General features: G+C 47.2%; 3 protein-coding genes across 6 annotated transcripts in view; all 3 read right to left on the minus strand.

Annotated features, from left to right (window-relative positions):
• Positions 1–4,166: 4,166 nt before the first annotated feature.
• Positions 4,167–80,636, minus strand: RAPGEFL1 (Rap guanine nucleotide exchange factor like 1). The gene is made up of 15 exons (XM_056863259.1): positions 80,219–80,636; positions 46,462–46,540; positions 42,294–42,447; positions 41,737–41,834; positions 41,384–41,496; positions 39,283–39,450; positions 37,495–37,592; positions 36,682–36,804; positions 32,114–32,292; positions 22,672–22,762; positions 19,765–19,815; positions 18,621–18,708; positions 15,969–16,033; positions 5,271–5,325; positions 4,167–4,294 (listed from the first exon to the last, which is right to left on the minus strand). The coding sequence occupies exons 1-15, from the start codon at positions 80,634–80,636 to the stop codon at positions 4,170–4,172; spliced, it is 1,905 nt and encodes a 634-aa protein (XP_056719237.1). The 3' UTR covers positions 4,167–4,169.
• A 34,164-nt stretch (positions 80,637–114,800) lies between these two features.
• CASC3 (CASC3 exon junction complex subunit) lies at positions 114,801–138,143 on the minus strand. 4 transcript variants are annotated; one of them, XM_056863826.1, is made up of 14 exons: positions 137,899–138,143; positions 133,564–133,591; positions 130,799–130,836; positions 130,194–130,352; positions 129,709–129,860; positions 129,318–129,494; positions 128,219–128,910; positions 123,657–123,721; positions 122,977–123,088; positions 119,993–120,091; positions 118,146–118,369; positions 116,615–116,737; positions 116,420–116,463; positions 114,801–115,023 (listed from the first exon to the last, which is right to left on the minus strand). In XM_056863826.1, the coding sequence occupies exons 1-13, from the start codon at positions 138,118–138,120 to the stop codon at positions 116,422–116,424; spliced, it is 2,133 nt and encodes a 710-aa protein (XP_056719804.1). In that variant the 5' UTR covers positions 138,121–138,143; the 3' UTR covers positions 114,801–115,023; positions 116,420–116,421. The 4 variants fall into 4 exon arrangements, with proteins under 4 accessions (XP_056719804.1, XP_056719803.1, XP_056719800.1 ...); XM_056863825.1 differs by having other exon boundaries at positions 116,420–116,476; positions 137,899–138,128; XM_056863822.1 differs by lacking the exon at positions 116,420–116,463 and having other exon boundaries at positions 114,937–115,023; positions 137,899–138,128.
• A 5,041-nt stretch (positions 138,144–143,184) lies between these two features.
• Positions 143,185–143,642, minus strand: part of MSL1 (MSL complex subunit 1) — an 18,264-nt gene continuing 17,806 nt past the window's right edge. Inside the window, exon 8 of the mRNA XM_056863310.1 lies at positions 143,185–143,424. Coding sequence (XP_056719288.1) covers positions 143,334–143,424 — 91 coding nt within the window. The 3' untranslated portion in view covers positions 143,185–143,333. The remainder of the gene's footprint in view (positions 143,425–143,642) is intronic.

Consider the following 143,642-nt stretch of genomic DNA (forward strand, 5'->3'; position numbering starts at 1 on the left):
TAGACCTTTGCATTGCATCAGTTCCTAAACTATGTGAGAGGGGCTGGTGCTTGCTTTGAAAAATTAATCAGCCTGTTGGGACAGAAATGCCCACAAAGTGGGGGAGGACCCATAAGGTACTAATCCTGCCCCCAACCTCCCTGCCCACACTCAGGCAGTGAAGATGTCCCCAGTGCATTAAGAAACGTGCACATAAATTCTCTGATGCAGTTTGTAGGTGCAGGGGAATCCCAGAAACACCACGATGGTCCCATCCTTCAGCCACGGCTGAGCAGAGGAGAGGCTGGGATAATATTTACTGGGCTTTTCACCGTTAGAAAAAAAGGGTACTTGCCCATTGGTTTGGGGAGAGGATAAAATACATTGTATGTAGAGAGCGTATTTATTCTCTCATTGAATATAAAAATGGAGTGTGCCTCCAGATTGTAATCCAGACAAGAACAGTGTGTTAGGTTGTCAAAAATGCTGCTACCCATTAAGAAGCAGCAGTGTTGGTTTTTATACCTTGCTTTTCTCTACCTTTAAGGAGTCTCAAAGCGGCTTACAATCACCTTCCCTTCCCCTCCTCACAACAAACACCTTGTGAGGTAGGTGGGGCTAAGAGAGTTTGGAGAGAACTGACTAGCCCAAGGTCACCCAGCAGGCTTCATGTGGAACAGTGGGGAAACAATTCCAGCTTTCCAGATCAGAGTCCACCGCTCATGTGGAGGAGTCGGGAATCAAACCCCATTCTCCAGATAAGAGTCTGCCACTCTTAACCACTACACCACGCAGGCGAAAAGTTTGGGCTGAATGGCACTGGATCTTGTTTAATGCATGAATACCACAAACAGGAAATGTTCGGGTTTTTAACTTTCTGGGAAGGCTCCGCATAGTGAGATTCACAATGGTCACATGATTTACACAACAGCCAACTGTTTTCCATTTTTTCTTTTATTTCCACCATTTGGCATCTCACCCAAGTGCTTCTGTAGCAAAATAATAATAATAATAATTAATCATCAACATAAACAGCCACACCCAAAATAAACAGCGGTTCCCTGGAACAACACAACACATCTTACATTCCACCTTGCGGAAGCATATATGGGTATATAGCTAGAGCAAGCAGTCCCCCATTCCTACCATAGAAAATTCTCTGTACAATGGTCCAATATGATACAAGGCTCTTCTTTTAAAAAATAAATGTACAATTCAAGAATGTCTTCTTAAAAATATATATATGTATATATTTACACATCCTTGCATTAGGACCTAAAGCTCTCGCCGGGAGAGAGAGGGAGAAAGAAAGAGAGAGAGAGAAAAGAATTCAAGAAAAAAAGAAGAAAAACAAGAGACCCTGAAATTAAAAGTCCCTGACCGGAAAGCCACTAGAGGCGATCTCACCCCCACCCCTGCACGCACACATACAAACAATCTTAACAGAGGGAAGGTGGGAGTCAGCAAAGCACATCAAAATTTCAAAAATTCCAGAGTATTCTTTCCAATACTTTATTCTGTCAAAAAACTTGACTGAATATTAAAGCTGTTGGGGGGGGGGGGGGAATGGCAGGGAGAGCTGATCTTTTCCAAAAAAGAGAAGCACCAGATTCAAATCTCGCCCCTCTAACCTGAGAGCCGCCCCCAATCAGAAATATGTGGAAATGGGCTGTGGTTACTCAGTAGCGTGGACAATGCATCCTGGACATGTTTCAGAGGCACGCTTATTGTTTCACATTTCCAGGGCTGAACCATGGTACTGAAAAAAGATTCCAGGGGCTGTTGGATTTTGACACTGAGATGCAAATCAAATTGAGCCCTGATTTTTCCCCCTATTAAGGGACTGAGCGACATCAGGAACTCTTAAATCTTGTCACAAAGAGGTTCTGAAAACAACTTTTCAGACTTCTCCACTGTAATAAAGACAGGTCATTTCCCTGATGGCCCTCATTTATACCTTTGACTTGGGAAGAAGCCCCTAGAAAGGAAGGTATGGAGATGGAGAGACGAAGGCATTACACAAATCCAGAACACTTGCAGGATGTGTGTATGCATGTATATTTGCCACTGTGTCTCCCCAGAAAGTAGGCTAAAAATCTCTGTGGGCAGGGGTTCCCCACAAAATTATACCATTTTATTCCAGACACTTTAATCCAGAATGAATATGATCTCTGGTTCTGCTCTCGCGATCACTTACACTAACGCAGATGAAAGTCCGTGCTCTTTAGAATTAGGTGTGATCTCAAAATCATTTGACATCAGGATTGAGACTTTAAATACATTTCTAATTGACTTTCTGTTCACACAACTGGAGGGCTCCTAACAGCCCTTCCCCATATGCTCCTTTGGTCAACATTTAAAAGAAATGTCCGCCCCGTCTTGATTCCAGTTTAATTCATGTGGCATTCACATGGATTGGAATTTCCACACCTTTCAAAGGCACTTTGGAAAGAACAAAATAGTTTTATCAAGATTGTATAAAAAGCAGGGCGTACCTAAGGTGCAATCCTAAACGCCCTTGGCTAGGGAGTAAGCCCCATTGAATTAAGTGGGAACTACTTCTGAGTATACGTGAACTGTTAGTGTTCTTGTGAACAACCGCATGATACTATAGAGAAGGGGGAACCTGCCATCATGCCTACGATGCTAATCATCCTATCCCCCGATGCTAAAGTACACACCTAAGAGATCAAGAGTGACTTTTATTGACATCTCAATGCAAGAAGGTGTAATTGGCTTCTTGCCCCCTCAACCAAAAGTACAGTGTGATTTAACACCTCTAAGGATCAATAAACCCAGGTAAGATCCAGAACCAGAGACCTAGTGTATTATCTACACTACAAACCTATATCATTTTTATGTAAGATTAACTGTGAAGGTTTCCCACAGAGAAACCTGGGAATTGTAGTTTGGTAAGCATCGGAGGAATGGAAACTGAGTGATTCCCTAGCTCCCATTCAAGAACTGTGATTCCCTGGAGAGACAGAAAGGTTTTTAAATTAAATTCTGCAGTAGATATGCCTCAAAGGGTGAGGAAAGCTAAAACATACAGAATTTTGATTTTTTAAAAATAAATCCCTGCAGTTAAAATCCCACAAAATGGAAACTCTAGAAACCTATTCCACATGCCATGACCAGCCGAAGCTGGATTTTAACTACTCCCCCCTGCAAAAGGCAAAAAGGATTTCCCCCCACTTCACGTACTTTGAGTAGCATTTAAAAACAACAGCTTGCAAGAACTGAAACCTGTGAAGACTCTGCTGAGAGTCTCCCTGGAATATTTAATCATATAAAAGGTTTCCACATCAAACCTTTCCAAGGTGGAAATATAAATATACACCAACAATATAGAAATAAGAGGAGGATTAAAAGATAGAAAATTAACATTTCTTGTCATTTCTGTACATGCTGCCTCTGGCAACTGTACTGTGTTAGATTCATGACCTTGGCAGCTTATTTATCTGATTCAAAACTTCTGTAGTTTTCAAAGAACGCGTTCCTTTACGTTCTTGGTAGGGAGAGAAACTGCCCAATTAGGGCACTGACCATTTTTTTTCAGCTTTCCTGCTAACAAGAAATCCAGTTTCCACTTAACCTCCTGTAGAAAACACTGTTGTTGTTTTTTAAAAAAATGTAAGTCCTAAGCACCCTCTAAAGGACCGTAAGAGGTGGTTCTACCACAACACAATGTAAAGCAGCTGCCTCAGGTGGTGGATTCTGAGTGCTGTTAGAAGTACTGGAGACCAATGGAGTCAACCAATGGGGCACAATCCGTCGGGAAGTTCTCCTGTGTACCCTTCACTGGTATGAACTCTTTTGCAGAGCGCCCAGAAAACCCAAACGATGGCTTTGCAGGAGAGAGGGTAAGCTCTGCCATTAAGTAAAATCTGGAGTACAATTCCAGGGCAGGAAGAAAAAAAAAAAAACCACTCAGGCCCACTGGCAGGGAAACTTCCCAGCAGATGGTGTGCCATGTTAATTTGAAAGAAAGTGAGGTACCGGGTGGATTTTCCACCCCAGGCATCCATCGGGCCATCCCTGCCCAAGGTCGGTCGCATCCCTGCCATTTGCAAGCTGCACGCTGTTGCCCTCCGAACAGGGCAAAGCCCAAGGGGCAAAACCCTTGTCCATCCCCAAAAGTGCTTGAGTATCCCACAGAGTAAACATTCCTTGCTAGGACCCACCCTGCCTCACTGGCTGTTCGACTCCAGCTTGTGAGAGAGCTCAAAGAGCAGGTTCTGATTGTCGATGACTTGGAACTGCCGGACGTAAGCCTTTGTCTGTAGCTGCTGGGGTGATGACTCCATTTCCAGGCCTGCAGGAAGAAAGAAAAAGGGTCACACAGTCATGCACCCCCCCATATACAATCACTCTCCATTGTTTCTCAGCCCGCGGGCAATACAATTCCTATCTCAACTGAACGCTTCTCCATGTTTATCTCCGTCAAAGTTTCCATTTAATATTACAAAACCAAGCTTGTCGATCATTTGGCTGAAAATTACCCCATGTTTTTAACGGAGTCTTTTGTATTCCTCCTGCCATTATAAAGATCATCACCATAGGTATTTCCCCAAACCTTTAAGTTACCTTTCCCAGTGCGAGCATTAAAGTCACCTAACAATATTATTTGTGTCTAGGGATATTTAACTTCAAGTTCATAGATGTAACTTTCCAAGTCAGGCCAACAGTTCTCACAGCAATAGGATGAGGAGTGGGGAGGAATTCATGCATTCATTAGCAAAATGACCTGATCTTTAAAAGTCAAAAGACAAACCATTGCTAAAGATCTTAAGGGGGGAGGGAAGCAATTCTACCCCACACTTTACTGACGTAGAGATCAAACATGCCAGCTAGTGGTTGGAGGCCTTTGAAAAATGTATGTGAGGAATCCATTTAATATCAATTTGTTAACTGAACACTTATGTCTCACCTACCTCGAGAAAAATCTGGTAAGACCTATGCTAAATCATTCCAGCCTAAGACCATGGAAACTAGTGGGTTTACCCTGTTTACCTATGTGGAATTGCACTTCCAGTGTCTCAAGGCCGGATTAGAATTTGAACCCAGGTCTCTCCAGGCCTAGTTTAACCCTGCATCTCGCTGGCTTTCACAAAGACCTTGAACCAAGAAGCATTTAAGTTTAACCCTACCCTGGGATAAAATGGGAGGGAACTGAGCTACGAATGATGCTCTGAGCTCCTTTGGGAAAAGGTGGGATTAAAAATGCAATGAAATTATAGAACACTTATCCCCCTCCTCCATCTAGACCCAGAGGGGGGATCAGTACTCACAGAGAGGCCTACTCCGGCATTTCCTGATTGTCCGAACTTTCTCTGCCACCGAGTGCTGCAAGACAGATGATACCGGGTTTCATTGTTCTAGCCACCTAAAACACCCCATTCTGCACAAACCTTATAGCAACCCCACAGAACAGAACTATAATCTATTTCTCTGCTTAATAGAAGGCAGCTTGTGGTGTAGAATGAGACCCTCAGTCTATCAAGGTCAGTATTGCCTACTCTGGCTGGCAGCAGCTCTTCAGGGCCTCAGGCAAAGATCTTTTCCATCACCTAAAACCTGATTCTTTTAACTGGAGATGCCAGGCATTGAACCTGGTGCTTTCTGCATGCAAGGCAGATGCTCCGCCACTGCACCATCTGTTCAGCGAGATTATGGAAAAGACAGTAAAAGAGCCTATTGCAGGAGCGTAAATGTTTCTGTTGTGATCCTCAAGATCAACTTGAGAGCATTCCTTAACAGAATAATGTGCGTGAGTGGAGTATGGCCAAGGGGGGACGGAAAACTGCAAAGAACTGCTCACGAACAACTTCAGATTTTATGTATCAATAAAGAGGGAAAGTATGTAGACCTTACTGCGTTGACAGCATGCTTAGAAGTGCGATGCCGGGTAAAACAAAACAAAAAATTCTAATTGTTACGAATAGCTTACAGAGCTTCTTGTCTATCCCACCCCCCACCTAGCCAATCAGAATAAATTATGCAGAACAGCAAAAGCTGCACAATAGGTTATGCAAAACAAGAAACATTTGCATAATTTATACCAGTTGTAGAATTCAGCTTTTCGGGTCACTGCAGGACAGCGGCACAGACCAGCAGGGGATATTTTAATTGAATACATTGCAGGGTTTAAAAACATAATTTTGTCTTGATTTGCCTCTGCACTTTCAAATGCATTTGGCACTCTGCGTTTCCAGGCAGGATTTCAACACATGAAATAAACGGTGCGTTATTATAATTAAGCACCTAAATATTATATAAATTAGGGACTCGCAACTGGAGACCCTGATACCCAATCTGGCCGCTGGAGTATTCCCAGAGCTATGCCCGCTTCCAAACCAGAGGCAATAAAAGAGAAAACCGTGGCTGCTGCGGAAACAGAAGTTGTTAGTAGTTCAGTTCCAGCTCCAGCTCACCACCCTCCATCTGCACGCCTGTAAAATTAGTTGCTGACCAAGGTACTAAACTCCGGGCAATGGATCAACAGAAGAGGTCTTCTCAATATAGGACGTACACCGTCTCTTTATTGCTTTGTCCCACTAGAGGGCGCCTCACACCCTCCCATTGAAACAGTGCCGCAGAGAAGCCCATTCAAAAGGGAGAAGGAGGTCGTATGCAGAAATCGTCTTCCATCAAGAAAATTCTGACTAATGCCAATGAAGTATATTGGTTATCTTCAGCACCAGAAATTACACTAAGGGGGACATTTCATAAACCCATACAAGCAAAGAGTATGTTATGAGGTGATGCATTTGAATTTTGTTAAGGACACCTTGAAGATTGTGTTAAAAACTGATCTGGGGGTGGGGTACAGTGGATGGGCTCGGTGCAATCCTACGCAGACTTACACCCTTTTAGGTCCACTGAAGCCAACAGGCTTAGAAGGGTGCAACTCGGTTTAGGATTACATTGCAGGGCTTATTCAGTTAAATCTGCGTCCTTGAGCATATGAGCAAAATAGTTCTAAAGGGGGTGGGGAAGCATAGGTTTTAGATGATGTTTACATGTGATGCAGTACAAGTCCCCTTCCCTTACACATCTGCAGTTTTTATTAGCGCTTATATTAAAAACTCCACCACCACTGGTGACCTTTTTAGCTGATCAAAATGCTGCTAGTTAAGAAACCTGATTGATTAGAAGACCAAAGACAGCAGGCTCAGAAAATGAAAATCTTATCCCCATTCCACCCAGCTGGTCAATTTCACAGATCAAAAGATGATCTGGGTAAATCTTCCCCTGCCCCCCACCCATCCTTTTCATTCTGAAAAGCCACGCTGTATGAGGGCTACTTTCACGGTGGGTGTGGATCGGCTGGACACAGACCCACATAAAGAGGCTGGTTTAGACGCCCCATTAAACAAATGCGTAGCGTGTCTCTAAGGACCAGTAAGCAGCTAGAGATTTAATCTGCACAACCATATTTCCATGAGGAGAGACTGAGAAGGTAGACTTTTCGATTTGAAGTGACCCTTGAAAGGTTTTCCTCAGGACTCCATCGGCAGCCTTGCTTTCCTTCACTGGCTTTGTAGATTTCCTTCCATACTTCCGCCATAAAATGACAGCATAGCGGTAACCCGCTCTTAGCACCTGAAGAGGTGAGCTCTGGTTCTTCAAAAAGCTTATGCTGGAATTAAATTGTGTCCTAAGACTCCTGTTTATTTTGTCCTCCATACCAAAAAATTATCTCCACAAAGAAAACAAAGGGGGAAAGCTTACAGCCTTTCTCCCCAATAGATACTTATCTCCGTTTTTATGCAGAGACATCAGCTCCCACCTGCAGCCTTAAGGGGAACAATCCGGACATAAATTTGACCGCTTCAGTGAGAACTAGTGCGGGGTTGTGAGGTAGTGCTACAGTAATGTGACTGAATCCCACTGTTAATCTTTGTTGCCCGCTCAGGTCAAGACAGAACAGCAATCCCCGAAGTGATGCCCGGGGGTACCCCAGTGCCCACTAATGCGTTCCCTGATGCCCATGTGTTTTGTGAGTCTTGAAGATAAAATCTAAAGGGTCTTGAATAGTAAAGAAGAAACAGGAAGCTGACTGACTAGCAAGGCACTGTGATTATCCCAGAAAGGTGTATCACAGCCATGCACTCTCGGCTTGGCTGTAGGCACACTCTTTTACATCTTGAGAGCCAGCATGGTGTAGTGGTTAAGAATGGCAGACTCTAATCTGGCGAACCAGGTTTGATTCCCCACTCCTCCATATGAGCAGTGGATGCTAATCCAGTGAACCAGGGTGGTTTCTCCCACTCCTCCACATGAAGCCAGCTGGGTGACTTTGGGCTAGTCACAGTTCTCTTTGAGCTCTCTCAGCCCTCCCTACCTCACAAGGTGTCTGTTGTGGGGAGAGGAAGGGAAGGAGATTGTAAGATGGTTTGATTCTCCTTTTAAAAGGTAGAGAAAGTCGGCATATATAAACCAACTCTTCTTGTTCAGGTTTGGCAATATGCCCCAGTGGCCATATAGGGATCAAACATTTCCCTTTTTTAGAAAGGGAAATGAAACAGCAACTTTCCCCCAAAGCAAAAAGTTTTGCCTCTGCCTCCTTGGAGCCTGGAAGGCATTGCCTTTGCATTTCCAGGAAGTGCTAATTCAGAAGCTGTTGCCTTGGTATGAAGAGGCTACTTGGCTTGCATCCACCCAATGTTTGAAGAAGAGAAGAAGTTGGGTTTTTATACCCCGATTTTCTCTACCTTTAAGGAGTCTCAAACCAGCTTACAATCGCCTTCCTCCCCCCCCCCCCGCCCCACAGCAGGCACCTTGTGTGGTAGGTGGGGCTGACAGTGGTGGCACCAATTATCCTCTCTTACACTTCTCAAAATGCCACAAGGGTCAACAAGGTTGGGGGCCCAACACATATTGTAGATGTATAGTTTCTGTGACCTGAGTGGATTATTGAAACCTGGGAGGTATTGATTGTAGAAATGGCTCCTTTTGGAATTCCTCACTGTTATAGTAGATTTACTTGGTACCTTCTTTGAAGTACTGTGTTCAGTTTTGGGCACCACAATTTAAGAAGTATGTAGACAAGCTGGAACGTGTCCAGAGGAGGGCAACCAAGATGGGGAGGGGTCTGGAGACCAAGTCCTACGAGGAAAGGTTGAAGGAGCTGGGTATGCTTAGCCTGAAGAGGAGAAGACAGAGAGGGGACATGATAACCATCTTCAAGTTCTTGAAGGGCTGTCATATGGAGGAGGGTGCTGAGTTGTTTTCTGTTGCTCCAGAAGGTCAGACCAGATCCAAAGGGTTGAAATTAAATCAAAAGAGTTTCCGTCTAGACGTTAGGAAGAATTTTCTAACAGTTAGATAATTTCAGTTAGATAATTTGGTTCCACCTCAGTGGAACAGGCTTCCTCGGAGGTGGTAAGCTCTCCTTCCCTGGAGGTTTTTAAGCCGAGGCTAGATGGCCATCTGTCAGCAATGCTGATTCTATTACCTTAGGCGGATCATGAGAGGGAGGGCATCTTGGCCATCTTCTGGGCATGGAGTAGGGGTCACTGGGGGTATGTGGGGGGAGGTAGTTGTGAATTTCCTGCATTGTGCAGGGGGTTGGACTAGATGACCCTGGTGGTCCCTTCCAACTCTATGATTCTATTCTATGATTCTATTATGTTTTTTCTCCTCCCCAAATAATGAAACTGTTATTAAAGCTCAAAGTGTGTGAATATGATTTGACCTCGCTGCAAGAAAATAGTCTGTTCCAGGTTAATTAGAATTAATAACATTTTATGAGATCCCAGTGTAAATTTACATTTTTTGTTTTTTTGAAGAAGACACGCTGGGTTCCTGAGTCACATTTCCTTTCCTTTCTTTATTATTAAAAATATGGCTAACAGCCAAACATATGCATTTTAAACTGCTTGGTTGCTAAGCATCTCACTGTATTTGGGTTACATAACAGTTAGAGGGGAGGTTTTGAAATAGTGTTCCAGGGAATTCGTTAAATTCAGTTTTCCTCATGGATTTTGAAGTGGATTAGAATTTTTTATTCATCTCCCAGATCCAGGGTGCTGAATAATGGCATATTTTCCACGTCATTCCCTCTTGAGGGTTGCCCTCTTTCTTTTATTTTTGATCTATGTCTGCAACCTCTGGCTTGTGCCATTAGACAAAATAATAATATTCATGGTTTTGACATACCTTTTAGGAATTTAAGATTATTCTTTTATGCAGATGATCTTTTATTAATTTTAGAACCTCAGTCTTCCATTCCTGCTTTAATACACATGATTAACACCTTTGGAGACTTGTCTGGATAATCGATTAACTGGACAAAATCTGAGTTGATGCCACTGAAAGACAATGTATCACGGAGCGTATTTGCCTATGGACATTTTCGGTGGTGCCCAGATGTCATTAATTGTCTTGGAATACAGATTCCTAGTGATATCGCATATGATTATGCTAAATTTTAACACACTGATTGACGATATATTTTTGGATTTGCACAGATGGGTAACTTTAAACTTGTCTTTATGGGGCAAAATAAATACACTTAAAATGAATATTATGCCCAGGATTATTTATAATTTACGTGCAATTCCTTTTTATATACCTTGCAGATATAGTCATAAAATTAATACATTGTTTTGGAAATTTATGTAGGGTTCCTTACCGCCTCAGATTTCTTTAAAGAGGATGCAACTTCCATTCAATGAAAGAGGATTTGGTTTCCCTGAGCTTAGTTTATATCATCAGGCATGCTTGTTAACTTGTATTAATTACTGGGTTCCTTCCTTGCTGAGGACCTATCCATCTTGGGCTCTTTTTGGGGGTTCTTGTCTGGTGCCCCCTCTAAGTGGAATGCATTAGGGTCTACTTATGCTAGAATAGGTCCCAGTCCTCCTGCCGTTTCTGCAGCTAGAGAACGATGGCGCATAAGATCACGAAAATATCAATTTGATCATTTTCACATGGCAAGTTAACATTATGGACAATCTTTTTCAATGGAAAGTTTGGACCGACAGGGGGATTTTTACATGGCACCAATTGACAGATTATGATGATGAATTTTTGCCATCTTCTCAGCTGAGGTCTAGATATGACTTGTCAACTTCTGTTGAATGGTGGTATTTACAACTGTAACATCTGTTGGTATCTAAATATGGGCCTGCGGCAGTAAGCGTCCCAGAGTCCCCTTTGCTCCTGGAAACACTAATTGAATCAACGCAGAAAACAAAGCCTACAATATTTGTCTATAAATATTTGATGCCTATTAATAAATATGATATGCAGAGGCTCAGGAATGAATGGAATGAGGAGCTAGATCACCCTATTTTGCAAAGCGATGGGATACAGCCTTAAAGTTTATACCTGCTCTCTATATGGACCTTAAGTTGCAAAAAAATTATGTTTAGGATATACTGGACACCACAGCGACTCGTTAGCAAAGGACTGAGCAAAGCGTCTAACTTTGGTGTTGTAACTCACATGACATGGTGTTGTAACCCCCTTGAACATATACCTTGGACGTGTCCAATCACTCGGTTTTTCTGGGAAGAAGTTATTACTCATATCAATTTTGTATTAGAAAGTTGATTATTTTTTAAGACGTTTATGTACTTTTAAACTATCTGCCCGTCTCTTGGAGGCCAACCGATGGTCAACGAAAATGGATCCTCCATGCCCTTTACTATATCTAAAAGACTCACATTATAACACTGGAAGGATAAATGCCCACCTCAGTGTACTGAGGACCTTAGAACTCTATCAATATTCAGATGCATGGCACACAAATGACAATTGCATATGGACTTATTTTTAGATATTTGGAAACCTTTTTATTGAAACCACCACCTCTGTTGTTATATTGTTGTCTTTATGTATACTTTTTTCTTTTAAAAAAAATTCTTTTTAGTTGCTGGAATTGAGGTTTTTCTCTTGTTCTTTTTCTGTTTTTTAAAAAAGAAGTTTTAAAAATTAAGCCCCCCCCCTCCACCCAATTATTAAATGCTGGGTACTGATGATCAGGGATGGCCACACTGAATGAAGACAAGAATGCTGTGTTTAGCATGACAAAGAAACTAATTCTTCTGTTATTTTAACTCCATTTCAAAAAAAATGCAGTGAGGATGCAGTCTCAAGCTCAAGAAAGCCAGGGTAGTGTAGTGGTTAAGAGCAGTGGTTTGGAGCGGTGGACTCTGATCTGGAGAACCAGGTTTGATTCCCCACTCTTCCACATGAGCGGCGGAGGCTAATCTGGTGAACTGGATTGGTTTCCCCGCTCCTCCACATGAAGCCAGCTGGGTGACCTTGGGCTAGTCGCAGCTCTCTCTCAGCCCCACCTACCTCACAGGGTGTCTGTGGTGGGGAGGGGAAGGGAAGGTGATTGTAAGCTGGTTTGATTCTTCCTTAAGTGGTAGAGAAAGTTGACATATAAAAGCCAACTCTTCTTCTTCTGCTTCTTCTGCTTCTGCATGTTTTGGGAATCCGTAGAATCTCCATTTTCTAATTTTCAAAGCTTGTTTTCAGCCCTCATGGTTGATCAGTCAATCGCAGCAAATAACACTGCAATATCCAAGAGGATGGAATTCCACTCCAATACACTAAAAAGTCTCTCTTCCCTCAAGGTCTCTTCCCCCCTTCAGAATTATATATTGGTTTTTTTGCTTATTAAATCTCCCCTAATATCACTACCACAGTGCTTCGTATCCCTACCGTAGGAAACTGCACCCCATTTCCCCCCCCCCCCCATACACACACACAAGCACACAAAATCAGCTCCGGAAAGAAAACAGTCATTATGCAAAACAGGCTCTTGGGTGTAAATGCCCTTGATTGGAATGCATTATGTTAATCATTACAGAATTGGCCATTTTATCAGAAGATATGAACACTCAGCAAATGAATTATTGTGTGTTTCACGTACGGTGTGCAGACCGACGAGGAAAGGGGAGGGGGAGAAGGACTCAGCAGATAATGATGTAGCTTCGTTTCTCCCCGTCACCTCCTCCCCGGGGACCAGAAAAATCTGGGCCAGCTCCTGCACAGCTCACCCCCCCATGCGCTCACACACATACACACACACACACTCCTTTTACACATCTTTCGACAAGTGGAGCTTCTGTGAAACCGTTGCCATGACAATGTCGCTGTCCCACCGGGCCAGAAACCTTGCAGAGGACCAACTGCTAGTTAATCCCCGGAGGGCGGGGGGGGGGGGTGTGTGCAAAGATGCAGCGGGGTGGGGGTGGGGAAGAGACCACCTGAGCTCTCACGCCCTTGCAAAAAGCCGTCTTGCATTTGGCTGGCTGGGCCTGATGCTGTAGCTACCGCTTCCCACACAAACAGCAAGGACAAAAATTGGGCAAAAAGGTGTCTCCTGGTTGCTCTCTTTATGCCCATTCTGGGAAGGAAAATATCTGGGGGGGGGGTTAAACAAACAGCTAATTTGTGTGTGGGTGTTGTTCTTACTGTCCAGTCATTGCCGTCAAGTCGCAGCTGACTTATGGTGAGCCCATAGGGCTTTCAAGGCAAGAGACGTTTGGAGGTGGTTTGCCATTGCCTGCCTCCATGTCACGCGCCTGGTACTCCTTGCAGGTCTCCTATCCAAATACTAGGCAGGGTCAATGCCCGTGTGTTGCAGGAGAATTGGAAAACACAAACCATGTGCTCCTCAGATGTGGCTATCACGAGGGTATTCGGTGGAAGCTGATCCATCCACTTATTAATTTAATGGAGTCAGAGGAAGAGGTAATGAAACTTCCTCTTTGGGACGGGGACTCTTTTTGTCTCTCTAAAGTTGCCAAATTTTGCTCTGCTGCAATTAAGATCCATATGGGAAAAGTTAATACTGGGACTGGCTAAATTATTGGTTTTAGCTGTTTTTAAATTGTGATATTTTTAAACAAGAGAGATCCTAATCTCTCACAGGCTGTATCTGGTCGTTTTATTCTGGCTTTTGCCGTAAATAAACTTATTTATTCATTCAGGGCCAGGGCTGAGAGTGTGGCCATTTATTCATGGAAGGTTTTGCATTGGATTTGCCACTCTCTAGATGCACCTTTTCCCCATCTGAATTCTCAAAACTCTGCATGGCGGCTTATTGTTGAGTTTTGAGAATCTGGATGGGGAAAATGTGCATCTAAAGAGTGGCAAATCCAATGCAAAACCTTCCATGAATAAATGGCCTGTGTGTCTGGCCCAAGGTCACCCAGCAAGTTTCCATGGCGCAAGTGGGGATTTGAACCTGGGTTTCCCAGGTCCTAGTCCGACAACTTAACCACACCACTCTGGCTCTCTAATATGGGGTACAGTGGTAAAAATGTTGTGGAGACACAGATGCAATTATTTACTCTGCCACACATGAACACATGAAGCTGCCTTCTACTGAATCAGACCCTCGGTCCATCAAAGTCAGTATTGTCTACTCAGACCGGCAGCGGCTCTCCAGGGTCTCAAGCAGAGGTCTTTCACATCACCTACTTGCCTAGTCCCTTTAACTGGAGATGCCGGGGACTGAACCTGGGACCTTCTGCATGCCAAGCAGATGCTCTATCACTGAGCCACGGCCCCTCCCCACAAAGTTCACGGGGTGTAGAATGGGCTTAGAACGGTGCAAATCTTCTTAGGCTACTGAGCTGCTAGGCTAGTAATCCTCTCTTCACCTATCCCAGAGGGTTATTGTGAACAAAGGACCAAACTGGACCTGATCCTGGGAGTTCTGTGAAGGAGTTTGCAAGTATTATTTTTCCCTTTTACAATCAGGTGCACAGGACTGGGACCACAGCATGGGTGGGAAGATGGTTGAAGCCTTCATTCCTAAATCCACTTTGCCATTTTACCAATCTGAGATGGCCTCATAAGAACACAAGAAAGGCCATGCTTAAAGGCTGCCAACTTGGAAGGCTTTAAGAGGGGAGTGGACATGTTCATGGAAGAGAAGGGTATTCATGGCTACTAGTAAAAATGGATACTAGTCATGATGCATACCTATTCTCTCCAGGATCAGAGGAGCATGCCTATTATATTAGGTGCTTTGGGACACAGGCAGGACAACGCTGCTGTTGACTTGTTTGTGGGCTTCCTAGAGGCACCTGGTTGGCCACTGTGTGAACAGACTGCTGGACTTGATGGGCCTTGGTCTGATCCAGCATGGCCTTTCTTATGTTCTTAACTGCCCACCCCATGTTTTGTTTTGTTTTTGATGCCCCACAATGCAGCAGATGGCCTTCTGGTGCTCCACCAACTTAAGCAGTTATCTTAGGCCCATGCCCATTCGATTTGGGACCTTCATACGTACGGGACGGCCTCTCCCTATACGTGTCCCCCCCCCCCAGAATGCTTTGTTCTTCATCATGTGGCCTGCTGGTAATGCCTAGCCCACTGGTGGCTCAATAAGGGCAAGAGTTTTTTGATAGTGGCCCCTACCTGGTGGAACTCTCTACCAGATGACATCCAGGCCCTGGAGGATCTTTCTAGATTTCGTAGGGCTTGGAAGATGGAGTCGTTCCACCAGGCGTTTCATTGAGGACAGTCGAGGACAGTTTTCTACTGCCTATTAGCAATGCCGCCTGTTTTTGACAGCGGTCTGGGATGTTCGTTGTCGGATGCCAAATGATCATGTTTTATTATTCTGATGCCTGGCCTAGGATGCTATTTCATGGATTGCAATTTAATGTTTTGTAAGTATGTCTTACCTCTTTTTATACACTGTTTTATTGAATGCTGTGACCCGCCCTGAGCCCTGTGACCCAGAGAAGGGGCAGAGTATACAAATAAATAAAAATACCGATACGATTCTGTTTAGCAGAGGCAAGGTGACAATCCTGATTTTGCATTGAGTCTCACAAATGACTCTTTGGAGGTCTTGTAGATGAAAAGCCCTGCCTTGTGAAGGTAGCTGGACTTTGTGATGTTATTATACCCATTGTACAGGTTAAGGGAGGGAGGGACATCTGCGCATGCTACCATCAACAGAACACGCAGGGGAAAAGGACAGGGTTTTTGTTTAAAGGTCTTCTTACCAGTTTCTCTATATTGACTAGTCCATCCACCAAGGTTTTGCTGGCTTCATGCAAAAATGTCAGATCTAAGTTAGAAAAGAAATAAAAAAATAAGGCAAGTGAGAAGGACTGGAAGGCCAGCAACGCTGAATTTCTACTAAGAAAAGTTCCTGGTTAGTAACTGTAGCCTCTGGCCTGAAAGCCCTTTCCCTTGAATCCCAGAGGCCCAGGGTTGATGTAGTTAAGAATGGGGGACTCTAATCTGGAGAACCAGGTTTGATTCCCCACTCTTCCACATGAAGCCTGCTGGGTGACCTTGGGCCAGTCACTGTTCTCTCTTAACTCTCTCAGCCCCACCTACCTCACAAGGTGTCTGTTGTGGGGAGGGGAAGGTGATTGTAAGCTACTTTGAGACTCCTTAGAGAAAAGCAGGGTATAAAACCCAATTCTTATTATTATTATTATTCATTGGTGAGAAAAAGGCAACCCTACAAATACTCTGGGGCAAATCCTCTCTTCTTATTACTGTGATGGTGGAAAGTGCCTTCAAGCCACAGGTGACTTATGGCAACCCCGTAGGGTTTTCAAGGCAAGAGACATTCGGAGGTGGTTTGCCATTGCCTGCCTCCTCGTGGGCTGAGAGAGTTCGGAGAGAACCGTGACTGGCCCAAGGTCACCCAGCAGGCTTCCTGTGGAGTGGGGAATCGAACCCAGTTCTCCAGATTACAGTCCGCCGCTCTTAACCACTGCACCACGCTGGCTCTCTATTACTATTATCTCTTATTACTAGCAAACAAAATTCCTTCATTACAATGAATGCCTTGTGGGGAAGGCCTTAAGCATAGTAAGGACCTAGTCAATGGCACGGTGTTCGAAAACACTGCAGCTGTGCGTGAGAGATCCTGGTCGGAGTGTGTGTGCACAACGTGTTCTAAGGTGCGTACTCATTTCGCAAATGGCTAGGCCTGGAAGAAAAGGAAGAGTTGGTTTTTATATGCCGACTTTCTCTACCTCTTAAGGAGAATCAAAGTGGCTTACAATCGCCTTCCCTTCCCCTCCTCACAACAGACACCTTGTTACGTAGGTGGGGCTGAGAGAGAGAACTGTGACTAGCCCAAGGTCACCCAGCAGGCTTCATGTGGAGGAGCGGGGAAACAAATCCAGTTCACCAGATTAGCCTCCGCCGCCCACGTGGAGGAGTGGGGAATCAAACCCGGTTCTCCAGATCAGAGTCCACCGCTGCAAACCACAGCTCTTAACCACTACACCAGGCTGTTAGGGCTCACTCACTGCTGTGCCTGAACTGAGAAGCTCGCCTAGAATATACCCAATGCTTTCCCTGACGCCGCCTGTACTGCAAGGTTGGCAAGCTGTTGTGTGTTCTCATGACAACAGTGTTGCTGCCTGCTGTGCGGCGGCGTGGGGGAAAAACAAGGAACCCAGATCAGACTGGTTTTGAAAGGTCACATCTCGTTTGGCTGGTGTGACAAAATGTTGGGAACGGATTCCACCCTTGATTGATAAAATGAAATGTAGCCAAGAATTCTCCGTATGCCAGTTTTTGTTGAATGATACTGTTCCTGAAGTCACTTTGAAGGTGGCGGAATTTTTTTTGACGGAAGTTGTCAATATTAGGACTAAAGTCTAAACCATATTTAAATCGAAAACGTATGGACAGTGAATTTTGTGTACTGCTTACGTCATGTTTCTGAGTATATGCCAATAAAGATTGACTGATGTTGGGAATGGGCTTTTTGTATATGATACTATATTGTTTTGAATGACCCCTCCCCCAAGTTCAAATCCCATCCATCTTTATAATCCTGACTTTTTCATCCTGTCTTAAAGCCACAACGCAGCTACAATAGCAGAAGCTTGCCTCTCTGTACCCTCCCAATTCAGGATGCATGGTGCAGGGATAGGGTTGCCAACCTCCAAATAATGCACTTTCAATGCACCTTGAAGGTGGATTTTACTGTGTGAACTGGCAACATCCACTTGCAAACGATCGTTAAGGTGCAGTGAAAGTGGATTGAAAGTGCATTACTCGGGCTGTGTGAAAGTGCCCATAATCTCATTGACAAGACCTTTTAACTCAATGGAACTTATTTCTATCGATCCTGCTGCTCATGGGCTTGTGCAATGCAGAATAACCAGAAAAAGTACTTTTTAAAAGATGAAAAGCCACAATTCTGCTTTTGAAGTTAACCTTAAATATATCTGAGGGGGCCTTGATATTGACAAGTATACGATTTTCAGAGGTTCCCTATCGTAAAAACTAAATGAACACAGATGGTAAATTTTCAGTGGAACAGTTAACAAAACTTTGGTAGTTCATTCAGAGAATTCTTTCAGTCATTTTTAGTGGACTGATTAGTTTCCTAAAAGACAGTCATGTGGATGCAGATGTATGTTATCTGTCTATGGTTGCCAACCTCCAGGTGGTGGCTGGAAAGCTCCTGCTATTACAACTGATATCCAGGCGATAGAAATCAGTCCCCCTGGAGAAAATGGCCACTTTGGCAATTGGACTCTGTGGCCTTGAAGTCCCTCCCCTCTCCAAACCCCACCCTCCTTAGGCTCCGCCCCCCCAAATCTCCAGGTATTTCCCAACCCGGAGCTGGCAACCCTATGCATGGAAAAGACACAAGGGCCACAGTGGGTGTGGCTCACCTTTTAGGATGAGGGGCACAAAAGGGATGACGGGGGGCTTCATCCTAGAGAGGACTTCTCTGTAGCTCTTATGATTCCGGCAAGGGTCCTGCAATAGGAAAGAAAAGTTAGCCTACTAGAGAAGAGAACAGAAATTTTAAAAGTGGTCACAATAAATGGGGGTGGTGGTTTTCACATCTGAAGCTGAGCTCACTGAAGGACAAAAGACCCATGCATTATCCTCGGGGAGGGAGAGGATTATCCTACTTGGTATTTATACAGTCACATAGCACGCTTCTGCTTTGTAATTCTTCAAAAAATACTACACATGAATTTTCTCGGCAATTATTGCAGTAACCCTGCAAGACAGTTGTTGTATGTTAAATGGTAATTATCTTAAGGCTTCCCTAGAGCCAGCCAGAATCGGGACCCCTTGGGGTGGGGTGGGGAACTAGGGACACAAAATTCCCTGAGTTTTTCTGGAAACTCAATAAGCCAGGCAGCCCACCTGCCTCCCTGCGATCTCACAAGATACCAAGGTACCAGCCAACGCGATGCCTGGAATCTAAGGGCTTTTAACGCCATCAAGTTGCAGCCAACTTATGGCAACCCCTTATAGGGTTTTCAAGGCTAGAGAATTATCTGTAGTGGTGGTTTGCCCTTGCCTTCCTCTGTATAGCAACACTGGCCTTCCTTGGTGGTCTCCCATCCAAATACTGACCAGGGCTGACCCTGCTTAGCTTCCGAGATCTGACAAGATCAGGCTAGCCTGGGCCATCCAGGGAAGACGCCTCTCTAGGGATCCATAAATACTTAGGATAACCCTTTTCTGGACTTGGACTCACAGCAAACTCTCTCCTGCTGCAAAGAGAGCCCTTGCTATGTTTTCCTGTTGAGTGAAATGTGAAAGGGAGCAGTTGTGGATTCCTGGAGAGCCTTCTGCTTCCTCCTCACTTCCATTAAGGGCCAGTGAGTTTCTTTCCTCTTTGTTTCCTTTAAATGTGTGAGCAGAGGGACCAGAGGGGATTTTTTTTTCCTGAGGGGGTTGTGGTGGAGCACGGCAGCAGTGGTCATGGCTCAGCTGTTAGGTGAACTGGGGAATTTCCAGCTCATCTCTTCTGTTCTTAACCGTAACGTCACACCCGTTCTGTTTTCAGGTGCTCACCGTAAGATTCTCAAATTTCCGGAACAGGTTCTTAAATTTGCCAGGAAGCTTCTGAAACAGCACACACAAAAAAGCATTCAGTGACATAGGGAACAGGTTTCAAACACGACAATAATCATTTAAAAGGCCGTAGCTCATAACTATGGTTCAGTCTACCTCGTTCAAACATCCACAGCCTTCAGTTTGGGTTATGTGAACTAATCCACAGGGATGGAGAGCTAGTGAATACATGGATCTGTATCTGATTCCCCAATATGCAAATGTGTGAACCCCTTCACAGGCTGTTCCAGGTCAGAATCTGGGCATGTTACAATTTATAGAGGAAAAAAAGTGCTTCCCTTCATCATCTAATTTTCCAGTTGCCACTGGCAAAAAAACTGCGTGAGAGCCAGTGTGGTGAAGAGAGCCAGCGTGGTGTAGTGGTTAAGAGCGGTGGTTTGGAGCGGTGGACTCTGATCTGGAGAACCGGGTTTGATTCCCCACTCCTCCACATGAGCAGTGGAGGCTAATCTGGTGAACTAGATTTGTTTCCCCACTCCTCCACATGAAGCCAGCTGGGTTACCTTGGGCAAGTTACAGCTCTCTTAGAGCTCTCTCAGCCCCACTTACCTCACAGGGTGCTTGTTGTGGGGAGGGGGAGGGAAGGTGATTGTAAGCTAGTTTGAGTCTCCCTTAAGTGGTAGAGAAAGTCAGCATATAAAAACCAACTATTCTTCTTCTTGCCTCACGCTGTGAGTCAGTCTAGGTGTTGGCTGTGTTTGGACAACCCTCACGCGAAGCTAGTCTGGGGAGCAGGATCTCTTATGCAAGGACTCGCCTGATGACAAGCGCTGTCCTCAACACCCAAGGGAGCGGCAGGTTCAGCTCAGGGAAAAGGAAACCATCCCCAAAATGTACTTCAAGCTATTGCAAAAAAGAGCAATTTCCTTAGTTAACCTTTTCTAGACTGCCTTTGCACTTAAAAAAAAAGTACCCATTCGCCTTGCAAAAGTGTAGAACACAACACAACAACAGCAAAATATTAAGATCAGTAGGGATACAACGGAGCTACTGTTTAGCATTTGGAAAGGAGGGGAATAGATATATTTCAAATAACATCAGAGCTGCCTTGCTAGATCAGAACATAGAATCATAGAATTGTAAGGGACCACCAGGGTCATCTAGTCCAACCCCCTGCACAATGCAGGAAATTCACAACTAACTGCCCCCACACCCCCAGTGACCCCTACTCCATGCCCAGAAGATGGCCAAGATGCCCTCCCTCTCATGATCTGCCTAAGGTCATAGAATCAGCATTGCTGACAGATGGCCATCTAGCCTCTGCTTAAAAACCTCCAGGGAAGGAGTGCTTACTACCTCCCGAGGAAGCCTGTTCCACTGAGGAACCGCTCTGTTAGAAAATTCTAACTAATGTCTAGATGGAATGTTCCTAATGTGGAACATGGACTACTGAATCCAGCTTTTGGATTCCAACAGCATCCAAACTCAAGCAGGAGATGAAGGGGGGGAATTAAACCTCCCCATTATTTTTTTTTAATATCAGATTTTTCTGCAGACTAGGAGGTCCCCCAAGTCTGCAGAAACATCTGTTCCGGGTAAGTGAGGCCCCAAAATGTGGATTTAGCTATCTGCAGATAGGGGACACGCTTGGGAATTAGATATATAGATATGAGCTTGTGCTGGGATACAGAGGTGGGAGGTGTCCTTGGAGGGCATGTGGAACCTAAGCCCTAAAATGCAGCGGATGCTGGGGTGAAAAAGCTGCCATCCCAAAGCACTGAATACAAGGCCCAAGACTGACTGCTGAGAATCTGCCATGCATCCATCAACAGGGTCACCCCCAAAGGACAGAATCACGTTCCTTCCTGAACCATGGAAGCGCCTTGTTTATTTCCTGGCTCAATGATGACCCAGTTTGTTACCAGAGATTATGTGACATTGTAGGGCAAGGCAGAACAAAGGGGGGGGGGACTTTGACATAATTTGTGTTCCCCAAAGTCCTGGCAAATGGGAAAGGCAGCTACTGAGGAAAGGCTGAAAATAAATGGTAAAAGATAGAGGGGCATGGGCATATGTGAGAAGGCGTATGTGAGAAGAGGTGCTGGAAAATTTGAACCAAGTAACACAAAAGCCTGTGGTCGATATTTGCATTCTCCCAGTCTGATCTGTGAATGTCCAGTTTGCCATGGATTCTGAAAATGTCTATTTCTCGCTCACTTTTTTTAAAAAATGCATGCTTCTAGTTCTACAGAGAGAAGCCTGAAAGCTTCCCCATTACCGTCTCTTCCCACAAATATATAAACCATTTTTAAAAAGGTATGAAATACAGATGCTAGGGAAAAAATTATGGAATGTTTTGCCCCAGAACTGCATTTGTGTGCTTTGCAGCCCAATTCCAGAAAGGTTCATGTTCCCTGGGAAGACACTCCCACTGATTTCAATGGGATATACTTCCTGGAAGCTCCTGGGGTTCGGAGATCTTCAGAGGAGCCTCCAGTGTGAATTCTGTTGCCATCCAGCAAGTGAAAAGCAGTGCTTTTTTGTGGTTTCTTTCCCCCTGTAACTCCCTGCCTGCAGAAGCTCATCTGGCCGATTCTTTGAGAACATTCCAGTGGCAAGCTTGTAAATGGGGAATATCAGGACCTGTCGGTTCTCTAGATTTGAGGAATTGGTTTTTTCCTTGTTTTTTTTAGACACTATATTTGAAAGAAAGACCTGCTGCTGGCAAGTCTGGCTGGATACCATTTTTTAAAAAATTAATGAAATACAGAGTGCAGCCTCTGATTCGATTCTGCAAAATGCCTAGGAGCAGAATTTGGAAAGGGGGGAGATTGCACGCAACATTGGCCCTCGCGTAGACCAAGAAAACAGCCCCCCATTTTCTTAGAAGTCCAGGCATCTTCCTACCTCCCAGGTGAGACGCAACCGGCTGACAGGTGCATTGTTCAGTCCTATCACCACAGCATAGAACGACAACATGTCTTGATTCTGTTTGCACCTGCAGGGAGAAAAAAGGGTGCTGCTAAGAACAGAAACAGTAAAAGCTCAGACATTTGAAGTCTCAGCAGATTTCCCTTCTCCTGCCCTTCCACCGAGGGCTGCCACCCTTTTCCCCAAGAGAGGTTCTGTACCTTTCACCAGTTGCATACCAGACAGAAATTCAGCAGGTGCAGCTTTGGTAGTTGCGAGTTTCCTGCGTTGTGCAGGGGGTTGGACTAGATGACCCTGGTGGTCCCTCCCAACTCTATGATTCTATGAAATCTAATAGATCACTTGACCCCCAGTACCCAATACAAAAGTCTGGAGTGGAGGGGGGGCTTCAGCTAAGGAACTTGCCTGAAAGTCTTTTTATGGAGCAGTGGTAGAGCCCGGTGAGTCATTCTCCACGTAGGCTTACCAACCTCAAGGTGAAGCCTGGAGGTCTCCCAGAATTGCAACTGGTCTCCAGACAACAGAGATCAGTTCCCTTGGAGAAAATGGCTGCTTTGTAGGGTGGACTCTATGGCGACCTAGGGTTGCCAGCTCTGGGTTGGGAAATACCTGGAGATTTAGGGCTGGAGTCTAAGGAGGGTGGGGTTTGGGGAGGGAAGGAAAGGAAAGGGACTTCAATGAGGTAGAATGCCATAGAGTCCACCTTTCAATGCGGCCATTTTGTCCTGGTGAACTGATCTGTTGCCTGGAGATCAGTTGTAATCCCAGGAGATCTCCAGCCACCACCTGGAGGTTGCCAACCCTATTGATACCCCACTGAGGTTCCCCCCCCTCCCCTCCCCAAACCCTATGGTCCCCAGGCTCCACCCCCAAATCTCCAGGAATTTCTCAGCCCTGGCAACCCTACCTCCATGTCATTCTCCAAATGCCCTTCCCTCTCAGGGAAACCAGATGCTGACTATGGTTAGTAAAAAGTAAGAATGGATCCACACACAAAAAATGGAAAGATAGAAAAATCAGCAGGTTCACTGTGCAGGGCTGGTATCTGTCAAAGAAGGCAAGGACCTCTTTGCTTCTGTGTACTGTACCAAACCTCCTCTTGACACTAAATAAAAGGCAGATGAGCCATTCTCCAAGCCAGAAAGCTTCGTCTGGCTTCCAAACATATTCCAGGGCTCTGCTGAAACCCAGCCTTCCTGCCACAACATCCCGCCCCACCCCCAGTTTTAAAGAAGCAGGCAGAGAAGGAGGTTGGAGCAAACAATCCAGCTTGTCACGGGTCATTAGAGTCGGGCTGAGTGTCGTGTCAAGGCTGTGACTTCGCTAGCTGGGGGAACCCGAGGCAGGAGACAGCCCAAGCACGCTGGGGAAAAGGACAAGGAGGATCTCCTTGAGGCAGAGCTGGAAAAGCGACAGGAAGGGGAAAGCAGCGATTTCACGGTGCTCGATGGGTGCCTAGCACAGATGCTGGGCATCCTCAGATGCTTCGCTTTTCGTGTTTCACAAAAGTGACACCGTCAGGGTAGATTTACACGGGACACTGGCTAAAAAAACACTGGCTATGTAGCACACCTGCAACCCCGAAGCCCCAGAATTGCCCCGCTTTCTGACGCTGCTGAAATCCAGGGAAGCTGAGCGGTCGTAAATCCAAGCACTGGGTTGCCAGATGTGGCTCAGCATTTCAGCGCTTTAACCTCCTTCTCAGGGTAGAGGATAGTGTTAAATCTCAGAGTGAGATGCCAAATGCCAAGAGGACAAGCTGTGTTTACATGGCACATCCCACCCCCAACCCCCAATTTTACATTGTAACTACCTTTTTTCCCCCCTCCCATTCTCAGTATCTCTCTTACTGTCTTTTCCTGCAGGACAAAATAACAGAGAGATAAAAGGTAAAGGTCCCCTGTGCAAGCACCGGGTCATTCCTGACCGATGGGGTGACGTCACATCCCGACGTTTCCAAGGCAGACTTTGTTTACGGGGTGGTTTGCCAGTGCCTTCCCCAGTCATCTTCCCTTTACCCCCAGCAAGCTGGGTACTCATTTTACCGACCTCAGAAGGATGGAAGGCTGAGTCAACCTTGAGCCGGCTACCTGAAACTGACTTCCGTCAGGATCGAACTCAGGTCGTGAGCAGAGCTTACACACCAATAAAAGTATAACATATTTTGGAAACGCTTGGGAAAGAGGACAATAAACCTGCACTGGGGGGAAATTAGCAGGAAAGCCTAAAAAACACACATACATGCACACACACATGTGATGCAGTGACAAAAAATGCTGTTGCTATCTTGGGGTGTATCAACAGAGGCATAACAACCAAATCGCGAGATGTCATAGTTCTGCTGTACACTGCATTGGTCAGGCCACACCTAGAGTATTGTGTGCAGTTCTGGAGGTCTCCCTTCAAAAAGGACGTGGACAGAACGAAGCAGGTGCAGAGGAGAGAGACGAGGATGATCAAGGGCCTGGAGACAGAGCCCTACAAGGAAAGACTGAGGGACTTAGGAATGTTTAGTCTGGAGAAGAGGAGGTTGAGGGGGAACGTGATGGCTCTCTTTAAGTATTTGAAGAGCTGTCACTTAGAGAAGGGCAGGGAGCTGTTCCTGCTGGCAGCAGTGAATAGGACTTGCAATAATGGGTTTAAATTGCAGGTGGAAAGATACCGGCTGGATATTTGGGGGGGGGGGGAATTTACAGTACGAGTTGTTCGGCAGTGGAATCAGCTACCTAGGGAGGTGGCAAGCTCCCCTTCACTAGCAGTCTTTAAGAAGAGGCTGGACAAGCACTTGTCAGGGATGCTCTAGGCTGATCCTGCATTAAGCAGTGGGTAGGACTAGATGGCCTTTATGGCCCCTTCTAATTCTATGATTGCATGAGTCTATGATTCTGTGATTCACCCCCTATGTCTGAACTTCAAAAGACCCGGCAGCCTAAACTGAACTTGATGGTGAGTTACAAAGGACCACATCCGCAGGAAATTGCAGGCCCCGCACAGTAAGCCTCTAACTGGCTACTCCTTGAATCATCTGCTTCTGTTCCCGGTCTCAGCAGTTTTGAAATAGGAATGGTATGCATTTAACTTAGGAAGGAGACATAAGCAGGGCTCTGGGTATTCTTTTTTTTTTTTTTAATAAATTTTTGATTTATATAATTGAAGGGGTACAGGAAAAAAAAGGGAGGGGTAAGCGTTGTAAGTATAAAAACAATAGATATTAAAAAATAAACTCAGTAGTATATTGTAAATGGGTATTCTGTGCTAAAAAAGAAACCAAAACATTCTGCACCAAGGTACAGTGCCATAGAGTCCACCCTTCAAAGCAGCCATTCTCTCCAGGGGAACTGATCTTGGTCATCTGGAGATCAATTGTAACAGCGGGAGATCTCCAGGTGCTACCTGGAGGTTGGCAACCCTATACAAACCCCTGAGTTCAAGCCCAGTTTAAATGCTTTCAGGCACAACTAGAAAAAAATTGTGCCTGAGTCTTTTAGACAGCACAGATGCGCCCACAGCCACCAAGCAAAGAGCAGCATGTAACAACAAAACATCGCTGCTTCGAGGGAGGTAGCATGTTTCCCCAAAGATATCCAGTCACCACTATGAAAAGCAAAGACAGACCCATGTGTTTTATTCTGCCTCATCTATTTCAAACACAAAATTAACCCAATGTTGTCGACAAGCACTCTGATCTGTCGATTTGGGTTCACACTGTCAAATTTAGACAGGCCACGGCTCCGCAAGGTTTCTTGCTGTACTTCTATTTCCCTCTGCGTGGAGCTAACAGCAGCTGTGGGAGTTAAAATAGAGGCAACAGCTGGAGTGGAAAGTGCATGCCCCCCTCCTCTAGCTCACCTGGTTTAATAAGCAACCTCATGGGGCAGCTTTGAAGCTGACACATACGATGATGAAGAAGAGTTGGTTTTTATATGCCGACTTTCTCTACCACTTAAGGGAGACTCAAACCAGCTTACAATCCCCTTCCCCTCCCCACAACAGACACCCTGTGAGGTAGGTGGGGCTGAGAGAGCTCTAAGAGACCTGTGACTAGCCCAAGGTCACCCAGCTGGCTTCGTGTGGAGGAGTAGGGAAACCAACCCAGTTCACCAGATTAGCCTCCGCTACTCATGTGGAGGAGTGGGGAATCAAACCCGGTTCTCCAGATCAGACTCTACCGCTCCAAACCACCACTCTTAACCACTACACCATGCTGGCTCTCAGATGATCCTGATCAGGAACCCCATTCCCACCCCCGAATCACATCTAGCAGCCCTGCTTCCAAAAGAACTTTCTGATACCCGAACAGGCTAACACAATGGTAACCACGGGGGCGAATACTTCTTTGCCCGTACTTTAAAGAGAGGAGACGATTAGCTGCATCCCACTCACGCCAGCTTTCCAGGAACCTTCAATTAAAACAAGCTCACTGAACCTACTTGGGGGAAAGGAGGATGTACCGGTACTTGCTGGAACAGCTTTCTGGGCTTACGAAAAAACCCTCAAAACAGGGGACAGGGGCAACAATGGCTGCCCCCACCTCCATGTCTTTTTAACATTAATCTCAGCTTCAAAACCAGCCACTGATCCCTCAGTTATAAATTTCATTCATAGCAAAGGCAGAGGTGATGATGTCATGGGAATGTCACCTCCTTGCCAGGGCTCTTATGCCTTTGGAACTGCTGAGTGGCAGGTAAATATCCTTGCTGGGCAAAAACCTTACCTAGCCCCACCCACTTCCTAAAAACCACTTGAGGAGTATTAGAAAAGGTGTTGGCAGGCACCATGGTGCCCATGGGTGCCATGTTGGGACCCTTTTTAGCCCAAAGTTACACTACCAGATGCTGATGGGGAATGAAGCGGAAACACCAAGCATGCAAAACACACACTTTTACTGCCAGTGTATTCAAAAGAATATTTCATAGCATCATAGAGTTGGAAGGGGCCATACAGGCCATCTAGTCCAACCCCCTGCTTAATGCAGGATCAGCCTAGAGCATCCCCGACAAGTGCTTGTCCAGCCTCTGCTTAAAGACTTCCAGTGAGGGGGAGCTCACCACCTCCCTAGGTGGCTGATTCCACTGTCAAACAACTCTTACTGTAAAAAAGTTTTTCCCTAATATCCAGCCGGTACCTTTCCACCTGCAATTTAACCCCATTATTGCGAGTCCTATCCTCTGCTGCCAGCAGGAACAGCTCCCTGCCCTCCTCTAAGTGACAGCCCTTCAAATACTTAAGGAGAGCAATCATGTCCCCCCTCAACCTCCTCTTTTCCAGACTAAACATTCCCAAGAACTCCCTCAGCCTTTTGACGGTGAGTGGCTACTTAACTACTGCTAACTGCATGGAGAACCAACTTCATGGAGCCTCGAGCTGGGCTAACACAACCACATTTACCAAAACCATCACAACCCCCTTTTTCTTGGGCTTCAGAGCCACTGCAGGAGCTCGCCACCAGCCAGCCTCTATACTAAACAACCACACCAGTCCCCCATGGCCTGAACCCACCCCCCCTTTCCCAGCTGAGCCACACTGTAAAGCTACAGGGTTTTAAAGGGCCAAAAAGAGGAAGGAAGGAGGTAGAGGAAAGAAGCTTAGCTCTGCCTCCCATCTTGTAGTGGAGCATCCACACAGATGTTTGGCCCGCAGCCACCGTCTATGAACTGGACCAGATGAGGTCTTCCTCTGATCGGGTTTAAAAGGTTAAAAAAAAAAAAAAACACCACCAACCTGGGAAGTCCAGAGCGGTGCAGACACTCCTATTCAATTCAGGGGCTTCCTGCGTGCCACGCAGGAGAGAATCCCCATGAGGTAGTGGCTAAGAGGTGTTCGAAAGTGTTCAGGCAAGCACATGCTAAAGCTGGCAGAAGAGGAGCCTAGCAGTGGAGTTTTTAATGTCTCCCCCTCCTGAGTAGCACAACCAGAGCAAATTAGGCAAAACAATAAAGATTGCAGAATAAATTATGTTTATATTGATTACAAGAGAAGCTACAGATTATTGGTTCTTCTCCACACCGTGTCAGCCACAGTTACGGTAAGTCTTCCAGCAGTCTTTTGAATATGTTCTCTCCTCCCTTTCCTCCAAGGGCAGAATATAATGGTTTTTCTCTTCCTAGCGATTCCACACCGCAGGTTTTCCAGGCAGGTCTTTTTTTAAATCAACAATTTAATAGCATTGTATTGATATACTCTTATACCAAAATAGGCATCAGGTTCTCTGAAGTCCCAGATTTCATTTTCAAAAAATCTCTAGCCCATTTTGTTGCAGAGATATACTCTTTTTGTTATATCTCCACAAGGAAAGGGGCTATAGACTTGCATGGTGTGTTGTTTTTTTAAATGAAAGGAGGGAATTCAGAGAACGTGATGCATATCAATATATCTAATTCTCAACGTGGCAAAATCTGTGGATACTTAAATCCAGAGACTGCAAGGTGTGTTGTTGTTTTAAATGAAAGCAGGGAATTCAAAGAACGTAATGCATATCAATATATCTAATTCTCAACGTGGCAAAATCTGTGGATACTTAAATCCAGAGACTGCATGGGGTTTTGTTTTTAAATGAAAGCAGGGAATTCAGAGAACGTGATGCATATCAATATATCTAATTCTCAACGTGGCAAAATCTGTGGATACTTAAATCCAGAGACTGCAGCCATGAAGAAACAGGACAGACCTTTCTACCAATCTGAGAAAAGCTCCAGGTTTGCTGGAAAATCTGAAATCTTAAACAAAAAAATACACTTGAGGGTTGACCCCCTGCAAATAATAGAAGCAGCACCTGTAGCTTTAAGAAATGAATGACCTCCGTGGCCACTGTTGGACAACCGCAAGAGAATAGCCAGTCTTCCGGCCTTGGTTTCTGTCAGTAAAAGGCAGGGGGAGAGGAGCAGGGTTCTTTCCTAGGCTGTTTTGGCCAGACACAGCAGCAAACAACAGGTGACTTGACACCATGCAACTCTCATGACTCACCAAGGACTGGCCGCTGGCCAATGTTCAACAGTAGCCACCCCATGAAAGGCAGTGTGATATAGTGGTTAGAGCAGTGGTTCCAAACTTTTCAGGCCACCACCCCCTTGGTTCCATAAACTCAACCCCAGCACCCCCTACCCTATCCAACAACTCAGTTGAAGGGGCCCACCTCTAGTGCCCCCTGATGCCCCCTTGCCTCTCAGTGCCCCCCTAGGAAATCCCACCCACCCCCAGGGGTGGCCCAAGCTCTCATCATTCTCATTCACCCAGGGGGTGGTACTGCCCGCTTTGGGAACCACTGGGTTAGAGTTTCAAACTAGGATCTGTGAGACCCAAGTCCAAACCCCCACTCTGCTGTGGAAGCTCACTGGGTGAGCTTGGGCCAGTTACACACTCTCAGCCTAACCAACCAGACGGGGTGTTGTGAGGATAAAATAGGATAAGATGCATGCTGTGGAGAGAGTGGGGTCATCTGCTGAAGCTGGAGGGTGAGAGATTCAAAACAGATAAAAGGAAGTAGTTCTTCACACTAGGCATAGTTAAATTGTGGAACTTCCTGCCCCAGGATATGATGATGGCTGCCAACTTGGAAGGCTTTAAGAGGGGAGTGGACACGTTCATGGAGGAAAGGGATATTTGTGGCTATTAGTTAGAATGGATGCTAGTCATGCTGCATACCTATTCTCTCTAGTATCAGAGGAGCATGCCTATTATATTGGGTGCTGTGCAACACAGGCAGGATGGTGCTGCTGCAGTCGTCTTGTCTGGGGGCTTCCTAGAGGCACCTGGTTGGCCACTGTGTGTACAGACTGCTGGATTTGATGGGCCTGGGTCTGATCCAGCAGGGTCTTTCTTATGTTCTTTTGTTAAGAGAATGATGAGAGCTCCATTAGGTCCCCAACGGGGAGAAAGATGAGGTATAAATGAAGAGAGGAAATATTGTGGGACGGTGGATACAGAGGAAAGGGAGATGCCCCCTGTTAAGTCCTTGTGGGTTTGCTCACTGTACACCTGGGTCCAGCCATAGTTTTCCTGAGTAGAGGCTGCCAAGGGGAGGAAAGGAAGGAAAGCTGAAGTCAGGGGGGAGAAGATAAAGGTAGGTTGGCTGATCAGTAGGAAGGAGAGAAGGAAGCAGGAAAAAAGGAGAGACTGTGGGGACTTTCAGGGAAGGGAAAGATGAAATTGTGAGGGTGAGAAAAACAAGATGTCCACCCACAAGTCCTTGTGGGTCCCCTACTTGATTTAGTATAGTGGTAATCACTATAACATGATTAAACCGCTGGTTTTTGTAAAAAGAAAGAAGAACTGTCTCCAGTGTGTGTGTGTGTGTCTGTGTGTGTGTGTGTGTGCCGTCAAGTTGCTTCCAACTCATGGCGACCCTATGAATCAACGTCCTCCAACGTGTCCTATCCATAACAGCCTTGCTCAGATCATGCAAACTGAGGGCCGAGGCTTCCTTTATAGTCAATCCATCTCTTGTTGGGTCTTCCTCTTTTCCTGCGTCTCCAGTAGGGAGAGGAAATGGCTGCTGGCAGGGAATATGGCCACTATGCGAGCAGGACCAGGAAAATCCAGACTTTTCCACCCACACGGCAGCTACGGTCTTTCCAAAATCTTTGGTGCACAGGAGATTTGAGAAAGATCAAACAAAAGCCAGGAAAACCCTAAGAGATGCATGCATGCTATGGGGAAACAGGAAAAAAATGCACTTCCCAACCGCACTGAACTCAGGGCAAATAACCCGTGCGGAAACATCCAGAGAGAGAAAGAGATGCCCAGCGAGGTTCACGCCCAATGGAGAATTTGGACACGGACTCTTCAGGTCCAGGCCTAACACTCATCACCCAGGAGCCCCCGACGTTTTCGAGCCTGCGGACACGTCCGTAATTCTGACACAGCATGGTGGGTGCAGCAAGGAAATGGCTGTGGCAAAAGGCAGAGCCAGACAGAAAATGATCGCCACAGCTTAACTTCAGTAACACAGTGCAGATCCCTGAGCTATGGTGGCATCTGCTGCCAAAGCAACATTTTTTAAAAATTGCACAGCAGATCAAATCTCCAGTAGTCAGTCAGAATCCTTGCTGGGCAAAAGCCCTATCTGACCCTGCCCACTTCCTAAAAACACTTGGCGGGCACCAGAAGAGGTGTTGGTGGGTGCCAGGTCCCTCTTCGCAAGCGGCGGGAGGTTTTGGGGGTGGGTTTGGGGAGGGACTTCAATCCCATGTAGTCCGATTGCCAAAGCGGCCATTTTCTCCAGGTGAACTGATCTCTATCAGCTGGAGATCAGTTGTAATGGCAGGAGATCTCTACCCACCACCTGGAGGTTGGCAAACCCTACATGGCACCCATGGGCACCACGTTGGGGACCCCTAACCAATACACCACACTCATTTCACTAAGTACTGGTCTGTCTCCACCCTGACTCAGAGCAGAAATAGAAAGGCGGGACACTCACACAGCAGCGATCTTGATGAACTTCTTGAGCAGGTGGGCTCGCTTCCCCAGCGACTCGCAAAGCAACACCTCCGTGGCCACCCAGTGCTGAACTTCGCTGCAACGCTGCAGCAGCAGCTCCAGATTGGCTGTCTCCCGCCGGCCACGTTCCCCGTGGAAGACGTAGTCCACAAATTCCAACTGCAAACCAGGGTGGGAGAGAGAGGGTCTGCGTCATCTATGCCCTGCCCAGGCTTCTGCGATCGAGGTAAGGAACCCCTTGCATCCCCCTACCCCAACCAACATTATCCTCTCATTAGAATGAGTTCCCTGCTCCCTCTTTCTTCCATATATGAGAAGGGCAAAGGAGAAGGAAAGCATCTACAAAAGGAACTTTGGCCTGGCCTACCCACCCAACAGAACCAACTAGGGTTGCCAGGTCCCTCTTTGCCACCGGTGGGAGGTTTTTGGGGCAGAGCCTGAAGAGGCAGGGTTTGGGGAGGGGAGGGACTTCAATGCCATAGAGTCCAATTGCCAAAGCGGCCATTTTCTCCAGGTGAACTGATCTCTATCAGCTGGAGATCAGTTGAAATAACAGGAGATCTCCTGCTACTACCTGGAGATTGGCAACCCTAGAACCAATGCGTTGAAATTAAATCAAAAGAGTTCCCATCTAAACATTAGGAAGAACTTTCTAACAGTTAGAGCAGTTCCTCAGTGGAACAGGCTTCCCTCGGGAGGTGGTGAGCTCTCCTTCCCTGGAGGTTTTTAAGAAGACTAGATGGCCATCTGTCAGCCATGCTGATTCTATGACCTTAGGCAGATCATGAGAGGGAGGGCATCTTGGACATCTTCTGGGCATGGAGTGGGGGGGGGTCACTGGGGGTATGGGAGGGGGAGGTAGTTGTGAATTTCCTGCATTGTTCAGGGGGTTGGATGAGATGACCCTGGTGGTCCCTTCCAACTCTGATTCTATAATTCTATGAACTGGTAGAATTGTGCAGTGGTAGAACAGGTTGCACCATGTCAGACCGCAGGGGTGGGGAAGTCACTTTCTCTTGTCTTCCTCCTATTAAAATGTCCTACATCCAAGAGCAAGGGGTTTTTGCTTAGTTGTTCATATGCTATGCTCGTTTGCCATTTGCAGAGAATCGTTAAATATGAAAATCATACTCCCTCCCCTTGCAATGGCATGGCCCATTCTCCCATGGTAGCACATTGCTAGTTACAACCCCATTCTGCTGCCTGTCCAGACCAGGCCAGAGACAGAATGCATCCATGTCCAAGGATGAACGAGAGAGAGCTGGTTTTAAAAGTCCTTGCATAAAGCTGCTGAATCAGCCAAATGGCCTCACATGGAATTTTGATGCACAACCATATTTGGCCCTTCCTTCATTATATACACTGCATATGTGATTTCAGCCAGGGTTCCCTGAACACATAAACCCGTGTCAGGTCAGAACCACTTTCGACAGCTTCATAAGGGCGGGGTGGGGCTATCGTAACAGAATTCTCCTTCATACAAACGAAATTTCCTGCAGAGTTCTTGTTTTCTGTGGAACAGCATTCCACAATGGAAGTTTCCCCCTGCAGTCTGAAGTAGTACAATCCAGACACACTACAATGAGAACGATATCTAAGATATTTAATTTATCTATTTATTGGACTTCTACCCCGCCGAAGGCTTTCACGGTCAGAGTTCATTGGTTCTTGTAGTGAGGGTGTGGTATGTTAATATGGAACCATTGTATCCTAAAGTGATCTGTTAGCACATTAGCGCATTATCTTGATACTTACAGGACAATGATTAGCACGTTACCTTTGATACTTTTTGCAGGTCAATGATTCAGCTCAAACCCAACCCCTTTCTGACTATGTATTACTCTTCCTACACACTTGACACTGAGAGACACTGTCCTTCAGTGTGACTCCTCTGAAGATGCCGGCCACAGCTGCTGGCGAAACGTCAGGAAAGAAAATACCAAGACCACGGTCACGCAGCCCGGATAACCTACAAGAACCAATTCTACCCTGCCCTCTATCCCAGCCAAAGCCAGGCTCAGGGCGGCTCACAACCACCAGATATCATAAAATACAATACAAATATACAAGAATTCAATCAAATACTAATTTAAAAACCAACAGTTCTGAATTTAAAATCGAATTTAAAATCGAATAGATGCTCAATTTGGCATAGAGGGCCATACCCAGCCCGAAGAATGCAGCCAAGGTCCCCTATTTCAAGACAGGAGTGCATTGGGGGGGGGCAACTATCTAGGGTCTAGCAGTTTGGTCAAAAAAAGGGACAAGCTGAGTTCAATTCCAATGGGAATCTGTGCACCCGTTTCACAGATAGGAACTGAAGAGGCCCTGGAATAGAACCAGGACTCCCCGAAGTTGATCAGCAGATGCTGAAACCTCAAGGAGAACGTGCCGAGGAGGGCCAAAAGCATCAAGAACATGCACTTTCAATGCTCGAAGAAAAATATAAACACATTTCAAGTTGCAGCAACCGGAGTACATGCAGCTGTGCTTAGAGAGAGCACACTGTCATATCAGTATTCTGTGTGTTGTTACCCTGACCCCGTTCCACATTTTTGGCGGTGGATGCTATGGATTGGGAAACACTCAGTGGAATGACTTTGGGACAGAGGGGCGTCCAATGGCATTTTCAGCAGCTGCCCTCTTGTTTCTCAGTACACGTAGTTCTGTCCTCGGTCTCTTCTCTGACCTTTACGCAGCTTTCTGTGTACATTATTAGTCTGACTGAGGGATAATTCAGACACAGGCATCCTGAGGTGTGAATTGTACCATGTGCCATTCTTGCGCTCACAGAGACGGAGATCTCGTTTGGATGTCTTGACCTCAGCCAGCATTAGAGTGCTGGACAAGGATCTGGGATATCTAGGTTTGAATCCCTATTCTGCTTTGGCATCTTGCAGGGGGACCCTGCTCCAGTCATAGGCCTTTTAAGCATGGCTGTTCCCCTTGAAGTCACCCCTCTGACATCTTTGGGTCTTTGTTTTCATTATGCATGCTGTTTCCGACCGTCAGAGGTCGCCTCGCTCTCTACCTGCATTTCCCCATGTATTGCCCGCGGTTTCAAATTCAAGATAAAACAGGTCCCTGAAAACATGGGCAAAACGCGAGGAAACGCAAGGGGAGAGTGAGGCGACCTCTGATGGTCGGAAACGGCATGCATAATCAAAGCAAAGACCTGGAATCGTCGGAGGTCTGATGGCGAGGGAAACAGCCATGCATAAAAGGCCACAGTCTCTCTTTGCCTAACCTAGTTTACAGGGCTGTTGTGAGGATAAAACAGCAGAGGAGAAAAAAATGCTCTGAACTACTTAGGGTCCTCGCCGGGGAGAAAAGTGGGGGTATAAGTATCAAAATACACACAGAATACTGATATCAGGACATGAGGTAATCTAAAGTACCTATTACAGGGGGGGAAGGAAGAACTTGAAATAGAGCTAGAGCTGTTGCCAGCAGCTGGTTTTTGATAAACTGCAATCCCACTTTTTTAGCACAGCAATCTGAGATGGTAAAGACAAGCTAGGACTGTACCACATGCTCTTCCTGACTGCTTGAATCACCACATGGACAGCAGATGAGCAGGGAGCTGGCCAAAGGGCTCCCAAGTCCAAGGGCCAAAACACACATTTTAAAGACAAACAGAGGTTTGCCTTTCAAAGGTAAATAATAAGTGTGCAAGGTCTTGGTTTAGATTAGGAATGCAGAGGGTGGGATGGGGGTTAACCCTTCAACCTCCACTTGTTCACTGAAACTGGCCCCTCCCTATACATTGTTACTGGGTTTTGAAAAGTACCTCACCATTTCCCCTTCAAAATGCTAATAGCAGCATAAGAACTGTTCAAATGTTTTAATGTGTGCCACCTTGGGGACCCTGATTGGGCAGAAAGGCAGTATTTAGATAAAAATGTTTTAAACAAACAAACAAATAAATAAAAGCAGTTTAGTGGAAAGCAGAGGAATACCCAGATTTGACTGACGGGATGAATAAACTAACAAAATACCGTATTTTTCGCTCCATAGGACGCACCTTTCCATAAGACGCACCTAGTTTTTAGAGGAGGAAAACAAGAAAAAATCTTGTTTTCCTCCTCTAAAAACTTGTCTTATGGAGCGAATGCCGGCTGGGCGTGTGCACGTCGGGACGGCGCAAGCCGGCGTTCCCCACCCCGACGGCCTGCTGGGAGGCGGGCGGGGCTGCACAGAGCGAGCCGGCGCACGCGCCCAGCCAGCTCTGTGCAGCCCTGCCTGCCTCCCAGCTGGCCGTCGGGGCGGGGAACACCAGCTCGCACTGTCCCAACGCGCACGCGCCCAGCCGGCTCTTTGCGCTCTGCCCGCCTCCCAGCTGGCCGTCGGGGCGGGGAACGCCGGCTCGCGCCATACCGACGCGCGCGACCGGACGGCGCGAGCCGGCGTTCCCCGCCCCGACAGCCAGCTGGGAGGCTGGGTTTCTCCCCTTGTTCAAACAGCAAATGTTTCATATTCCCATATCTGGGAAGAGACAGGTCCAACACTCCATTTCCTGCCAGTCATCTAGCGTGAAGCACCTCTCACCTCGTGGACGCAGCGGAACAATTCCCAGTGGAAGGCCGTGAGGTGATTTGCCACATCCTCAGCTTCGACCCGGTGGATCTCCGTGTCCCCCGGCGACACCTGGATTTCATCAGGGAGAGGGACCTGGATAGAAGTCCAAGGGGTTTGGTGATGGGGGGAGAGAAATTCCAGCAAGTGTTAGTACTAGGAGGAAAAGGTGGGAAGTGTTTTTGAGAGACCTGAGAGAAAGAGCACTCTTTCTGGCCAACCATGCCACGTTGATAGCAAGGACATGAATGGCTACAAGAATGAGCACAGCAGTTTGCACCTACAACACACCAAAAACTCACACCTGGCTAATTCATAAAATCATAGAGTTGGAAGGGACCACTAGGGTCATCTAGTCCAACCCCCTGCACAATGCAGGAAATTCACAACTACCTCCCCCCCACACCCAGTGACCAGAAGATGGCCAAGATGCCCTCCCTCTCATCATCTGCCTAAGGTCACAGAATCAGCATTGCTGACAAATGGCCATCTAACCTCTTCTTAAAAACCTTCAGGGAAGGAGAGCTCACCACCTCCCGAGGAAGCCTGTTCCACTGAGGAACCGCTCTAACTGTTAGAAAATTCTTCCTAATGTCAGGACGGAAACTCTTTTGATTTAATTTCAACCCATTGGTTCTGGTTCAACCTCCAGGGGCAACAGAAAACAACTCAGCACTATCCTCTCTATGACAGCCTTTCAAATACTTGAAGATGGTTATCATATCATTCAGGACTAGTTGTGACAGCCACACAGAAGTGGAATGAGATAAAGGAAGATTCACTCACTAGTGACGGGAAAGTATCCTTGGTGCAGGCAAAGAGATGGCTGTTTATCCCCAGGGTGGTGAAAACACACTCTTCGTTCGGCTGCAACACAGATTTCTCTGGGGATGGAGGAGAAAGTCACCATTCAGGGAATTGTTTGGAGAGGTGGGAACAGCAAAGTGAAGCCATAACCCATAAAATGTTCTTTGGGGACACTTGAGGTGGCAAGTTCAAAGGTTAACTGTTAATTTTAATTAAGAGATGGCAGATTTTAATTTGTTTTATTGTAATGGACTGTTGTAACCCACCCAGAGCCCGGCTTCGATTGGGGATTAAGGGCGGGCTAGAAATCAATCAAACAAACAAATAAATAAAACCATGCCAGAAAAACCAGCACCAGCCCAGGGTGTCCTCCGGACTCATTATCTCTCCTTCTGTTTCTACTGGTGGGAGGAGGCCAACCTGTTGGGTCGTATATCTTTGTTTAAACTTCTAGAGAGAGCCAGCATGGTGTAGTGGTTAAGAGCAGTGGTTTGGAGCAGAGAACCAGGTTTGATTCCCCCACTCCTCCACATGAGCGGCAGAGGCTAATCTGGTGAACTGGATGTGTTTCCCCGCTCCTACACATGAAGCCAGCTGGGTGACCTTGGGCTAGTCACACTCTCTCAGCCCCACCTACCTCACAGGGTGTCTGTTGTGGGGAGGGGAAAGGAAGGTAATTGTAAGCCGATTTGATTCTTCCTTAAGTGGTAGAGAAAGTTGGCATATCAAAACCAACTCCTTCTTCTTCTTCTATTGTTGATTATGGCTTGCATCCTACAATAAAGTTTCATGCGTGCTAGGCAGCCTCTGCTGAGGACTACGCTTTCTCTTCTACCAGCTCCTCCAACAGTGGTTTTCAACGAGCCCATGCAAAAATGGCAGTGTTAGTGGAAAGGGAAGCACACTACTCGGTGGAGGTTATCTAGCGCGCACGGAATAATGCTCATAGGATCCAAGCCAATGTATTTGACGCTGCACCTGCTGTGAGTCCCCAGTGTGGGAGGAAAGCAGGATACAAACATTTAAACAAACAGACTGTAATGAAAGCCGACACTAACAAACTGTTCTCTTTCTTTTTATAACAAAATACATTGTTTGGAGGGGGGGCTGTTGCATTCCCTCCCCTTGCCTTTCCATTCTGTTTTTCTTCTTGAAGTTTGAGCCTCGGGGTTGCAAAGGGTGTACGGAGGGTGGGGGGAGGATGCGGGATGGAAGCGGGGTGGCCAACAGCTTGGGGAGAAAAACATCTTGTCACTTTAACAGAGGCTTAATGTATGGAAATGGACAGTTGAAGCTTTTCATAGCATGGAGGTAAAGAACACCCTGGGTAAGCAACAGCCCATCAAGCCTCTATTAACCGGAGAGGACTTTTTCTACAGGCTGTTGGCAACTCTAGATAGAAGAAGAAGAGTTGGTTTTTTACATGCCGACTTTCTCTACCACTTAAGGAAGAATCAAACTGGCTTAAAAACACCTTCCCTTCCCCTCCTCACAACAGACACCCTGTGAGGTAGGTGGCACTGAGAGAGCTCTAAAAGAGCTGTGACTAGCCCAAGGTCACCAGCTGGTTTCACGTGTAGGAGCGGGGAAACCAACCCGGCTCACCAGATTACCAAACGCCGCTCATGTGGAGGAGTGAGGAATCAAACCTGGTTCTCCAGATTAGAGTCCACTGCTCCAAACCACTGCTCTTAACCACTACGCCATGCTGGGCCAAGCAGGATCACTGCTGCCTCTTCTCCAACACAGCCCCACGGAGACAATTACCTCCTGACGATGCCACCGCCACCAGGATGAGCGCCTCCTCCCGCGTGGGTTGCTCGTCAGAATACTGGAGCTTCTCCGTCACAGATGCAAGGATGTCCTGCACAGAGGCGGAGAGGCGGCTGCGGATGGTGACGTAGGAGTGGTCGGGCATGTAGACGCGGCAGAAGACTAGGGAGACACACAGAGCACCAAGGTGGAAGGTTGGAATCTGGGGCTAGCACAAGATGGCAGTGGTGTTTGGTCCCAGTACCAACGACTGCTGGGCTTGGGCTATGGCTGGAGACTGCACACCGCAGACAATCCCAGCCACACTGAAGTACTGCTGGTTGGCATGCTTTGCAAAATGGGATAGGGCTCAATCACTGAGGGGGTTCAATCCCCTCTGGCCAATGAGGCTTGTAGCCTTGGCCTGCTTCCAGGGTTTCTCACACAGCCTGAGTACCAATCTTGTACCAGTGGCCAGGAGCACTTTCTTTCAGCTCTAGTTATTGAAAAGGATGCAGCCTTTTATAGCGACCATCATGCTTGCCTAACTTTTTGAGCTAGACTACTGTAACACACATTACAGAGCACTGCCTTGATGACAGTCTGGAATCTTCAGCTAATGCATCAAAATGCAGCAGCCCAACTTCTAAGAAGACAGAAAACAAGGGGAGTATATAATACCAGACCTCAGTATTGGTTTTTCAAACCCAATTCCGGATGCTGGCAATTACCTATAAAGCCTTAAACAGTCCAACCCTGGCATGTTGGAAAGATTGCTTCCATCCTTCTGTTCCACCATGACCTTTAAGATAAATCAGGAATGCTCTCTTAAAGTATACCATATGTGTACCAGATCAAGCCCAAAAGGCCTTGCAAAGGAACATGTCTGGTGGCTGCCTCTCAGCGTTGTCAAAAGCAGAGGCCTGGTCATCTTTGAGAAACAGCACAAGAAGTTGGTTCTTGTAGGTTATCCGGGCTGTGTAACCGTGGTCTTGGAATTTTCTTTCCTGACGTTTCGCCAGCAACTGTGGCAGGCATCTTCAGAGTAGTAACACTGAAGGACAGTGTTTGTTCCAACAGGCGTCTGGTGCACGGTAGCATCAGAATGAAATAATTAACGGCACTATTACATGCACCAAACCTTTAGCAGGGAATGGGCTACAGTCCAGCTGAATAAACGAACAAGTTAAAACATTTATTTGGCAACAAAATGAAATTTACACAGCGATTCTGGCAATCAAGTGAAATCAAGACTCACATTTGGAAGCTGACTTCAAGGATTCTTTCAGAGACGCTTAAATGTTAAGGCTTTAACATTTAAGCAGCAGATTGCCAAATTCTACAAACAAGTTATTTTATACTTCTTAGGGGGTGGGAGTGTCAGTGAAAAGTTTACTTCCACAGCAACAACCTATATCTCTGTAAGGAAGCTAGCCTCCAGAGATTTATTTGAAGGTCTTTTAAGGATGGCGGTTTCCCTCGCTGTCACCCGATGACTTCGGGTCTTTGTGTTGATTATGCATGCCGTTTCTGACTGTCAGAGGTTGCCTCACTCTCCCCCTGCAATTCCCTGCATTTTGCCCACATTTTCAAATTCGAGATAAAACAGGTCTCTAAAAACACATGCAAAACGTGGGGAAACACGGGAAGAGCAAGGGGACCTCTGACAGTCCGAAACGGCATGCATAATCAACACAAAGACCTGAAGTCGTCAGAGGGGTGACGGCAAGTGAAACAGCCATGCCTAAAAGACCTTAATATCCAAGGAAAAGCCCCAGATCTTGTTTTAAATGTTTCTAAGCATGTGCAGAGTGCCTTTTCTTCACTAAATAATCACAGCTAGGCCTGATAAACTCTGGATGAGGAAGTAAGGTGTTGATTGCAAACTTGAGCCCCTTTTAAAAATTAACCTCCGTTTAAAAATTAACTGTTTTCATTTCTCACTTCCTAACACTAGATCTTGTTCCCGGTTTCTGGAGCACCAACCCCTCCATTCTCTTATCCATGGAAAGAAAAGTATTTGCAGATGAATAAGCCTTTTAACTCTTTGGATACTTGAAAGACAATCCCAGTGGGAAATCCACCCACTCCACTGACCCATCTCATTAATACTCACTCTCATCCGACCCGCGGAAAGCGACCCGTGTCTGAAGGCAAGAATCTATGCGCCGGAAGTGCCGGAAAAGGGGTTTGACTTGTTTGCTGGGGGGATGGCTTTCATCAGTCACCCTGAAGCCAGACAGAAAGATTTAGAATTCGGAAGGGGGATTCACGAAACACAAAGCACAATGTGAACCATTTTCAGAGAGATGGGAAGCTGATACGGTTCTGAGATGGACTCGGGCTTTTCTGAAAGGAGGGAAGTCAGCACAGAGGGAGCAATTAGGACACTTTTGAACAGGAGATAGTCATGCCAAGATGCCCGTTCTCAGCCTCTCAATAACATACATTCTTGTTTTCTCTGCTTACTTGAGTTCCACCGTCTCCACAAGTTGATGTAACTTCAGAATTTCATCTTCCAGTTTGTGGTAGAGAGAGGAGTCTTTCATGATCAGCATATACAGATCCTAGAAGAAAAGCAAGAGAAAGGGGTTCGGCTGATTGTGTCCTGATGCCCAGGTAGAGGGGCACTTTCTTGTTCATTCCTGCATGACATACCCACCCTGGCACAAGACATGAACTTGCCACCCCTGAAAGATAAGCTGGCATTTTTTTTTTAGAAAAATGGCTGCAATAACACCTTGTATGCTGGTTGTGGGAGGGAAGGCAGCATGGTAGAGCCCGATCTCGGAAGCTAAGCAGGGTTGGTACTTAGATGGGAGATTACCAAGGAAAGCTCTGCAGAGGAAGGAAATGGCAAACAGCCTCTGCTTCCCACTTGCCTGGAAAGCTCCTTGCTGGGGTCGCCATGAGTTGGTTGCGACTTGATAGCACTCTACACATACACACATACTGGTTGCATTTCTTTAAAAACATGGAAGTTCCTAGTTCTCATGGGAATGAAGGTTAGGACAGCCACACCCTACCTTAATTACTCTGCCTGCTTTCTCCTCTTCTTGCAAGATCCCTTTGTAGGTCTCGAGGAAATGCAGCAAGATAACCAGAACGGCTCGTTTTCGATGCGTGGCCTCACCGTCCTTCCAAGATGGGGGTGAAAGGATTGTCGACGCCGTCATGAAGGTGGCAACGAAGAAGTCAAGGGCAAATCATGAAATGGTAAGGCTTGTGGGGAGAGGGAGGATTTGGACCTAGGTTTTAGCACAAGAAAGGACACCAATGAACCCCAGATCCCAATAATCTGCATTGGATTTATTTTAAATATTCTTCTGCCAATTGCCCAACTGGAATTTTGAATCTTTAATAAATTCGGTCTCCCAGTGAATCCCAGTTGCCTTCAGTGGCGTGGTTCAGTTGCCAGATATGTCCTAGGGAGATCTAGGTTCACACCCACTATCCAGCTACCATGGTCACAGGCCAACTGTGGGACAGCCACTCTCTCTAAGCCTACCTCGTGGGATTGTTATTAAGGATAAAATTTGGGGTGGGGAGAGGATATCAGCACCTGAGCTCCTGAAGCAGAAGGGTGGGATGGAAGTGTGAGCTGCAATGACAATTACTATCTCTTGAAGCTGAATATCTTGAGAATGCCAGATTCCTTCAACTGTCCCCACAAGCTAAAAAGGGAGAGGGGGGAAGGCATGTTTCTAGATTTTGCAATTGCAAGAATGGCACTGCAAAAGCGGGGACAGTTGAGACTGCGGTCATTCTGACAATCTGTCATGAGCAAAGCAGCTCTGAGAAAATGAAGCAAAAGCAGAGCTAATTTTTTTAAGGTACAGAAGCCGCAAGACTGAACGTTACTTCGCATGTTGAACTTGTCACCGGGAACTCACAGAATCAGAGAAGGTAGCATTCCACATACATTCCCACACCCTTGAGCGTATTGATCCCATATTTGGGGGGAGGGGGCTGGAACAGGGAGGTGCATCTTAATTGCTACCTGCTGGATCATAATGAAATGAGCAGTGTAATCCAATGCAGAATTACTCCAGTTTAAGCCCATTGACTCCAGTAGGCTTAGACCTGAGTAACTCTGTGTAGGATTGCATTGTGCATTTCCCCACTAAAACAGACCAGACTGAGATTCTATTTGTCCTGTCAAATTAACTAGGCCTAAGCACATTTCTTCAGAAATTTCACCATTTTTTTCCCTGGAAATGTCACTGTTCACCTTAGGGGATATGTCTGAGTATATGTGTAGCATGAGATTTCCAAGGAAGTACAGATAAGGAGCAAAAAAAAAATCTATGATCCTGTTCCATCCTCATAGCATCCCTGTAAAGTAGATTGGAGCTCAAAGGACATGCCGCCAGGGAGAAGTTGGATCTCCCTAACTTACGTCTCCATCACTAAAACGCAACTGGGAAAAATAAATATGGGATATATTATCACTATATTAGCTTTTCTCTCCCTCTTAACCATCAGCTAATGAAGCAGAGTACGAAGTGGGCAAATACTAACACCATGATGACATTTCTAAGTATTTTATTTTTCTGCTACATGTTACCAGTAGTGACATGTTACCAGTAGTGACAATGTCACATAAAGAGCTTCCTAGCTGACCCATACTGTGCACCAAATGAAATTATTCCACATATATGTCAACAGGCTTAGAGGGGCCATGTCTCAGTGGTAGAGCATCTGCTTGGCATGCAGAAGGTCCCAGGTTCAATTCCTGACATCTCCAGTTAAAGGGACTAGGCAAGGAGTTGATGTGAAAGACCTCGGCCTGAGACCCTGGAGATCCGTTGCAGGTCTGGGCAGACAATACTGACTTTGATGGGTCTGATTCAGTATAAGGGAGCTTCATGTGTTCATATGTTCAAAAGTGTAAGTCTACTTAGAACTTCACTGCAAGTGGCATGAAGGGACTGTCCCATTAAGTCTAAATCAACTGGGAGGTTGAGTCTGCATCATGCAGTATTCTGCAATGCGCAAAATAGTTGCTTCCCTAGAAGAAAAAAAAGGGGGCAAAAGCGGGACGAGGTGGGGCAAATGAAGCTTCTTCTGCATGCACAGCACAGTTCTGACCCAGACCAGGAACCACGTGCTAAAATTGAGGACAACATGCAAGTCACATATGTCTTTGGAACTGTTTGTAGACCATGATCCTCACCCTGCAAACTCCATCTTCTGGAATAGTTAGATTCGAGTCCAGTAGCATCTCAGAGACCAATCTTAGGTGCTGCTGGACTCGAATCTAACTGTTGTACCACAGACCAACATAGCTATCCTATGAAACTACCTTCTGGAAACAGAGTCTAAGTCTAAGCGGAATACTCCTGTCTAACAACGATATAGTGCTCATCCATCTATCCATATAAAAACAAGAGTGTCCTGTGGCACGTCAAAAACCCACAAAAGCTTACACTACAATAAATCCATTTGTCTTTAAGGTGCTTGAGACCCTTCTTTGGTTTCAGCCGCAGCAGATTAGCACGGCTACCCCACTGGAATCTGTATCACATAAAGAAGCTGGGACTGAGTCAGGGAGGGTAATCAGTATTTTGAGTATACTTCCTCACTAAGATGAAATGTAGAAAATTGGTACATAAATAGCTCAAGACACTTAATGGTCAAAACTCTCTGTTATTTACCTCATTTATACTTCTGCCTTTCTCCCCAATGAGGACCCAAAGCGGTTTACATCATTCTCCTCTCCTCCATTTTTATCCTCACAACAGCCCTGCGAGGTAGGCTAGGCTGAGAGTGTTTGACCAGCCCAAGGTCAGCCAGTACTTCCACGGCAGAGTGAGGATTCGAACCTGGGTCTCCCAAATCCTAGTTCAACACTCTTATCTACTAAACTACACTGGTTTCTTACATACATTAGCCTCTGGAGATTCTCAGCTTTAATTCTTCATTTTGGATAGTGGGATTTCCCCTTTTGGATCTGAGCTTTGAATATTCCTTTACCCCTTTCATCACTTGAACCGGTTTTGGCAGAGGATCTGATTTGTGGAGGCAGCCGAGAATGTAACCCTATAAATGGTGCAATCTGAAAGTTGCAGTGGTAGTAGTCAGGAACGTATCTACTGCAGAATGTCAGCTGGATTTACTAGCCAACAATAAGAGCCTTATACTGCCAGACTATTGCTTCATCTAGCTAATAACGTCAGATCTGGCAGACAGCAGCTCTTCAAAGTCCCTGTTACTTTGACTAGGAAGTACCAGGGACCTCAAAATTGCAAAGCACAGGTTTAGCTCCTCTATCTACAAGCTGATCTCCAAATATTGGATTATGTAGACCCGTGGCAAAAAGGGGGGAATTATTATGAAAAAGGTAGATCGGATTAGAATGTGCCTAGAATCATAGGGCTGGAAGGAGTCAAAGAGAAATCAAAATTGCAAGGCGGAATCAGTCTCATATCAGCCACAAAGATGACAATACTATTTTCCATATCTTTGCTCAGTCGGAATAATTTATTCAGTTTCTTCTAGCCCCAGGGAAGGGCAAGGAGCTAAGTGAAGCACTGAAAACATTCCAATTGGTGCCCTTTTCTGGCTTTCCAGATCTCACCAAGCATCTCTCCCCTAATTTTCACATCCACCTTCACAATCTCCTTGCTTTAAGGAGAAGAACGGAAGCTGAGAGATTCTCCAGACATTAAATTCACTCTCCACTTTCCTCTTGAGAGTCAGCGTGGTGTAGTGGTTAAGAGCAGCGGTTTGGAGAGGTGGACTCTGATCTGGAGAACTGGGTTTGATTCTCCACTCCTCCACATGAGCGGCGGAGGCTAATCTGGTGAACTGGATTTGTTTCCCCACTCCTACATACAAAGCCAGCTGGTGACCTTGAGCAAGCTACAGCTCTGCTAGCGCTCTCTCAGCCCCACCTACCTCACAGGGGGTCTGTTGTGGGGAGGGGAAGGGAAGGTGATTATAAGCCGCTTTGAGTCTCCCTTGTGGTAGAGAAATTCGGCATATAAAAACCAACTCTTCCTTTTTTCTTCTTCTTGCTACAGACTAGGAGTGGAACTGTACAGTCCAGAGAGTTCTCTGCCACAAGAGTGTGAAAGCATGGGAGGGACAGACCTTCCCCTAGGATTAGATGTGGCAGAATGACATGATGCCTCCCCTCCCCAACTCCACCATTCTTCAGGCGACTTTCCCAGTGCCACATGGAAAGGATATTGCTGATGTAGTTGATGCAGGAATTGCTCCGTGGGCAGGAACAGCGAGTGGGTGAGGACGATGTCATCTAGGAGAAGGTCTAGGAGAAGAAAAAAAGGGAGAGAAAGAGAAAGAGATTATCAGGTTGTCCCACCCTGAACAGCAATGAGGATAAGAAACCGCCAACTTCCCTTGAGGGCTGGAGCCACACAGGCAAACATGTGAACACTCGTTGCGCAAGGGTGAAACACCCCCCATAGCAACCAAGTTTCGAAGGCTGCCATCTCCTGCTTACTTGCCCCGAGGGCAGAAAATGGGAGAACTGCCAAATTTTGCCTCAAACACAGGGCAGTGACAACCCTCTACCAGCTCTGGATCATGTTTCCTTCCACCATCAAAGCCAGGACCTGATGTGAGTCAAGGTGCCCTGGAACCCAGACTTATTTCCAGTGCTCTGCCTCAGATGTGGAATGTGAGGGAGGTAAAAAGGCACCATGTCTCTGAACAGGCACAAAGATGGTCTTTGCAACACCAAAGGGTCTACCATCATCAGCTCCAATGTATTTCTCACGAGAAACAATAGTGCACGGGTCAAAACTACTGTCAAAACTACAACATCATGCAGGCAGGCAGGCTGGAATAATAGTTGCTAGTCTTCCAGGCGCAACTGGACATATGTTTTATTTTGCTACAACAGACTAACACGGCTACCTCTCTGGAATGAGCCCCTATGCCTCTTATGCATTAGGCACAACCATAATTCTCCCAGCCTTTCATCTCCTCCTAGGTCACGTCTCTTGCTGTTTTATTTCCATAAAACCTTAGAGTTGGAAGGAACCACCAGGGTCCTCTAGTCCAACCCCCTGCACGATGCAGGAAATTCACAACTACCTCCCCCCTCCACACCTCTAGTGACCAGAAGATGGCCAAGATGCCCTCCCTCTCATCATGTGCCTAAGGTCACAGAATCAGCATTGCTGACAGATGGCCATCTAGCCTCTGCTTAAAACCCTCCAGGGAAGGAGAGCTTACCACCTCCCGAGGAAGCCTGTTCCACTGAGGAACCCCTCTAACTGTTAGAAAATTCTTCCTAATGTCTAGATGGAAACTCTTTTGATTTAATTTCAACCCATTGGTTTTATTATTTTCTAAAGTATTAACAAGAACAACCACTTTATAGCTAATGCAGCCGGGCACAATCAAAGACCACAGGGCCACATAGTACATTGTTCCAATAAAGCAACTATCCTGGGGGAGGGGGCTACAGTGACCATTAGGGTTGCCAAGCTGTACCCAGCAACCAGTGGGAGGGCTGTGGTTGGGGTCATGGGGGTCTGCAGCATATCACTTCTGGTAGAAAAAACATGGAAGTGACATGGGTAGGTCTAGGAATCACTACAAACTCTCCTGTAAATGATGTGACGCTAGGGTTGCCCAGCTCCAGGTTGGGAAATGCCTGGAGATTTGGGGGGTGGCGCCTAAGGAGGGTGGGATTTGGGAAGGGAAGGGACTTCAATGGGGTATAAAGCCATAGAACCGCCAAGAGGCTGGCAACCCTATGCAATGCCACAGCCAGCATCAGTGTTTGTTTGTTTTTTAATTATCCTGCCACCACTCACAGCAATGGTGGACAATGGGAGCAGGGCATCCCCTGCCCCATCTTGGGGCCTGGCACCCCTGGTGCCCCACTGATAGGTTTCCTGGCACTTGCTTAATCATGGGAATCAAATCCAAGAGCCAGAGTGGTGCAGTGGTTAAGAGCAGTGGTTTGGAGCGGCGGACGCTAATCTGGTGAACAGGGGTTGGTTTCCCCACTCCTACACATGAAACCAGCTGGGTGACCTTGGGCTAATCACAGCTCTCTTAGAGCTCTCTCAGCCCCATCTACCTCACACGGTGCCTGTTGTGGGAAGGGAAGGTGATTGTAAGCCAGTTTGATTCTTCCTTAGGTGGTAGAGAAAGTCGGCATATAAAAACCAACTCCTCCTCCTCCTTCAATGGAACAGGGGGGGAAATGAACAGTGAAACCTGGATTATTGCCTACCAGGTGACTAACTAGCAAAGCATTGAACCCAGTCAGGGAAGACGTATTATAGCCATGTGCCCTTGAGCTTGGCTATACACAGATTTCCTTATTTACATCTCTTGCCCTGAAAAGCTCTCCTAGTAGCTGTGCAAGAAGCACACTCTCCCTGTTCTTTTGAAAATGCAAGCATACAGTCAGCTCCCAAGACCACAGGGCAGATCCTGTCCCTATGGCAGCCAATCTTATGACTGGCCCTGCCACCTCTTGGTCCCGCCCCCTTGGGCGGCCATCTTGAGACTGGCCCTTACTACCTTTTCTCAAAATTCCAAGTGCCCATAGGCTCAACAAAGTTTGGGATCCCTGCTCTGAAGCTAGGGGGAACACAATGGTAGAAAATCTGGCACCAACATTGTTCCAGAAGATGCTAAGACTTGCAGAACGATGATAGTGATAGTAGATGGAGCAGCCCAATGTACAGCTCATGCGCTCTGCTGTGCAATAGGGAACGCAGCCACCTGGAGACAACTTGCAGACTCTGAGCCCACGCAGATTGCACACACTACGAGACAAAGCCCAAAGGGCTACTTCCGCAAAGCGCAAGGGAGAGGTTGATTTGCATCAGAGAAAAGGTACGAGGGAAGGAAGCAATTCACCCTTCCACAGAATTTGCCCTCTGGAGCTGCCGTTTTCTCTAGGGCAGGGGTCTGCAAACTGTGGCTCCTGAGCCGCATGCGGCTCTTTGGCCCGTTGAGTGCGGCTCTCCGAACTTCGTTTGGAGCCCCTGGTCTTGTGCCTGCTCGCGACGGCAGCCGGGCTGCGGAGCCGGCGTGCCTGAGAGAGAGAGTGGGCGAGCTCTCTCCCCCACCACCACCATGGAGAATGGCCGGGTCCTCCTTTACCTTGCCCTCAATGTTTGGGAGGCTAAAGCCTCCCCTCCAGCCGCGCGATTGCTGAGCGGACGGCTCAGTGGTTCCTGCCCCCCCCCCGCCTACCAGCTGTGGGCGGGGCGGGCTTCCTTTGGTAGACCTGGCCTCCGGCCGAGTCCCATTGGGAGGCCATGTCAACCCACTGGCTTTCTTGGCGGTAGACCTGGACGAGGAGGGGGAAAAGTCCCCCTTCAGAGACCAGGTCTACCAATTGGCTTCTATGGGCCTCCAGAGGCCAGGTCTACTGCCAAGAAAGCCAATGGGTAGACCTGGCCTCCCAATGGGACTTAGCCAGAGGCCAGGTCTACCAATAGGCTTTTATGGCGGTAGACCAGGCCTCCAGACGAGGACTCCGGACGGGGAGGGGGAAATGGCAGGGACTTACAATTTAATTTTTATCAATAAATAAGATCACTATTAAGTATGATATCAAGTTTTATTCTGTGTACCTATATTTTAATTTAGACTTAAAACTTTAATTAAAGTTTATTAAGTTAATAAACAGTGTGTCTACCTATATAGTTTAAGTTTAAGAAATTTGGCTCTCAAAAGAAATCTCAATCGTTGTACTGTTGATATTTGGCTCTTTTGACTAATGAGTTTGCCGACCCCTGCTCTAGGGGAACTCATCTCTGTAGGCTAGAGAGCAATTGTGTTTCTGAGAGAGCACCAGGCAACACCTGGAGGTTGGTAACCAGGTGGCCATTAGTATTACCACATGTTACAGCAGTGAACATGTTCATGGCTATACACTGGACGTCTTCATGGAAGATAGCTACTAGTCAAAATGAATACCTATTCTCTCCAGGATCAGAGGAGCATGTCTATTATCTTAGGTGCTGTGGAACTCAGGCAGGATGGTGCTGCTGCAGTGGTCTTGTTTGTGGGCTTCCTAGAGGCACCTGGTTGGCCTCCGTGTGAACAGGCTGCTGGACTTGATGGGCCTGGGTCTGATCTAGCATGGCTTTTCTTATGTTCTAATTCTATTACACAGTTATAGAAGTGAATTCTACTACACAGTTGTGGGAAGGGGGACTTTCTTTCATCTGGCCTTAATCCACTGCCAACCAATTTTGCTCGAGTGACCAAACACTAGTTCTATTGACAGAGAAAAGTTCTCTTTTTATCCACCCTCTGTATGAAAGCGATAATTCTACAAACCTCCTCAAGTCCCACCTTCAGGCCTCCCTAAACAATACACTGTTTACATCTCCATCCAACCAGGTGGGTTTTTGGAGCTCCATGCTGAATACCCGCGTGCGTAGGGGTGTGATCCGGATCAGGACCATAGTGCATGGGGAGAAGCTATTTGCCCTATTGGGGATATGTATACGTATTGATGGACTACGTATAAACTTCCCCAACTGGGCAAAAAGCTGCTTTTGGAGCTTTTGGAAATGAACCGGGGGGTGGGTGGGCTTAAGCCCCCTCCTTGAACTCTGCAGTCCAGAATCCCCCCCCATGCCCCCCTACCTGAAAATGCATTCCCAACACAGAACTCCCAGCATATGTCTGGTCTACAGGACATGGGACAGCCCCATAAACATTATGCTGCAGCTTGTTATCCTTCTAAACCTGCACATGACTTTCCTGAAATTACGTAGATGGGTGACCATACATCATAGCTGCCTCTCAAGAAGCAGATAGAAAAACTCAGAAGCAGGGTTAAAAGGATGAGCATACATTTAAATCTACTCTTCCTCAGCCAGGGTTTCCCATTGTATTCCCTCAGGGAATGACATCTATTTTCAACATATGTCCACACACGCGTCATAGCAACAATACCACATCCACCTGGTTCCGCCAAAATGTACCCAACTGGCACAATGAGATAATAGACAACTCTTTTTAAAGATATATGGACAGATCGTTCCTTAAAGCTTCTGCCAGGGAGTGAGGAAAGAGGCACCCCACCCATGAGGCACCCAGAATCATGTGTCTCAGACTTTGGGATTTGTGGTTTACAACTCTCCTTTCCGGGAACGCAGCCCTGACGTTTTACTGATCTGTATAATTTAAAAATACATCTTGAAATGCCAAACCTGGGGAACACGCTGCCAAAATGCACATGTACAGACATGAGTTTGCAACATAAAGGACCAAACTAAACGTGACGCGGGAGGCATGAGGAGCGTCTCCTGACAAGTTTGGGTTTGGGTTTTTTTTGCTTGTTGCTTTAAATGGAGCCGCAGAAGAGCTTCACATTTGGTCGAAACAGCAGGGAAAGGGAGAGAGGGTTTTTAACCCTTGCCCCTGTGCCAATTTCTTGATCAAAATCCCCTCTCCTCGCGAGGAGAAAAGCAGCCGAGGGGGGATTTTGATCAGGAAGACTGCCCACAGAGAATGGGTTATGCATCACCTCCTCCTGCTATTTCCCTTTTTTGGGGGGACGACACAACCAAACCAAATGTGGAACCTCCAGTGGGTGTATTAAAGTAACAACTGAAACCACGCAGAGACACTCCCTGCAGAGAACACTCCCCGTGTCAAATCTGGCCCTAAATCAAACAATGAATGTGTCAGCTATTTATACATGCACAAAAACCAACCTGCAAACATTTCATAATATCCCCCTAAGCATCCATTCCCGTTAACATTAAGCCTCCGTACCACTCCCTCAAAATTACCAAGTCACAGCTCCGCTTGCATTTCATACCTCCCCGCCCCCTTCAGCACCACACCGATCTAGAAAAGACAGAAATCATTTGGCTCTTAATAGGAAAGGGGAGCCCGTCCTATAATCAAGTTATTTCTGTTGTGAGACTTGAATAATAGGTTTTAACTGCTTATTCTCTAAAATGCCTCAGGGGAAAGAGCTGATAATAACTGAACAGGAAATTTGTGTGTGTGTGTGCTTTTTGTGGTCAGCTTCTCTCCAGAATGCTGCCTGTATTATTATTATTTTAAAAAAAATTGTCATACAATTGGGCTAATATAACATATGGACATTATCAGAAACAGAGTTAATGGTTTGCATCCCGTGGTAAATCTCTACTGATGGACAGGATTTTCATTAGTGGGACCGGATTTCCTCCTTGCCGGTAAAGTCCTAAATCCCCGCTGAAATGTTGCTACGGGGTAGGGGCAGAAAGAGCAGGAGGGAGAAATCGGTGACAACCTCCTTCCATTAGCAGAATGTTTCTGTAGGATCCAACCCTATACATAAAAACAGCCTCAACCGTAGCATTTTCTTCATTCTTTCCAAAGCCTTCTTTCCTGACTGTCTTTTTGAGGGGGGGAAGACCATGTACATACTCTGAAGTCAAACCCTTTATACTCCAGAGAAAATGTGGTGTAGACATTAAGAGTATCAGATGAGGTTCTGGGAGAAGCAGGTCTGAATCCTTCCAGGGAAGCTTGCTGGGTGATTTTGGGCCAGACACACACCCTTTTTTTTTATTGCTTTTTATAATTAAACACACACAAAAAGAAATAATAAAAAAATACAAAACAAAAATAAAATCATAATTCAATACAAAAACAAAAAGTATACAGAGCACTATTACATCCGTTGCTAATACATTGTTTGCTATCCTTTGTAAAATACATAGTGCACACTCACATCCTAACCTACTTCGCAGGGTTGTTGTGAGGGTAAAATGGAGAGGAGAACGATGTACGTCGCTTTGGGGCTCCGTTGGGGAGGAAGGTGGAATATTAATGAAGTAAATAAAATAATACTTCTCCCTACTTGTGACAGGGGAGGGGAAGGCACCTCTAAGAAAATATCACCTCTGTTGTCCCTGTGTCTACAAGTCTGGATTTAAAAACAAGGGAAGGGAGCCCTTTTAGGGCATATTAACATATCATAACTTCTGCAGCTATAAGAGCAGATCTAAAGAGCTCTTTAAAAAAAATCCAAAATCTTCCTTATGTTATGAGTGGTTCCAACTGAGGTGTGGGCCCCACTGGTTAGCTCACTACCAAGCATCAGCAGCCACCTGAAGAAGAGGCGGTCGAAAGCATCCAGGTACATGGCATCTTAGACAAGTGTTATCATGCTCCCAGGAGCCCATATTTTTGTGCAAATAATCTTAGCCACACCACATGGCTTCATGCTACAGACAACTTGCTCTCCACGAAAGCCAAGTGGTGAACGGGTGAATGGTCCCTTCGCTGCAAATGGAAATAAGTATTCTGGCAAAGGGAAGCCACAAAGCTTAAAACTGTTCAAAAAATTTTAGTACGCTGATTATGTCAAAGGAGGATGAATGAGGGGAAATTAAACGGCTCTAAAATAAGGGGACGCAAAGGGGGAATATTTCTATAAACAGGGAATTAAAGGGACACTAATTTTTCAATCAAAATGGTAGACTGATAGGGTTGCCAGGTCCCTCTTTGCTACCGGCGGGAGGTTTTTGGGGTGGAGCCTGAGGAGGGCGGGGTTTGGGGAGGGGAGGGACTTCAATGCCATAGAGTCCAATTGCCAAAGCACCCATTTTCTCCAGGTGAACTGATCTCTGTCGGCTGGAGATCAGTTGTAATAGCAGGAGATCTCCAGCTAGTACCTGAAGGTTGGCAACCCTATAGACTGAGTGGATGAAATAAATAAAACAGAACGCTCCAGTTTACAATGTCGGTTTCATTGGGCTTCATGCAGCAGAAATATTCGGAAATAACATTTGTACACTCCACAGGAAAGGTAGCTTGAACACTAGTTTTGGAAGGCAACACGGTGTTCTCTAGGCCCCATTTAGACAGGCAATATTGGGAGATGAGAGGACTAGAGCCAGCAACACAGGAACAGACATGTAAACACATTTAGTAGTGCCCTGTTCGCCAAAGCATTAGTACTAGATATATTGCAACACCCGAGAATTAGTCACACAAGACATAACACAAGTGGAAATGCAAGTTGGGATGCAATAAGGTTAATGTAACACAAGCTGCCAGTGAGGTACACTTCCGCCTGTGCAAGAGCTCTAGCGTGCATGGAAATCTTTAGCCGGATCCAACCCAGTGACTAGAAATCAGGGAGATTTGGGGTACACAGGTAAAAAGATCAGCTCACTGATTCATCATTAACTAATGACATGTCAGTATTTTAAAGTACTTCCACAATGGATCAGGAGTTGAAATCTGGTCCAAAACCTGAAAAATCTGGCTAGTTTAAATTTATCATGCAAAACTTTCAGCAAGAAATCTACTTCATAACCAGCCATCAAGACCAGGCATGTCTTTAGTAAAATGGAGGGCTATAGGGCTTCCTTTCCCCCCTTTATAAACTGTCCCTCTCATGCCATGGAAGCTTGCTGGGTGACCTTGGGCCAGTCACATTCTCCCAGCCCAACCTACCTCACACGGTTGTTGTGAGGATAAAATGGAGGAGAGGAAACAGTGGGTCCCCACTGGAGAGAAAGGTGTGGTACAAATGAAGGAAATAAATGAACAAACGTTGGATGGCCCGGATGGGATTTCCAGTAGAAGCCAGGAACAGATCTAAGCTTCCAGAATGCTAGTTATATTTACTGCTAAGGAACTGCCTTACGCGAAGTCTGACCATTGATGCGATCTACTCTGACAGGAAGCAGTTCTCTCGCCTGCTGAAACTAAGCATGTATGACTAGAATAAATGCATATTCTTCTCTTGTTTATCCCTGCCTCCCGCTTCGGTAATCTCCCATTCGTCAAATTTCGAACTGTAGGCTCCTGGGGGCAGGGATCTTTCTTACTGCTCTGCAAAGGACCGCACCCATCGATGGTGGTATATAAATCACAATAATGCTGACGATATCGACATGTTCCGGGCAGAACTATTATTAAGGTCTATGCCCGGCTTTCCAGACTATTGTCTCCCAGGAGGGTCAGTCTGAAGTATTTGGTTGCCTCAAGAAAAGCACGCTCATCCTCCCCTGAACACAGGGCTACTGCCTGGATATCTTCAATGGCAGCCCAGTAGGGGAGTTGAGCCCCTGCTGAGTACTGTGTCTTCCATAAGCAGTCACTTGGGCGGTTTTACTACAGAAACATTTCCAGAAGTGACATCCTCCTTCCCTTCACCCCCCAACTCTGATGCAAATGGATCAGGGCTCTTTTGGGAAGGGAGGACAGAACTAGCTCCCTTGCATCTGCTTCTTCTTTGGCTGACATTTTATTGTTTACTTCATTTCTGGTCGTGCTACTCTGGCTTTTGCGGTAAATAAACTTATTCCTATTCCTATTCATTTGTACCCCACCTTTGTTTTTGGGAGGGGCTGTGCATCAGCGATAGAGCATCTGCTTGGCATGCAGGTGGTCCCAGGTTCAATCCCCGACATCTCCAGTTAAAGGGACTAGGCAAGGAGGTGATGTGAAAGACCTCGGCCTGAGACCCTGGAGAGCCGCTGCCGGTCTGAGTAGACAATACTGACTTTGATGGACCAAGGGCCTGATTCAGTAGAAGGCAGCTTCATGTGCTCCCCAATGGGGATCCAAAAGAGCTGACATCATTTCATCCTGACAACAACCCTGTGAGGCGTGTTAGGCTATGTGTGCATGATTGGCCCAAGGTCAACAGAATGGAGATTCAAACCAGGGGTGCCAGAGAAGCCCGGGAAGCCCAGTTCGACACTCTAACCACTGTGCCACATTGATTCTCATAGGTGTGGCCACCCTGGTCTTCCCTGGGGAGGGAGAGGGCATAACCACTTAGGGGTCTTTATTTCTCTGTCTGGTGACAGAGCATCCTTTCCTGGCAGGGCAACGCGACAATACGAGAGAGCCGTGGGCATCTCTTCCTCCACTCTGCTTCAACAAGAAGTAGGGAATCAAAACATGAAAGGAGGAGTCGCAACACTCCGCCTCCGCTCCCCGCACACAGTGGCAGCCATCGAAGTGGAATGAGGACAAGGGAAGCGAACTCTTGGGTGTGATTTTGTCATGTCACGCATTCTGTTTTTCTACAAATTGCTGGAGATGGGAGGAAGAGGAGGGGATGTGGAGCTGCTGCTTACACCTTGTTATCATCCACATCTTTGTTCAGGCAGATAACGTTCCCATTCCTGCTACTGAAGATCTTTCTTTCATTTGACATGTCAGGGATTGAATTGGGGAGGGGCTGTGGCTCATGGTAGAGCATCTGCATGGCAAGCAGAAGGTCTCAGGTTCAATCCTTAGCATCTCCAGTTAAAAGGACCTGACTGTAGGAGAAGTGAAAGACCTCTGTCTGAGATCCTGGAGAGCTGCTGCCAGTCTGAGTAGACAATACTGACCTTGATGAACCAAGGGTTTGATTCAGTATAAGACAGCTTTGTGTGTCCATGCATACTTACAAAATACATGTTCTGCCACTGAGCTATGGGGCAGCTTCCTTTGGCTGCCAGTCACGGACACCTGAGAAGTGCACTAGAACATAAGAACATAAGAAAGGCCACGCTAAATCAGACCAAGGTCCATCCAGTCCAGCAGTCTGTTCACACAGTGGCCAACCAGGTGCCTCTAAGAAGCCCACAAACAAGACAACAGCAGCATTCTCCTGCCTGTGTTCCACAGCCCCTAACATAACAGGCATGCTCCTCTGATATTGGAGAGAACAGGTCAGTATAATGACCAGTATTCATTTTGACTAGTAGCTTTGAATAGCCCTCTCCTCCATGAACATGTCCACTCCCCTCTTAAAGCCTTCCAAGTTGGCCGCCATCACCACATCCTGGGGCAGGGAGTTCCACAATTTAACAATGTGTTGTGTGAAGAATAGTTCCTTTTATCTGTTTCAAATCTCTCACCCTCCAGCTTCAGCAGATGACCCGGCACTCCAGTATTATGAGAAAGGGAGAAAAGCTTCTCCCTGCCCACTCTCTCCAAACCATGCATAATTTTATAGACCTCTATCATGCCTCCCCTTAGCCGCCTTCTTTCCAAACTAAACAGCCCTAAGCGTCCTAACTGCTCCAGTCCCTTAATCATTTTGGTTAAGGGACTCATGCGCTTATACACCTCACACCCGCCTGCAGAACAGTTGCTGATTCTGGGATGCAACAGTGCAGGCCAGAGAGCAACCAACCCCCGCTGGTGCATGAATTAAGCACACACTTCTGCCCATATATTTTCCCCCTTGTTCGGTCCGTACAGGAGAGGAAAAGGTTCTCGTGAATTCCTTGCCTTTGCCAGCAAGGAAATCCTATTGGAGTCACATCAATATATCGAGAGGCGGGAGGGCAGGAGAGAGAAAGGAGGTCAGAATTTTTAATCCCACCGCATAACCGAGACATCAAAAGGCTGCAGGCTCCTTAAAGCCAGCCTCCCAGACAATCAGAACTGTCTGATGGGAGCGGGGAGAAGAGGAAGTTAATTAGCCACTTTATTATTATGTCTTTCCAAGCAAGGGGATTCTAATCCGATGCGGACATCCCTAAACAAACCGTTAAACTGCACGCTGGCTTCTGTATCAAGAGAAGAACGCCTCCGGGTCAGCCGGATTAAGGAAGCCACAGAACAGGGTCCGAGCCAAACGTCCCTGCCCTGTTTTCATTCTAGCTACCTACGAGTTTCCCAAATACAGAGCGGAGGTGCCCATTTAACATTTCTAGAAGCTCGAGATGAAGCAACAGACAAACAATTGCTAAATTTTCAGCTAATTTTTTACATTACCGCAGCATGTTAGTCATTGTGCGTGGGGGAAGGGGGTTACCGATGAACTAAAGAATGAAAGTATTGTAAAACGTTAGGACTCTAAACCACCTATCCGTGTGTGTTACTAGCTGCAAGCCAGAAACAGTGGCTAGATGTGAATCTTTATCCTCAGCCATTTCCACTTGCAGATGCCCCTTCTTGGCTTGGGGACCTGGTATGTGCATTTATTATGTGCCTGTTGTGTGCTTCAGGGAACATCAAGGTTGCAATTAGTAATTTCATGTCCCCTCTGCAGCAAAGTTTGTTTAAAGCATCAGATAACGGATTACCCTTAAGTCAGGGGTCACAATCATGTAAGGGTCTGTTGAGCCTTATTCACAGTTGGGCTGGATAGGGGAAAAACAGGTCTCCCCACCACCCTAAAGAGCCCATCACAGATGACACCAGCACTGGAGAGATGCAGCATTTTCCTCCAGAAAGGCAACTCAGTCCCAGGCAGACACCGGCCACTGTCAAACACCATTCATTCAACAGAGCTCATCACACGCTGCAATCCAGCTGGCTCGCCAGTCTGGCTTCTTGCCTGTTACTGAGCTAAGCCTTAATTAATTGGAAAGGGAAAATGGACCATGGGGAGCCAGGCTGGGGAGCTAGAGATTTCCTTCTCCCTTGTGCCAGACAGCACCCCAGAAAGAAAGAGAGAAGCCTGAAGGAGGCGAGAATCCAGGCCAAACTGACGAGGGTGCCAGATTCGTAACGGGAAAGAATTGCCTGGGCATTGATGCCTACTTCAAACCAGCCAGCTCCATCTATGCGCCAGCCTCACAGCAACATTTGACTCAGTGCTGGGGAGAGGGACAAAAGAACCTCGTTCTTAACAGACAACCTTGTGCCATGTTGAAAGCTGAGACACACTTTCTTTCTCTGAAATAAAGCGGGAGGCACGCATCATGCTTAGGCCCACAAAGGTTTAAATTTTTGAACTTGAAAGCGCAAGAACTATGATCCCTCAGGAAACCCCCAGCCCTTATTGCTGTTCTGGCTGACCTTCTACAAGGGCAGGAAAGTCTGCTGTGGATCTGAATCCAGAATAATGAAATGATCCGGTCACAGACAATGCACAGACATGGTAGAATTACTCACGCACAGTGCAGGCTGATGGAAGGCAATAAGGCCAGAGCGGTTTCGTGCAGAGATGCAACAGGGAGCCCCCTCTGTGGGTGTGGACATTGGGTCTATACTTTTATATCTTGTGTCCGATTAGCCATTTTCCTCCAAGCACATTCTTCCTCCAAGGCTTTGGCAAGAAACAATGATCCAGGGCAGGGGTCTGCAAACTGCGGCTCCCGAGCCGCATGCGGCTCTGTGGCCCGTTGAGTGCGGCTCTCCGAACTTGGTTCGGAGCCCCTGCTCTCATGCCCGCTCGTGCCAGCAGCCGGGCTGCGCAGCCGGTGCACCTGAGAGAGCGGGTGCGAGAGAGCAGGCGAGCGGGCGTGCTGTCTCTCCCCCCCCCCCGCCATGGAGAATGGCCAGGTCCCCCTTTCTCTTGCCCTCAATGGTTGGGAGGCAAAAGCCTCCCCTCCCCTCTAGCCACGCGATTGCTGGGCGGGCGGCTCGGCATTTCCTCCCCCCCCCCGCCCGCCTATCAGCTGTTGGGCGGGGCGGGCTTCCTTTGGTAGACCTGGCCTCTGGCTGAGTCCCATTGGGAGGCCATGTCTACCCACTGGCTTTCTTGGCGGTAGACCTGGACTCCGAGGAGTGGGAAAAATCCCCCTTCAGAGGCCAGGTCTACCAATTGGCTTCTATGGGCCTCCAGAGGCCAGGTCTACTGCCAAGAAAGCCAATGGTTAGACCTGGCCTCCCAATGGGACTCAGCCGGAGGCCAGGTCTACCAATAGGCTTTTATGGCAGTAGACCAGGCCTCCAGACAAGGACTCCGGACGGGGAGGGGGAAATGGCAGGGACTTACAATTTAATTTTTATCAATAAATAAGATCACTATTAAGTATGACATCAAATTTTATTCAGTGTACCTATAGTTTAATTAAGACTTAAAACTTTAATTAAAGTTCATTAAGTTAATAAACAGTGTACCTACCTATATAGTTTAAGTTTAAGAAATTGGCTCTCAAAAGAAATCTCAATCATTGTACTGTTGATATTTGGCTCTTTTGACTAATGAGTTTGCCGACCCCTGATCCAGGGGACAGTCTCCCACCAAAAGTTTCAGAGACGAAGGGGTCAGTTATGGCAGTTTCCTTCCTTCAGCTCTTTTCAAACATTTCATTTCGGCACACCAAAAATACATAATAGCTGTGCGTGCTACCCTTTATCCTCCCAATTTGCACAGTCACCATTTTTGTGTGAATGAGGAAACACCCACATTTTCCACCTTTGGTTCAGCTGACTGATATACTGTCATTTTGAGGGTACACACATCCCGTATGAACACGGGATAATACATGCATTGCCCTGTTTGAACAAAAAGCTGAATGTGCATATTGCAAGGGTCGCGGGCAGCACCCTCTCCTTTTATACCTGGTTGTTGTGCCAAAAATCAAACATCTGAAATGCTGTTATGGGGTGTGAACTTGCAACTTTTGGAAGAGGATGCTTACTCTACTGAAAGGACTGACGCTGTTCTGTTGTGCATTCCAAGCTCGTAATCACGGATGCTTTAGTATGCCTTGGGTTTGGTGATTACTGTTTATGAGACCATTGTTTTAAATCCACTTTTATTGGTACCGCTTTATTGCCTGTTTGCCGAAAGCTGCCTCCGACACAAAGTGGGATAGAAATAATTTCAATAAAACGGGTCAATAAATCTCATTCACCAACAAGGCTGGGAGCACTGTTCAACATCTCATATCAGAAAAAAACAACCCCGAAGTGAGAACCGGAGGGGGGTTTATATATCAGGGCCCTTGCAACTGCCCGACTGTGCCAATCACTGGTGCCAAGTATGGCTTTTAGTGGATTCTTTAATTCTATTTTAGTTGATTCTTTAATTGGATTCTACTCCAGCGTGGTGTAGTGGTTAAGAGTGGTGGTTTGGAGAGGTGGACTCTGATCTGGTGAACCAGGTTTGATTTCCCACTCCTCCACAAGTGGCAGAGGCTAATTTGGTGAACTGGATTTGTTTCCCCACTCCTCCACATGAAGCCAGCTGGGTGACCTTGGGCAAGTCACAGGTCTCTTAGAGCTCTCTCAGCCCCACCTACCTCACAGGGTGTCTGATGTGGGGAGGGGGAGGGAAGGTGATTGTAAGCTGGTTTGGTTTTTCCTTAAGTGGTAGAGAAAGTCAGCATATAAAAACCTACTCTTCTTCTTCATAGGCAAGCCCATCTTCTTTTGCTCTGTCCATACATCCTTATACAGGATTCCTCCTTCTGATTACGCATCCTATCATTTTCTCTCACCCAGGTTCTCCAACAATGGAGGAAGCTGAAGGGTAGTCACTGGATTTACATTGCAAGGGTGGATTTTTAAAAGACCAGAGAGAGAAACAACTTTTATCACATTACAGTCAATGAGGCAGCGCCAAGGAACTGGTTGGGGAAGTTTTCCAAAAGGGTGGGCAACCTATAAAACTGGGGGGGGGGATTTACTGGTGCATCACTCCTGGGGATTTTGGTCAGACAGGATGTTGAGACCCAAAACAGGCCAGGCAAGATTTCTTTATTGGACCGGCTTCTCTGTGCAAGAGCGTCTGAGACATGAAGGAAGCATATAAAACCCAGAAACACACCTACTCAATGCTGCGCTGGGACTGCATCATCCCACTGCTGAAGTCATCAGAAGACAGGCAGGCAGGAGCCAGACACCCCTCTATCATGCCTGGACCCCCGGGGTCCCCTCTCCAAGCCATATAGGTGATCATATTGGATTTTGTGCTAGCCAAATGTGGGTTGGAAAGCAGGACAGCACCACTAAAATAAATGCGCCTGGTAGGATCCCAGATCTGCAACAGTCAGCATTCCTCCTTTGCATGTAAGGATCCCCAGAATGGCACTGTGCCAGGAACGAGGCCCTTTTGCTTCCCAGTCAAGTATGCCCATTTAGGTCTGCCTTGTGCCTTTGATAAACCCTCTGCTTAGGGCAGTGGTGATGGGTCTTTTCCACGTTCAAATAGCACACGAAGCTTGAGTGATTCCTGGTCCCCGCTCCCCACTGCTGCTAAGACAGTTCTGCAAAAATTCCCACTGGATGCACCACCGGTAAGGCAGGAAGAAAATGGAAGAACCATTTGATATGCTGACAAAGGGACAGACCCAATTCCTCAGGTGTCCCTTTCTGTTAAGTCACTTTCCCTATTTGTGACTCTGGGGGAGATTACTGGTATGTCTTCTCAAATTTTTTCAAATTGTTAACACGTTGCATTTAAAAGCATTCACACAAACACTGAGGCATGATGTAGCACAGTGCTTATTATTTAATACGCTGCAGCTGGTGAAGCTCATTTTGAAGTGTAGGCTGAACTGTAGGAACATTTGACAAGACAATTATGTATTTGCAGCATTTCTTTAACCAATCAACCCCCAAATTACCCCCTTGACTTCTAATCCACTGCAGGACAAGCTACTGGAAGTTAATACAGCACACACAATGCAGAGAAGAACCTTGTATACATGTGTGCCCTTTGCACGCTCAGGCAGCAGTCCTTGGTGCGAGATGAGACATGTTACAAGCAAATGAGTCCATATTGTCTTGTGTGAAATGGCAAACAGCATGAGAATACAGACAAGTTCATCCAATATCTTGTTTTCCGATTATACCCAAAAGATGCCAGCTTTGCTAGATCAGATTCAAGAGTCATCTCGTCTGGCCTGCCATACAGATGCCCTGGGGAGATTGCGAGCACGATGTCATAATGGAGACAGGCACTGCCTGATATGCCCCTATTTTCTAACTGTTAGGTATCCCCCACCATGAACGTGGACCGGAAGCGGCTTCTGTGATTTTGCTTGTAAGCAGCTTATGCGTGTAGCTTGCGTGTATATCTGCATGTGATGCAGGTATGATTACTCAGGCACAACACTAATACATTCCCCACCCCAACACACATATCAAGCTCACCATACTAAATGATTCACAAAGCTACTTAGAAACATTATTAAGGGACTGTGGCCTATACTACTGAGTATAGCTTGCCAAAACCAGGATCCTACTATGGAATTTTGCATCATTTAATGTGACATGTTTATGCTTTGCTTCAGTTCTTTTTCTCAGACTTCTGATTCTACAACCCTAATCCTGTTTACTGAATGCCCCATCTGTTGATTGTATTGACTCACTTTGTGCAATCCACCTTGAGTTCCAGTGAGAAAGGCAGACTATAAATAACGTAAATACAATCATTGCATCCTGCATTGCAGATACTAGAAGAAGAAGAGTTGGTTTTTATACCCCACTTTTCTCTACCTTTAAGGAGTCTCAAAGTGGTTTACAATTGCCTTCCCTTCATCTCCCCACAACAGACACCTTTTGAGGCAGGTGGGGCTGAGAGAGTTCAGAGAGAACTGTGACTGGTCCAAAGTCACCCAGCAGGCTTCATGTGGAGGAGTGGGGAATCAAACCCGGTTCTCCAGATTAGAGTCAGCCGCTCTTAACCACTCTGCCACACTGGCTCACTACTAGAAATAGTGTATCTGAAATCATTATAGAAAGAAATCCAGTGGAACCTCATTCTTGTTCTAAAGGTGTCCTATACCAAAAGCCTCCCTAGCAAAATGCCAGCCAAATCTTCTCTTGAAAAGTTTCCAAACCAGAGTCCAACAGCATCCAGCAAGAGGTGTGGGGGCTCAAGCGTGTCTTCAAAGTCATGCCCTCTGCTTTCTTGTTTAATCCCAGATGTGCTCACTATGACTGCTGGGGGGAGGGGAGGCGGTGGAAGTGCTCTGGATATAGTCAGAGACAGCTTTTCAAGACTGATCTCCAATCTTAATAACAGGCTCTGGAGCTAAGGCCAGGCTCAAATCAATCCACAATTCATTCCGTCGCTGGGGACCACTTTTACTATGTGGAGATTGGCTTGCCGTGGTCAACAAATCTACCTGGTAAGGGCAAAGCAAATTATCGCTCATGCCTCCTATCAACAACTCTGCAAAAGAGGGCATGGTTATACACATTTGACAGATGGAAGGGCGGATGAAGAGAGCAGTCTACATTTATGCAGTTTCACAGGTGGGGGGGACTATATTATTAATCCTGAAAGTCTTTGTGCCCTAACCTGGGTGGCCCAGGCTAGCTCAGTCTTGTCAGATCTCAGAAGCTAAGCAGGATCATCCCTGGTTAGTACTTGGATGGGAGACCACCAAGGAAGGCCAGGGTTGCTATGCAGATGCAGGCAATGGCAAACCACCTCTGTTCATCCAGGTTCCAAACCTCACTCAGCCATGAAGCTCACTGGATGACTTTTGACCAAATGCTCTCTCCCAGACCAACCGACCTCACAGGGTTGACCTGAGCCAAAAATGAAGGAGGGGAACACCACATATGCCGTGTGCAACTCTTCTGAGGAAGGGCAGTATAAAAAAGTACTAGGTGCATAAAGGAGAAGGAATTCTTACCAAAATACTTGCATTTCCCACAGGAAAGAGAGTCTAGCCCCTGACTGTAATATGAAGGGATATTATGCCCACGGCACCCTTTATAACCCTGCGCTCCACTATCACAACCCGAAATTCAGTTTTTATGTTATCGTTGGGCCTGACTTGTTGCTAGAGCCAGGGTGGCCTTGGGCTTTAGATCCTATCAGATATGAGGGTTTAAACTTTAACCACCATGAACAGATCAAATGCCAAAACAGAGGCCCCACCTCCTCCAGAGGCTGGCCTGGAGGACACAGAATCCCACAATGACAAGGCCGAGCACCCATTTGGCCAGAGGCCTAAGAAGAAATGCCGTAATGGTTGGACGACAGCCCGCAGGAAAGCCATTCCCCCTTCTTTGATGCCTACTTTGATGCGCCAGGAGAGTGCCAGGTGCCACACAGGTGGCAGAAGTGATTGGCTCTCTGTGGAACACAGGTAGGACAATGCTGCTGCAGTCGTCTTGTTTGTGGGCTTCCTAGAGGCACCTGGTTGGCCACTGTGTGAACGGACTGCTGGACTTGATGGGCCTTGGTCTGATCCAGCAGGGCCTTTCTTATGTGATGCACAGGTAGGTGGAAGGACTGGAAGCAGCCTTGCAAACAGCCACTAGCCTGGTCACCTTTGGTGGTTAACAGTTGCCTCCAAGCGATCAGGTAGGGAACTTTTACAGAAGTTGATTCTGCTTTTTTTGGCCCCCAAACGGACATGTGTAGTCAGATAAATTGGCAAAGATTCTTGTGGACCAATAACTTTGTGTGGCCTTTCTTGGAAGGCTGCTTAAGGTGAGATACAGATGAAGAAGAGAGGAAGGTCTGACAGTATGTGCTGATGCAGAAAGAAACACAGCAGGTGTCACAGCAGAGAGGCATGCCCCAGTAGCTAAATGTGGAGCCTCCAATGTTCAGAAGCAGGTAGTCTCTGCGTACCAGAGTCCAGGAGAAACATCATGGGATGGCTACCTCCATAGGACCCGCTCACAAGCACCTCAGGGCCGACTGCTGCTAATGCACCAGACGGACCTTAGGCCTGACCCAGCAAAGTAATCTCTACATTCCCACTCTCCCATTTGATGGGGAGAAACTTTCACAACTGTTTCATGACACAAGCTGTTACCCACTGGGAGGGAAAGAAGTCACGAAGTCTGGGAAACCTTTGCTCTAGCAGAGAGACACGGGCCTGGATGTCGAGCTCAGATCAAAGCAACCCCGGCTGCAGTACAGAGAGGGAATTTTGCACCAGCGGCGGCAGTGAGGATTAAGGAAATCCACTGCACAATGGAGAGCCAGGCTCTGCGGCTGGGGTGGTCCTGCAATTAGCAGCCCGCAACAATAAGGGAAGGAAAAAAGAAATCCTCGCTTTCCCAGACACTGCAGGCCTGTGCAAACATTTCAAGCCAGCCCTCTACAGCTCACAGGCTGCCTGTTTCATTCTGGGGAGGAAAAAAGGGCTTATAATTATATCCTGGGAGAAGCAACACAAAAGGAGGCTCTGTCTCCCGGGGTTGCACGGGGACCCTGAGGGCTGGGGAGGCCTGGATTCTAAGGAGTTAACAGCAAGGGGTCTCAGAGCCAGGAGTCCTGGGCTGCACATCCCGGGACAAAGGAGGGGAGAAGTCAGTCATGCCTTTGGCTGGGGAATAAAGGAGAGAATCCCTGCAGCGGGAAATTATTTCTCAAAGGATGCATTCAGGCAGCGCTTTGTTACTAAAGAAGAGAGGTGCTGGGGCTCAATCTTGCCTGCAAGCCTTGCCTCCCATCCATCCAAAAACGCTTAGTAGCCGGCTGTAGGGGCGACTGGAAAGACAGCCTGCACAGGCTCAGAGGCATTCCCCAAAAAGGGAATTGATACTGACTGTATCCATGTGCTGCTTTTCTTTGACTACGGAAGCCCAAAGCTGAGGATTTGACTGTGTCGGGGTGCTATTGTATTGTCTTCATGGCTTTTGGCAGTCACCTTGGGCTAGCGAGCATCTGTAGAAAGGCAAGAAGTTTTAATAAACCCAGGGGTTCAGAACACATCCCTCGATCCCTTTCACCCAGGTATCTGTGGAAACCAGAGAAGCTTTTCTGCAAGTCTACATTCAGTTGCCAACACATGATCCAAGACAGGAGGGCTGGTAAAGGATTCCACCCATCCCCTTGGAGAAAGAGCCTTCCAATCTGCTCCCAACATTTTGCGTAGGTGGGGCAGGAGGGCCCACCCCACTCAATCTACGAGGCTGCTCCATATATCCTCAGTGACCACATTTTGAGAGCCCCAAGCTCAGGAGAAGAACTAATACCATTTGCCACAGGACTGACCTCCCAGGATCAACCATGTAGATATTTGCTAAGCTGGCCCAGGAGAAAAATAAAGCTGGTTTCCCCCATCACATAACCTACTGCGTAGCCCTGTGAACGTTAGATTTTATCACCATTGCTCTTGTTATTACAAAGAACAAGTTTCTTGCTCTCAGGGTAGCTGAGAAAGTTATTTGAAAAGAAAGCATTGCTCACGTAGGCTAAATGCTTTAAGACGTTTTCACTCATCAAATAATTACATCCCTTCCCGTGGGATCCTAATTAAGGACACACAAAACACACATTTGGGGGCATCCATGCAGGACTTTCGAAAGGATGTGGAAGTGCATCTAGTCCATGCTCAACTTGTAAAATCCCTCCAAGCCCAGAAGAAGGAGGGAGAAGGAGTTGGTTTTTATATGCTGACTTTCTCTACCACTTAAGGAAGAATCAAACCGGCTTACAATCACCTTCCCTTCCCCTCCCCACAACAGACACCCTGTGAGGTAGGTGGGGCTGAGAGAGTGTGACTAGCCCAAGGTCACCCAGCTGGCTTGATGCATGAAGGTAAAGGTCCCCTGTGCAAGCACCGGGTCATTCCTGACCCATGGGGTGACGTCACATACTGACGTTTACTAAGCAGACTTTGTTTATGGGGTGGTTTGCCAGTGCCTTCCCCAGTCATCTTCCCTTTACCCCCAGCAAGCTGGATACTCATTCTACCAACCTCAGAAGGTTGGTAGTCTGAGTCAACCTTGAGCCGGCTACCTGAAACCAACTTCCGTTGGGATCGAACTCAGATCGTGAGCAGAGCTTGGACTGCAGTACTGCAGCTTATCACTTTGCACCATGTGGCTTGATGCATAGGAGTGGGGAAACAAATCCAGTTCACCAGATTAGCCTCCGCCGCACATGAGGAGGAGTGGAGAATCAAACCTGGTTCTCCAGATCAGAGTCCACCACTCCAAACCACCGCTCTTAACCACTACATCATGTTGGCTCCGCTGAGGTAGGACAGGAACCAAGCTGTGTGCAGAGAAGGAAGGCGATGAGAAACTCCCACGCTGTCAAGTCTTCTGGGGGCTAAGGATAGAATTACATGGAACCACAGCTGCAGGTAAATCGCTCCTCTGTGGCTCTCAGAGAGGAAAAGGATGAATCAGCCTCAGGAAAAGCATCCCCGAGAGAGCCACGCATTGCTGATGAACAGCGTTGGAAGCTGGAGTGTGTATCATAGCAGGCAAGACTATCCGGATGGAACAAGAGTGCGGTGGGTGGCAAAGAAAGCCACAACAGGCAAAGAGGGGCTGGAACAAGGGAAAGGCCAAGATCTGAAGTGAGTGGGGACTCCTACACCTCTGTGATGCCCCATCCCAACCCAGAAAACCAGACAGCAAACCCCAAGGGAGCACTGTTCTGTTGACTAGGCAAGGAAATGAAGGCTCAGCAACTGGTATTCATGCCCAGCTTAGCCAACATGGAAGCCTCTAGTTGTGTGTGTGTGTGTGTGTTAAGTGCCATCAAGTCGCTTCCGAACTCATGGCGACCCCATTAATCAATGTCCTCCAAAACATCCTATCTTTAACAGCTTTGCTCAGATCTTGCAAACTGAGGGCCATGGCTTCCTTTATAGAGTCAATCCATCTCTTGTTGGGTCTTCCTCTTTTACTGCTACCTCCAACTTTTCCTAGCGTGATTGTCTTTTCTAGTGACTCTTGCCTTCTCATAATGTGACCAAAGTACGACAGCCTCAGTTTAGTCATTTTAGCTTCTAGGGTCAGTTCAGCCTTGATTTGATCTATAACCCAGTGATTTGTTTTTTTGGCAGTCCACGGTATCCATAACACTCTCCTCACACACCACATTTCAAAGGAATCTATTTTATTCCTATCAGTTTTCTTCATTGTCCAGCTTTCACATCCATACACAGTAATAGGGAATACGATGGCATGAATTAACTTGATCTTGGTGGCCAGTGCCAGGCTTCTGTTTGCCGGTCTATAAAAGAGACTGTTAGGATATCCCATGAGCCTGAAGACAGGTTGCATGAGCCCCCTGAGGTGTCCGATTTGAACATCAGGTATGTGTCCGCTTTACCCTACATCCTCTCCTGTTTTCAGAACCAGAGCAAGGATACGGATGTCTGTATAACCTACTAGCCACTAAAGGTCTCCCACTGAGCCCTCACAACCCAAAAGATTCACGGAGGAAATGTCCATCGGTGGGTACTAGCAAATTATTAAAGGGAATCTCCATGCCCAGGGGCAGCAAACCTCCAAATCCCAGTCCTGAGAGGAAACATCAGGAGAAGAAATTGGCCTCTGTGAAGTTTGGTTGGCCACCACAGGAAACAGGATTCTGGACCAGCTGGAGTACTGGCCTGATCCAGCAGGGCTGTTTGAATGCAAAGAAGATGAACTATACAGGAACATAAGTTTACACCTCCCACTGAAAGGAGACCAGCAAAACAACAGGGCTAGTAGTGCAAATCTTTGCAGGTCTACTCAAAGTCCAACTGAAACCTGCTCGGTGGGGCATACTCCCAAGGACGTTTTCTTAGGATTGCATGGTTGGTCTAAGCAAGATGCTGTGGAGGGGACAGAAGGTGTAGGAGGAATATTTCACCAGCTGCTTAACATCTTTGCTGAGGACTGGTCTTTCCCTTCCTGTTTCAGGTACTTTATAAAGCTTGGGCATGGCCAGATCCACAAGCTGAAGGGCTCTAGAACCATGGCTCACTGCTTGCCTTCAGAGTAAGCCAGCCAGTCATCCCATCAGCTACTTTCTGGGCTGTTCCTGCTTGCCTGCCTTCCGATTTACTTACTATGGCAGGCTATCTTGAGTCCTACCAGGGAGAACAGACCAAGAGGACGTGAAGAAGAAGAGCTGGTTTTTATACCCCGCTTTTCTCTACCATAAGGAGTCTCAAAGCAGCTTACAAATCCCCCCTCACACAACAGGCACCTTGTGAGGTAGACGGGGCTGAGAAAGTTCTGAGAGAACTGTGTGAGTCCACCCTCCAAAGCAGCCATTTTCTTCAGGGGAACTGATCTCAGTCATCTGGAGAGCAGCTGTGATTCCAGGAGATCTCCAGGCCCCACCTGGAGACTGGCAACCCTACTGCTCTGCCATGCTAAAAAGAATAAAGCCTTGTAAAAAATCTTGGGTTTTGGTAAAAGACTGTAAATCAAAGCTACAACCGGGCTGTTGGGTTTTGGCAAACCTACAGGAATCTCTCCTCACATATGGGAATTTGTCATGTCTAGGTCCCCTGAAATTTCCTACCACTTGGGGAAAGAGGGAGTATTTGTTTATTTTTTAAAAAATTGAACAATATAGCTCTCGCCCCCTCAACCTAAAGGCTTCCAAGGGATCTTACAGCATAACAAAATGCAGGACGCATCCTAAACACACCTGGTCATAAAACACATGAAAGCATATGATTAAAGTATCAAAAGCTATTACCCCATCCTACCCACAACAAAGCAAGTGTAACATCAAATTAAGATGAACATGAAAAAAACCCAGCTAGAATTCAGGAGTCAACAGCAAGATGAACCGAACCTCTCGGTCTAACAAAAAAGCCTGGGTAAACACCAGAGTCTTTGGTTGCTGCTGGAAGGTCACCAAATCAGACACCAGGCAAACAACTGGGGGGAGGGCATTCTGAAGATGGGGTGCCACAACCAAAAAGGCTCTGATTCTGATCTCTTGTGAATCTTGCATCTGCTACTGACGGAAGATGAAGTGGATCTTAATTGCTGGGCAGGAACACAGGGGCCTTCAAATCAATAGTCTGGGGCCAGGTTAAGGATTTAAAGGCCAAAGACAGACATCTTGAACTGGACCCAGAAGCAACTTAAATGGCAATTCTTGTAATGCTGCTAACTCCCTCAGTGTAAGATTTTAACTTTTCTTCTTTGGGCTTGGCCTTCCAGAAGAGCACCTAGGAGTAAACGGTTTGCTCCAAGGACTACCCAAATGCAGGTAGGCCTTGCAAGCTGTAAGCAGCCAACAAGAGACTGTAAATCAAAGCTAAAACCGGGCTCACTTGCCCGTCTTGCTGTAGCCATTTCTTTTTAAGCCTCTGTACTGCTGAATGTCAGCTCCAGTGGGAGAGAGCAAAGAAAATCCTTGCACGTCATAAGAAAGAGGGGTGTGTCTGGCTCTGTTAAGGAGCCCCCTAACAGGCAGAGTATTCACACATAAAAGGACCTTCCATTCTGCAAGCCTCCTTTCCCACATGGATCAAGGGCTACATCTGCTGACTCCATGCCTTTTTCTGCCCAACCTGACTCAAACTGAGTGCTGGATCGGTGTTAAAGATTAACAAAGAGGTTCATGAAGTCGGGTCCTACGCCACCAAGTCTACTGTGTCAACCTCAGAAGCAAAGTCCACCCCCAAGTCATCTAGTTCCATACAGTTAATGCTCACCTATTTGTGCCCTAATAAGAACATAAGAAAGGCCACGCTAAATCAGACCAAGGTCCATCCAGTCCAGCAGTCTGTTCACACAGTGGCCAACCAGGTGCCTCTAGGAAGCCCACAAACAAGACAACAGCAGCATTCTCCTGCCTGTGTTCCACAGCCCCTAACATAACAGGCATGCTCCTCTGATATTGGAGAGAACAGGTCAGTATCATGAGCAGTATTCATTTTGACTAGTAGCCATGAATAGCCCTCTCCTCCATGAACATGTCCACTCCCCTCTTAAAGCCTTCCAAGTTGGCCGCCATCACCACATCCTGAAGCAGGGAGTTCCACAATTTAACAATGTGTTGTGTGAAGAATAGTTCCTTTTATCTATTTCAAATCTCTCACCCTCCAGCTTCAGCAGATGACACGGCACTCCAGTATTATGAGAAAGGGAGAAAAGCTTCTCCCTGCCCACTCTCTCCATACCAATGCATAATTTTATAGACCTCTATCACGTCTCCCCTTAACCGCCTTCTTTCCAATTTAAACAGCTCTACTCCGCTCCTCATAGGGCAGTTGCTCTAGTCCCCTGATCATTTTGGTTGCTCTTTTCTGCACCTTCTCAAGCTCTGTAATATCCTTTTTTAGGTGCGGTGACCAGAACTGTACACAGTATTCCAAGTGTGGTCTCACCACAGATTTGTACAAGGGCAGTATGATAGCAGCTGTTTTATTCTCTATTCCTTGTCTAATTATGGCCCTAATAGTACTTCAAGGACCCACAGAGCCAGGCCTGGCCAGATTTCTTTTGATTCTTGCTAATCTACTGGCTCATTTAAATCCAGATTGACTGTAAGCTTCCATGTGGATTCGAAAACATGGAAACTAACCAAAACTCAGAGGCAAATGTCTCAAAAAGGGACGTGCCAAGGCCCGAGCGCTCCTGAAATGGCACGCTCTGAACTAGAAGCGGACAGGCTATAATCACAGACTTAGCAACAACCACAGCAACAAACGCCCTGTACATACCCAGAGACATTCAAGTCTTTTTTACTGTCTGATTCAAATATTCCTAGCACGGGAAAACAGTGCAAAAATTCAGTCACAAACCTGTTCCATTTGCAGATATCTATCCACACACACCATCAAATATAAATGGAAAGTCTGGTTCCCAACAAGAAAACAAAATTCTCCAGTATTCCAGGGTGTACTTTTGACCTTCTTTAGGGAGGCAGTATGGCTAATCCAGAAAATATTGGTGGCATTGGGGGTTCAGTGGTAGAATTTTTACCTGCCACATGGGAGGTACAACGTGACTACATTTTAGAGGAGGGGACCATGGCTCAGTGGTAGAGCCTCTGCTTTGCATGAAGAAGGTCCCACCTTCATTCCCTGGCATCTCCAATTAACAAGATCAGGTAGTAAGTAACTGAGGCTGTGGTACTTTGGTAATATTATGAGAAGACATAAGTCACTGGAAAAGACAATAATGCTAGGAAATGTTTAAGGCAGCAAGAAAAGAGGAAGACTCAACATGAGATGGATTGACTCTATAAAGGAAGCCATGGCCCTCAGTTTGCAAGACCTGAGCAAGGCTGTTAATGATAGGATGTTTTGGAGGACATTGATTTATAGGGTTGCCATGAGTCGGAACCGACTTGACAGCACTCAACACAGACACAGTAGGTAATGTGAAAGACCTCTTCCTAAGACCCTGGAGAGCTACTGCTAGAGTAGAGAAGCCCAACCAAGATATACCAAAGGTCTCATTTAGGATGAGGCAATTCTGTGTGGCCCTGACCTGGATGGCCCAGGCTAGCCTGATCTCGTCAGATCTCAGAAGCTAAGCAGGGTCAGCCCTGGTTAGTATTTGGATGGGAGACCACCAAGGAACACAAGGGTTGCTGTGCAGAGGAAGGCACCGGCAAACCACCTCTTGCCATGAAAGCCTCAAAAAGGGGTCGCCGTAAGTCGGCTGCGACTTGACGGCACTTTACACACATAATTCTGTGTGTGTATCTGTTATGACACATAACTCAACCAGGCGACATCTGTTCTTATTAACCAGGGTTAATACTTGCTTTTTGGTACCTGTGCCAGACACCTCAGTGCCCCTGTGTGCGTGTGTGTGTGTAATTGCCATCAAGTCGCCTCTAGCTTATGGCGATCCTGTGAATTAATGTCCTATCATTAACAGCCTTGCTCAGGTCTTGCAAACTGAGGGCTGTGGCTTCCTTGATTGAAGAAGAGTTGGTTTTTATATGCTGATTTTCTCTACCACTTAATCAAACTGGCTTACAATCACCTTCCCTTCCCCACAATAGACACCCTGTGAAGTAGGTGGGGCTGAGAGAGCTCGAAGAGAACTGTGACTAGCCCAAGGTCACCCAGCTGGCTTCATGTGGGGAAACCAACCCGGTCAGCCAGATTAGCGTCTGCCACTCATGTGGAGGAGTGGGGAATCAAACCCGATTCTCCAGATTAGAGTCCACCACTCCAAGCCACTGCTCTTAACCACTACACCATGCTGGCTCTCCATCTCGAGTCAATCCATCTCGTGTTGGGTCTTCCTCTTTCCTGCTGCCTTCAACATTATAGTCTTTTCCAGTGACTCTTGCCTTCTCATAATGTGACCAAAGTTTGTTAGCCTCAGTTTAGGGACTGCCCCTTACTTTGCCACTATTTGGGTGTGACTTTAGAGGCACAAAATAATAATTGCTGCTGGAAGTGTTTGAATTGCAAGGATTTTATAACATGCAATAACTGCACATTTTATTAAAAACGCACTGTGCCTCAGAAGACCGGGCAGGTCAGGTTGTGGCAAAGTAAATGAACAACAGGAAGAAAAGGGGGGAAATAAGATGATGATATTTCATGCAAGGGCAGGATGTGTTCAAATTCACAGGAGGATCCCTATTTTCATGTCTGTTGGTGGCGTTACAAGCAAGTACCTTCCACCTTCTGGATCGTTTTAGCTGCACAAACAAAGCAGACAGTCACTTGGGCGGGGGGGGGGGGCAGACGTAAATTTAGGTGCACCAGTGGGGGGGGAACATACCCCAGAATCCCTTGCACTGCTGAGGTTCAGCACAGCCAATGAGGGACCACAGGAGGGTCCCATAGCTGGTAAGGTTGAAGACCATCAACTTAGAATAAGGGATACACAAATGCTGTCCTCCTGGTCAACTGAGAACCCATCACCTCACAGCAGGTGCCTAACTTTCAATACTCTCCCTCTTGGCTGTTTCAACAATACAGCTCCGCACCTGTAAAATGGGTATAATACTGAACCGTCTTCAAAATGTTGTAGACATAATGAATTATATAAGGACCAAAGTACATGTTCCTGACCCGGATAGCCCAAGCTAGCCTGATCTCATCAGTTCCTAGAAGCTAAGCAGGGTCGGCCCTGGCTAGTATTTGGATGGGAGACCTGTAAGGAATACCAGGGTCGTGATGCGGAGGCAGGCAATGGCAAACCCCTTCTGAACGTGTCTTGCCTTGAAAACAGTGTTTTCCTGAGGGATACTCATCAGTGTTAAAGATTCTGATAAGTGTTTGTATAGTGAAGTTTAACTGTATTCAGAACTTATAATTTTGTTGTTGTACAAGTTGTCAAGATAAGTTAAAAGGTTAAAATTAAAATAATATACACTTGGAGAAAGAAACTTTGTAAGAAAGAAATATATTTATAAGGAAAAGTTGTGGTAGTGTACTGAGATAATTCCCTTAGGGTTGCACAATTTCATATCAGTACACCTATTTATATAGTTACTCAGAAGGAGGAGAATCTCTTCTCTGCACACTGATGGGAGACAGGTGCGTCTCCTTCACCAAGCTCTCTGGCATGTGCCAAGTCAGTCTTTTGCTACACCATGCTCTGGGGACACACCAAAGCAGCAGGGAAGATTCTTACCACTCCCAGGTATCTCCAAAGCCTGAGCATGAATTGAATCATCCATCCCCTTTCCCCCAGTCCTTTGCACACATGGGGAAGGGAGCTCATAGCAGCAGCAGCCACAAGTAAAAGTTAGCTATTCACAGAATCATAGAATTGGAAAAGGCCATACAGGCCATCTAGTCCAACCCCCTGCACAATACAGGATCAGCCTACAGCATCCTTGACAAGTGTTCATCTGGCCACTGCTTGAAGACTGTCAGAGGAGGAGGAGCTCTCCATCTCCCCAGGCAGCTGATTCCACTGCTGAACTACTCTTACTGTAAAAAATTTCTTCCTCATGTCCAGCCGATACCTTTCCGCCTGTAATTTATATGCATCCATGCGAGTCCTATCCTCTGCGGTCAACAGGAACAATGCCCTGCCCTCCTCTAAGCTACAGCCTTTCAAATACTTAAATATTCAGACTAGATACCCTTGTATGTTGACTATAAAAACTGTACTTTATATATGGTGATGTACTTTAATTTTAGTTACGGTCGCTTACAAACACGTAAAGAAGGTAAACATGTAACCATTTGCTCTTTAAGTTGGGATTCACCTACAACCAATTTAAAAAAAACCTCCACGATTTTTAATTGTGAGCAAAGCAAGTGCACCATGTAAAAAAACAACACTACTGCTCTCCTAAATTCACATTCAGTCCCATTAATCTGATTCAAAGAGATGAGAGTTTCCAAAAATGTGATGTAAATACCCCCAAATCTGGAATCACTTTTAAATTACTGGGCCCTGCAGGCATAGAAAGATATAACTTTCCTTAGGACGGTATTGTGACTATCGTTCCACTGGAATTACCAAAGAGAAAAAAACGGTCAATATACTAATTGTATTATCTCCCCCATACATTCAGAAGACTCTGGATCCAAAGAAGAACAACTACTGCACAGTGCTAAACATTAACCATCATGGTATGGAGCATGCTCATAAAAGACTGAACCTCTTACAGTGCAACTCTACACAGAGTTATTCCAGTCTAAGTTTCCCACTGAAGTCAAGGGGCTTATACTGAAGTAATTCTGCACAGGAATATATTGGCTTCCCAAACTGTCTTTTAGGAAAGCCATTTGCTCCTGGGTAGCTTAACATAACCCTGACCTGGATGGCCCAGGCTAGCCTGATCTTGTCAGATCTCAGAAGCTAAGCAGGGTCAGCCCTGGTTAGTATTTGGATGGGAGACCACCAAGGAATACCAGGGTTGCTGGGCAGAGGAAGGCACTGGCAAACCACCTCTCTTAGTCTCTTGCCATGAAAACCCCAAAAAGGCGTCGCCATAAGTCGGCTGCGACTTGGTAGCACTTCACACACACTCAGCTTAACATAAGAAAGGCCCTGCTGGATTAGACCAAGGCCCATCAAGTCCAGCAGTCTGTTCACACAGCAGCCAACCAGATGCCTCTAGGAAGCCCACAAACAAGACGACTGCAGCAGCACCATCCTGCCTGTATTCCACAGCACCTAAGATAATAGGCATGCTCCTCTGATCCTGGACATAATAGGTTTGCATCATGACTAGTATCCATTTTAACTAGTAGCCATGAATACATGAGAAAGGTCGACAGATATCCCTGCCAGACGGCTTGCTCACCATTCCCAGCCTCCTCCTGCAGTGTGCAGCTGAGACAGAGCATCGGCTGCGCGCTACGGCACACTCTCAGTTGACAGTATGAGACTCGTCCAGCCTGGCACGTGCCCCGTGAATTGAATGTGCAACCCAGAACATTCCCAGAATCCTCTTGCAATATGCACGGATGCCCCTTGACGGATGAGTCAATGTGAAAAGTGTCCTCTGAAGCAGAAAGTTTTTTTGGGGGGTGGGGGAAGCATATTGGTGTAGGGGATGGACTGCTGGCTTGGGTACATTTTCACACAGCACAGTGAAAGTGCGAGAATCTCCTGCAGTAATGGCGGGCTTCAAGCTGAGCACATCTGTTTGCAGGTGGCACATGAAGCGAGCGTGCATTCACTTTCCCTCACCTGCATCCTTTCACAATAAAAATAGTGCTGGAGTCAGTCACGTGAAAGAGGCAGGTTCAAAAGTACACTGAGGGTAAAATACATGGGACATTAAAGATATATGTCCGCAGGCACCCAAGGGCACCGCAGTGCCTGCCAACACCTTTTCTGGTGCCCACCAAGTGTTATTAGGAAGTAGGCAGAGCCAGGATGGGCTTTCCCCCAGCACGGCTTCTGACTGGCTGTACTGAATTTTTAAAATTTGCTTTGGCAGCAGCTGCCACAGCAGCACATGGATCTGCACTATGTTAACCGAAGTTGCGCTGTGGCAATCATCTTGTGGCTGGCTCCGCCTCCTGCGGCAGCCATTTTTGTGGCAGCCATTTTGTTGCTGTGCCCACCGTGCTGTGTCAGAATTCCAAATGTGCCCACAAATTCAAAAAGGTTGAGGACCCCTGTATTACTGTATCGCCAGTGTGCATTTTGCCCTAGGCAACCTGAAGGAGTCTGATACAGATGGGACCACAGGGATTTTCTAAACTCTCCACATGTCATTTTCCTGACTGAAAATCCCCCCTTCCAAGATTTTAAGCCTAGTGGGGAGGGGGTAGAGAGAGGGAGGGTGTATACTGTCCCTGGGGCGGAAAGTAGTCCACGGTAAACAGCATTTCTGATCAGGAAAATTGCATGTGCAGGAAAGAGTTTGACCCCTCCCCTTCCCCGGTGCTGTGGCCCCAATCCACACCAGCCCTCCTCAGTCAGAGATCCTCCCCCTCAACTGCAGCTCTGCATTTCCTGAAGCCCACTCAGAGACTGACACAAAACTGACTGCAGCATCAGATGACGAGCACATGTGAACAGGATGGTGCAAATGCGATACACTATAGCTAGAACAGCATGCACCCCCTCAAGTGTTCATCTGAGCTGCTAGTTACCCCATGCACATTAATCCAGCAATAGCGCCACACATGCCCAAACCACCCAGGTTCAGTCAAATCCACGCCAAAAAGCAGATGACCTTGAATAAGTAATCTTTTCCCAGCCTCAGTTTTGCAGAACGGCTGGCGGAGAGGGGGGGGGGGGAAAGAACAACCTTGCCACCCCGCCCACAATGCACATCTGCCAATCCCTGGTCGTTTACTAGTTTATTAGCCATTAATGGCCTGCTGGTAGCCCGAAAGACTGCCCTAACCCTAACCTACCTGGTCACCTAGAGGTGACTCTAACTCACCAAGGGTGACCCATCAAATGGCTATTTGCAAGCCTTAACAAAACAGTAACACCTTGCACAGGGCAGTAACAAGGACAAATGAGAAACGAAACACCTGGGGGGCGGATAATCTAAAGAAATGAACCATTACAATGGATTACAGCTCTTTGGCCAAAGGTTTCAAAATTATTTCAGTAATCCTTACAAAGAAAGCTGCAGACAGAGGCCGGGATTATTAGAACCCTCTGTCCACAAAGTGGAGACCTGAAGGGAGGGGCTGTGGCTCAGTGACAGAGCATCTGCATAGTATGCGGAAGGTGACAGGTCCCAGGTTCAATCCCCGGCCTCTCCAGTTAAAGGGACTAGACAAGTAGGTGATGTGAAAGACCTCTGCCTGAGACCCTAGAGAGCCGCTGCCGGTCTGAGTAGACAATACTGACTTCGACGGACCAAGGATCTGATTCAGTACAAGGCAGATTCATGTGTTCAAGCCCAGAGACAGTGACTCACTACAGGTCATCCAGAGATTTCACGGTGGAGAAAAGAGTCGTGATTGGACGCTTTCTGGATGAGAGCTGTTAATGCTCCGCTGGCCGCAGCACTAAGCATTCAGGGAGCCCCTCACCTCTGGTCCAGCCCCGGATCTTGTCAGCCCGTGCCCCCCGCCCCTCCAAAGCCCCACCATGCCGTCAGCTCTCAAGTGGAAACCTCCCCCCCCCCAATCCACTGATAATTAAGAGCAGATCTTGTACTTCCTTCCCCATGGCTCCCAAAAAAAGAACTCTCTTCCTGGGGCTTCTTGTAAGAGCATCCTCTGCACACCAACAGGCTCAAGAAACCGTCCATCGCAGGTGTCCCACCGCACGTTGGCAGTGCCATCCTTAGCAGAGGGATGCCCAATGAAACAGGTGCAGCTCCGCTTACAATGGCATTGTAAACTGCCCACCTGGCTTCCCCCAGAAAGCATTCTCTGCTTCGGATCCGTGCCACCCACACCTGTCGTCTTTCCCGACAATGCAGCAAGCTGTGGCGTCAAGAAGAGGGGCGGCGGGGGCTCCTCCCCCTTTTGGGGCTCTCCCCTGTCTCTAACTCCTCCATGCCATCGCCTACATCTCCAGTGCCTGGCTCCCAAACTGGGGTGACCCCAGGCAGCCCAGGTTGTGGGGACGGGTACGGGGTGACGGACGGAGGGGACAGGAGTCCCCCACAGTGCTGCATCTCAAGCTTGCTTGGAAATCAACCTCCTGTGTCCAAAGGCAAGAAAGCAGAGCGGGAGAAAAGGCCGGGCAAAAAATGCATGGGAGGTTTTGCCTTGGATTTGCCACTCTCTAAATGCATGTTTTCCCCAGTCAAGACTCAAGAATAAGCACCCATGCAGAGTTTTGAGGATTCAGATGGGGGAAATGTGCACCTAGAGAGTGGCAAATCCAAGGCAAAACCTCCCATGCTCTGGCCATGCACGGGAGGTTTTGCCTCGGATTCGCTGCTCTCTAGATGCACATTGTACTCATCAGTAATTCCCATTATATACATACCTATGTGCAGATCACAATAATTCCTTAAGAACGTGTCACTAATAAACCTCCGTGCAGAGTCTAGATGCACGTTTTACTCATTAATAATTCTCATTATATACATATATATGTGCAGATCACAATAATTCCTTAATAACTTCTCGCTAATAAACCTCCGTGCAGAGTTTGGAGCATACGGAGGGGGGCAAGGCGCATCGCGAGCGCGGCAACCCCACGGCCCAGCCTCCCACGCCTTTGCGCCCTTTCTTCGCCCAGGCGCGGGGCTTTGGCCAGCGCCCGGCGCCGAGTGCGAATCCCGCCTCCCCCCAGTCCCAGCCCCCCCCCTTACCTGCGCCGCAGCCCTGCCCGTGGGGGGCGGTGCGATCGGCGGCCAGCCGCTCCAGCAGGCGCTCCAGCAGGCGCGGGGGGCTCTCGGGCTCGGCCAGCGGCGCCCAGCAGCAGGTGGGCCCGGGCTCGGGGCTGAGCTGGCCCTCGCCGCCCCCTCCACCGCCCCCGCCCCCGCCGGCGGGCGAGAGCTCCTCGGAGGAGAAGGAGGTGGGCGAGCGCAGGGCGGCCTCGGGGGGCCGCAGCTCCAGCCAGCGCCCGTCGGCCTCCGGGCCCGCCTCGGGGGGCTCGTCCTTCAGCGAGGCGGGGGGCTTGGAGGCGCTGGGCCGGCGGCTCAGCTGCTGCTGCTGCTGGGGGCCGGGCCCCACCCGCCCGGCCAGGTGGGAGCCCTGCTTCTTGAGGAACTTCTCCAGCGGCTTCATGCCGGCGGGGGCGGCCGGGCCCCAGCCCGGGGGCGGCGGCGGCGGCTGAGCCAACGCGCCCTCTTCCCACCCACCCACCCAGCTGAGGGGGCCGCTCAGCCAGCCATGCCGGCCGGGGGGCGAAGCGGCAGGAGCCCGGGGCCCCCCACCACACCCCACCCCACCCCGCGCGCGCACAGCCAAGGGCCGGCCGGCTCTGTCCTGCACCGTGCGCCCTGCGCGCTCGCTAGGGCTGCGGGGCGCGGGCTCCTCCTTCGTGGCCGCGCATGGCAGCGGGGGAGGCCGGGGGGGCCTGCGGGGGGGGGAGGGAGGGAGGGCGCCTCGCCCGGAGCCCCTCCTGTGGGAAAAGCCGCCTCCGCGCGACCCCGGCCCGCACGCGCCCACCCGCAGACCCCGCGCGCCAAGCGCCAGCCCCGCGCGCCGCCGCCTCCTCCTCCTCCTCCTCCTCCACGGCCAGGCACAGCTGGACACGCCCCCTTGTCCGGCCAGCCTCCCTTGTCCGGCCACGCCCCCCCCACCTCGACCCCCCTTGTCCGGCCACGCCCCCCCCGTCGACGCCCCCCGCCCCTTTCTGCCTGCACTTGTCGCGGCGGCTGCGGCTCTGCGTCCTGGGGACGCCCGAGGGGCGAGGCGGCGCGCCCCCCCCCCCCACGCAACGCCTCCTGAACCCTCTGCCCCGCCGGACGGAGCGAAAGGCTGGTCGACCCCCTGTGGGGCAGGGGGTCGCCCAGCTCCAGGTGGTCTCCGAGAGCAAGATACCTGTGCTGAAATAGACTTGATGTTTGGGAACAACAGCACGCGGCTCAGAGGTTTAGCATTTAAAAAAAATTCTGTACTAGGACCTTCCTTGCAAATCATGTATAATTAAATAAAATATATTCCTATACAACCAAAGCAATAAAGTTCCAAAGGCATTCAAAAGAAATTCAACAGGAATTAATGTTCATCTCCAAACCATAGGAAAAGAGTCCAGGCGGCAGAGGTCAGCTCCCCTGGAGGAAAGGGCCGCTTGGCCAGTTGGGCTCTAGGGCGTTGGGGGCTCTCCCCGCCCCAAACCCCACCCTTCTCAGGCTCCGCCCCCAAAATATCAAGATAGTTCCCAACCCTAGTGGGCTAGCGGTTAAGACTATGTGGGAGACCAGGGTTAGAATTAGGGTTGCCAACCTCCAGGTGGTGGATGGAGATCGCCTGCTGTTACCACTGAGCTCCAGGCGACAGAGATCAGTTCCCCTGGAGGAAAGGGCCGCTTGGCCAATTGGACTCTATGGCGTTGAGGGCTCTCCCCGCCCCAAACCCCACCCTTCTCAGGCTCCGCCCCCAAAATCTCAAGGTGTTTCCCAACCCGGAGCTGGCAACCCTAGTGGGCTAGTGGTTAAGACTATGTGGGAGACCGGGGTTAGAATTAGGGTTGCCAACCTCCAGGTGGTGGATGGAGATCGCCTGCTAGTACCACTGAGCTCCAGGCAACAGAGATCCGTTCCTCTGGAGAAAATGGCTGCTTTGGCCATTGGACTCTACGGCATTGAAGTCCCTCCCCAAACCCCGCCCTCCTCAGGCCCCACCCCCCAAAATCTCCAGGTATTTCCCAACCTGGAGCTGGCAACCCTAATTCGAATCCCCACTTGTGCCATGGAAGCTTGCTGGGTAGTAGAAGAAGAGTTGGTTTTTATATGCCGATTTTCTCTATCTTTTAAGGAGAATCAAACGGACTTGCAGTCTCATTTCCTTCCTCTCCCCACAACAGACACCTTGTGGGGTAGGTGGGGCTGAGAGAGTTCCGAGACAACTGTGACTAGCCCAAGGTCACTCAGCAGGCTTCCTGGGTAGGAGTGGGGAAACCAACCCGGTTCGCCAGATTAGCCTCTGCCGCTCATGTGGAGGAGTTGGGAATTTAACTGAGTTCTCTAGATTAGAGTCCACCGCTCTTAACCACTACACCACACTGGGAACAGTTGCCAACCTTCAGGTGGTGGCTGGAGAGCTCCTGGGATTACAAAGGATTTCCCGGTGATAGCGATCAGTGCACCTGGAAAAAATGGCCACTTTGAAATTGGGGTACACCTACAGGATTTGAACCACTGTGGCATTAAACCCCATTGGAGGCCCTCCCCAAACCCTGCCCTCCTCAGGCTCCATCCCAAAATCTCCAGGTATTTCCCAACCCAGAGCTGGCAACCTTATCGCATGGTGACCGTGGGCCTGTCACCCACACTCTGACAAGAGTTTTCTGTTGTTTTCTGTTGCCCCAGAAGGTCGGACCATAACCACCGGGTTGAAATTAAATCAAAAGAGTTTCCGTCTAGACATTAAAAAGAATTTTCTAACAGTTAGGGTGGTTCCTCAGTGGAACAGGCTTCCTCGGGAGGTGGTAAGCTCTCCTTCCCTGGAGGTTTTTAAGCAGAGGCTAGATGTCCATCTGTCAGCCATGCTGATTCTATGACCTTTGGCAGTTCATGAGAGGGGGGGCATCTTGGCCATCTTCTGGGCATGGAGTAGGGGTTACTGGGGGTATGGGGGAAGTAGTTGTGAATTCCCTGCATTGTACAGGGGGTTGGACTAGATGACCCTGGTGGTCCCTTCCAACTCTATGATTCGATTCTATGATTCTTACTCAGGCTAACCTGTCTCATAGGGTGGTTGTGAGGATCAAATGAAGGAGGGGAGAATGATGTAAGCTGCCTTGGGACCCCATCGGGGAGAAAGGTGGGGTGCAAATGAAGTAAATATAAATGAAATTGTCTCATAAACGAGCAAAAATCTGGCAGCGGCTTAAAGACCAACACATTGCCTTTCCAGCACAGTTGGGAGTAATGTTTTTGGCCTTGCAGGGGCAGCCAGACTACTGTTTATTTTTGCTACTGCAGACCCATACGCTGGCTGCTTCCCTGGAATTCTTATCATAAATAATTGCACAATAAGATGCTTCTAGAATGGCTTGTGGCAGGGTCTTGTTTTTTTCTCCCAATAAAGAATAAAATTTTGAAGTCTGGAATAAGTAAAAGACAAAAGAAAATCAGATTTGTGAAGACTTTGTGAATTTGAGGAAGCAGGCCTAGGAAAGCACATACCGCGATACATTTCTATCACTTTGTTAAAAAATCCTGCTTCCCTTCCATGGTTCTCCCCCTCCATCATCCGGTAAGATAAGACCGGCTGAGAGAGTCCTAGAAATCACCCATTGAAGCTTTGTGGCAATGTAGGATTTGAACCAGTGTGGTGTAGTGGTTAAGAGCGGCGGACTCTAATCTGGAGAACCAGGTTTGATTTCCCCACTCCTCCACATGAGCGGCAGACTGTAATCCGGTGAACCAAGTTGGTTTCCCCACTCCTCCACATGAAGCCTGCTGGGTGACTTTGGGCTAGTCACAGTTCTCTCCAAACTGTCTCAGTCTCTCCTACCTCACAAAGTGCCTGTTGTTTGTAGGGGGGAGGTGATTTTAAGCCGCTTTGAGATTCCTTTCGGTAGAGAAAAACGGTATAAAAACCAACTCTTCTTAGATTCTGGTAGTCTGACTTTTTATCTTAACAACAACCAGATGAGGTATGCTGGGCTGAGAGGAAATGACTGGCCAAAGGCCTTGGGCCGGTCACATATTCTCAGCCTACCTCACAGGGCCATTGTGGGGATAAAATAGAGGAGAGAAGAATGATGTCGGCTGCTTTGGGGAGAAAGGCAGGGTATAAATGAAGTAAATGAAAATAAAATAAAATCTGTTTTAAGATTTTAATTGTCTGCTTTCTGTGCATATTTTCAACCTCGCTGGATAAGAACATAAGAAAAGCCCTTCTGGATCAGAACAAGGTCCATCCAGTCCGGCAGTCTGTTCTCACAGTGGCCAACCAGGGGCCTCTAGGAAGCCCACAAACAAGATGACTGCAGCAGCACCATCCTGCCTGTGCTCCCAAGCAACTAATATAATAGGCATGCTCCTCTGACCCTGGAGAGAATAGGTATGCATCATGACTAGTATCCATTTTGACTAGTAGCCATGGATACTAGTCTCTCTTCCATGAACATGTCCACTCCCCTCTTCAAGCCTTCCAAGTTGGCTGCCATTGGCACATCCTGGGGCAGGAAGTTCCACAATTTAACAATGCGTTGTGTGAAGAAATACTTCCTTTTATCTGTGTTGAATCTCTCATCCTCAAGCATATTTAGAGAGAGGACTAAGTATGAATGAAAGGAAATATGATGTATGGTCATTGCCAGCTAATTAAATAAATAAACTGGTACTTCTCATCTAAGGATTGTTCGAGTCGGTTGTTGGATTTGAGATATCATCTTTGGTGCTTTTCTCTGCCCCACTTAGGTCAGCCTCGATTGAGTTCTGCTTATCATGATTTCATTAAAGTGTTTTCACTGGAAAGGGGACCCGTCTGCAGAGAATGTATGCCCTTATGCAACAGAGAGCCTCCCACAATTCTCAACTGCTGTCCCTGTGAAAATACATAAGGGTTTGATTGATTTCCCAGCATCACTTCCCAAGTGTTTGGCAAGCGGGGAGGGGGAATACTGATTTCTATTGAATGAAAAATGAACCTGTGGTAGAATCAAAGGGTTGAAATTAAATCAAAAGAGTTTCCATCTAGACATTAGGAAGAACTTTCTAACAGAGCGGTTCCTCAGTGGAACAGGCTTCCTCGGGAGGTAGTGAGCTCTCCTTCCCTGGAGGTTTTTAAGAAGAGGCTAGATGTCCCATCTGTCAGCAATGACCTTAGGCAGATCATGAGAGGGAGGGCACCTTGGCCATCTTCTGGAGATGGAGTATGGTTCACTGGGGGTGGTGGTGTTAGAGATAGTTTGGAATTTCCTTCATTATGCAGGGGATTGGACTAGATGACCCTGGTGATCCCTTCCAATTCTATGATTCTATACCTTAGTGCTTTAGGGGAGGGACTGGGGCTCAGTGGTAGAGCATCTGCTTGGCATGCAGAAGGTCCCAGGTTCAATCCCCGGCGTCTCCAGTTAAAGGGACTAGGCTAGTAGGTGATGTGAAAGACCTCTGCCTGAGACTGGAGAGCCGCTGCCTATCTGAGTAGACAATACTGACTTTGATGGACCAAGAGTCTGATTCAGTATACAGCAGCTTCATATGCTAAGCTGACCTAGATGGCCTAGGCCAGCCTGATCTTGTCAGATCTCGGAAGCAAACCCGGGGCACCCCTGGTTAATATTTGAATGGGAGGAAAATAATGGCAAACCACCTCTAGTCATCTCTTGTCCTGAACACCACACAAATGGGGTTGCCATGAGTTGGTTGAAACTCTGTGGCACCTTTTACCCTACCTGGATGGCCCAGGCTAGCCTGATCTTGTCAGATCTCAGAAACTAAGCAGGGTCAGTCCTGGCTAGTATTTGGGTGGGAGACCTCCAAGGAATACCAGGGTCGTGATGCGGAGGCAGGCAATGGCCAACCACCTCTGTTAGTCTCTTGACTTGAAAACCCTATGGGAGCACCCTACATCAGCTGTGATTTGATAGGACTTTCCTCCGCTACCTTACTGCTGACAAGTGTAAACCAAGGAGGGGGCATGGCTCAGTGGTAGAGCATCTGTTTGGCATGCAGAAGGTCCCAGGTTCAATCTCCGGTTAACAGGACTGGGCAAGTAGGTGGTGTGAAAGACCTCTGCCTGAGACCCTGGAGAGCCACTGCCAGTCTGAGTAGACAATACTGACTTTGATGGACCTTGATGGTCTGATTCAGTATTCTGCAACTTCATGTGTTCAAATTCTGAGCAGGTTCAGAATGCATGAATGGATGTTAGGCAACAGAAATCTGAGAAGCTTAAGATTTGGGTGGATGTTTACCAGTGCAGGAGTTGGGGATAAGGTCACCCTTATTCCATGCATGGAAATGGGATGGAATGGTTGCAACCTCACCTGGAGAGCCAGCGTGGTGTAGTGGTTGAGAGTGGTGGTTTGGAGCGGTGGACTCTGATCTGGAGAACCGGGTTTGATTCCCCACTCTTCCACGTGAGCGGCGGATGCTAATCTGGTGAGCTGGATTTGTTTCCCTGCTCCTACACATGAAGCCAGCTGGGTGACCTTGGGCTAGTCACACTCTCTCAGACCCACCTACCTCGCAGGATGTCTGTTGTGGAGAGAAGAGAAGGTGATTATAAGCTGGTTTGAGTCTCCCTTAAGTGGTGGAGAAAGTCAGCATATAAAAACCAACTCTTCTTCTTTTTGCCCAAGCCTTCCTAGAAGCTCTGTACATCTCCCGTCTCCCATTCATTTCACTGAGATTTGTTCGAGCATAATTCCCAGCTGGATTTCAGCCAGTGTGTAAGAGCTCAAAGCATCTTGTTAATGCAGTGCATAACTCAAGGAGACTATTATTGCTTGCAATTTCAGCCACACACCTTGAGAAGGGCTGGTGTTTTTTTTTTGTTTTTTTTTTGTCCTTTGCTTATTTAATGCTCAGACTACTACATGATTTCCAAGCCACATGCAAAAGGAAAGGAAAACTAGGATCTGGTCACAACAGTGTTAGAGACAGAGAGCACACAGAGAAATACAGTTGCACAAACTCTATCACAGGTTACTGAACACCTCCAGCTTAAAAAAACAGGGACCAGTCAGGTAGGTGATGTGAAAGACCTCTACTTGAGACCCTGGAGAGCGGCTGCCAGTCTGAGTAGACAATACCGATCTTGAGGGACCAATGGTCTGATTCAGTATAAGGCAGTTTCAAGTATTCATGCCAACAAAGAGCATGCCTTTTTTAAACAACGAGCCCACACATGCATGCACAATGGACTGTATACACCCAGTTTTAAAACTGACACGTAGGTAGCCCATGTTTCCTTTGGAAATGTGGCATACAAAATGCCGGTCTTGATTCCAGAGGGATAGCCACGTTAGTCTGTGGCTGCAAAATCAGGCAGGAGTCCAGGGGCACAACATTTATTGCAGCAGAAGCTTGGGGGAGTCACAGCTCATATTGGCAGATGCATCAGGTATCAACCCCGTGCCCCTCACGAAAGAGAGCTCTAACTCATCAAAAGCTTCTGCGGCTGCAAAAAAAATATTGTTCGGTAGGGTTGCCTGGAACCCAGCAGGAGATGAAAGCCAGGGACATGGCGGGGAACACTGGCAGAAGTGATGTCACTTATAGTTTTCCCCAGAAGTGGCATCATGTCACTCTAGGAATCTATGGTAAAACTGTCATAACAGGAAACCTGGCAACCCTACAGTTAGTCTTTAAGGTGCCACTGGACTCCTGCTTGATTTCTCAGAATTGTCCACAGGATATCGGGGGCCATGTTAACCTGCCAAGAGTTTCTGTTACCAAGCCTATAACATTTTCCAGGGTAACATGTCCTTCAAGCAACGCTGTGACCCTGCGGAAACTCCTTGTCTCTGCAACCTGTGCCTCTAGAGCCAAATACGGCACTTTAAAAAAAGAAAACCAAATATTTAAGGAATATTGGAGGGGTAGAGGGGCTCTACAATAACCAGGATGCGAAGGGAGTTGCAGGCAACGAGAGAGGTGAACCATTGCCAGTAATCCAAGAGTAAACCATATGCATGTTCATGTCAGGGCAATAAAACACTTGAGCTGCTACTGTTTGTATTTATGACACACAGTGAAGCTTTGTGTGTGCTACTTCCTAATAAAGGACTCACAACAACCAATGTTTAGACTGCAGAAACTTCATGGATTATCATCAGAATTGCCAATTACAGAGTTGGAATTACAGGGTTGGAATTAAACTGGAATTACAGGGTTGGGATTACAACTAGGGTTGCCAGGTCCCTCTTCGCCACCGGCAGGAGGTTTTTGCGGTGGAGTCTGAGGAGGGCGGTGTTTGGGGAGGGGAGGGACTTCAATACCATAGAGGCCAATTGCCAAAGCGGCTATTTTCTCCAGGTGATCTGATCTCTGTCAGCTGGAGATCAATTGTAATAGCAGGAGATATCCAGCTGCTACCTGGAGGCTGGCAACCCTAATTACAACTGATCTCCAGATGACAGAGATCAGTTCCCCTGGAGAAAATGGCTGCTTTGGATGGTGGACTCTGTTGCATTATACTCTGCTGAGGCCCCTCCCACTTACCTCCCTAGGCTCCACCCCCATCTCCATCTATTTCCCAGGCTAGTTTGAGGCCCAGCGCCACTGCTGGAGGAAGTCTGCGCCACAGGGTGGAGCCATTATTATCTTCTTGAACACTATGTATGGGTTTGCCTTGAACCAAGAATTCTTCATAGGGCTTCTGCGGGTCAAATGAATGTAAATAAACGAATCTGATCTGAATCAGATCCATAGGGCTTGCTAACTTGCCCTAGCCAACAGGCATGGCGGCATCAAAATATAATTTTATTTTTCTCATTTCAGATTTAGACTTGATAAGGTTCTATTTTTTTGGACCTCAGGGACCTTACAGCAAATTTCTTTATTTAACTTCATTTCTATCCTGTCTTTCTCTCTAACAGTGCCTTTCTAGCTAATGAGAGCCAGTGTGGTGGAGTGGTTAAGAGTGGTGGACTCTTATCTGGAGAACCGGGTCGGATTCCCCTCTCCTCCACATGAGCGGTGGACTCTAATCTGGTGAACTGGATTTGTTTCCCCACACCTACACATGAAGCCAACTGGGTGACCTTGGGCTAGTAACAGCTCTCTCAGCCCCACCTACCTCCCAGGGTGTCTGTTGTGGGGAGGGGGAGGGAAGAAGATTGTAAGCTGGTTTGATTCTTCCTTAAGTGGTAGAGAAAGTCGGCATATAAAACCCAACTCTTCTTCTTCTTTTTCTAACAGGGATCCAAAGGGGCTTACATCATTCTTCCTCTTCTCCATTTCATTCTCACAATGACCCTGTGAGGTAGGTTAGGCTGAGAATGTATGACTGGCTCAAAGTCCAACAGCAAAATTCCACAGCACAGTAGGATTTGAACCTGGGTCTCCCAGATCCTAGTCCATCAGTCTAACCCCTACACCACTCTGTCTCTAAACCATAATTAAAGTAGAACGCAAATGAATAAACAAAACAGTGCTCTGTATTCAAATGTTATAACTGTGGTTATCAAAAAGTCTGGTGGATAGGGTTGCCAGCTCCAGATTAGGAAATACCTGGAGATTTTTGGGGCAGAGCCTGAGAAGGGTGGGGTTTGGGGGAAGGGAGGGATATCAATGCCATAGAGCCCAATGGCCAAAGCAGCCATTTTATCCAGGTGAACTAATCTCTATCGGCTGGAGATCATTTGTAATAGCAGATCTCCAGCTAGTACCTGGAGGCTGGCAACCCTACTGGTGGAATAAAGATGTTTTTACTGGTTTTTCTCAAGATTGTAGTAGGGAAGGCCTGGAAATTCCCCTGGGGAGGAAAAGCCACCTCTTTAGTATTTTTGAATGCAGTCTGCTCAGATAAACACAAAGGCACCCCTGCCTGAGCTGGATAATCCCTTCTGGAGCAAGATGCCAACGTGCCAGTCCTCCCCCCACCCCAATGACTATTTCCTTGGCCACTCCACAGCATCTTCCAACAAAAGCAGGTCTGGGCATCTCCTGTCCCTGCCCTTCTCCCCTGGCTCCCGGGCTTTCCTTCCTTGCAAGATGAGCTGAGCCGGTGGTTACGTGCCAATGCGGAGAAGGGTGTGGTGGAGGGGAACTGGAATGTCGAGATTGGTGAATAACTGGGCCAGCAAGCCCCAGCAAGCAGCTTCAGCAAGATGTGCCAGGCTGGGCAGATGGCAAAGTGGAACAATGCCAAGCAAAGGCAGGACTGCAAAGGGCCTTAGAGGGAGAAAAAACAAGGAAGATTAGGGTTGCCAAGCCCCTCTTTGGCGCCAGTGGGAGGTTTTTGGGGTAGGGCCTGAGGAGGGCGGGGTTTGGGGAGGGGAGGGACTTCAATGCTATAGAGTCCACCTTCCAAAGTGGCCATTTTCTCCCAGTGAACTGATTTCTATTGGCTGGAGATCAGTTGCAATAGCAGGAGATCTCCAGCTACTACCTGGAGGTTATAGCAAAACAATTCACAGTGCGATACTAGTTGGCTATGCAAAATTAATCAGCACTAGGCTCAGTTCTACACATATATTCAAAAGGAGACAGTCAATACAGAAAGTAGAGCAAGCAATATCTACAAGTGAGCGATAGTCAAACAAGGGAACGTAGTACAATAAGCATCAAAGGAAAAAGTCAAAGAACAATACATACAAGAAATCTATGTCTAATGTTTCCCTTTGAGTCTTTTAAGACTTTCCCATTATGATATCAGTCTTTGTAAGAGCTGATCCAGGAAGTGGAAAAGATTCCTGTAGATTTTTATATGGTCCGTGTCGGGAATCGGACTCCTTAATCCGCTGGCCGTGCGCTGCGGGAAATTCAAACAAGGACCAAGCTGGCACTTAATGTCAAACGGAAATGGAAACGTCTTCCAGGTAACAGACGCTTTCACCAATGATGGTTTCTTCAGCCTTGTTACTTTGTTAATGCTACATAGTAGCAATCGACCATTGCATAGGCAAGAATCAACTTGCAGACTACTATGTAGCATTAACAAAGTAACAAGGCTGAAGAAGCCATCATTGGTGAAAGCGTCTGTTACCTGGAAGACGTTTCCATTTCCGTTTGACATTAAGTGCCAGCTTGGTCCTTGTTTGAATTTCCCGCAGCGCACGGCCAGCGGATTAAGGAGTCCGATTCCCGACACGGACCATATAAAAATCTACAGGAATCTTTTCCACTTCCTGGACCAGCTCTTACAAAGACTGATATCATAATGGGAAAGTCTTAAAAGACTCAAAGGGAAACATTAGACATAGATTTCTTGTATATATTGTTTTTTGACTTTGTCCTTTTGATGCTTATTGTACTACGTTCCTTTGTTTGACTATCGCTCACTTGTAGATATTGCTTGCACTACTTTCTGTATTGACTGTATAGAACTGAGCTTAGTGCTGATTAATTTTGCATAACTACCTGGAGGTTGGCAACCCTAAGGAAGATACCGTGTCATCATGGGATAGCACACGGCACTGAGCTGGGGTGTCAATAGGGTTGCCAACCTCCAGGTGGTGGCTGGAGATCTCCTGCTACTACAACTGATCCCCAGGCGACAGAGATCAGTTCCCCTGGAGAAAATGACCTCTTTGGAAAGAGGACCCTATGTACCCCATAGAAGTCCCTCCCCTCCCCAAACCCTGCACTCCTCAGGCTCTGCCCTCCCCCAAAAAAATCTCCAGGTATTTCCCAACCCAGAGCTGGCAACCCTAGATGTTGGAGAGCACATCACCTCTGCCACGGATTCACTGGGCAGGCTTGGGTAAGTCTCTTCTCTCTTTCCTGATAGATACACAAAGGCTTACAATGTAGGGCTGCCTGCTCCCTAATGAACCCACCTGACCACTACGGTCATCTTAGGAGCCCTGCCTCCGTGCCCCTGCCTTCTGAGATTAGGCAGGTGGCAACCCAGGAGAGGGCCTTCTTGGTCACGACACAGAAGTTCTGGAACTCTTTCCCCAGGGAGATTTGCCTGTCCCCTTCTGTTGCCATCATCCTCCAGCGGGGTGAAGACTTTTGTTTGTTTGTTTGTTTAGTTTGGCATTCCTTCGATGATCCCTCCCTCCTAACCAGTGCTTTAATTTCTGCTTTTATGGTTTGTCTGTATTTTAACTCTTTTCGAAATGGTTTTAATGATGTGTCTGTGTGTGTGGGGGTTGATTTTAATCTTCTAGAAACATGGTTTTATCACGTCTGTTTCAAAATGTGAGCCGCCTTAGTGGCCCTTGTAAGGATGGAGAGATGGGATACAAACTTTGTAAATAAATAATAAATCGATTATACAAACCCCTGTCAGATTTGTACCTCATTAACTGGCATGGCATCTTCCAAAGAATCCTGGGAATTGTCACATGGTGAGGGATGCCAATCACTCCCTATTAGACAACCCCCTCACAAAAAGACAGTCCCTTGGGAAGAAAGAGTTGACAGGTAAGAAGATCTCTTATCTCAAGGGAAGGATCCAACCCATTAAAAGTTGGCCATCTTGGGTGTTTTCTTGGTACAACCTTCTTGGTACAACCTTCATGACTGACAGACATCTATGTAAGGCCCCAGGGCAAAGGACCTGGCCCTCTCTGGGAGCCACCGTGGTGTAGTGGTTAAGAGCGGTGGACTCTGATATGGAGAACCGGGTGTGATTCCCCACTCCTCCACATGAGCAGCAGAGGCTAATCTGGTGAAGTGGATTTGTTTCCCCGCTCCACATGAAGCCAGCTGGGTGACCTTGGGCTAGTCAGTCTTTCTCAGCCCCACCTACCTCACAGGGTGTCTGTTATGGGGAGAGGAAGGGAAGGTGATTGTAAGCCGGTTTGATTCTTCATTAAATGGTAGACAAAGTTGGCATATCAAAACCAACTCCTCCTCCTCCTCCTCCTCCTCTTCTTCCTCTTCTTCTTCTTCTTCTTCTTCTTCTTCCTCCTCCTTGATACAGCTCCCTCACCCACACTTCTACAGTTGGAAGAATCCAGAAGTGATGGAATTAATGTTACCAGGATCTGCTGGGTTACCAAAGCAACAGGGCAGGAATGCATTTTCATATTCGAAGCTTCTGAAGGGGATCTGGCTGTTTTTGCAGGAAACTATCATGGCCCTGTCCAGCAAGCCAGACAAAGACAGACCAGGGGTTATCTGGACCAGCCATGGATTCAGGCTTGCATAGCATGGTCAAGCCAGCAACACTGTCCTAGTTGGGGAGCAATCACCTCCTCCAGAGCTGAACTTTAGTGCAACCCTGCCCCCACCAAGAATGCAGCCAGAGCCCCCCAGAAGTTACTCCAAGATCCCCATCATCAAGCCCAAAGGACCTGTAACGAGGTTTATGTGTTCATTTGCTTCCTTACTTCATCAATGTCCCATTTTTCTCCCCAATGGGAGAATGCTTACAACATTCGCCCAGTGTACATTTTATCCTTACAACAACTCTGTGAGGTAGGCTAGGCTTAGAGCGTGTGATTGGCCCAAAGTCACCCAACAAGCTTCCAGGGCAGAGTGGAGATTCGAACCTGGGCCTCCCAGGTCCTAGTTTGACACTCTAACCACTACCCCATGCCGGCTTTCCAGGTTGCCAAATGGCACAGGAATTCTGAACTCCAAATGTGAAGATGGGGCCAATTTAAGAAACACTTTATTTATACCCCACTGTCCTCCCCAGCAGAGACCCAAACATGGCTTCCTTCATTCCCCTCTCCCCTATTTGAGCCTCACAACAACCCTGCGAGGTAGGTTCAGCACTTCTTGGGGCCCAGCTGGATCTACCTGCTCCTTCAGTAGTAAGAAGCTGTAGCAGGGGTTAACAGAAGTGGTCTGCTTCGGAGCTCTCCAAGGTCCTGCAGTTTACCTCTAGTCAAGCCATCCTTGCAGGAGGTGGTAACGCCATCCTTTAGGGCTCCAGCATAAACTTGACTGTGCCCCGCGGGCCCCCAGCCATGACTGGACAGAAACACAATGTCGGATAGACTGTACCTTTGGTCTATTCCAGTCAGGGAGCTCTTATGTGCATATACTCAGGGAAACCAACAATAAAAAAATGGATAAATATAAGTCCCCTTATGCAAACTGGGGAAACTGTATATGCCAGTCGATTTTATGGCCTGGTTTGTTGTTTTTTTTAAATCACAGTTTCTGCTTGTTTGTTACACAAGATCCAGAGATCATAACAGGAATTTGGTTTCAGAGACGAGGTATCCCCCAACCAGTGCTGATTGCTAGGAAATTGTGAATCTTCGGCCAACAAAGACACCTGCTGACATTGCAAACGATGATATAGATATGCTTGGCCAAGAGCCGTGGACTCATCTGGGGCAGGGTCTGTAACAACATCTCTATCGGTGTCCCCTCTCATACCAAGAGCTGGGTGAATGCTATAGTGATGCCCACCTTGCAGAAGAGGCACGGAATGTGAATGTGAGAATTCAACTTACTAGGAGGAGGAGGAGGAAGAGGAGAAGAGTTTGGTTTTATACCCCTATTTTTCTACCTTTTAAGGAGTCTCAAACCGGTTTACAATCGCCTCCCCTTCCCCTCCCCACAAGAGACACCTTGTGAGGTAGGTGAGGCTGAGAGAGTTCAGAGAGAACAGTGACTAGCCCAAGGTCACCCATCTGGCTTCATGTGGAGGAGTGGGGAACCAAACCCGGTTCTCCAGATTAGAGTCTGCTACTCATGTGGCGGAGTGGGGAATCAAACCCGGTCCATCAGATTAGAGTCCACTACTCATGTGGAGCAGTGGGGAATCAAACCCGGTTCTCCAGATTAGAGTCCGCTACTCGTGTGGAGGAGTGGGGAATCAAACCCGGTTCATCAGATTAGAGTCCGCTACTCATGTGGAGCAGTGGGGAATCAAACCCGGTTCTCCAGATTAGAGTCCGCTACTCGTGTGGAGGAGTGGGGAATCAAACCCGGTTCATCAGATTAGAGTCCACCGCTCCCAATCACTACACCACGCTGGCTCTCAGTCTCAGCCATTTTTTAAAGGCAACTTTCTAGCTCTCATGGCTATTAAGATAGTCTTTGTGCACAACGTCCAATGTAACTGCCCATTTGTTATGTTGATGAGATTAGAGATGGGGAATTGCAACTATTGTCCCAGTTTAAAAGCTTGATGGATTTTTTTTAACCTGAAGCTACTGTACTAGTCTCTACCTTGATTAAAGCAATCAGAAAGATTCAAAACACTGATGGAAATCAAATTACTGAAAGCTTGGAAGCCAAATTATGTGGCGCTGTTTTGATTGCCGTACAACCGCGTCCACTTCTGCTGTTGCATCACTGCAAAGACCTGCTTTTGAAATATATAATAGGGCTATGCTATATCAGAGACATTCAGGACGGAGATTTACGAAGGGAAGAGGGCTGCCGATTACATCACTGCGCACAGAACATATTATCACTTTGCTGCACACATTACCCTGTTTCGTTTCATTGCTTTCTACTGCTGTAATGCTATTTTTCTTCATTATATCCGCACTCTGTATCATGCCTAATATGCTCTGCTCATTCAGATTTCAGCAATCCTAGACCTAGCACATTGCTCATTCGATGTCACCTCATATTGATTGCCGCAGCCTACCCTGTGCTTATTAGATGGCTCTTTGCAGGGATTGTTACAGATTTACACTGTGTAATCTACTTTGAGTCTCAGTGAGAAAGGTGGACTATAAATACAGCAAACAAGCAGATAAGTACATATTTTATGGACTGGTTGGAAAACAGAAGCCAAGCGAGACCAAACCGAAGTTTGCAAGAACTCAGCGCTTCCATCCTCTCTGCTTCTGCAACATGTTTCTGTGACATGTGGCTGGCCGAGCGGTTACACCTTCCCCCCCATGTGCCGCAACCATGGAAACAAACCGTCTGTTTCATTTTATAGCCAAAAGTATTCAATGCAACTTGAACTCAATCAAAAGCCCTTGGATGGCATGGGAGAAATAACCCACGTTGCAGGGTGGCTTTTTTTTTGTGTGTCAGATAAAAATATATTTAAAACACTGTGCAGCGCTGTTGCACAGAATGCCTGAGGCAGCATTCACGCCTCGCTCTCCCCTCCTGTTTTCAGGATGCTGTTTTAACTCATGTTAAAGGGCTGCCTCGATCCTAAATAAAAAAAAAACCGGTCCTGTGCATACTTGTCACTTAGGGTTTTTCTCCCCACTCTCATTCTCACTTCTCCCTCCCATGTGTCTGTTCCCCTCATCCAGCCCCTCCCCTTAAAGCCATGGTTGAAGGCACTAGTGAGGGAATAATGCTGAAATACCATGAGGCTGCTTATTTGGTCAGTTTCACAGTGAGTGTGGGTGAGTTTCAGGTGGGACAGTTGAGAGAATATAATAGGCATGCTCCTCTGATACTAGAGAGAATAGGTATGCATCATGACTAGTATTCATTTTGACTAGTAGCCATGGATAGCCCTCCATGAACATGTCGACTCCCCTCTTCAAGCCTTCCAAGTGGGCAGCCATCACCACATCCTGGGGCAGGGAGTTCCACCATTTACCTGCGCATTGTGTGAAGAAATACTTCCTTTTATCTGTTTTGAATCTCTCACCCTCCAGCTTCAGCAGATGACCCCGCGTTCCAGTATTATGAGAGAGGGAGAAAAGTTTCTCCCTGTCCAATCTCTCTATACCACTCATAATTTTATAGACCTCTATCATATCTCCTCTTAACCCCCTTCTTTCCAAGCTAAACCGCCCTAAGCATTTTAACCATTCCTCAAAGTTGCTCTAGTCCCCTGATCATTTTGGTTGCTCTTTTCTGCACCTTCTCAAGCTCTGCAATATCCTTTCTTAAGTGTGGTAACCAGAACTGTACACAGTATTCCAAGTGTAGTCTCAACTTAGATTTATACTAGGGCAGTATGATAGCAGCAGTTTTATTCTCTATTCCTTGTCCAACTATGTCCAGCATGGAATTTGCCTTTTTCACAGCAACCGCACACTGGGTTGACATCTTCATTGAGCTGTCCACTACTACCCCAAGATCCCTTTCTTGGTCTGTCGCTGCCAGCACAGATCCCATCAGTGTATATGTGAAGTTGGGATTTTTTGCCCCAACATGTATCACTTTACACTTGCTCATGTTGAATCTCATTTGCCATTTTAATGCCCATTTCTCCAGTTTAAAGAGATCCTTTTGGAGTTCTTCGCAGTCCGATTTTGTTTTAACCACGCTAAATAATTTGATGTCATCTGCAAACTTGGCCACCTCGCTGTTCACCCCCAACTCCAGGTCATTGATGAACAGGTTGAAAAGCACCGGTCCCAACACAGATCGCTGAGGGACCCCACTGCTCACATTCCTCCATTGTGAGAGCTAACCATTGATTCCTATTCTCTGCTTCCTATTTTTCAGCCAGCTCTCAATCCATAAGAGGACTTGTCCTCTTACCCCATGACTATGAAGTTTGCTTAGCAGTCAGTGGGGGATTTTATCAAAAGCCTTTTGGAAATCCAAATACACAATGTCCACAGGCTCATTCCTGTCCACATGCTTATTGACACTTTCAAAAAACTCTAATAGGTTAGTGAGACAGGACCTACCTTTACAGAAGCCATGTTGGGTTTTGCTCAGCAGGGCTTGCCCTTCTATATGCTTGATAATTGTATATTTAATAATGCTTTCCATCAATTTACCTGGAACAGACATTAAGCTAACTGGCCTGTAATTTCCTGGGTCCCCCCAGGAACCTTTTTTTATAAATGGGTGTTACCTTGACCATTCTCCAGTCCTCTGGCACAGAGGATGATCTAAGAGACCTGTTACATATCATTGTTAGAAGTTCAGCAATTTCCTATTTGAGTTCTTGAAGAACTCTAGGATGAATACCGTCTGGTCCCTGTGACTTGTTAGTTTGCAGTTTGTCTAGATGTTCTAGGACTTCCTGCTTTGTTACCACTATTTGCCCCAGTTCCTCATTCTCCCCTCCCCAAAACCTCTGTTCAGGAGAAGGAATCTGCCCTATATCTTCAACAGTGAAGACAGATGAGAGGAATTCATGTAGTTTCTCAGCAATCGCTTTATCTTTGTTCCTTTACTCCTGTTGTCATCCAATGGTCCAACCGCTTTCCTAGCTGGTTTCCTACTCCTGATGTACTTAAAGAATTTCTTATTCTTTGTCTTGATGTGTTTAGTGATATGTCCCTCAAAATCTGTTTTTTGCATCTCCAATTGTTTGCTTGCATTTCCTTTGTGCAAGTTTGCGTTTGCTTTTGTTTGCCTCATTTGGGCAATCCTTTCAGTTTCTGAAGGATGCCTTTTTTTCTCTAATACATTCCTTCACCTTACCTGTCAGCCATGGTGATACCTCTTGGACTGAATATCACCTTTCCTGACCTGCTGTATACAATCTAGCTGAGCCTCTAGTATTGTGGACTTGAGTAACCCCCAAGCCTTTTCCAGAGATTTAACCCTCCTGACTGTTCTTTTCAACTTCTTTTTTTACCAGGTTTCTCATTTCAGAGAAGTTCCCTCTTTTAAAGTCAAATGTAATTGTGTGAGATTTCCCAGGCACTTTCCCACATACAAATTAAATTTGATGCCATTGTGGACACTGTTGCCCATTTGTTGCCAAAAGCAGCTTACAATCACCTTCCCTTCCCCTCCCCTCCCCACAACAGACACCTTGTGAGGTAGGTGGGGCTGAGAGAGGGAGAGAACTGTGACTAGGCCAAGTTCACCCAGCAGGCTTCATGTAGAAGAGTGGGGGAAACTACCCGGTTCACCAGATTAGAGCTGCTGCTCTTAACCACTGCACCACGCTGGCTCCATTCCATTCCAGGACCCAGCAGAGGAACCAACTTAAGACAACCATTTGGTTTTGCACGTTAAACCGAGAGCGAGGAGCCAGCCTGCCTTCTTCCTCAGCCCTGGAATGTGCGGCGTTAAAAACTGGCACCCTTTTCTCCCCGTCTTGTGGCAGATCTGCCTCGTGGGCGTGTGACAGCAGGTGACCTTCCCTGGAGCAGCTGAGCTTCAATCTGCGGCTCCAGAACCCAAATTAGGGACAAAGCAAGAAAGCAGATCAGTAAATAATATTTCACTTCTCTTTAAGATGTTGTTTCCCCCCCCCTTCCTTTCTCCCTGGAGATTGTGGGTGCAAGCCTGTTACCGTAAGCATCATCTTTGGCTGGGGTGTGTGTGATTCTCCCCCCACCCCTTAATGGTTCTTAAGCAGATGGCTAGAAAGTGTGAATGGCTGGAGGCTACTAGCTACTGATTCACCCCACTTGCATGGATGGAGGGAGAGGAACAGGCTCCGCTTACATAGTCTGTCTTCCGTTCTGCGGAGGCATCCACATCTGCAAGGAAGCATCCACGCGGACGTTTTTAGGGACTCTTTCCTACATAACCTCCGCGTCACTTGAGGGCTCTCTCGGGGCATAAAAAAACCCACCGGAATTGCTATTGTCTGTCAATTCTGCCAGAAACCTGGCACCTCTAGAAGCTTCAAAGAACCCTGATGTTTTGCATTTCAAAGATTACGTGTAACCAATTCTAGTGTGTGTCCCCTATAAAGGTAGCCTGTATTTTCCCCATCTGTATTCTGACCTTACGTTTGTATAGATCTACTGAACCCGTTTGCTTTCTTAATAAAACTTTAAACTCTCTGCAACGTCTGGAGCGAAGTTTATGATTACTGAGATGCAACGAGGTACTGAAGTCTGACAGCTATATAGCATTATAACTTTACAGCACTAATGCAATTACCAGTGATTTTAAAAACCCTCGCAAAGCCTTCCGTGGCCTCAGCAGAGAAAACGGTGGTCGTGAGGGGGGGCTGACAGAATTAAGATGACCCCCATGTGGGTGGGACCTTTAAAAAGGTGCACATACCAGTCTAGACAGTGTTCTAATGTGCTTAGACATTGTTTCAGAAAAGATCATTGTAAACTTGCCAGGTGCCTACCTTACATTCCTTTAGGCACAAAGCCAAAACATTGCTCGTCACCTAGCTTTTTAACTAAAGGGTTTTTAAAAATCTTTTTAAAGGCTTTTTATAGTCTACTCTGAGCCCGAGATCTGTTCTATTAATATCCTTTTAGACTGCTCTTGGTTTTATGTCACTTTTATGGGCCAGCACGGTAATATTGACCTGATTCGATTGGATTATTGGCATGGTTTTAGTTGTGAGCTGCCTCGAGAAGGTTCTGGAGAGGTTGCGCGCAACTTTTCTGCATAAAATCCATAAATAAATAAATTGGGGTTGAGAAAGAGCAGGCCAAGATTGGGGACATTCTGGCAAGGCAGGGTTGCCAGGTCCCTCTTCGTCACCGGCGGGAGGTTTTTGGGGCGAAGCCTGAGGAGGACGGGGTTTGGGGAGGCACTTTATGGCACTTTACGCACACAATATAGAGTAAGAGAGGAAAATGGGATTGGGGCCAACCTTTGAGGCAAGGTTGAGCCAGCCTTCAAAACTTGGAAACCTGGTTGATGGGAGGGGTGGGTGTGAGCGAATCCTACTTATTTTTTAGTCAAGGCTTATGCTTGGGTCTTTAAGCCAAGATGTCTTGCTTATGCCTTAAAGCAGGGGTCCCCAACCTTTTTGAGCCAATGGGCACCTGTGGAATTCGGTCATGGGGTGTGGGCGCAACCACAAAATGGCTTCTGCTGGAGGCGGAGCCAACCACAAAATGTAAAGGAGTACGGTCATGCATAACTCTAATCATAACTCTTCTATATGTCAGGCAGAAGCTCTGTTTAACAGGATGCTTTTTAAACTGAACATATTGTTTATGGGGTGGCCAGGTTCCTCTTTACCTCCGGCAGGAGGTTTTTGGGGCAGAGCCTGAAGAGGGCAGGGTTTGGGGAGGGGAGGAACTTCAATGCCATAGAGTCCAATTGCCAAAGCGGCCATTTTCTCCCGGTGAACGGATCTGTCGGTTGGAGATCAGTTGTAATAGCGGGAGATCTCCAGCTAGTACCTGGAGGTTAGCAACCCTATGGCAGGGGGAAATTAGAAGACCATTATTACACATGGGTGATCCCAGGAAACAGGGCTCCAGTTTGGAAGCAAAGGTGGAGAAAAATGTCTGTGTGGAAATAGTCTGGGAATTCCTTGCAGATATTTGGCAGTCCCGACCAAGTATGGGCAGTTCACTCCACGGGGATCAACGAGGCTTTGAGATGTGTCTAGATGTTCAACCTCACTCAATTTGTAAAGAAGAAAAAAAGGGGGGAAGATATTATAGAAAAAGCATACAATTAAGAGTTGCCAACTCCAGGTTGGGAAATTCCTGGAGATTTGGGGGCGAAGCCTGGGGAGAGTAAGGTTTGAGGAGGGGTACATTGCCATAGAATCCATCCTCCAATGCTGCCATTTTCTCCAGGTAGGGTTGCCAACCTGCAGGTGGTGGCTGGAGATCTCCCGCTATGACAACTGATTGCCAGTTGATAGAGATCCGTTCACCTGGAGAAAATGGCCGCTTTGGTAATTGGACTCTATGACATTGAAGTCCTCAACCACCCCAAACCTCTCCCTACTCATGCTCCGCCCCAAAATTTCCAGGTATTTCCTAACCTACCTTACAGGGTGTCTGTTGTGGGGTGGGGAGGGGAAGGGAAGGTGATTGTAAGCAGGTTTGATTCTTCCTTAAGTGGTAGAGAAAGTCGGCATATAAAACCCAACTCTTCTTCTCCCCCTAATCTCCAATAATCGCCCACAAGGAAAATGGCTCTGGAGGCATGCCGTGAAACGTTCAAGCCACCCTACATGGGGGGTGCACAAGCTCTTTCCTCCACGGATTAACACTCTTCAGCTGAGTGACTAGAAGAGCCCAACCACCATCTGTCTGTAAAACTCAAGCCTGGCAAGTTTGCGGTGAGGATGCAAACGCGATAAAGGGCTCATGTAGCTTCTTAGTATAGGATCTGCCAGGAGATATGGAAGAGGTAGAGATTTTGGGGCCAAACTGCTTGCATTCTGTTCCTGAAGCCTGAAAGGGGATGTGTGGAGGGGAATCCTCCCATGGGAGCACAAAATGTGGGCTGACGTGTTGAGGCGGAGGTTGGGGCCCCCATCAGCTACTGGTGCCTTTATGTGTGTTGCCATGTGAAAGCCGGTTGCCTGGCAACCTGCTTGCCGGGCGAAGTTTGGGATGGCAGACAAGGGAACACAGAAAAACAAGACGCGGCTCTGGCTGCCCCCCCCCCTCGCCTTGCTCAATGGTTAGCTGAAGATTGGGAGGGGGGGCAACAAAGGAGAGCGGGGTCACGGGAGTAATGGCAACTTATTCTGTCTCTGCCGTTTCCAAACCCTCTTCTGTATCTCGGAGGCCCTGCTCCAAACCACCTCCGCGCTGAATCCAAAGCCAAAGATGCCTTCAATCTCTTGTGCAGACAAGGCGTTTCTCATGTATGAGAAAGAGACACTCTTACTTCTAAAGTGTAAAGCCACTGCCCTGATCTCTGGAATCAATTCCCAGGATCTTCCCAGGTCGCAACAGCCGGCAACTTTATTTACTTTATTTTAGACCTATTTATTGCAAGGGCCAAACGACGCATAATGTGGGAGATGCTATGAAGCAACAAAGGGGAATCACTGTTAAGAAGGGGTCCCAGCTGCCCTGGGGGGTGAGGGTGGAAATGTGCTGTCCAATTAATAGAACTATGGGATGTTATTTACCAGGTGATGTTACTTACCTCTATGTCAGGGGTGGGGAACGGACTGGCACTTCATGGGTCCTGGAAGATCTCTAGCTCAGAAGGGTCTGGCGATCCGCCCCCTCCCGCAGACAGGAATAGCCTCTATTCAAGGCAGATGTGAGTTTGTTTTGCTGAGAAAAGGAATCTTTTCCCCCTTTTGCAGAAGAGTTGTTAGCTATGGAGCTGCTAGGACAGCCCAAGAAACTGTGTTAACCCTTTCCCACCCGGGCCGTGGAGAAACGTATTCCCTCTGTACTACAAGAGGGCTGGGGGAGGAAGTGGTGACAATGGAGGGGTTAAAGGAGGCAGGGCCAGAATGCATGGGGGTGGGTGGGGGTGGGGGGGTGGGTGGGGGTGGGGAGGGGGAGTTCTTAGCCAGGGTGTCCTCATTTCATGCCTGCAGGCGGAGGTAGCAGGAGCCGGCTGTAGAATCCTGCTTGGGGTTTGGTCGGCTAATTTTTAAGTTGATGATTTTGTATGGCCGCAATGTTAGAAATATCCAAATGGCCCTTGGCGGAAAAAAGGTTCCCCACCCCTGCTCTATGTCATGAAAAGGTTCACCTGCCCATTTCCAGACATTAAGCCTCTATTAAAGGGACAGGAAGTTTTTCTCCAGGCCTGCTGGCCACACTACTTGGAACAGATTTGCATCGATTACTTTTAGTTAGGGTTGCCAACCTCCAGGTACTAGCTGGAGATCTCCTGCTATTACAACTGATCTCCAGGCGACAGAGATCAGTTCACCAGGAGAAAATGGTCACTTTGGCAATTTATGACACTGAAATCCCTCCCCAGACCCCACCCTCCTCAGGCTCCACCCCAAAAATCTCCAGGTATTTCCCAACCCAGAGCTGGCAACCCTAGATGTTGGAGAGCACATCACCTCTGCCACGGATGCACTGGGCATTACCCTTTTTTAAAAAATCCTGACCTTCATAAAAGGAGCTCAGTGCAGTGTCGATGGATCTACCCTCCTCCTTTTTATCCTCACAACAACCCTGTGAGGTAGGTTAGGCTGAGAATGGGTGACCAGCCCAAGGTCCCCCAATAGGGTTGCCAGCCTCCAGGTGGGGCCTGTAGATCTCCCAGAATTACAACAGATCTCCAGATGACAGAGATCAGTTCCCTGAAGAAAATGGTTGCTTTGGAGGATAGACTCTATGGCACTGTACCCTGCTGAGCCACCTCCCCTCTTTAAATCCTGTTCTCATTCCCAAATCTCCAGTAACCTCCCAACCCACAGTTGGCAACCCATCACACACAACACATAGTTAAATTGCGGAACTCCCTGCCCCAGGATGTGGTGATGGCTGCCAACTTAGAAGGCTTGAAGAGGGGAGTGGACATGTTAATGGCTACTAATCAAAATGGATACTAGTCATGACGCATCCCTATTCTCTCCAGGATCATAGGAGCATGCCGGTTATATTGTTTTGGAATACAGGCAGGATGCTGCTGCAGTCTTCTTGTTTGTGGGCTTCCTCGTTGGCCACTGCATGAACAGACGGCGGGACTTGATGGACCTTGGTCTGATCCAGCAGGGCTTTTCTTATGTTCTTATCACCCTCTGAATTTCATGGCAGAGCGGGGATTTGAACCTCGGTTTCCAAGCTACTAGTTGGTATTCTATCCTAACCAACTATCTACTGCACAATTTCCCCAATTTAAATTGCACCCCCCAGCTGCTATTTACCCCACAAATAGGGTTGCCCTACCCGCAGAAGAAAATTAATAAGGACCTTATGACAACTGTGACACCCCCCACTGACAAATACCAGCCTCAGAGGGTTGGGGTCTTGAATTAAGAAAATGGTATTGGGGGGAAATGGTATGGGGAGCCAGCATTGTGTAGCAGTTAAGAGTGGTGGTTTTCAGTGGTGGACTCTCATCTGGAGAACCAGGTTTGATTCCCCTCTCCTCCACATGAGCAGCGGATGCTAATCTGGTGAACCAGGCTCGTTTCCCCACTCCTACACGTGAAGCCAGCTGAGTGACCTTGGGCTAGTCACAGTTCTCTCTGAACTCTCTCAGCCCCACCTACCTCACAAGGTGTCTGTTGTGGGGAGGGGAAGGGAAGGTGATTGTAAGCCGGTTTGATCTTCCTTAAGTGGTAGAGAAAGTCAACATATAAAAACCAACTCCTCCTCCTCCTCCTCCTTCACCTTTACCTTCACCATTCCTGTTCTTGCTCACCTTTCCCATCACCCAGGGCTGCTTTTACCTCTAAAAAAGAAGAGGAGGTGGACGAGGAGAGATATTCTGATCACCAGTCTCTTTGTCAAATTTGACCCTAATCAGCAAGAAGGAACAGTCCTTTTCCTGCCCACCGAGTCTCCTCCATATTTGTGTCCCCAGGTTGTTTTTAATTGATTCCCCTCCCCTGCTGGTCTCTAAAACTGGAAGTACGCATAGTCGAGACAAACGCAATTGAAGGGAGGGGGGCTTACAGCTGCAAAATTACCCCTCCCTCTCTCCTGCCAACCCTTCCCGCAATGCCTCTGACCCCCAGTTGTTTGCTATATGTCAGTGAACGTGAGTTCAGGGAGGTCTATTTGCAGTGCCGTCCTAAGCAGAGTTACACCCCGCCACGACAAACTCATGGGTCTTTTATGCATGGCTGTTTCCCTCGCGGCCACCCCTCCGACAACTTTGGTTCTTTGTTTGGACTATGCGTGCCGTTTCCGACCGTCAGAGGTCGCCGGGCTCTCCCCTTGCATCTTGCCCGCATTTTGCCTGCGTTTTCAGGGACCTGTTTTATTTAGAATTTGAAAACACCGGGGGAGAGCCAGGTGACCTCTGACAGTTGGAAAAGGCATACCTAATCCAAGCAAAGACCCGAAGTTGTCAGAGGGCTGACCACGAGGGAAACAGCCATGCATCAAGGCCCATGGGCTTCAATGTCCTTAGAAGGTGGTAGCTCCGCTTGTGTGTGTGAAGTGCCGTCAAGTCGCAGCCGACTTATGGCGACCCCTTTTTGGGGTTTTCATGGCAAGAGACTAACAGAGGTGGTTTGCCAGTGCCTTCCTCTGCACAGCAACCCTGGTATGCCTTGGTGGTCTCCCATCCGCTTAGGAAGGCACTATTGCTGAGATAACATCTTATATGTTCTCTACCCGTCCCCCCCCCCCCAGGTTTCTTTCTCTCAAAACTATGCCTTCTGTCTGGAAAGCCAAGCCAGTCTCTTTCATTCAGGTCTAAGAAAAACAAGACAACATTTCAAATCTCTAGGAAGCAGCCTCGAATATTTGGGAGCACTAATAATCCCCCCCCCCAACTCTGAACAAATCTGGGATGGGGGGGTGGGAGAAATATGCACTGAAACAACCCCTTAATTATGACATTACAATATTAAATGATTTAGAGAGCAAACCTAAGCAGGTCTACCTAGAATCCTCCTCTGATCTCCTCAATGGATCCTGCTCCCAGGAAAGTGCTCTTAGGATTGCACTGTTAAGAGTGCAACCCTTACCTGGGAGTGAGCCCTGTTGAGCCGACCTGAGTAGGATTCTGAGTAGACCTGCTTAGGCTTGCTCCATGAGACAATGCTCTCAGTAACCCTTACAACAACCCTGCAAAGTAGGCCAGTATTACCAGTCATATCTGAAGATGGCTGAGGGGGCACTAATCCTGAGACATTTGCCGAACAACAAGAAGAGTCCATGTGTTGAAGGCTAACACGTTTCCTGGAGCTGAAACTTTGATGGGTTTGAGCCCACCTAATGCAGTACATCTGGTGGATGGGAAACATCTGGAGATTGTGGGGGTGGAGCCTGGGGAGGGGGGAGTTTGGGGAGGGGAAGGACCTCAGCAGGATCCAATGCCGTAAAAACCACCCTCCAAAGCACCCATGTTCTCCAGGGGAGCTGATCCTGGTCGTCTGGAGATCAATTGTAATAGTGGGCAATCGCCAGGTACTGCCTGGAGGTTGGCAACCCCACTTTGTGGCCATGGAGAGCTTTGAATCGGAACTGTCCTGGCTCGAAGCTCCCATTCTTGGCCGTCCCTCCAATACCATTTCTGTGGCTTCCCCTGCTCCCAGGCTGAGCCTGAGCACCAAAACCAGGATTAGGGCAGGGCCGGATTTAGGTTTGATGAGGCCCTAAGCTATTGAAGGTAATGGGGCGCTTTATATGTCCAGCTGTCCTTTGTCAACAACAAATTGTCGCTGTTTTTTGTGTTGAATATATGCTATATGGTAATTTATGGACCTGATAGGTTTCTAAAGCCATTTGCACATAACAAAATATGTATTTTATCAAAGTAATTGTTGAACTGAAATACAATTAAGAAGTATATTAATAGTGAAATAATTATTAAGCTCTAACTTAAAATGATTTTTTATTCATAACAAACTTAATAATGCAAACACATTGGCATTTGGCAAAAACAAAAGTTCCTTTAGAAACACGATGTACATCCAGGTTTTTTTTTTTCCTTTAAATTTTTTGGGGGGGCCCAAGAGAATAGGGCCCTAAGCTATAGCTTGTTTAGTTTATACATCTGGCACTGGATTAGGAGCTAAACTCTAGCTCAGGGTGAGGTCTGCCTAAGTCTTGTCCTGGATCAGATTGACCGTTGGGTCTTAGCGAGCTTCAACGAATGATCCAAGGTGCCACCTTGTCCAGATGGGCCAAGAAATTTCAGCCTCACGGCTGGGCAGCATGTGGCCCTGAAGGGGATCAGGCGGCGTGTGTGTGTGTGTGTGTTGCATCCAGCATTTTGCAAAGCTGTGCTTGTAACAATCCGCTTCTTGTTCTCCCAGTGCCTCTGCAGCAAAATTCCCTCCACTTTTCGGAAACCAGTTGGGACAGCACTGAGGAGAGTGGCTGGGCAGTCTGAGATGATTTCTTAACCCCCTTACAATACCTCGGTTTTGTTTGGATTCGGCCTCGGACGGCTTGGCCCTAGGGTTGGCAACCTCCAGGCAGCACGTGGAGATGTCCTGCTATTACAGCTGATCTCCAGATGACCAGGATCAGTTCCTCTGGAGAAAATGGCTGCTTTGGAGGGTGGGCTCTATGGCATTATACCCTGCTGAGGTCCCTCCCCTCCCTAAACCCTCCTCTCCAGCTTACCACTCTGTGCTGTGTGTGTGTGAAGTGCTGTCAAGTCGAAGCCGACTTATGGCAACCCCTTATGGGGCTTTTAAGGCAAAAGACTAACAGAAGTGGTTTGCCGGTGCCTTCCTCTGCATAGCGACCCTGGTATTCCTTGGTGGTCTCCCATCCAAGTACCAACCAGGGCTGATCCTGCTTAGCTTCCGAGATCTGATGAGATCAGGCTTTACCATGCTGCCTTCCCTCCTGCGCCATGGGGCTCCTCAGAAAAAGCGATCTAGTACTGGATAAAGGCAGAGGCCCATACCTGTAATCCTAAATAGCTGCGGCCAGCCTGAGTAGACAAGAATATCATTAATAGGCAGAAGGTCTGACTCAGTAGACGGCAGGTTCAGTGTGGTGTAGTGGTTAAGAGTGGTGGCTTGGAGCGGTGGACTCTCCGGACCTGGAGAACCGGGTTTGATTCCCCACTCCTCCACATGAGCGGAGGAGGCTAATCTGGTGAACTGGGTTTGTTTCCCCACTCCTACACATGAAGACAGCTGGGCGACCTTGGGCTAGTCACACTCTCTCAGCCCCACCTACCTCACAGGATGTCTGTTGTGGGGAGGGGAGGGTGATTGTAAACCAGTTTGAATCTCCCTTAAGTGGTAGAGAAAGTCGGCATATAAAAACCAGCTCTTCTTCATTATCATTATTATTAGCATGCATTTTCCCCATTGAACATCGGTGTGATAATTGGTCAGCTGACTTGAGGCAGATTCCATTTTAGATTTGAATATTACTATAATTCCCTGATGTGCCTTAATGTTCTCCCTCCTCTTTTGAACTGGTTTCTATTTCTGTCATTTATACCCCATCTTTCTCCCCAATGGGGACCCGAAGTAACTTACACCGTTCTCCTCTCCTCCTTTTTTATCCTCTCAGCAACCCTGTAATGTAGGTTGGGCTGAATGTGTGGAACTGATCCAAGGTCACCCAGCAAGCTTCCATGACAGACTGGGGATTCGAACCTGGGTCTCCCAGATCCTAGTCGGACACTCTAATCATTACTCCACACTGGCTAGGTAGTTAGAATATACATCTACTTTTTGAACAGGGGCCTGAGGCCCTGACCTGTTTCTGATGGGGGCAGGAAGTCCGACAACTTCGATGAATACTAAGATGGGCCGCAGGTGAAGCCTGAAAACAGAAGTCACAAGATAATCACCTCCTATCTTCCATCTTAAAAGATTACGGAGGAAAGGGAAAACGTCAAGATCTCTTCCACTTCGGATATTTGGGGGCGGGGGGAACAGACTTCTGCCTTCAGTTTGTGTGGTAGAAAAAGGTCCATGCAGTCCCCCAAAATCTCCTCCTGGAGACAGCAGATGGAAAGCATGTTGGAGCCAGAGACAGCTTGGTGGGCAGATGGTAGAAAGGAGGGTGGAAGTTGTTCCCAGTGCAGCCCTCGTCTCGATTTGCAACTGCCTCTCTCCCATCATGTATCCACAAAAAGAGGGATGCTACACTTACACAAGATGGGGTTTGTGTGTGTGTTGAGCAGGGCAGAAGAGTTAAACGTAAGAATAGCCATGCTTGATCAGACCAAGGTCCATCAAGTCCAGCAGTCTGTTCACACAGTGGCCAACCAGGTGCCTCTAGGAAGCCCACAAACAAGACGACTGCAGCAGCCCCATCCTGCCTGTGTTTCACAGCCCCTAATATAATAGGCATGCTCCTCTGATCCTGGAGAGAATAGGGATGCATCATGACTAGTATCCATTTTTACTAGCAGCCATGAATACCCCTCTCTGCCATGAACATATCCACTCCCCTTTTAAAGCCGCCTAAGTTGGAAGCCATCACCACATCCTGGGGCAGGGAGTTCCACAATTTAACATCAGGGACTCCTTAAACCTTAAGGCACAAGACAGAAGAGAAAGATGGGTCTGGTTTATCCTAAAACTGTTCCTCACCCTGGGAAAATAACTTTCATTTAAAGAAACAGCAACAATAAAAATTCAAACTTGTTTAGTTCTGGAAAGACCTCAGAAACCCCCTACCAAAAACCCACACAATTAAATCTAAGGTCAAAACCAACCCATAATATCAATAATGAATTATATATGGAAAGCAACACTTTTATTAACAACTAAGCAGTATAGTGGTAAGGTTGTCTGACAAGGATCTGGGAGACCCAGTTTCAAATCCCCACTCCATCGTGGAAGCTTGCTGGGTGACCTTGGGTCAATCACACATTCTCAGTCTAACCTACCTCACAGGGTCATTGTGAGGAAAAAGGAGAACCACAGAAGCTGCTTTAGGTCCCCACCGGAGAGAAACACGAGGTATACATGAAGGAAATTATTTTTAACCTACCCATTTCTGTGGCATTTAATTCTTTGCCATTTTAAACATTATTTTCACTGTCTCAGCATACCTCTCAGCATACCTTTGATGTACCTTGTGAGGTAGGTGGGGCTGAGAGAGTTCAGAGAGAACTGTGACTAGCCCAAGGTCACCCAGCTGGCTTCATGTGAAGGAAACCAACCCAGTTCACCAGATCAGAGCCACAGCTCAAGTGAAGGAGTGAGGAATCAAACCCGGTTCTCCGGATTAGAGTCCACCACTCTCAACTGCTACACCACACCGGCTCTCAAGCCACCCTTAAAGCCGTTTCTGACACACTCCCCCACCCACTTATGAAGCAGCACCCCAACAAAAGATGGCACAGAGGTTTGTACCACTCTTGAGCCAAGATCTGGAAAGTGCATGCCTGCCTTCTCCTCTCCCCTCCCTTTTTGTTTCATTTCTTTTATTTGCAAGGAATTTTCAGTTCTCCCGGCAGCCCGGCAGCCGGGTGCCGCATGCGAAACCTTGGCGACGTTACCAAACAGGCTCTGTGTGGGAGTGACAAATTACATGGCATTCGGAGAAGTGGGGGGAGAATTCCTTTTCACACAGAGAGGGCGTCTGTGCATGCATTAACCCATTTTCATACCAGAACTCAAAAATGCTCCAATGATCTACATTTACCAGGGACCCATCCTTCCCCCCAGTAAACTGCTGTCCCTGTTTTGCCTTTTCTCAGATGCCTCTTAAGAATGTCATTGGTGTGAAATGCCTGCCACTGCATTGCTCAGGGTTCAGCCCTCTTCCTGCCCAGCATCTAAAAGTTAAATCTATTCAGTACATTCCTTTTCCAGAGCCCTGAATGTAAATGCACGCTCATGAACAACACGCCGAGCCATTCCACACACAGCAGCGGGCAAGGTTCACATTGATACCAAGTTACAGGACGAGTACATTTTTCTAGTGTCGTTAATCAAAAAGGGGGAAACACTCTAGTTTTAAATCACTGGAGGTGGTCAATGAATCTAGAATGCTACAGAGGTCAAGATCAGCCTGCAGTGATGCTTGTGGTAGTTTGTGACTTCTGGGCTGCAAAGAAAGATATTCCCTGTGTTTGCAAATGTCTCTTCTGCCTACAAAATGTTGCAGGACAAAGGCCACACCTCCCTGTGCAGGAGAGGTTTCACAGATCTCCCTTCATGCCAAGAGAAAAGGTAGCCACAGAGCGAGAGAGATCAATCCCACCCATGCCTGCAGACACGGCCTGGAGAGCAGATGGCAGAGACGCCGAGATTTTGCATTGAGACAGTTCCAAATCAGCTCCGATGCAGGCCTACTCTTCACAGGATTAGAACAGTTCACACCATGCAGGCTTTTTTGGGGGGGGGGGGGAGTAAAAGGTGTGGTGCAGACACGTGGGTAGCAGACAGATAGGCACATCATGTGCTCGAGCAAAGGCGTAAGGTTGAAAATTCCTGCAGCTTTGTGTGAGATTTTTGTACAGAAGTGGTCCTGGGCCGAAACCTTCATTCAGGCTACAAAGGAAGGTGCCCTTAAGGTCACTGGGCCACCAAGCCAAGTTAAGGTGTGAGAGAAGGATCTACTCTCGCCTGCTCTCTAAACTCTTTATACCTGGCACAGGTCAGCTTTAAACCCCTACTGCCCTTGCAAAAATGGTGGCGAGTGCCAGCCCAAGCCCCAGGCGCATACCCTGCTTAGCAAAGTATTTAAAGTAATCTTTTCCTTCTAGCAGCAAGAGTGGTTTAGGAAGGCACCTTATGTGACTCAAACTAGGTCAATTAGAAGCACTTGCCCCTCCCCCCAATGCAAGACCAACTACGGCCACAGTGGCGTGTTCATCGGCTGACTTTATTCTTCCCTCCTTGGTGTAGCCCCCCCCCCTTTTGTGGCAAGCTGTGCATACAGTACTTAGCACACAGGCTAGGAAGGAGCAGGGGCCAATACATTCATGTATTAGTACAGCCAAAGGTATTGCAGGCCCAGTTTGCGGGCTCCACCCCAAAGGAGGCAGAGTGTTATGTTTGCAGAATGCTCCATCTTTCTCCCCTTCATTAGCTCCATTTTACAGACGGTTAAACTGAGGCCGCAGATGGGGTTTTGCCTAAAGTCAAGCAAGGTCAATGGCATTCCAAACCTAGTCTTCCTGGTGACATCAGGGCCCTGTGGGATCTTAAGGAGTTCCGTAGGACCTGTAAAATGGAGCTATTCCGCCAGGCCTATAACTGAGGACAGCCGTGAGAGGACCCATCATTACTGGCCTCCCCATCCTGCCCCCCCCCCGAAATCTGTGGGGGGTTGAACACTGATACCCTATTACACAGTGGCACCAGGGTAAATTTATGGCTACCTGCTTATAAGTGTTTTATTGAGATCATTGTTTTAATGATGTTGATGATTTTATGTATTTAATATATTTTAATTGTTACCCGCCCTGGCTTGCTGGGGATGAGGGTGGGGTATAAATTTGAAAAATAAATCACTAAGTCCAAAGCCATAGCCATATTTCCCTGTCCTACCTTTCTATTGTCCACCCATCTTGCTTATCTGATTTATGTGTGCGGGTCTGAGAAAATCCCAGTTTCTTAGTGGAGACCAAAAAACCCCAAACGCAACCTTGACGTTTTGCTTTATTACACCACCTCAATAGTTCTGAACAGCTTCCGCATGAATGGCCAGCAATCTCTCATCCAGGCAGTTTACAGCGCCAGTCCAGCTTAGCCTGAGCAAGAGAACTGCCTTACACACCTCTGTGAATTTTTCTTTTAATAAAAAAAAAAACCTTGGAGCTGGTTTGATTCCCGATTTGTAAAAAAATCAGCTTTTTAGAGCAGGCTCTGCAAGATCTTCTAAGCACAAAGCCAATGAGAAGGGTTTGGGACTGAATTGTGCTGCCCTCTGCTGGCTGCATTGCTAATTCAGCGATAAAACTGATTTGTGTGTTGAGTGTTTAAGCATAGTAAGTTTCTAGGCCTCAAAGTTTGGGAGAAAAGTCGAAGTTGAAACAAGACCCCCGTGAAAGTCTCAGAAACTAGGAAAGAACCGGCAAAGGCTTTCAGACACTATCAGCAGAGTTTCAGTCTGCAGATACCCCAGGTAAGATTGCCCACATCAGCCCTCCCCAACCTTTGCACCAAGCAAGCTGCCTCCTTATCTCCGTTTCCACCCTGAACTCCAAGGCCCTCGTGAAAACTTCCCACTGAAGAACATCATCTTCGAATCCACATTACACCCAGCAGATGCATGAAAATCTCAGCACGCAAATGTTAATTTTTCACATCTGTCTGCAGCGACAGGGTCACTCCGGCTATGCAGACTTGGGTTCTAAGAGGCGCATGAAGCAAGAGACCAATACCAAGTAATTTCTACCATCTATTGTATCATCATCTCCAGCAAGCAGTTACAATGCCATTTACAAAACATGCACTCTGAGAACAGGAACCAAAAAAAATTATTAACAAAAACTCAGCTATCACAGTGTCGTTAGGTCTAAAAATTTCAAGACCGATATGTTACAGTTCAAACATTAAGGCAGAGGAAAAGACAAACACATAGAGAACGTAAAGGGGCTTTTCCCCCTTAAAAATGCCAGTTGTACTTGTTCAAAATTAAAATTTTAAAAGGATTATTGAATTTAAACAAAGGAAGTTCACCGGCCCTGGGGCTTTCAAGTTAGGAAACTACACATGCATGAAACGACTAACCAGAAAAAGCAGACAAGCCCGTTTGGTGCCTCAGAAACTTGAGGTTGAGTCCAATTCTGGGTGCCTCCACCCAAGTGCACGGAGCTGCAGGTTGGTCAGTTAAGCTTTGCCTCCCTGGCATAGTTCAGAAAGTGAATTTTTTTTTTTTTAAGTACCAATTGCAGGAAAGTCAATGGAAGCCATGCAGCTGGGCAGGCAAAACCTAAACTGCCAAGGAGCAAACAAGCCAGTTAAGTAGCTTGAAAAGGCATTGTTCAGAGCTCTAAAGAAAGGGCCTGCGCTGTTTCAAGCGGCAAGAGAATGCTCCCCTTTGCCTCCAAATGGAGGTACTGGGTCTGGTTGTGATCAATTTACCTGTTTGCCACACAGGTATACCTGTAAATTTATTTGAGCATGTTTAAATGGGGGGTAGAATTAGGTTTCAGTTTAAAGAGCCAATCTGAGGGCATTAAGACAACTGCCACCAGAGCTTATTCTAACCCAGCCTGACTCCCTCCCAAAAAGTGGTAACTGAAAAGTAAAAGCCTGGCATTCTCTGATTCAGCCGCCCTTTCCCAGATTCCTAGATAAATTTCAATGCAAGAACCTAAGAGCACACCAAAAAAATTATGACTTATTTTTAAATATTATTGGGAAGGGACAGCCAAGGAGAACAAAGCCACACAGCTTAAGGAAAGCAAACAACCAGATTAACAGAACAGAAAGCAAGGTTAAGTTCTTCAAAATAGGAATTAGGCCATTTTTGCTCAATACTAAAAAAAAAAAAAAATCAACACACTTGGAAGCGAACAGAACATGGAAAACCATTTCTTTCTGTGAGCAAATAAACCTTACACTCAACTCAGTCTCTTCGCCATCTTTCTTTGGGGGGGGGGGCTGCAAAGTGATGAGAGTTTCGCTGATGCTCTCCTGACGGACAACCTGGCCCCAAACTCAATACTGACACGGTTTGGCACAGCAGGAGCGCCCGCATCCGCTTGCATCACCTATTACCGAGGGGAAAGGAAGGGCTCCACACCCAGGAGGTGCCTTCTGCCTGCCACGGATGCCAGCCCTGGCGCTTTACAGAAACCAGCAAAATGCAGAGTCCTTAAGTATTGTTCCTCTCTTTGGATTTCTCATTTCTGCTGTCCTAGATAGAAACAATGGGGAAAAGGGACAGAAAATTAAACAGCCTTAGTGTTAAATGTTCCACTTGAGTATCATCAGTCCCTAAACTCACAGTTCTGCATCATGGCAGGTTAAATCCAAGCTCTTTGCATTAGGGCCCCCCACCCCCAAGAGCCTGTTCCATCTCCCACCCCACCCCCCAATTTAAAACCCTTCAGTGGTTTCAAATTGTGTACCGAGGAAACCTAAGGGAGGTTCTGATGAGTTTATCGAGGGCTCGTCATTTAAAAGGCCACTAATGGCAGAGATGCAGCTTTGAAGGCAAGCTTTCCGTGGAAATAAACAGCCGTGGCCTGTGCCTTGGAACCCCCGCCCTGGAACCTATCTTGGAACTCTACAGTGACGGTGAAATAGGATGCAGTGATTCACAAGGCGGCCAGCAAAGGGGTCCTTCTCTTGAGGCAGAGACTTTGAAAGCCACTGGCTTTGTTCAGGACTCTTGACTTGGCTGCACCTCCCAGCAACGCCTACTCTCTGGAACAGCACAATGTGCAGGAGTCACAAGTAAACACAAGTCACCTTGCTTGAATTTGCACAACCTTGCAATTTGGGCCACACCTTAAAAATGACACTGGTGTTTACCCCATCAAACAAGGGTGCTGGAGTGGACATCAGTAGACCAGCGTGAACCTTTCTAAATGCGCAAAACATTGACTAAGGAAGGCAGATCATCAAGGTTACTTTGCGAATTGGGATTTTTAGGGTGGGTCTTTAAAAAAAATTAACTACAACCTCTTGCCTCTCTCTTTGGTCATTCACAGTTCACTGTGGACGTGTCCTTACTGAGAAATCTGTCAGGGCTGTACCACTTTGGACTGCAACTGGAGGACATGACTAAATGCTGCTCCATACAAAAAATCCCAACTTGCATATAGAAAGCCAGCACGTCAAGAACAGTTTTGGGTATGGGTGAATATTGTTTTAAGGTGGTGAGGTGGTAAGCCATGTTTTAATTTAAGCCCAGCAAGGGTTCTGCATTTGGCATGCAGAAGGTCCCAGGTTCCAGGTTCAATCCCTGACATCTCCAGTTAAAGGGACTAGGCAAGTAGGTGATGTGAAAGAACTCAGCCTGAGACCCTGGAGAGCCGCTGCCAGTCTGATTAGACAATACTGACTTTGATGGACCAAGGGTCTGATTCAGTATAAGGCAGCTTCATGTGTTCATGCGTCATCTAAATCTTTTAAGAATAATTTTTTAAAACTTTTTTTTCACAGCAGATGCAATCAACTTTATACAGAAGTAATTCATCATCAAGAGAAGTTGCAATTTATTAACAAGATGGAATTTAGAGTGTGATTATATTATTATTAATAAGCAGGGTCCAAGCATCAACTTTGGACTTAACATCTAAGCTCACCTTCAAAAGCGTTTAGAAACGTTAACAGGAACCCTGCTTACCACCTGCAACGAGAATCTAGAGTTTGCAATAGATCAAAACAACAGACAGGTGGAGCATTTTTCACAGACAGGTAGAGGAACAGTGAAATCCTGCTCATGGGCGCAGACAGGATCACACAACCGAGTCACACCGGACAGGGCACGCGACAGATACCTCAGGGGGAGGCGGCTTGATGGTGACGGGCTGGGAGGTTCTTCGGGGAGGAGAAGGCTTCGGCTGGACTTGTTGCTGAACTGTGTTGTAATAGGTGACCCCTCCATACACCTGAGCCTGGGCCTGCACATCCAAGGGAAAGGAAACAGTGCTTCACCCACTGGAAAGAACTGCCACCTGGCCCCACACGTGTGGTGCACAGTCCATTTTATTTTAAAAAAATTACATCTGCACCCAGCCCTTCTTCCAAGGATCTCGGAAAGGCATACATGGACCTCCCTGTCCTGCATTTTTCGCTCACAATAAAACTGTGAGGAGGGGTTGGGGGGGGGGAGGAGAGAGAGAGAGAGCGCGCGCGACCAACTGGCCAAAGGCCAGTGGAGTTTTTCCATGGCCAGTGGGGATGGGAGCAGGGGGTCTTCTAACAGCTACACCACACTCTCGCACAGTTGAGACCTGATTGGTCCAGCAGTCTCCACCTCCAAGCATCACAAGAGCCTTATTAGCTCTTTGCCTACCACAAACCTCCATTTCCTGCTGATTTCCCAGGCACCAGGAGAGCCATGGAGAACGGGTGGCCGGGTCCAGCCTCTGTCTCAAGACATTCCAGTTTTTGCAGATGGGAGGGGGTTAATATAAAGGGACATTGTCCCAGACACAGGCTGGAGTCCCCTCTCTGACAGAGACGCTTGGAGGGGTGACCTTGGGCCAGTCATACTCTCGGCCTAATCTGCCTCACGGGGTCGTTGTGAGGATAAAATGGAGAAGTGAATGACGTAAGCCGCTTTGGGTCCCCGCTGGACAGCAAGGCAGGCTACAAATGAAGCCTTCCAACCATGAATTCAAAATTCAAAGTCTCACCTCTTCCAAGGTAAAAAAGGACAAGTTGGAGAGCCACTGTGGTATAGTGGTTATGAGCGGTGGTTTGGAGCAGTGGACACTGATCTGGAGAACTGGGTTTGATTCCCCATTCCTCCACATGAGCGGCGGAGACTAATCTGGTAAACCGGATTTGTTTCCCTACTCCTACACATGAAGCCAGCTGGGTGACCTTGGGCTAGTCACACTCTCTCAGCCTCACCTACCTCACAGGGTGTTTGTTATGAGGAGGGGAAGAGAAGGTGATTGTCAGCCGGTTTGATTCTTCCTTAAGTGGTAGAGAAAGTCGGCGTATAAAAACCAACTCTTCTTCTTCTTCTTACAGAACACGAGCATTCTGTCATTGTATGCCAGCCTGGTGACACAGCCAGCACAGTGGCTAAGGGTGACAGACTAGGATCTAAGAGACCCAGGTTCAAATCCCTGCTCTGCCATGAAGCTCACTGGGTAAACCTGGTCCCGCCCCTACTTCTCGGCCAGTCCCTCCTTCTCAGCTTAGACTACCTCGCAGGGTTGTTGTGGGAGATGAAGCAGAGCAGGTGAAAATTATGCGAAAGTCCCCACTGCAGAGGATAAACAAGAACAAGCAATATGGCTCCTCCCTGATGGATTTCAGCATCCAAAAGCTGAGCCCAAGTCAGAGCAAACTTACTTGAGTGTTGGGGTACAGATGAGGAGGGGGCGGCGGCGGGAGAGCTCCTGGTGGGTAAGGGTAACCGGGGCTGCCAAAATTAATTACTCCGGGAGGAGGGGAGAAGTAAGTAGGCGCCAGTAGCTGCTGGGGTGGAGGCGGGGGCTGCTGCCCAGGAGGCATGGAGACGGGAGGATACAAGCCGGGGTTAGTCAAAGGGGCAGGCGCCTGGTGAGGATGGAGCCCTGGCAAAAGAGAGGGGAGGGGGGGAGAAAGCAATCAGAGGCTTCTGAAACCAAAATCCCACTCACAGAACATGTTACAGCATCTTACAATTACGATGACCCCCCTGGCTCCATTAAGAGGAGCATTTCATTGGACAAAACTTTCTGCCTGAAGAGGAAGTTGGCTGGAGCACTTGTCTGCAAACACACTGCATTCGCACCTCTTCTTGGGTCTGATCCAAGGGGAACTGCCTGCTCCTGGGAAAGAACGTGACCGTTTTTAAACAGGGCTGTTTTACCGCCTTCTGCCTTACTGTGGTCCCAACAAACTCGTTCAAAGCACCACTGCCCCATCTTGGCTGCATCCCAAAGCCTGGCTTTCATGTGCGCAGCTGCAGGAACCAGTTAAGGGATGTTCAATGCCAATGAAGCAGAAATCTGCCCTCACAAGCAATAAGAGAGAGGACAGGGAGAGGGAAAATTCACCCAATGTGGTGAAAGTGATCCAGGACAGGGAGACCCATCTTCTATACTAACCACACAATCTCCTCACAGCCTCCTCTTGCAGATCACGGCACTGACACGCATGCATTTATATGCAGGGCCTGACCTGGATGGCCCAGGCTAGCCTGATCTTGTCAGATCTCAGAAGCTAAGCGGGGTCGGCCTTGGTTAGTATTTGGATAGGAGACCACCAAGGAATACACCAGGGTGGCTATGAAGAGGAAGGCAATGGCAAGCCACCTTTGTTGGCCCCTTGCCTTGAAAACCCTACTGGGTTGCCAGAAGTCGGCTGCGACTATTATTTAAACTAATAGAAAAGCGATTCCACCCAAACATTAGGAAGAACTTCCTGACGGTGAGGGCGGTTCGATGGTGGAATGCACTGCCTCGGAGGGTGGTGGAGTCCCCGTCTTTGGAGGTCTTTAAGCAGAGGCTGGATGGCCATCTGTCAGGAGTGCTTTGATTGTGGGATCCTGCATGGTGGGGGGAGGGTTGGGGTCACTGGGAATATGGGGGGGGGGAGGTAGTTGTTAATTTCCTGTATTGGGCAGAGGGTTGGAATAGATGATCTGGTGGTCCCTTCCAACTCTATGATTCTATGACTTGATAGCACTGGACATATTTACATGCAGACCTCGATAAAAAACTGTTGCTGCTTGCTAGAAGCGACAACGTGGAACCTGCCACCCACCCCAACGTCAGGCCAAATATTTTGCACAAATGCATCTGATGTAAAAGGGAGCGCACCAGTACAGGGAAGACGTGTACGAAAGAGAGATTTATTATTACGGCATTAGCCAGAAAAGATACAAAGCCTGTCGATAAAACCCAGTACATGATAAAATTATATCAATTAAAATTAACCTTAATAACACTAGTAACCTTTTCCGAGTGGATTTTAATTGCTGCAGAACAATATTTAGCTACCTGTAAATAACACTGAGAGTCTCCCTCCCATAAGAGGAATTTCATTTTCTCTTCCTCCGGACTGGATTCCATTGTGTTAATGAGAGGAAGAATTAGCTTCTGACGGATTCCCTCAACGGGGACGAATTGGGGTATGAGTCCCGCCCCCCAGCAAGTCTGTCTACAAGAATATACTTAGGAAGGGGAGAGGAGGTGGGAGAAGGCTGCCCTTACCTGGGTGGGGGAGATGCATTTCGGGCTGAACAATCACCCCTTGGGGAGGCAGCGGGGCAGGAGTCTCACTGTGGGTGTAGATTGGACCCTGGAACTGTACTGTAAAAGCAGAATATGGGGGGGGGGGAGAAAGTGTGAGCGAACGAAGATTTACACCACAGACACTTTAGCAGTCATGCACTGGGATGCCAGAACAGAGAAGAGACAAAAGCCATCTGGGTGTGGGACAGAATACAAGGCCCAAGGAAAATCAGCCATATGTGCCATTTCAAGACAGCGCTGGGTGTGGGCCAGACAGATCTGGGTTCAAATAGGCCAGCCCGGCTGCAGAGCTCACTGTGTTGCTCTGGGGCTGTTGCATATGTAAATGACCCTGAGATGAGCCAGTGCAAGAGAAGAAAATGGGAGTGAACTGACAAAGTGCTGAGAAGGCACAATGAAGGGAACCACTTGAAAACACAAGCCCATCAGTACCTTGAAGACCAACATTTATTCCAGTATCAGCTTCCTTTAGTCATAGCTCTCTTCCTGGACTTCTGGTTTGTTTTGCTGCAAAATGTCCCCCCTGAAGCCACTTCAGACTGTGGGGGTTACCGCATTATGTATTCCCAGCAATGTATTAAGAGTTTGAAAATGTTATAAAAAATACTGTTCGCACTTTGTTTGGCCCCTTTAGCTGTGAAGGCGTCTTCCAACCATTTTTTAGCCGTGGCATCCAAAAACCCTTTTAAAGCGATGTTTTTTTATAACATTTTCAAACTCTTAATACATCGCTGGGAATACATAATGCGGTAACCCCGACAAGCAGATTTCATAATCTCCTGTATCTTACAGAAAACCTGCACAAAAAGCAAAGAGAAGGGGGGGGGGGAGAGATGCTCTCTCCCCTGCTGTGTCAGCTTTCTATCTGCATGGAGTTTGTATGTATGCAAAGGAGCATTCAACCACAAAGTGGCATATATGATGCCCCGAACCCTTCAAAAGGATATAAATGAACTCAGTGAGCTTTGAGCCAGGAAGACCAATTGCATGCTTGTGCTTTACATTAAACACCAGTCCTCCACACACCCGTCCTCTGCCTGCCCACGTGGAAAGCACCCCTGTCCATTTGCTAAGGGGCTGCTACTCAGCCCAAGAGACTCCCCATCACCAATGACGATGGAAGAGGTGGACCTGCTTTCCTTGAGTGAGCACTTCAGCATGGTGCAGTGGTTAAGAGCGGTGGACTCTAATCTGGAGAACCAGGTTTGACTCCCCACTCCTCATGAGTGGTGGACTAGTCTTCTGAACGGGTTGGTTTCCCCACTCCTACAAATGAAACCAGCTGGGTGACCTTGGGCTAGTCACAGTTCTCTCAGAACTCTCTCAGCCCCACCTGCCTCACAAAGTGTCTGTAGTGGAGAGGGGAAGGGAAGCAGATTGTAAGTCGGTTCAATTTTTCCTTAAGTGGTAGAGAAAGTAGGCATATAAAAACTAACTCTTCTTCTTAATGGGTGTTAGTCTGTTTGTAGTAGTCAAAAAGGGCAAGAGTCCAGTAGCACCTTAAAGACTAATAAAAATATTTTCTGGTAGGGTATGAGCTTTCGTGAGCCACAGCTCACTTCTTCAGATACAGCTAGAATGTGAATCCCTTGGTCTTTAAGTAGAGGAACAGTATGTAAATGTGAATAGCAGGCTTGATTGGATTAGGTGTGATATGCAAAAGAGTCTGTGATGTCCAGGGGAGAGATGGGTGTGGAGAAATCAGCACTGGTAATGGGCCATGAATGCAAGGTCTTTATTCAGCCCAGGTAAATGCATTGACTTTAGTTTGAATATCAACTGTAATTCAGCAGTTTCTCTTTCCAATCTCCCTTTAAAATTCCTTTGTAAGAGAACTGCTACTCTTAAATCTGCAACAGAATGTCCTGGAAGGTTGAAATGTTCACCCACTGGTTTTTGAATATTGTGGTTTCTGATGTCAGACTTATGTCCATTTAATCTTTGTCTAAGAGACTGACCTGTTTGTCCAATGTAGATTGTGGAAGGGCATTGCTGGCATGTGATGGCATAAATCACATTAGAAGATGAGCAGGAATATGAACCTGAGATAGTATGGCTGACATTGGTGGGTCCAGAGATGGTGTTCCTAGAATCTATATGAGGGCAAAGTTGGCACCTCGGTTTGTTGCAGGCCTTGGTGCCAGAGTCCATGTTCTTGTTAAGTAGTTTATCATCATGGGTGAGAAGTTGTTTTAGGTTAGCCGGCTGTCTGTAAGCAAGAAAGGGACATCCCCCCAGTGCTTCAGCAAGGGAAGTGTCACAATCCAGCATTGGTTGTAGGTCCTTAATAATACGTTGGACTGGTTTTAGTTGGGAGCTATAAGTGACAACCAGAGGTGTTCTGTTGTCGTTCTCTCTGGGCTTATCTTGTAGTAAGTTGTGCCTGGGTATCATTCTGGCCTTCTCAATCATCTTTCGCACCATATCTGCAGGATATTGTAGTTGCAAAAATGTTTGCTGTAGGTCTCTCAAGTGTGTATCTCTGTCTGAAGGATTGGAGCAGATGCGACTATAGCGTAGGGCTTGGCTATAGACAATGGCTATAGACAATGGATTGTCTGATATGTTTGGGGTGGTGGCTGGACGCATGTAGATACGTTTGCCGATCTGTCGGTTTCCGGTACAATGTGGTGCTTGTGTGTCCCCCATGAATCCGTACTGTGGTGTCTAGGAAGTTGATTTCTTGTTCGGAATAATTCATAGTTAGATTGATGGTGGGGTGGAAGTCGTTGAAAGCCTGGTGAAATCTTTCAAGGGCTTTCAACGACTTCCACACCACCATCAATCTAACTATGAATATTTTTGTTAGTCTTTAAGGTGCTACTGGACTCTTGCCCTTTTTGTCTTCTTCTTAAGATGGAGTAGCTGACTTGCAACCTATTCCTACCCACCTTACAAAATCCAGACAAGAAGCAGGTTCTGTGGCAGCAATGTGTACTCACGTGTGTCATAGTAGTGCCCTTCCATTATGCTGATGTGCACAGGTGGAGCAGGTTCCGGGACAGGCCTTTGGCGCTGTGATGAGTAACGCTTTGCACGGCTCCCCTGGACTCCCTGGAGAAACACAAAAATGCTAGAGGGTCACAGGGGGTTGCCCCAAGACTACCAGCTTTCAGACTACTTCACATCTTTTGTCCTGTTAAGCAAGGAGCCCTGGAAAATCTAAGCCCACAGTTCAAAAGAGATAAGGCCACAGCGGCACAGGCCCTCTCCTGCTCAGGGTGGGGCAACCAAACAAGAGCCTATAGTTAAGCGCTTCTTCAGAAGAGGAAGGGAAGTCTGGAAGCCTGGGGGAGGGCTTCAGCTGCAAGGGGAGGGGGAGGGCGTGCAGAGCAAGGAAAGCCGAGACCCTCGGCTGCAACACACCTATAATGCCATTCCCTGTTACAGCCTATGCCTGTTCTCAATTCTGTGCCAAAAATTGTCACAGCAGTTCAGAAATCGAGCCAAGATAAACCAGCAAGAGCTCGATGAGACTCGAACAGCACAATTTGTCCCAACTTAGCTTCTCTCATTGGAGAACTTGGGGATGGAGGAGTAACTCTACAGTCCCTGCCTCATCACCACCACCCCGCCTTGCCAATGTGTCAGAAAAACAGGCAGGAGTTACAGGAAATTTTACCATCTCCTCCATCCGGTTGAACTGAGGAGGTGGGGCTGCTCCGATATGCATCTGATTAGGAATACCTATTAGGCAAAGGAAGGAGGGAGAAAAATTAAACACCCATTATGATTCAAGCTTTACATGTATGCACAGAAACAGACGGTGGACTCAGGAGAATCCTGGGTAAAAGGATTAAAATGGTGGTCCATGAAGCCAGACATTACCTGCTAACCCAGGGAGAGAAGGGCAACGAGAGTCAGGAAGAAGAGCAGGTTCCTTTTTGTACCATATTCAGGAAGTAATGCCTGACTGGGCCTTTGTGAAAACACCATGCAGAGAGACCAACCCAGGGGCCCCCAATGTGGTGCCCATGGGCACCGTGGCACCCACCAAGTGTTTTCAGAAAGTGGGTGGGCCGGGTGGGCCTTTTGCCAGCAGGACTTCTGACTGGCTGTGCAGATTTTTAAAAATGTTGCTTGGGCAGCAGCTGCCACCACAGCACAAAGATCTTCACTGTATGACTGAAGGTAAGCTGCGGCAGCCATTTTGTGGCTGGCTCGGCCTCCTGTGGCAGCCATTTTGTGCCAGGCTGTGCCAGAATTCCAAAGGTGCCCGTGGGTTTAGAAAGGTTGGGGACCCCTGGATTAATCTCTAGAACTAATAGTCCCTTTGCACTAGGCAGTTAACTTTGTTGGAAGCTGCCGGTTAAACATCCCGGTTACTACACAACACATGTGGGCTCTCGTGCGTAGAAGACACCAAGAACTAGGCAGAATGCTTTACTCTGCACTGCCACATCCCTGCCTGGTTTTGACGGCTGGATTCTGCAAACCTCAGGACTCAATCTCAACCTGCCATCAGGAAACAATCTGACCCACCCAGTAAACAAGGGAGAACTGCTCAGGTTGTACCCTGTCAAATTTCCTACGCAGACTGCCACCAGGTCAACGTCTTCCTAGCCAGAACACAAGGCTGGCATACTTCATGTACCTGCAATGCTTAAAACGGAAGGGGAGAATTTGGTTCCATCACCCTCTGATCCTCAATTTCCTTTTAGGAGAGAATAAGAAAGTCCTGGGTCTCAAGGCTTGAGATCTGGGATTATGTAATGGAGCCCGTGGAAGATCCATATCTTCTGATTGTTAGGGGAGCCTCAAGTGGCACCTTGCCCTGTAAAGTGCCCCTCTCTTTCAGCAGAGTGTCCTCTGCTCACCGCAGCTCCCAGCAGACCCTTTTCACTCATCAGAAAAGATTTTTTTGAGGGAATTGACCTAAGGCCTGGGGCACATGCACTCAGAACCACTGCAAATGTTTAGGGAATGTAATTTATACTGTTACACAAGTCAACGCTGGCTTGCATGAATTCATTGGATGCCAGGCCTATATTTACAGCGATTATTTTAACAGTTGTTTTAGTGGCATGGGTGGTTTTTGAGACATCTTATTGCTGGCAACTTAACCAGCGTAGAACTCACACAAATAAAGCAAAATCTCTCACATTGTGAGGCCCGAGTAGCGTTATCCTCACGAGCCAATATTTTCCTGTGATGTAAACTAAGTCTGAAAATTCGAAACGGTCATGCCGTGACTTGCCTTGTGTACACACAACTTCGTGCAGGTAACCTATTCTGCCCTGAACATTTCAGGGTGGGTTGGACAAGGAAAAGGCGGCGCCCCAATGGAAAAACTGGCAAATGAAATCTAGTGTGGAAACACTTGGGTGGATAAGGAGCGTACGAGGGCCTATCTGAAGACTGCCCTTAAAAATAAAAAAAGCCTCACCAAGGATGACTAAACCCTGCCTGTGAAATAAATTCTGCAAGAGTGTTTGCAACTTTTCTGCTTCCAAAGGCTGGTTCACAGATTCTCCCACACAGCTTGATGACTCCCAGCCGAAGGTGCAAAGTGCCTCTCTGAAAAGCCAACCCAAACACCACAAAGATTCCTGTCTGTGCTTAGGATGATAAAAATGCAACAACTTTCACGCGTGCAACTCATCAAGTGGTGAGTGTGTGAGAATGGCTACATCCCAGTCAGTTTGTCCAGGTGTGAACTGGGGTGTGGGAGAAGTTGCAAGGACTGTGGGTGTGGCAGAAGAGCATGAAGTTTTGGTATACACAAAATCACCACTTCATATGGGACTGCTCAATACAACCCAGAGGTCTAAAAGCCTGCATATAGCTGCACGACATGGCTAAATGGGGCAGGTAAGTCTCATTTAGCTCTTCAAGATAGCCAAGAAACCAATCTTGCAGTTAATGAACAACATCCTATGATTGGTTCTTGTAGGTTATCCGGGCTGTGTAACCGTGGTCTTGGTATTTTCTTTCCTGACGTTTTGCCAGCAGCTATGGCAGGAATCTTCAGAGGAGTAACAGTGAACTCCTTCAGTGTTACTCCTCTGAAGATGCCTGCCATAGCTGCTGGCGAAACGTCAGGAAAGAAAATACCAAGACCACGGTTACACAGTCTGGATAACCTACAAGAACCAATGAACTCTGACCGTGAAAGCCTTCGACAACATCCTATGACTCCATTTGGTCAAGCTGGATCCTATGACTCTCTTTGTAAAGGCTTCCTTCAATGGAGAAAGACTTCCTGAAATGCAGAATGGTTTTTGTGAAAGACAAAAGCTCTCTCTGATGGAGAAAATTCATTTTTGTTGTTTAAGGAAATCTCTCTCTGTTGGAAGAAGACTGGTGGAAGGGAGTCACAGGATTCAACTTAACTGAAAAGAGTCAAAGGAACCAACCCAATACCTTCTTTCAAGTCTACATGGTTCTGAAAGAATGCTCAGAAGAATGGGAGCAGTTTCTACTTAAAACAAATGAGCATAGATGCAGCTTTAGACAAAAGAGAAGGTCTACTGACAGCCCAAAGGCCAATGGTAACTACCTTTCAAGCTGCAAGGAATACAGATTCTGCACTCTTCTCTATTTTCTTTTTATTTACTTCATTTGAACCCTGCCTTTCTTCCCAACGGTAACCCAGAGCAGCTTATCCTCAGGCTAAGAGGGTGTGGACTGGCCCAATGTCACCTAGGAAGCTTCTATGGCAGAGAGGGGATTTGACCAGGGGTCTCCTAGATCCTAGTCCTTAGCCACTGTGCCACACTGGTTCGCTTCTGGATTTTGTCCAGATGTTATGATCGGGGACATTTCTTGGAAAGTGAAGCCATTACTACCAGAGGGCATGGACTTCATTCCAGAAGTGCCCCACCACCTGAGAGACTAGAGGGGCCACTGAGAATGAAGAGGTCACCATCCTAAGCAGAAGGGGATAGCACTCTACTCAACACCACTCTTTCAAGCCTTGTTTCAATTAATTTTAACTTTCCAGCTCCTTAAACAACTCAAACCCAGGACAAAACACTTAACTTATATGCAACTGTGCCTCTCCCCTCGTGTTTGCAAACACAGAGTGCAGGGCTTGGCTTCAAGAGAACCATGTTTTGCAAAATCTGTAGTTCTCATGGTGTGAAAAAAGGTGAGTTTTAGAAGTGCGGGCATTCAGCAACTGCGATTGTGATGGGCGAACAATGCAGAAGGCTTGATGTAAGAAATCCTCACCAACATGGGTCCTACATCAACTCCCAGAATGGTTCTTTCCTCTCTACCCCACTGTGATCTCTCAGATCAACTTATCCAGTCATCTGTGGGACAGCAAAGAACCCCTCACCCAAAAAAGTAAGTTCTTGCAGGACAGCATTTTTAGCAGCCCTGGAAACAGCCTTCTTAGTTTCGCCAAAGCACAAGCATCTTCCCAGACCACCAACTCAGACACACATTTAGCGGCTGGAGATAAGCAACAAGCATTTTGCAACTCTGAATCTACATTCTAACTGTTAGGGGTTTTGCAACAGCATATAAGCCTCTGGCTGCAATTACTTGATGCTATGGAGAAAATAGCAGGCAGAAGAGTCTCTGGCTGTCACTGGCTGAATTGCTCTATTCCCAGAAAAGAGACAAGGCAGATCAAAGGATCTAGGAAAAGACGACGTAGAAGATAGACCTTGACAGGCAAGCCGTGGGAAGCGCAGAAATCTAGGAAAACAAGCCTAGCGCTCAGGGTTCAGAGAAAGCCAGAGGGAAAAAATCTGAAAAGAGAGGGAAAACTGAGAGGAAGAACGAAATGAGGATAACACACTGATCTCAAGCCACCAGCCAGACCTTTGGCTATAAGCCTATTATAGTATGCTGTAATTATTTAAAAAGTTACCTCCCCACCCAGACTTCTACCTTCCCAAACCTCTTTGTGTGTGTGTGTGTGTGTGTGTGTGTGTGTGTAAAGTGCCATCAAGTCACAGCCGACTTATGGCGACCCCTTTTGGGGTTTTCATGGCAAGAGACTAACAGAGGTGATTTGCCAGTGCCATCCTCTGCATAGCAACCCTGGTATTCCTTGGTGGTCTCCCATCCAAATACTAACCAGGGTTGACCCTGCTTAGCTTCTGAGATCTGATGAGATCAGGCTAGGCTGGGCCATCCAGGTCAGGGCTCTTTGTATGAGAGGGTCATAAATTTAAGGTAAGTAAAGCTACGATTCCCCATTCCCCAAACCCGTTTCAGCCCTCTGCTTACCCTGCGGTTGTATGAACTGAGGCTGCCCTTGGTTCCAATTTTGCTCCGTTATATTCAACTGGGTCATATCTTGCTCTAGATCATCTAGACTGGCTTCAACAGGTACTTCCCAATTCCCAGTCTTTGCTGGCGAAGAGGATGGTACGACCTCTGCAGTTTTCAACGGTGCAGGGGTCAACCCCAACAGAGGCGGGACTTCATCGGCCAATTTCCCCGCCTCGCCTGCTTTGGTCCGGGTCCTCCTCGCTCGGGAATAGGACTTCTTTTCTACGGGCTTATCAGGAGGTGGCTGCAGAGCATCTGCAGGAGCTGTTGGGCTTTCTGGAAGAGCCTCTTCCTTCTTAACAGGGCTGATGCGAACGTGAATGGCCTCTGCCTCGGGAGAAGGCTCCCGCGCCGGGACCACCTCCGAGCGCCTGGCCCGGTAATTGCTCTCGTGCTTCGACTGCTCACTGAAACGAGGGGCGTGCTGACTGTTCACATCCACGGCACGGTAGCTTGGCCGTGTCTCTTTGTAGCCTCCAGGTCTCGGGAAAGTCCTTGGCAGAGGCATCCGACCCGTCCCTGCGGCATTTCGGTCGATGAATGTCCGGGGAGGCACCGGGGTACTACTGTCAAGGCTCTGGTGTCGTGGTGGCTTGCTCGGTCGCTCATTAGCCCAATTCGGCTCTCTCTGAGGCGGACTCCCAAATCTGAATCAAGAAGGGATGCTACAGGTCAGATCCTCAAATCGCTTCGGATGGATTATCAAGCTTCCAACATTAACTCCCTTCTGACGCTGCCGGAATTGGTAAAGAATCAAGGCCCCATTTCCCCAAAATAATAATAATAATAGTAAGAGTGGTTTTGATATGCCAACTTTCTCTACCAAGGGAGACTCAAACCAGCTTACGATCACCTTCACCTCTCCACAACAGACACCTTGTGAGGTAGGTCGGGCTGAGAGAGCTCCAAGAGAGCTGAAACTAGCCCAAGGCCACCCAGCTGGCTTCATGTGTGTAGGAGTGGGGAAACAAATCCAGTTCACCAGATCAGACTCCACCGCTCCAAATACCATCACTTAACAACAAAACACATAAACCTGTACCAGTTAGCTCACCTGGGCTTGCGCACCCTCCTGGGCTTGATGTCATCAGGGTTGTGAGACGAGCGGATATCGTACCCGTACAGCGCAATCAGCTCCTGCCTTGTTTTTGGTGCTTGCTCGTCTTCTCGGAACTTGTCGTGCTCCCACCGCCCCTCGTCTTTCCATAGCTTCCGCTGCCGACCCTTGGGACTGAGTAATCAAAAGGGAAGGAACCAATTATTATTATTTTTTAAAAAGATGAGACAACTTAAAAGAAGCAGGCCTGTGGTACCTAGACACCTCGTCTGTCCTCCTTTTTTTGCCAACCGTTAAAGCAAAATGACATCCTAAATCAACACACCCCACCCGTTTGTCTCCAAACCAACAGAGCTTCTGATCCCTCCCCATGGTTCATGTCACCCACCGAACTTCCTCTTCCTGGGTCTGTCCGCGAAGGTCATGTTCAAAGAAGAGGCCTTTCCGAGGTATGTATGCAGGATTCTTCCGGTCCTCGTCGTCATCCAGATGCTTGGGAACTTTTTTGCCAACCTTGTTCTCAGTTGGTTCAGTACTTTCCTACAGAGAATGAGGGAGCCAAACGTCTCTTAACCTTTCCCTCGACAGACGCTCGGCACAAGCATCAATAACAACCCTCTATTGCCCAACAAGAATTTGCGCGCACAAAAAATACCGCCTTCAAAGGAAACTGCTAACCTTGCAGACCAAAAAACAGTGTCACCCGAGAGATACCACACACTGAGTAGGAAGCTCACTGCAAGAAACATGAAAAGTACTTACCGGCAAAATTAATAAAAAGCATAAACGTGCATAAAGCCGGACCAGCAGTTAATGCTGTCCTTCTGATGCCAGACTGGCTGCTCCCTGTTCTCAGAACTGTACCCAACTCACCTGCCCATCCCCGCTTTGCCTCTCGCCGGCCACGGTGCCTTTCGGTTCTGGTTTTTCATCCCCTTTGTCTGCCTTTGTGGCCAACTCATTCGCTTCATTGCTGCCCTGCTTCAGATCCACTTTGGACGTTTCTTCCTCACTGTATTCCCCCTCCTCGCCCTGAAACAAACATCGAGTCTGAAGCGAGCTGAATCAGTCTGGGAGTGAAGAAACATTTTTAACCAGAACTACACACGCTGGACTGTGTCAGCATGATTGAGTTTGCCAGCAACTGCAGAAACTGAACCCTCACACCCAAGGAACAAGCATCCAGCTCATGCACCTGCAAAGCCAGCCCTGAATATGAAGAGTAGAGGGAAATGTAATAAAACACAGAGCTGTCACCTGTAAGCAGCAAGCTGACAACTCTGTACTCAAGGGTAGACAGTATACGTAGAGTGATCTTGCGATCTGTGGTTCACGTCTACCACTGAATTGCCCCAGCTCCTTGAAGGGGCTTTAGAATAGTCAACAAGTTGGTCTGTATGTTAAGATCATGCACAAAATGAAATGCCAACAGGCAGATTGGTAAGTCATGATTTAAAACACACACACACTCAACTCACCTCAGAATCTTCTGCGCTTTCATAATCAGAGAGAACAGCTAAAAGAAAGAGAGATTTGACATTAGAGACTGCATACCAATCTTAACATGCCTGAAGTTCAAACTTCCTGTTTCCCCCTAGTCTTCTGCTTGCGTATTCTCTGCATCCTGACCAGAGCCTGCCCCACCCTCTCCATCCAGCATAATGACTTCACTTTATTTTTGATGGTTCCCTTGCTTTAGTTCCCCACATTCAACTTGCCACCAAGTCCTGTTACTTCTCCCTTCACAACATTCCAAGAAGAAGCATTCTTTGCTTTTTTAGCAAAACGTCTGCTTCACACTCTAGCAATTACCTGTTTGATTTCTGTAACTTTCTCTCATCTGGCCTACTGTTGTCTGCCTCTATCCAGAGCTCCATTATGAAGATTGTTCACTTCTTTCAAAGCTCACACTGTAAGACGCCTTTCCTCAGTTTCCTACACCAGGCTTCCTGTCTGCTCCTGCATCCAGTGCAAACTCCTCATTCTTGCCTTCAAAGCCTTGCCTATTTCTTTCTTCCCAGTGCCATCACTTTTTGCCACCTGTTGGGCTCCTGCTCCCTTAAGCAACTGACCTATATCATAAGCACCTATATGAAGCTTTCTCCTGATTCCTTCAAAAAGGTCCATGCTTAATTGGACTAAATCCATATTCTTCCCATCTAACCTCATCACCCTGCCCTGTGTAGAATTTAGATGGTGAGTTCTCCAGGGCTCTATAAAGTAGCATGTGCAATGAATGACATGCATTTATAGCAGGAATACTAATGATGGCTAGTGAATGAATCCATCGGCTTATCTGCACAGAAGGGCTCAGGATTTCTATGGACTCCTTTTTTATATCAGCCCCTTTGGTGAAAAAAACAAACTAATCCTGGGGCCTGTGACAACTGATGCCTACACTTGCAAAGTTTCACCGGCTTAACAGCGTGTGCCTATAGCATTTAAGTGACTTCAGAACAAAAATAATCAACGTCCGCATTTTACACGCTCTCTTGTAAAGTCTCCCAACATCCTCAAGAGACAGACTCTCGTGACTATTCCCATTTTTAGGCAGAGGCGCAAGCTGAAATACTAGACATTCAGAAAGGATTTAAGCAGCGTGACCCAATGTTTACTTAAGAGCCAGGTACTGGTGAGCAGAACACAATGCATATACTGTGGTGGTGCAGTGGTTAGATAGTCAGACTATGATCTCAAAGACCCAGCTTCAAATCCTCACTCTGCCTTGGAAGCTCAGTGTGTGACCAGCAGCGACACACCATCAGCCTAACCTACATCATAGGGCTGTGATGGCGAACCTTTTAGAGGCAGAGTGCCCAAACTGCAACCCAAAACCTACTTATTTATCTCCAAGTGCCAACACCGCAATTTAACCTGAATACTGAGGTTTTAGTTTAGAAAACTCTCTCTTCCACCCCCTCCAGGGGATGGGTTTTCCCAGGGGCCAGGTCATCCGAGCTGGTAGACCTGGCCTCCAGTGGATGGGTTTTCCCAGGGGCCAGGTCTACCAGCTCGGATGACCTGGCCTCCTGGAGCAGGACTGAGGCGGGGCTTTGAATCGCTCAGGGAAGGTTCAGGGAAGGGGGGGAGCGGTTCAAAGCCCCCGCCACCCAGCTGGCCGACGGGGAGTCCAGGGAAGGGGGGGGGCTTTGAACTGCTCCAAGCTGCCTGCAGGCAGCGCGGAGCGGTTCAGGGAAGGGGGGAGCGGTTCAAAGCCCCCCGCCCAGCTGCTCAACTTACCCACGCGTGCCGGCAGAGAGAGCTCGGAGTGCCAAGTCCGGCACACGTGCCATAGGTTCGCCCAAAGGGTGATTGCAAGGATAAAATGAAAGAGGGAAGACTACTGTACACTATTTTGAGGGACCTTGTCATTGGTTTTGTAACAGGGACTGTATTTTGAATGGAGCATGGATTGGAGGATCGGAAACTGTAGCCATACCCACCAACTCCCTCTCACCAACCACACCCAAGCACCACGGCCCCTTCTGTTTAGAACCAGCATTGGAGACTTCCGCAAAGCTCTTCTTTAATCACTTCAGCTGCTGATGACCATTTGCCCGAATCTCAGCTTTCATAAAAGAGAGAACAGCTGAGGTTCATAAGAGAACACTCAAAAGCCTCTGCTGCTATTTCCTTTGGGACAGAAGAGGGCGAAAAATGTCCGCTGTGCCCCACGTTGGAGAAAATAATGGATAAGATACATAATTGCGCATAATATAACTCTTGTTATATTCTACCTTCCCCTTAAAGAGCTCAAAATGGTAGACATGGTCTCCCCCCACACACACACTTTTACCCTCAAAACATCTCTGTGAAACAGGCTTGGCTGAGAAACAACAACTGGCCCAGAGTTTCTCAGTGAACTTCACAGCAGATCAGGATTTCAACCTGGGTCTCCCAAGCGCTAGTCCTACACTATAACCAGGCTATACAGGCCCTAGGTTTCCAGATGCTTATCCAAGTGCAGGCTCTACAACATACGTGGCTCACCTCCTCTTTGTTAAGCCAGGCAAAACATCTGCTTTTATCAACAGAGGGCCTGGAGCAGCAAGCACCTATCACAACAAAAAGTGTTGTATCTAAAAGGGGAGAGCAGGCAGCATGGAACACTGCCTGGACGGGAAAAGGTATACTTTCTTTTCAGGATTCAAATATTAATTTAAAAAACAGGCACTGAAAAATCTGCTCCTCCAATCTTCCCTTTTCATTCCCGTTTACTCAGAATAAAGGGGATCCCACTCACCATCTCCTTCGATGCCATCTTCACTTTCCTGTTTTATACAAAAGAGAAAGAGCGCCATTATCTTACAGAAACATGCATGCAGAAGACAAACAGCTAATATATATATATATATATACACACACACACACATATATATATATATAAAAATCTAGAAGGTGGAAGAAGATTGATAACACATCCCCCATCCTGCAGCTCAATCAAGTCACTAATTGCCCCTAATGTCTGACCAAATGCTAATTAGAAAGTGTACCTTTCTCAATTTTATATTTGTCTTGAACAAGCAGCCAAAGACCAGTAATATATTTTCCCCACCTCAGTACTTTCAGAAGATTGACACAAGTTTCCTATACTTTTCACCCATTTTTTTAAAAAAACATTGCTTGTATTACTTTATCACTTGGGCTTCTGTGGGCCCACTGGGCCTCCTCTAGCAACAAGGTAAGCTTCTTTAGGATATGCCGACACCAGCCATTACCCTGGATAATCACCAAAGGAAAGCTGATGGTGTTTGCCCAGCAAACTCTGGGTGCCATCACTGTTCTATCAAGTTTAATTATGGACAAGAGAGCTCCTCATTAAAGAGGCACTTGTTCCCCCAGGATATTCTGCAGTTACTCTGTAATGCAACAGTCCTCAACCCATTCTGCCAGTACTCCCAGGCTAGATGATTTCCACCATAGGAAGGGCTGCAGCTGACGAGCTGGCTGGACTGGTTCAGCTTTAAGCAGCAGAGAGGAGCACTCTCCATCAGCAGACGTTCTCATTACTAAGAAGGCTATCCTGTCATATCGCAGACTAGGAGGATCTCCTTGGGCCGCTCTTCAAAAATGCAAATTGCACACCTGTGAAGAGGAGGAGCAAAACATTCCAAGAGAAGGAAGGGCATCTTTCTCCATTCTCCTCCAGGAAAAATGGTCTCATGCAAAAGCAGGAAAAAACCTATTATGCGAGTGACAGTGTCAGCATCTTCTCTTTGGCAAATGGAGTAAGCAGAGTCTGGATGAATGGCTGCTACTGCCTGAAACACAATAGAACTTGCTGCCTTCTCCTTCCTAACATTTATTTCCTCCTCTTGTTCACCTCTTTGGAGTTGCATTATGCTTCATGGTGCTACTTGTCTTCCACTGGACTTCTATTGTTTGCACCCCCAAGCAGCTACCTAGGTTTCCTAAGAGCAGTGGCCAGCCTCACCTTTTGAGAAACATGTCCTGAAGAAAACACAGAATCAGGAAAGCAGATTTCAAGAACATGACAGCTGTTAATTATTGCCCAGCCAGGCAAAAGATTTTCCACCGTATCACAAAAGTGTCTAGTCTGGAGTGATAACCTACACATCACAAGATAAGCTTGACATTTTCAGCTCAGATCTCACATACTGGACAAATGCTAAAGCCAAACTACACACAATTACTGGAAAAAACCCACAAGACTGTCATTTCAGTATTCACCAAACATGTTAGCCAGAGCCCTGTGGGATGCACTCAAGGGATAGTCAAAGGAGAGAAAACCAGATGCAAACCATTCTCACAAAGGGCTTATTTCAGCCCCTAAAGACCTATCTTTCGCAAGTTCCACCGCTCTAAACTTTTCAACTTAATGTTTGTTTTTATCCTACCTAACACAACCCATTGGAGTCATTTTCCGTGCAGCGCAATAAATGCAGCAATATGGACTACTGTATTAAATTTTCATAGACCACATTTCAAAGTAAAATCTACTGGTTTTACAAAGGGTTAAAAAACTCCCACCCACACTGTCTGTTAAGCACCACTTTGGTTTCCTCAAGCTGGGGGGGGGGGAAGAGATAAAAAGGTGATGAACACTGCCCTTTTCATAAGATAATGTGCCTACTACAAACCCAAGGAAAAGCCTGCACTGGGTTCTGACCAAGTGAGAGCAAAGCACTTTCCAAGACTCATACACTACTAACACTCTGCGGGTTTTGGCCAGGGAAACTCATAGCTGCCTTTTGCAAAGCAAAAGTGATGGTCAGCAGCAAACACCATTGAGTACTCTGTACTGAGATGCCACCTTTGCATGCATGCAAATTACCTAAAACCATCAAGTCTTCAGCCACAGTTCTTTCACCTCATGCATGCAGGGACCTCAGTGGGGTACAATGCCACAGAGTTCACCCACCAAAGCATCCATTTTCTCCAGGGGAACTGTTTTATGTAGCCTGGAGATGAGCTGTAATTCCGGGGTGATCCCCAGGCCACACCTAGAGGCTGGCATCCCTACTTTTTGAACTGATGACTTATCAAGCGGCAATGACAAACCATCCTGTTAAACACAGGGCACGTTCACACAAGCCAAAATAACGCACTTTCAATCCACTTCGAAGCTGGATTTTACTGTGTGAAATGGAAAAAATCCACTTGCAAACGACTGTGAAAGTGCACTATTTAGCATGTGTGACAGCGCCAACAGTCCACCTAGTAAACGTCAGGGTGTGACGTCACCCCATGAAGCCTTTTGTGTGTGTGTTAAGTGCCGTCAAGTCGCTTCCGACTCATGGCAACCCTATGAATGAAAGTCCTCCAAAATGTCCTCTCTTTGACAGCCTTGCTCAGATCTTGCATATTGAAGGCTGTGGCTTCCTTTATGGAGTCAATCCACCTCTTGTTGGGTCTTCCTCTTTTCCTGCTGCCCTCAACTTTTCCTAGCAGGACTGTCTTTTCCAGTGACTCTTGTCTCATGACATGACCAAAATATGACTTTTACCTTGCCTTTTACCTGTATCGAAATAAACTGACCAACGACATCGTTCCGGAATCGCTGCGCCCTAGAAACTCCTCATCATCATTTGTTTGTTACGGTCAAAGACCAGTTTTTACAAAAAGATACCATAATAATTAAAACAGGGTGTCTTGATATTTGCCCCAACAAATCGTCAATTCAGTTACAACAGCTCTTGGTAAAACCGTCTGTTTGACATAAGTCGTTTTAACAGCTTCTTCTGCCTTACTGCACACGCCCTAGCACAGAACCTCGCAATCTGATGGGTAATATCACCCTAGGAGCTAGGCTGTGGGGAAAGCACTCTGTGTGTGCTCAGAGGCACCGGTCTCTTTAACGCAGCCGGCGCGCCAAGCCTGGTCCCAGATAGCCAGAACGTAATATTGTCTAAGGCTTTCACGGTCAGAGTTCATTGGTTCTCGTAGGTTATCCGGGCTGTGTGCATTTTCTTTCCTGACATTTCGCCAGCAGCTGTGGCAGGCATCTTCAGAGGAGTAACACTGAAGGACAGTGTCTCTCAATGTCAAGAGTTTCCCCCCAGAAAAGGGGCCTTTGAGGCAGATACGGTCTCTTCCTCGAGTTTGCCTGCTTTATCACCAAAAAGAGGTTCGGAGACTTCCAAAATTTCTTGAGGTAGGTTCTCTCCCAAATAATACTCTGGAAATGCAAACCCTATTTCTAAATATTGTCGAAGGCTTTCACGGTCAGAGTTCATTGGTTCTCGTAGGTTATCCGGGCTGTGTAACCGTGGTCTTGGCATTTTCTTTCCTGACGTTTCGCCAGCACCTGTGGCAGGCATCTTCAGAGGAGTAACACTGAAGGACAGTGTCTCTCAGTGTCAAGTGTGTAGGAAGAGTGATATAGAGTCAGAAAGGGGTTGGGTTTGAGCTGAGTCATTGTCCTGCAAAAAGTAACAAAGGTAATGTGCTAATCATTGTCCTGTAAGAATCAAGATAATGTGCTAATGAGGGTGTGGTATGTTAATATGGAACCATTGTATCCTGAAGTGATCTGTTAATGTGTGAAATCCAAAGCTAATCTGCATGGCTATTGTGGACTGTAGTCTTTGTTAGTCTGGAGGTTTTCAGGACAGGAAGCCAAGCCTTATTCATTCTTCACAATAGCCATGCAGATTAGCTTTGGATTTCACACATTAACAGATCACTTCAGGATACAATGGTTCCATATTAACATACCACACCCTCATTAGCACATTATCGTGATACTTACAGGACAATGGTTAGCACATTACCTTTTTGCAGGACAATGATTCAGCTCAAACCCAACCCCCTTCTGACTATATATTACTCTTCCTACACACTTGACACTGAGAGACCCTGTCCTTCAGTGTTCCTCCTCTGAAGATGCCTGCCACAGCTGCTGGCGAAACGTCAGGAAAGAAAATACCAAGACCACGGTCACACAGCCCGCATGACCTACGAAAGCCAGAACGTAGCTCAGCCTGGCTGCGGGGTGAAAGAGGGACAAGCAGGCAGGGAGGGAGGCCCGTGCTCAGCAGGCTGCAGCCTCCACTCGAGCGAGAGGCGGCGGCCTTTCCTGGGGGGGGCGGGGGGGGGCGGGGCTGCCGCTACTCACACACTCCGAGTCGGCCGGGCTGGCTCCACCGGCCACCGGCGCCGCGGGCGGCTCGGCGCTCTCTGCCTCGCCGTGGCCGTTGGCGGCCCCACCGGCGGCCACCCCGGGCAGGCCGAGGCGGTGAGAGCCGCGCGGGGAGGGAGCGGCGCTACCGGGCGGCGAGTCAGACTCGTCCTCTTCGCTGCTGTCCTGCGAGGCGCGCTGCCGCCGACGGTCCGCCATTTTGACAGGGGAAGGAACCCGAAGCGAAAACGTTTTTAAGGAGGAGGCGGAAGAGGCGTCGACGGCGCGTGAGGGATGGTGGGTAAGGAGGCGTCTTTTCCGGCAGCAGAAAGGACTACAGCTGCCGCCATGAAGCGGGCGTGCCTTCCCCATCTTGTCCGTTTCACCTCAGAGGGTACTCCCAGAATCCTTTGCTTCCAACCGCCGATTCGGTTGCAGGGGATGGGAGGAGGCCTTGTCCAATGACGGCGCTGCGGTGTCGTGACGTCGAGAGAAAGGGCGCGCGGGATCGGCACCCCCCCCCCGTCGCCAGTTGCAGGGGCGGGAAGGAAAGGAAAGCGGACGCCTCGGCAACAGCGTCACGTGATCCGCGGGGGGGTGTTTTTTGCGAGGGCTGACGTCATCGCGTTGCGACGGTGGCGTCGTCTCTTGCAGCACCTGCAGTCTTAGAGCAATAACATTGCAAAGAAGATAATTCACAGTGGGTAGCCGTGTTAGTGTGTCTGCAGTAGTAGAAAAGGGCAAGAGTCCAGTAGCACCTTAAAGACTTAACAAAAATATTAAGTATTTAATGAAATATTATTAAATATAATAAATATTATTAAATATTAAATAGGATATTTAAGGTATAAAGACTAACAAAAATATTAAAGTATTTAATAAATTATTAAATAGAACGAGTATTATTAAATATAATACTATTAAATATTAAAATATTAAATATAATATTTAAGGTGCTAGACTCTTGCCCTTTTCTACTATTGCAAAGAAGGAGAGCTGGGCAGGGGGTGAGCGTGGATGTTGTGGCAGATGAATACAGCGCGAGACTTAAAGACTAACAAAAATATTAAGTATTTAATAAAGTATTATTAACTATAATAAATATTATTAAATATTAAATATAATATGTAAGGTGCTACTGGACTCTTGCCCTTTTCTACTGTTGCAAAGAAGGAGAGCTGGGCAGGGGGTGAGTGTGGATGTTGTGGCAGATGAATAAAGCGTGAGTCCCCTGGCACCTTAAAGTTTCTTTTTGCGGAGTAGAGCCCAGTTGTTTATATGCAATGTGTGGATTCAAGATATTTTAAGTCAATAGGGTTGCCAGCTCCGGGTTTGGAAATTCCTGGAGATTTGGGGGTGGACCCCGGGGAGGGCAGGATTTGAGGAAGGGAGGGATCTCAGCAGGGATGTAATGCCATAGAGTCTGCCCTCCAAAGCAGCCATTTTCTCCAGGGGAGCCAACTGCTGTTTTCTGGAGATCAGTCATAATTCTGGGAGATCTCCAGGCTCCACGTGGAGGGTGGTAGTTCTAGGGCAGGGTGGTGGAAGAGATAGCAGATTAAAGGGGCCATGAAGTAGTGCAGGGTGAAATGTAACAGGCTAGCCTGAAGGTATCCAGATCAAGGCTAAAAGAGGTGGGGGGGGAGAATGTACACTCAAATTGGTGGTGGTATAGTGCCATCAAGTCAAAGCTGAGTTATGGCGACACCTGTAGGGTTTTCACGGCAAGATGTTTAGAGGTGAGAGAACTCTGACTGGCCCAAGGTCACCCAGGCAGCTTCATGTGGAGGAGTGGGGAATTGAACCCAGTTCTCCAGATTAGAGTCCGCCAATCTTTACTACACCACCCTAGCTTTATTGCTCATATTTTCCCATGTACACATCCTTTGTGAACACATGAAATTACATCAGCCCTGTACGCATACCCTTCTGTGTGTTGAATGAACAAAACGGAGCAGAGCACACTGGTTCTATGCCCTTACTGATCACTGGCACGAGCACAGCACATATGCAAAGGGGAAACATTGACGTTGAGAAGGCGCAGAAAACAGCAACCAAAATGATCACGGGACTAGAGCAACTGCCCTATGAGGAGTGGTTAAAACGCTTAGGGCTGTTTAGCTTGGAAAGAAGGCGGTAAATAGGAAATAGGATAGGTCTATAAAATTATGCATGGTATGGAGAGAGTAGACAGGGAGCAGCTTTTCTTCCTCTCTCATAATACTAGAATGCGGGGTCACCTGCTGAAGCTGGAGGGTGAGAGATTCAAAACAGAGAAAAGTATTTCTTCCCAGAACGCATAGTTCAATTGTGGAACTCCCTGCCCCAGGATGTGGTGATGGCTGCCAATTTGGAAGGCTTTAAGAGGGGAGTGGACACGTTCATGGAGGAGAGGGCTATCCATGGCTACTAGTCAAAGTGGATACTAGTCATGATGCATACGTATTCTCTCTGGGATCAGAGGAGCATGCCTATTACCTTACTGTTAGTGGAGGCTTTATAGTTTGTGTGTTAAAAAAATTACCTGAATATGAGAATGAAACCACCTCCACAGGGACAGATGGAATCTTACTCAAGCTATCAATCAAGGCTCAAAGCATGACAAAAGCATTCATGGTTTTCATTTTATTGTAAAAAAAATGATTTGTTCCAATTTTGTTTAAACATACAAGCAGAATCTCTTTTAATACTCCCTGTTAACACTGTTAAACCTAAATGAACTGAAGCGAAAATTAAAAAAGGCAAACATTAACAGCCACAAATTTGGTATTTACAAACTTTTTTTTCTTTATAAGATATTTACAAGACAACTGATTTTACATATTTAAAATGGTATCAAAAAGGATGCATTTGCAGACAACCACGTGTCAAGGGCAGAAAAACAAAGGGTGGGGGGAGTACAGACACTGCATTTAGAACTACAGTAAACTTGGTTAAAGAAAGGAACTTTTTTTTGTAAACCAAAAACCAGATCTAATGTGCAAGGGCTTTTAATTAATATGAATTTCACAGTGCTGTACCCTCTATAGGGAGAAAAGACTATTCCTTTCCCCCCACTCCCAGCTAACATCCACTGCAAACTCTTTGTACAACCCCCTAACTACTTCTGCACACCTACCCTTCTTTTTCTGACGCATGTGTATTAGTATTTCATGGAATTCTTCATGAAAGCCAGCATATTAACTGACAAGAGGGAACATTTGCTTTTATTTCTCAGGAACACAGGACTGTGGCACTTTCAAGAGTCATATTTTGCGCTATGTGGTTACTTTTTCCTCCCCCCCCCCCAAACAAGATCTAGTTCCCAGATGTGATCCTGAAAGCTCTTTAGCTTATTTTAGGGGATGAAGAAGGTTCAAGCTCTGAAATCAACAACGCCTTTAAGAAACCTCCACCTAACGTTTATTTTATACATCCAGACTTTTAACAGCAGGGGTGGGGAGAGAAGGATGCATGCTGGCATGCTAAAAACCAAGAGACCCAAATACAGCCTTAATTAAAATCAAATTAAATTAAGCAGCAAGCGCTGTGCACAACCTCAACAACACAGGCTACTTGGCAAAGAGAGTCTAAGTCATACTTGTGACTCTTCTACAGTAGTCACCTTGTATGTATTACCTTGTCATAAAAGGATCCTTTTGAATTTCTAGAGAACATAATGCAGAAGCGGAGCAGCAGCTACTGGAAATATGTGGAAGCTGAGAGAGAAGAACACCATTGCTGGGTGACTGAACCTCCTTGCACATTGTTAGCATTTTTAACAGAAGATATTGTCCAGCACTACACTCTTAAGCCAGAAAAGTGAGGTCTGATACTTTTGTGCTGGATGAAATTTCTATAGAAATGGAAAAGGAGATGAGTTTCTCTGCTCCTCTATAAATGGACACAGAGCTTCCACAGTTGTACAGACCAGACAGATGAGCATGTGGGAGTCCTATTCCACTAGCTATAAAAGTTTACCAGAATCTTACTTTTAAAAATGCCAGCCAAGCTCCAAAAAACACAAATCAAGGTTTCAGGTGTAACACTCTAGCTTAATTTATTATTGTACACAAAAATGGGGGAGGGGAGACCTGCTTTTTGCCAGTGGGAGTAACTTGCTGTAGCTACGAGTGTAGGTATAGTCTCACCACTAACAGACTTCAATCTTCGTAGAGGCATACAAAAATTGCCAATGGTCAGGACACAGTGGACTTCAGATAGGGGAGGAAACTGGAGGCAACAACCCTTGTCAAGAGGCATTCTGAGAATGAATTGCTTCATCTCATTGCTCTCCTTCCCCTCCAGCAGCCTCCTCTGTGGAAGGAAGAACATAGTGATCACTAGGCAACCAAGTGGTTTCATCCAATACCAAGGCAAGCGGCACAGCCGTTGATGTAGCAGGGGAGGCCAATTTTGGTGATGTTACTTGGTGCCCTTTCACAACGCGATATACCCACCCAAGGTGTCCAGGTGCCAAGTGCCAGCTGACCTGACAGCGCTACCACTCAACATTTCCTTTAAGAAACCAGCATGATGCATAGAGGAGGCTTGAAATTAAAACACCACAAAATGTATGCTCTACCTCCCTTGGCAGAGGGGGAAAAAATTAAAGCGCTTACTGGCAAAACAAAAAAATCTTAAGGAAAGCGGGCACTGGATTGATGCAAACCAGTTCCGAGAACCAACGGCATGCGACTGATCGTCAAGGCATTCCAGCCTTCGTTCTCAGTGCTGGGACATCAAACTTTAATTGCCCCCCTTGTAAGGAGCAGAAGACAAGCACCAGGTTAGTTGTACTGATTTAAAACATTGAAAAAGTTACACCACCACAGTAGCACGTGAAGAGCCAGATGAGGCAAGAAGAAATATCCTGATCCATACTTGGGTCTGTTTTTCCTTTTCTTCTTTTTTTTTAGAAACAAGCAGGGTGAAGGTTGGTCTTGTGTTAGCCCAATGTACCCCCCCCTCCCCAATTTTCAAGGGCTTCTGTTTGCAGGCTAAATATTTTTAAGTGACCATATTAGGAATTGTGTGTGTGTGCTTTAAGAGAGGTGGACTTCATACACTGGAAAACTTACAAACAGGAACCATTTCATTTTATTTTTCACTCCTGTTCATCTTTCGTGTCGCTAAACAGAGTATGGTTAGCTACGCCAGCCCAGAGGAGCTCAACCACTGCATGGCCTTGCTGTCTGTCCCCACAACAAACCTCCAGTATTTCTATCAAACAAAAGTGGTGGGGGGGAGGAAAACAGCTGAACAGTTTTAACGGGCGGGAGGGCGAGGAGAAGAAAGAAAAACCATACAGAAGCATAAAAGTGTCTATAGTGAACAAGAATGTACATCGAGGGGAGAAAGACTGACGTGACAGAACATATTCAGTTCTCTGACGTTTGCTGCAAACAGCCCAGGCCAAACACGGAGGCAGAGATACCTCCTACTGGGCATGCCTATTTTCTGCACGTCCGGTGAGGCGTCTGTTTCTTCTGCATCTCCAGTCGGCAACGGCTTCGCTCGTCCAGCCACGGCAGTTCAAAGTTCCTGCCAGACACACACAAAACAGTGGACTGTGATGAAAGAGCCAATGGTTAAGGGAGGAAAAAGTCACTCATGTTTCTAGTTCTCAACAAAAGGTTCAACAGCAGGACGACATGTCTGGTCAGAGAGCAACACAAAAACACAGGATATTTTAATATCCTGCAGCCCTATGGTTTATAATCTAAATACTATTTTAAAGATTGTAGCAGAGACGAATAAGG

The sequence above is a fragment of the Euleptes europaea genome, chromosome 18 (genome assembly GCF_029931775.1).
Source record: "Euleptes europaea isolate rEulEur1 chromosome 18, rEulEur1.hap1, whole genome shotgun sequence".
Classification (NCBI taxonomy): Eukaryota; Metazoa; Chordata; class Lepidosauria; order Squamata; family Sphaerodactylidae; genus Euleptes; species Euleptes europaea.

Bases quoted from the DNA above. Each gene is read 5' to 3' on its own strand.
- RAPGEFL1 (XM_056863259.1), bottom strand. From the start codon at position 80,636: ATGAAGCCGCTGGAGAAGTTCCTCAAGAAGCAGGGCTCCCACCTGGCC. The intron at 46,541-80,218 runs GTAAGGGGGGGG...TTCTTCTCCTAG, and splicing joins CGGGCAGGGCTGCGGCGCAG to ACCTTCTCCTAGATGACATC. The intron at 37,593-39,282 runs GTAATTGTCTCC...CTCCATCCCCAG, and splicing joins GGCGGTGGCATCGTCAGGAG to AGAAATCTGTGTTGCAGCCG.
- CASC3 (XM_056863826.1), bottom strand. From the start codon at position 138,120: ATGGCGGACCGTCGGCGGCAGCGCGCCTCGCAGGACAGCAGCGAAGAG. The intron at 133,592-137,898 runs GTGAGTAGCGGC...TGTATAAAACAG, and splicing joins GCCCGGCCGACTCGGAGTGT to GAAAGTGAAGATGGCATCGA. The intron at 130,837-133,563 runs GTGAGTGGGATC...TCTTTCTTTTAG, and splicing joins AGATGGCATCGAAGGAGATG to CTGTTCTCTCTGATTATGAA.